Source organism: Bufo gargarizans, chromosome 4 (assembly GCF_014858855.1).
Source record: "Bufo gargarizans isolate SCDJY-AF-19 chromosome 4, ASM1485885v1, whole genome shotgun sequence".
Classification (NCBI taxonomy): domain Eukaryota; kingdom Metazoa; phylum Chordata; class Amphibia; order Anura; family Bufonidae; genus Bufo; species Bufo gargarizans.
This window is the reverse complement of record NC_058083.1, coordinates 56,288,250-56,432,428: the sequence shown is the minus strand read 5'-3', so window position 1 is coordinate 56,432,428 and position 144,179 is coordinate 56,288,250. Positions and strand designations below refer to the sequence as shown.

The 144,179-nt window shown below is 45.6% G+C and overlaps 1 protein-coding gene and 1 pseudogene across 1 annotated transcript; both read left to right on the top strand.

Moving 5' to 3' along the window:
• The first annotated feature begins 40,407 nt into the window (after positions 1–40,407).
• LOC122935579 lies at positions 40,408–124,535 on the top strand. The gene is made up of 2 exons (XM_044291342.1): positions 40,408–40,523; positions 123,738–124,535. The coding sequence occupies exons 1-2, from the start codon at positions 40,408–40,410 to the stop codon at positions 124,297–124,299; spliced, it is 678 nt and encodes a 225-aa protein (XP_044147277.1). The 3' UTR covers positions 124,300–124,535.
• Positions 104,103–106,339, top strand: LOC122935578 (annotated as a pseudogene).
• Positions 124,536–144,179: the final 19,644 nt, after the last annotated feature.

Below are 144,179 nucleotides of genomic sequence, written 5' to 3'. Positions count from 1 at the left end.
CTGGTTAAGTTACAGTCATGTGAAAAAATTAGGACACCCTTTGAAAGCATGTGTTTTTTTGTAACATTTTTAATAAAAGGTTATTTCATCTCCGTTTCAACAATACAGAGAGATTAAAGTAATCCAACTAAACAAAGAAAACTGAAGAAAAGTCTTTTCAAGATCTTCTGTAAATGTCATTCTACAAAAATGCCTATTCTAACTGAGGAAAAAGATAGGACACCCTCACATGTATTCCCTCTTAAATTGGCTCAGATCTCACACAGGTATATCACACCAGGTGCACATAATTAGTAGATCGTTACTCTGCATGTTGAATGAGGCTTGCCCTATTTAAACCTCAGACATTTTGTTTGGTGTGCTCCTGACTGTTGAAGTGAGAGTGAGCACCATGGTGAGAGCAAAAGAGCTGTCAGAGGACTTCAGAAAAAAGATTGTAGCAGCCTATGAGTCTGGGAAGGGATTTAAAAAGATCTCAAAAGATTTTGAAATCAGCCATTCCACTGTCCGGAAGATAGTCTACAAGTGGAGGGCTTTCAAAACAACTGCCAACATGCCCAGGACTGGTCGCCCCAGCAAGTTCACCCCAAGAGCAGACCGCAAGATGCTAAAAGAGGTCTCCAAAAACCCTAAAGTGTCATCTCGAGAACTACAGCAGGCTCTGGCTACTGTTGATGTAGAAGTACATGCCTCTACAATCAGAAAGAGACTGTACAAGTTTAACTTGCATGGGAGGTGTGCAAGGAGGAAACCTTTGCTTTCCAAGAGAAACATCGAGGCCAGACTGACATTTGCCAAAGATAAAGTTGACAAAGACCAGGACTTCTGGAATAATGTTCTTTGGACAGATGAGTCCAAAATTGAATTATTTGGACACAACAGCAGAGGACATGTTTGGCGTAAACCAAACACAGCATTCCAAGAAAAGAACCTCATACCAACTGTGAAGCATGGAGGTGGAAGTGTCATGGTTTGGGGCTGCTTTGCTGCAGCAGGACCTGGTCAGCTCACCATCATAGAATCCACGATGAATTCTACTGTGTATCAGAAGGTGCTTGAAGAACATGTGAGACCATCAGTTAGAAAATTAAAGCTGAAGCTGAACTGGACCATGCAACATGACAATGACCCAAAACATACTAGTAAATCAACCAAAGATTGGCTGAAAAAGAAGAAATGGAAAGTCCTGGAATGGCCAAGTCAAAGTCCAGATTTGAATCCCATTGAGATGCTGTGGGGTGACTTGAAAAGGGCTGTACGTGCAAGAAACCCCTCAAACATCTCACAGCTGAAAAAGTTCTGCATTGAGGAGTGGGGTAAAATTTCCTCAGACCGATGTCGAAGACTGGTAGATGGCTACAAGAACCGTCTCACTGCAGTTATTTCAGCCAAAGGAGGTAACACTCGCTATTAGGGGCAAGGGTGTCCTATCTTTTTCCTCAGTTAGAATAGGCATTTTTGTAGAATGACATTTACAGAAGATCTTGAAAAGACTTTTCTTCAGTTTTCTTTGTTTAGTCGGATTACTTTAATCTCTCTGTATTGTTGAAACGGAGATGAAATAACCTTTTATTAAAAATGTTACAAAAAACCACATGCTTTCAAAGGGTGTCCTAATTTTTTCACATGACTGTATTTAGTATCCGTCAAAGCACAGTTTTTGTTCTGGGTTGAAATACAATTCCCAATTTAGCAATTTCCTAATTTAGTGGTTTCTGCTGTATCAGACCTATTTTAAATCTATCCCTAAAAGGGTATATTAGATTCAAGGTGCAGATAGGGTCATTCTCAATAACTTCACACACACGCTACTGTGCATTTCCAAGTCTAATTCTGTCTGTAAACGTATACCTTTCACCCAGCGCCTAAATACTAGGCCTCAAATTTGCATTCATCTAAATCTGTGGTTATTGCTGTGGCTGGTCAAGTTATTTAGTGTCCGTCAAAACACAGTTTTTCTTCTGTGATGAAATACAATTCCCAATTTAGCAATTTCCTAATTTAGTGGTTTCTGCTGTATCAGACCTACTTTAAATCTATCCCTAAAAGGGTATATTAGATTCAAGGTGCAGATAGGGTCATTCTCAATAACTTCACACACACGCTACTGTGCATTTCCAAGTCTAATTCTGTCTGTAAACGTATACCTTATACCCAGCGCCTAAATACTAGGCCTCAAATTTACATTCATCTAAATCTGTGGTTATTGCTGTGGCTGGTCAAGTTATTTAGTGTCCGTCAAAGCACAGTTTTTGTTCTGGGTTGAAATACAATTCCCAATTTAGCAATTTCCTAATTTAGTGGTTTCTGCTGTATCAGACCTACTTTAAATCTATCCCTAAAAGGGTATATTAGATTCAAGGTGCAGATAGGGTCATTCTCAATAACTTCACACACACGCTACTGTGCATTTCCAAGTCTAATTCTGTCTGTAAACGCATACCTTTCACCCAGCGCCTAAATAATAGGCCTCAAATTTACATTCATCTAAATCTGTGTTTATTGCTGTGGCTGGTCAAGTTATTTAGTGTCCGTCAAAGCACAGTTTTTGTTCTGGGTTGAAATACAATTCCCAATTTTGCAATTCTCTAAATTAGTGGTTTCTGCTGTATCAGGCCTACTTTAAATCTATCCCTAAAAGGGTATATAAGATTCAAGGTGCAGATAGGGTCATTCTCAATAACTTCAAACACACGCTACTGTGCAATTCCAAGTCTAATTCTGTCCGTAAACGTATACCTGTCACCCAGCGCCTAAATACTAGGCCTCAAATTTATATTCAGCTAAATCTGTCGTTACTGCTGTGCCTTTATTAGTGTAATACGGTACCTATATAGATAGCCAGATAGTGTTCGGTGTCTGTAAAAAAAAAAGGCCTGAATTTGAATTCAATACATTGGGCCAAATAATATTTTTGATATTGTGGTGAACGGTAACAATGAGGAAAACATCTAGTAAGGGACGCGGACGCGGACATGGTCGTAGTGGTGTTAGTGGACCCTCTGGTGCTGGGAGAGGTCTGTCACATCACCCCCATGCATACCAGGAAAACTGTCTGAGCCTCAAGTTATGCAGCAGTCTCTTATGCCTTTTGAAGACTCCGCTGGCAGGGTTTCCCAAGGGCATCCACCTAGCCCTTCCCCAGCGGTGGAAGACATAGAATGCACTGACGCACAACCACTTATGTTTCCTGATGATGAGGACATGGGAATACTACCTCAGCACGTCTCTGATGATGACGAAACACAGGTGCCAACTGCTGCGTCTTTCTGCGGTGTGCAGACTGAACAGGAGGTCAGGGATCAAGACTGGGTGGAAGACGATGCAGGGGACGATGAGGTCCTAGACCCCACATGGAATGAAGGTCGTGCCACTGACTTTCACAGTTCCGAGGAAGAGGCAGTGGTGAGACCGAGCCAACAGCGTAGCAAAAGAGGGAGCAGTGGGCAAAAGCAGAACACCCGCCGCCAAGAGACTCCGCCTGCTACTGACCGCCGCCATCTGGGACCGAGCACCCCAAAGGCAGCTTCAAGGAGTTCCCTGGCATGGCACTTCTTCAAACAATGTGCTGACGACAAGACCCGAGTGGTTTGCACGCTGTGCCGTCAGAGCCTGAAGCGAGGCATTAACGTTCTGAACCTTAGCACAACCTGCATGACCAGGCACCTGCATGCAAAGCATGAACTGCAGTGGAGTAAACACCTTAAAAACAAGGAAGTCACTCAGGCTCCCCCTGCTACCTCTTCAGCTGCTGCCGCCTTGGCCTCTTCTGCTGCTGCCGCCGCCTCGGCCTCTTCCTCCGCCTCTGGAGGAACGTTGGCACCTGCCGCCCAGCAAACATGGGATGTACCACCAACACCACCACCTGCGTCACCAAGCATCTCAACCATGTCACACGCCAGCGTTCAGCTCTCCATCTCACAAACATTTGAGAGAAAGCGTAAATTCCCACCTAGCCACCCTCGATCCCTGGCCCTGAATGCCAGCATTTCTAAACTACTGGCCTATGAAATGCTGTCATTTAGGCTGGTGGACACAGACAACTTCAAACAGCTCATGTCGCTTGCTGTCCCACAGTATGTTGTTCCCAGCCGGCACTACTTCTCCAAGAGAGCCGTGCCTTCCCTGCACAACCAAGTATCCGATAAAATCAAGTGTGCACTGCGCAACGCTATCTGTGGCAAGGTCCACCTAACTACAGATACGTGGACCAGTAAGCACGGCCAGGGACGCTATATCTCCCTAACTGCACACTGGGTAAATTTAGTGGCGGCTGGGCCCAAGGCGGAGAGCTGTTTGGCGCACGTCCTTCCGCCGCCAAGGATCGCAGGGCAACAGTCTTTGCCTCCTGTTGCCACCTCCTCCTACTCAGCTTCCTCCTCCTCTTCTTCCACCTGCTCATCCAGTCAGCCACACACCTTCACCACCAACTTCAGCACAGCCCGGGGTAAACGTCAGCAGGCCATTCTGAAACTCATATGTTTGGGGGACAGGCCCCACACCACACAGGAGTTGTGGCGGGGTATAGAACAACAGACCGACGAGTGGTTGCTGCCGGTGAGCCTCAAGCCCGGCCTGGTGGTGTGCGATAATGGGCGAAATCTCGTTGCAGCTCTGGGAATAGCCGGTTTGACGCACATCCCTTGCCTGGCGCATGTGCTGAATTTGGTGGTGCAGAAGTTCATTTACAACTACCCCGACATGTCAGAGCTGTTGCATAAAGTGCTGGCCGTCTGTTCGCGCTTCCGGCGTTCACATCCTGCTGCTGCTCGCCTGTCTGCACTACAGTGTAACTTCGGCCTTCCCGCTCACCGCCTCATATGCGACGTGTCCACCAGGTGGAACTCCACCTTGCACATGCTGGACAGACTGTGCGAGCAGCAGCAGGCCATAGTGGAGTTTCAGCTGCAGCACGCACGGGTCAGTCGCACTGCGGAACAGCTCCACTTCACCACCAATGACTGGGCCTCCATGCGAGACCGGTGTGCCCTGTTGCGCTGTTTCGAGTACTCCACCAACATGGCCAGTGGCGATGACGCCGTTATCAGCGTTACAATACCACTTCTATGTCTCCTTGAGAAAACACTTAGGGTGATGATGGAAAAGGAGGTGGCCCAGGAGGAGGAGGAGGAGAAGGAAGAGGGGTCATTTTTAGTACTTTCAGGCCAGTCTCTTAGAAGTGACTCAGAGGGAGGTTTTTTGCAACAGCAGAGGCCAGGTACAAATGTGGCCAGCCAGGGCCCACTACTGGAGGACGAGGATGAGGAGGAGGTGGAGAAGGATGAGGATGAAGCATGGTCACAGCGGGGTGGCACCCAACGCAGCTCGGGCCCATCACTGGTGCGTGGCTGGGGGGAAACGCAGGACGATGACGATACGCCTCCCACAGAGGACAGCTTGTCCTTACCTCTGGGCAGCCTGGCACACATGAGCGACTACATGCTGCAGTGCCTGCGCAACGACAGCAGAGTTGCCCACATTTTAACGTGTGCGGACTACTGGGTTGCCACCCTGCTGGATCCACGATACAAAGACAATGTGCCCACCTTACTTCCTGCACTGGAGCGTGATAGGAAGATGCCCGAGTACAAGCGCACGTTGGTAGACGCGCTACTGAGAGCATTACCAAATGTCACAGGGGAACAAGTGGAAGCCCAAGGCGAAGGCAGAGGAGGAGCAAGAGGTCGCCAAGGCAGCTGTGTCAGGGCCAGCTCCTCTGAGGGCAGGGTTAGCATGGCAGAGATGTGGAAAAGTTTTGTCAACACACCACAGCTAACTGCACCACCACCTGATACGCAACGTGTTAGCAGGAGGCAACATTTCACTAACATGGTGGAACAGTACGTGTGCACACCCCTCCACGTACTGACTGATGGTTCGGCCCCATTCAACTTCTGGGTCTCTAAATTGTCCAGGTGGCCAGAGCTAGCCTTTTATGCCTTGGAAGTGCTGGCCTGCCCGGCGGCCAGCGTTTTTGTCTGAACGTGTATTCAGCACGGCAGGGGGCGTCATTACAGACAAACGCAGCTGCCTGTCTACAGCCAATGTGGACAAGCTGACGTTCATAAAAATGAACCAGGCATGGATCCCACAGGACCCGGCTTACCCTTGTGCAGATTAGACATTAACTACCTCCCCTTAACCATATATTATTGTACTCCAGGGCACTTCCTCATTCAATCCTATTTTTATTTTTATTTTACCATTATATTGCGGGGCAACCCAAAGTTGAAAGAACCTCTCCTCTGTCTGGGTGTCGGGGCCTAAATATATGACAATGGACTGTTCCAATGTTGGGTGACGTAAAGCATGATTCTCTGCTATGATATGAAGACTGATTCTCTGCTGACATGAAGCCAGATTCTCTGTTACGGGACCTCTCTCCTCTGCCTGGGTGCCGGGGCCTAAATTTATGACAATGGACTGTTACAGTGGTGGGTGACGTGAAGCCTGATTCTCTGCTATGACATGAAGACTGATTCTCTGCTCACATGAAGCCAGATTCTCTGTTACGGGACCTCTCTCCTCTGCCTGGGCCTAAATATCTGACAATGGACTGTTCCAGTGTTGGGTGACGTGAAGCATGATTCTCTGCTATGACATGAAGACTGATTCTCTGCTGACATGAAGCCAGATTCTCTGTTACGGGACCTCTCTCCTCTGCCTGGGTGCCGGGGCCTAAATTTATGACAATGGACTGTTACAGTGGTGGGTGAGGTGAAGCCTGATTCTCTGCTATGACATGAAGACTGATTCTCTGCTGACATGAAGCCAGATTCTCTGTTACGGGACCTCTCTCCTCTGCCTGGGTGCCTGGGCCTAAACATCTGACAATGGACTGTTCCAGTGTTGGGTGACGTGAAGCATGATTCTCTGCTATGATATGAAGACTGATTCTCTGCTGACATGAAGCCAGATTCTCTGTTACGGGACCTCTCTCTTCTGCCTGGGTGCCTGGGCCTAAATATATGACAATGGACTGTTCCAGTGTTGGGTGATGTGAAGCATGATTCTCTTCTATGATATGAAGACTGATTCTCTGCTGACATGAAGCCAGATTCTCTGTTACGGGACCTCTCTCCTCTGCCTTGGTGCCGGGGCCTAAATTTATGACAATGGACTGTTACAGTGTTGGGTGACGTGAAGCATGATTCTCTGCTATGACATGAAGACTGATTCTCTGCTGAAATGAAGCCAGATTCTCTGTTACGGGACCTCTCTCCTCTGCCTGGGTGTCGGGGCCTAAATTTATGACAATGGACTGTTACAGTGGTGGGTGACGTGAAGCCTGATTCTCTGCTATGACATGAAGACTGATTCTCTGCTGACATGAAGCCAGATTCTCTGTTACGGGACCTCTCTCCTCTGCCTGGGTGCCTGGGCCTAAATATATGACAATGGACTGTTCCAGTGTTGGGTGACGTGAAGCATGATTCTCTGCTATGATATGAAGACTGATTCTCTGCTGACATGAAGCCAGATTCTCTGTTACGGGACCTCTCTCCTCTGCCTGGGTGCCTGGGCCTAAATATCTGACAATAGACTGTTACAGTGTTGGGTGACGTGAAGCATGATTCTCTGCTATGACATGAAGACTGATTCTCTGCTGACATGAAGCCAGATTCTCTGTTACGGGACCTCTCCGTTCTGCCTGGGTGCTGGGCCTAAATTTATGACAATGGACTGTTACAGTGGTGGGTGACGTGAAGCCTGATTCTCTGCTATGACATGAAGACTGATTCTCTGCTGACATGAAGCCAGATTCTCTGTTACGGGACCTCTCTCCTCTGCCTTGGTGCCGGGGCCTAAATTTATGACAATGGACTGTTACAGTGTTGGGTGACGTGAAGCATGATTCTCTGCTGTGACATGAAGACTGATTCTCTGCTGAAATGAAGCCAGATTCTCTGTTACGGGACCTCTCTCCTCTGCCTGGGTGCCGGGGCCTACATTTATGACAATGGACTGTTACAGTGGTGGGTGACGTGAAGCCTGATTCTCTGCTATGACATGAAGACTGATTATGTGCTGACATGAAGCCAGATTCTCTGTTACGGGACCTCTCTCCTCTGCCTGGGTGCCTGGGCCTAAATATATGACAATGGACTGTTCCAGTGTTGGGTGACGTGAAGCATGATTCTCTGCTATGATATGAAGACTGATTCTCTGCTGACATGAAGCCAGATTCTCTGTTACGGGACCTCTCTCCTCTGCCTGGGTGCCTGGGCCTAAATATCTGACAATAGACTGTTACAGTGTTGGGTGACGTGAAGCATGATTCTCTGCTATGACATGAAGACTGATTCTCTGCTGACATGAAGCCAGATTCTCTGTTATGGGACCTCTCTCCTCTGCCTGGGTGCTGGGCCTAAATTTATGACAATGGACTGTTACAGTGGTGGGTGACGTGAAGCCTGATTCTCTGCTATGACATGAAGACTGATTCTCTGCTGACATGAAGCCAGATTCTCTGTTACGGGACCTCTCTCCTCTGCCTGGGTGCCTGGGCCTAAATATCTGACAATGGACTGTTCCAGTGTTGGGTGACGTGAAGCTTGATTCTCTGCTATGACAAGAAGACTAATTCTCTGCTGACATGAAGCCAGATTCTCTGTTATGGGACCTCTCTCCTCTGCCTTGGTGCCGGGGCCTAAATATTTGACAATGGACTGTTACAGTGGTGGGTGACGTGAAGCCAGATTCTCTGCTATGGGACCTCTCTCCAATTGATATTGGTTAATTTTTATTTATTTTATTTTTATTTTTATTCATTTCCCTATCCACATTTGTTTGCAGGGGATTTACCTACATGTTGCCGCCTTTTGCAGCACTCTAGCCCTTTCCTGGGCTGTTTTACAGCCTTTTTAGTGCCGAAAAGTTCGGGTCCCCATTGACTTCAATGGGGTTCGGGACGAATTTCGCGTCGGGTTCGGATCCCAAACCCGAGCATTTCCGGGTAGTTCGGCCGAACTTCTCTAACCCGAACATCCAGGTGTTCGCTCAACTCTAGCAGCCACTACACCTAAAACAGCCTGTAGGCCTACGATCAAGCCAAGTGCCCTGTCTAGGAACAGATGAAAAGTGGCTGTGTATGAGGAGATCCTTAAGATTACTACCCCTTCTGAAGGTTATCTGGGGATAATCATGTATTATATCCCTAATATCCAGATCCATCAGTAAAATAGGCCAATGTTTCCCAAGGATCCCTCGCGTGTGGCAGCACAGCCATCAAAAGTGGCTAACAGCCGGATATTTTGGTCATCAATTGTTTTTGCTTTGGGTACCAAAAGATCTGAGCGAGCCGTATCGGCTGCCCTATGATAGGCTTGCTTAAGTATATTGTCTGGGTACCCCCTGTTATGAAACCTTGCCCTGAGATCATTCGCCTTTTTCTTGAACTCTGGTCCCTCGAAGCAGTTGCGCCTAAGGCGCAGGTATTGACCACATGGAATACCCCTCTTAAGGGGGGTAGGGTGACTGCTGCTCCAATGTAGGACCGAGTTGGTCGAAGTAGGCTTCCTAAAAAGTGTAGTTGACAATTCGTCAGTACCTTTTCTGGAGATGGAGATGTCAAGGAAGGAGAGACTATTCGGATCGGACTCATGTGTAAATCTCAATCCTATATTGTTGTTGTTTAACTTATCCACAAAGCCTGAAAAAGATGGTTTGGAGTCGTTCCAAATGACAAAAATGTTGTCGATATAACGGGCCCACAAGGCTATCGGCCCGGTATTCAACGACATCTCATCAGAGAAGACACTGGTTGCTTCCCACCAGCCCAGGAGAAAATTAGCGTAGGCCGGTGCACAAGAACAGCCCATCGCTGTGCCCCTGAGCTGGTGGTAAAGCTTTGTACCAAAATGAAAAAAGTTATGCGCGAGCAGATACTCAAGAAGTCTCAACACAAAGTCATTATGTTGAGAGTATTGACAACCCCTCATACTGAGGAAGTGGCCCACTGCTCTAAGTCCAGCTGCATGAGGGATAGACGAATATAAAGCCTCAACGTCAATGCTTCCCAAGATGGCCTGAGGCTCAATAGTGACACCGTCAAGTCTCTTAAGCAAGTCCATAGTGTCCCTGACATAAGATGGCAGGGACACTACGAAGGGCATAAGGACTTTGTCTATATACACCCCAGGATTCTGGCTGATACACCCAACCCCCGAGACAATTGGCCTCCCTTTCAAGGGGGTCGTCCCCTTGTGGACCTTCGGCAGGCTGTAAAACGTAGCATTCACTGGGTGCTTGGGGTACAAAAAGTCCAGCTCCTCCGCAGAGATTAACTTTTTAATTTTCACATCCTGAAGGATATCCCTGAGTTCTAACAGGTACGAATCAGTCGGATTTGATAGTAATACTTTGTAACTGTTTTTATTCTGTAGGATCTGCTCACACATAGTTCTATAGTCGATGGAATCCATGATCACTGTGTTGCCACCTTTGTCGGAGGGCTTCACAGTGATCGAGGAGTCGTTCTTAAGGACAGTGATAGCCTCCCATTCCTCCTTAGTACAGTTATTGGAGAGGGGGAATGGTGACACTTTTTTTAGGTCTGCAGACACAAGTTGGAGGAAAACATCCAGGCACGATATATCACTAGAAGGAGGCATCTTAGTGCTTTTATTTCTCAGAGTGGTGAATGGACCCATACCGGTTAGGCCGCCATCCGTTTCCTCCAAGCTTTGTAGCAACCTCACGTCAGACAGTAGGCTTAAAGGAATCCCAAGTTCCTGGCACTGCCGCTCATCCATATTTTAAAAAAATTTGTGCCACCTGAGTTTACGAATAAAAAGGTGTAAATCCTTGATCCAGGTAAAGGCATCAAAGCGGCGTGTAGGAACGAAGGATAAATCTTTACTAAGAACAGCCATTTCGGTACAGTTCAGTGTCCTTTGGGATAAGTTAATTACTTCGGGGCCTGTTGCTCCCGTGTTCTCGATCTGTTGCGCTGTTTAGAGTACTCCAGCAACATGGCTAGTGCCGTTGACGCCGTTCTCAGCGTTACTGTCCCACTTCTATGCCTCCTTGAAAAAACACTTCGGGCGATGATGGACGAGGATGTGGTACAGGAGGAGGAGGAGGAGGAAGAGGGATCATTTCATAGGGTGGTTTCAGGCCACCATTCCGAGGGTGGGTTCCTGCACCCACAAATGCCAGGTGCACAATTGTCCAGCCAGGGCACAGTTCTGGAGGATGACAAGGTGGAGGATGAGTAGGAGGAGATGGAGGAGGAGGAACCGTGTTCACAGCAGGGTGGCACCCAAACCAGCTCATGGCCATCACTGGTGCGTGGCTGGGGGAATACAGAGGGCACAGAAGATAAATCTCCTAAACAGGACAGCTTGTCGTTGCCTCTGGGCAGCCTGGCACAAATGATCAATTACATGCTGCAGTGTCTCCGCAGCGACCGCCGAGTTGGCCACATTCTAATTTGTGCTAATAACTGGGTGGCCACGCTACTGGACGTCCTTAATTCCGTCACTGGAGCATGATCGTAATGTGCGCAAGTACAAGTGCACGCTGGTTGATGTGCTGCTAGTGGCATTCCCACCTGACAGTGGGGGCACAGTGGAAGCACAAGGCGAAGGCAGAGGAGGAGGAAGAGGTCGCCAACACAGCTGGGGCACCGCCAGCACCTCAGAAGTCAGGGTTAGCATTGACGAAATGTGGAAAAGCTTTGTCAGCTTGCCACAACAACCAGCACCACCAGCTGATATGGAACATCTTAGCAGGAGGCAGCATTTCACCAACATGGTGGAGCAGTATGTGTGAACACACCTACACGTACTGAATGACGGGTCTGCCCCCTTCAACCTCTGGGTCTCCAAATTGGGCACATGGCCTGAGCTTGCCCTTTAAGCCTTGGAGGTGCTGGCCTGCCCTGCAGCCTGTGTATTATATGAAAGTGTGTTTAGCACGGCAGGGGGTGTCATCACAGACAAGCGCAGCCACCTGTCCACAGAGGATGGATCCCAGAGGACTTGTCCGTACCTTGTGCAGAATAGACATGTATACCGGCCTTAACCAGCCATTGTTATACTGCAGCGCAATTGCTCATTCTTGTATTTTGGATATTTCACACTCTTTTGAAGTGTACCTTAATTAAAAACAAACAAATAAATTAAAACCAAAAACCAGTGTTGGCTACCTAGTCCTCCTCCACCGCCGCTTCCACCTACACCGCTATGTCCACCACCTCCTCAAACTCCTACTCCATATTGTACTCCACCTGATAAATCTATATATATTTTTTTTATTTGTACGTATTTTATTTTATTTGATGCCATTTCACTAATTTGTCTGTTACATTTTTGGGTGAAATTTTGTCACCATTTTTTGGGTGTGATGTACCACTGCTATACCTAGTAGACAGGTAAAAAAAAAAAATCAAAAAATTGTCAGTTACATTTTCGGGTGAAATTCACCAATTTTTGGGTGTGATGTACCACTGCTATACCTAGTAGACAGGTAAAAAAACAAAACAAATTTGTCTGTTACATTGTCAGTTGAAATTCAGAAATTTTTGGGTGTAATATACCCCTCCTCTACCTAGTTGACAGCTTAATAAATTTCAATAATTTTTCTTTTACATTTTCGGGTGACAATTAGGGATGTCCCGATACCATTTTTTTAAGACTGGGTACGAGTACCGATACTTTTATTTAAGTACTCACCGATACCAATTACCGATACCAATTTTAACAATTAAATACACACATATGTATTTTGTGACCACTGACCAACCAAAAAGGCCCAAAAACAGAACTATAACATTGTTTAAGTACAAGAGGCAGTGTATCAACTATTTATGTAATATAAGTGGAAGTTTTTTTTTTTTAAGCAGCGCAGTTGCTGATAGCAATGTTTACTTTTCCTTTGTACAAGGGTTAATAAATTAATAAATGGGCATATAACCATGTTTCACAACCAATGTGCCTCCAGCAGTTGCAAAACTACATCTCCCAGAAATTATGCCTGGACAGCCTTTGCATGCTGGGAGGTGTAGTTTTGCAACTGCTGGAGGCACACTGGTTGGGAAACACTGTTATATGCCCATTTCCTCCCCCCTCCACCTTATTTTATATTCTCTTTTTACTGAATTTCTCCTAAGCTTTATTACTATTTACTAGGGTTGGTTCCTCTACCTTTGGAAACTCCTAGCAGGAAAACTCTGTGTTAGGAGGGTGTCTGGACTCTGGAGAGGCTTTTCCCGTGGCTGGCTTGCTCCTGTGCTCCGATTCGGAGATCAGATGTCTGTGGGCAAAGTCATGGGCAACATGAATAAAAAAAAAACACGAGGTTCCAAGGAGAGTTAGGAGAGGTTATACTGTATGGGGGCAGCCACAAGGAGAGGTTATACTGTATGGGGGCAGCCACAAGGAGAGGTTATACTGTATGGGGGCAGCCACAAGGAGAGGTTATACTGTATGGGGGCAGCCACAAGGAGAGGTTATACTGTATGGGGGCAGCCACAAGGAGAGGTTATACTGTATGGGGGCAGCCACAAGGAGAGGTTATACTGTATGGGGGCAGCCACAAGGAGAGGTTATACTGTATGGGGGCAGCCACAAGGAGAGGTTACACTGTATGGGGCAGCCACAAAGAGAGGTTATACTGTATGGGGGCAGCCACAAAGAGAGGTTATACTGTATGGGGGCAGCCACAAGGAGAGGTTATACTGTATGGGGGCAGCCACAAGGAGACGTTATACTGTATGGGGGCAGCCACAAGGAGACGTTATACTGTATGGGGGCAGCCACAAGGAGAGGTTATACTGTATGGGGGCAGCCACAAGGAGAGGTTATACTGTATGGGGGCAGCCACAAGGAGAGGCTATACTGTATGGGGGCAGCCACAAGGAGAGGTTATACTGTATGGGGGCAGCCACAAGGAGACGTTACACTGTATGGGGGCAGCCACAAGGAGACATACTGTAAGCCCCTCCCTCCTCAGTATAATAGTCTTGTGGCCATCATACAGTAATGTATATTTCTTCTTGCCCTAATGCAGGCATCCTCAAACTGCGGCCCTCCAGCTGTTGTAAAACTATAACTCCCACAATGTCCTGCTGTAGGTTGATACCTGTAGTGGCTGTTCGGGCATGCTGGGAGTTGTAGTTTTGCAACAGCTGGAGGGCCGCAGTTTGAGGATGCCTGCCCTAATGCCTGCTTTCAGAGATCAATGTGCAGCTTGCAGGCAGGACGGGAAGGACCAGGGCCATAGAAGACAGACACAACAATCTTCTAACTAAGCTTTATACACTTACCAGGGTCGGTTCCTATAAATTTTAAAACTACTGTCAGCCGGAGGGTGTCTGGACTCTGGAGAGGCTTTTCACGCGGCTGGCTTGGTCTTGTGCTCCGATTCGGAGAACAGATGTCTGTGGGGGGAGGAGCCGGGGACGGTGGCGGCCGCTGCGGAAAGTGTTGATCAGAGCAGCCGCGGGAAAAGTCTCTTTCCAGACAACCTCCAGGCGTAACTAGAGTTCTATGGGCCCCGGGGCAAACTTTGAATTGGGCCCCCCCCCCACCGGGCCCGATCCCCCCCAGTCATACACAGGGGACTGGCATGGCAGCAAATCTTTCATAGAGGCCCAGCCTCGGGGGCAAAATCATGAAATATATAAAGAGCGGGCAAAAAATGTAATATATACACAGGAGACAAATGTAATATATACAGAGGGGGCAAAATGTGTATATATATACACCCTCTGCGACTGCGATCGTTACGCCCCTGTATTTTTATAAATCCATTTTGCCCCCTCTGTATATATTACATTTGTCCCCTGTGTATATATTACATTTTTTGCCCGCTCTGTGTATATATATATTATTTTTTTTTTTCACTTTGCCCCTATATATGTCATGATTTTGTCCCCCAGGCTGGCCCCCTATGAAGGATTTGCTGCCATGCCAGTCCCCTGTGTATTACCACTGTGCCACGCTGCCAGGTGCCCCTCTGAGTTATGAAGCCAGCGGTGTGTGCACATTTAAACACCTTCTCTGAGGAGACTGCTCCACTACTCCCGTCATCCGGCGTGCGCTGCGGGCCTGAGTGATCCGGCGAGATAACACCAAGAAAGCAGCGCCGGATTGGTGGAGACGGGGCCGGTGCGCGATGTAATTAACTGTGAGAGCTGCTGTGCCGCCGGTCAGGCATGACCTGACTGGCCATTATTAAAGTAAGATTAACAAGTTTTAAATCACTTGCGTGCGGGGCTGCGGAGACTTGCAAGGGGGGGCCCTCTTAGAAGCGGCGCACAGGTATCGGCAGTGGTATCGGGGACATTTGCACGAGTACAAGTACTCGTGCAAATGTCCGGTATCGGTCCCGATACCGATACTGGTATCGGTATCCGGACATCCCTAGTGACAATAAACAATTTTTTTCTGCCTTAGACCCCTGCTCTACCAAGTAGACAGGTTAATAAATTTCTGTAATTTTTCTGTTACATTCTTGGGTTGACATTTTACAATTTTGGACGTGAATAAACCCCTGCTCTGCATAGGTGACAGGGTCGGTTCCTATAAATTTTAAAACTACTGTCAGCCGGAGGGTGTCTGGACTCTGGAGAGGCTTTTCACGCGGCTGGCTTGGTCTTGTGCTCCGATTCGGAGAACAGATGTCTGTGGGGGGAGGAGCCGGGGACGGTGGCGGCCGCTGCGGAAAGTGTTAATCAGAGCAGCCGCGGGAAAAGTCTCTTTCCAGACAACCTCCAGGCGTAACTAGAGTTCTATGGGCCCCGGGGCAAACTTTGAATTGGACCCCCCCCCCACCGGGCCCGATCCCCCCCAGTCATACACAGGGGACTGGCATGGCAGCAAATCTTTCATAGAGGCCCAGCCTCGGGGGCAAAATCATGAAATATATAAAGAGCGGGCAAAAAATGTAATATATACACAGGAGACAAATGTAATATATACAGAGGGGGCAAAATGTGTATATATATACACCCTCTGCGACTGCGATCGTTACGCCCCTGTCTTTTTATAAATCCATTTTGCCCCCTCTGTATATATTACATTTGTCCCCTGTGTATATATTACATTTTTTGCCCGCTCTGTGTATATATATATTATTTATTTTTTTCACTTTGCCCCTATAGATGTCATGATTTTGTCCCCCAGGCTGGCCCCCTATGAAGGATTTGCTGCCATGCCAGTCCCCTGTGTATTACCACTGTGCCACGCTGCCAGGTGCCCCTCTGAGTTATGAAGCCAGCGGTGTGTGCACATTTAAACACCTTCTCTGAGGAGACTGCTCCACTACTCCCGTCATCCGGCGTGCGCTGCGGGCCTGAGTGATCCGGCGAGATAACACCAAGAAAGCAGCGCCGGATTGGTGGAGGCGGGGCCGGGGCGCGATGTAATTAACTGTGAGAGCTGCTGTGCCGCCGGTCAGGCACGACCTGACTGGCCATTATTAAAGTAAGATTAACAAGTTTTAAATCACTTGCGTGCGGGGCTGCGGAGACTTGCAAGGGGGGGCCCTCTTAGAAGCGGCGCACAGGTATCGGCAGTGGTATCGGGGACATTTGCACGAGTACAAGTACTCGTGCAAATGTCCGGTATCGGTCCCGATACCGATACTGGTATCGGTATCCGGACATCCCTAGTGACAATAAACAATTTTTTTCTGCCATAGACCCCTGCTCTACCAAGTAGACAGGTTAATAAATTTCTGTAATTTTTCTGTTACATTCTTGGGTTGACATTTTACAATTTTGGACGTGAATAAACCCCTGCTCTGCATAGGTGACAGGGAATAACATTTCAGAAATTCTTCTTTAATTTATGCGCGCCACCTCCTTTCACTCAATGCTTAAACTTTAACAAGTTGTCCCACATTTGCGCTTCAATAACTTTTCCCACATTTGCGCTTCAGTAATTTGTCCCACATTTGCGCCTCAACTTTTCCCACATTTGTGCTTCAGTAATTTGTCCCACATTTGCGCCTCAATAGCTTTTTCCATATTTCCGTTCAATGCCAAAAAATGTTAATGCATTTATCTCCCTTGGATGTGGTCTTTCTTTCTCATGCTCCCTCTCTGGGGTGGAACCCTGATTTGCTGGTAACCGTGATCAACATGGTAAGCGTAGAAAAGAACATATCCAATTGGATTGTGAACATCACGGGGATGTGCGACATGGTGGGACAGTATGTGTGCACACGCCTATATAATCTGACTGACAGGGGACAGCCCCTGCAACTTCTGGGTCTCCAAATTGGGCACATGCCCTGAGCTTGCCCTTTATGCCTTGGAGGTGCTGGCCTACCCTGCAGCCAGTGCATTGTCTGAACGTGTGTTTAGCATGACTGGAGGGGGTTATCACAGGTTATATTTCCCAATGTTTTGGGGTGTACCCTAATTTTAAAAAATAAAAATAAATTTAAAACCAAAAAGCAGTGTAGGCTACCTCCTCCTCCTCCACCGCCGCTTCCACCTACACCGCCGCATCCACCGCCTCCTCAACCTCCTACTCCATATGGACCTCGTCCTCCTAGATCAAGATTAAATTTATTTATTTTTTTCCTATTTTATGTTATTTAAAGTCATTTCCCTATCCACATTTGTTTACAGAGCACTTGCCCTGCTCTTAACCACATTTTGCTGGCATTTGCAGCCCTCTAGCCCTTTCCATAACATTTTTACAGCCATTTTAGTGCTCAAAAGTTTGGGTCCCCATTGACTTCAATGGGGTTCAGGTTCGGGGTCAAGTTCGGGTCCCGAACTCAAACTTTTTTGTGAAGTTCGGCCGAACCCGTCGAACCCGATGCCGGCGGATTAACCCCTTCTATGCTGCTTTCCCCTTATTTTATAATAAAAAAAACTGAAAAAAAAACAAAACCCACACATATTAGGTATCGCCGCATCCGTAATGACCGGCTCTATAAATATATAACATGATCCACCCTGTCCGATAAACACCATAAAAAAATAAAAATAAAAACATTTTTGTCACCTTACATCACATAAAGTGCAACACCAAGTGATCAAAAAAGCGCATGTCCCACAAAATGGTATCAATAAAACCGTCACCTCATCCCGCAATAAATGAGCCCCTACCTAAGACAATCGCCTAACAAAAAAAAAAATAATATAGATCTCAGACAATGAAGACACTAAAATGATTATTTTTTGCTTCAAAAATGCTATTATTGTGCTAAAGTGAAAAAAAAATAAAAGTATACATATTAGGTATCACCACGTCCGTAACAACCAGCTTTATAAAAATATCACATGACCTAACCACTCAGATGAACACTGTAAAAAAAAAAAGGGGTCAAAAAAAGCCATTTTTGTCACATATCACAAAAATTGCAACAGCATGTGATCAAAAGAGCGTATGCCCCCCAGAATAGTACCAATCAGACCGTCACCTCATCCCTCAAAAAATGAGACCCTACCTAAAAGAATCAGTAAAAAAAAAAATAATGCTATTATTGTGTAATACATATTAGGTATTGTCATGTGCGTAACAATCTGCTCTATAAAAAATTCACATGACCTAATCCCTCAGGTAAACGCTGTAAAAATAAAAAAATAAAAACGGTGCCTAAACATCCATTTTTTGGTTTCCTTGCCTCACCAAAAAATGTAATATAGAGCAATTAAACATCATATGTACCCCAAAATAGTACCAATAAAACTGGCACCTTATCCAGTAGTTTCCAAAATGTGGTCACTTTTTTGAGTTTCTACTGTAGGGGTGCATCAGGGGAATTTCAAATGGGACATGGCATCTAAAAACCAGTTCAGCTAAATTTGCCTTCCAAAAACCTTATGGCATTCCTTTCCTACTGCGCCCTGCCGTGTGCCCTTACAGCAGTTTACGATCACATGTCGGGTGTTTCTGTAAACCGCAGAATCAGGGTAATAAATATTGAGTTTTATTTGGTTGTTAACCCTTGCTTTGCTACTGGAAAAAATTGATTAAAATGTAAAATCTGCCAAAAAAGTGAAATTCTGAAATTTAATCTCGATTTTCCATTAATTCTTGTGGAACACCTAAAGGATTAACAAAGTTTGTAAAATCAGTTTTGAATACCTTGAGGGGTGTAGTTTCTAAAATGGGGTCATTTTTGGGTGGTTTCTATTATGTAAGCCTCACAAAGTGACTTCAGACCTAAACTGGTCCTTAAAAAGTGGGTTTTTGAAATTTCCCGAAAAATTTCAACATTTGCTTCCAAACATCGAAGCCTTCTAAAGTCCCCAAAAAATAAAATGTAATTTTCAAAATGATCCAAACATGAAGTAGACATATGGGGAATGTAAAATAATTACTATTTTTGGAGGTATTACTATCTATTATAAAAGTAGAGAAATTGAAATTTGCTAATTTTTCTAAATTTTTCCCAATTTTTGGTAAATTTGGTATTTTTTTATGAATAAAAATGATTTTTTTAAACTAATTTTTACCACTGTCATGAAGTACAATATGTGACTAGAAAACAATCTCAGAATGGCCTGTATAAGTAAAAGCATTTTAAAGTTATCACAACATAAAGTGACACATGTTATGCGCAGACCGGAAGAACAAATCCAGCATTCCGGTATTTTAAATGCCGGATCTGGCACTAATACATTCCTATGGAAAAAAAATGCCGGAATCGGCATTCAGGCAAGTCTTCCGTATTTTTCGCCGGAGATAAATCTGTAGCATGCTACAGTTTTATCTTTTGCCTGATCAGTCAAAATGATTGAACCGAAGACATCCTCTCCATTCAGAATGCATTGAGCCCTTTTGATAGAACTCAGTGCCGGAATAGAAAAACGCTAGTGTGAAAGTACCCTAAAAGTTGGGTTTGACCTTGGCTGCTGGAAGCTGTACCTATTTTTGGTTTGTTTGGAAAATAAACATCGCTTTTCTTTAACCCTGGGCTGGCTCATGCACCTGGTTTATTGGAGCGATCTTCCCCCGTATTGCAATTTGTGTCGGATGCGGGCAGGGCATGAAAGCCACAAAAGCCGTTTAAATCATAAAAAGTAACATTTAAAGAGACAGTATCCTGTTTTGCATGTCTTGGATGAAATCTCTGCAAGCTGCAGGAAAAGACATGGAGGAGGTTATGATAGCCCTGCTGCAAGCCACTGCAACTCAGCAGCAAGCTTCGGTGGCCCAGCAGCAGGCCACAGTAGAGGCAACCCGCCGCCACGAGGAAGCAATGGCGGCACAACAAGAGACAAACCGTGTGCTGATTGCTCAGCTTACGGCACATCAGGAAGCTACACAAGCTCAGGTAGCTGGGTTAAAAGAGGCTGTACAACAGTTGGCTCAAGGACAAGTGCAAGCGAACAATGCCCCTGGGCCCCAAGTTGCTGTAAGAGCCAGCCACCTATTACAAAAACTGACATCCGGTGATGACGTTGAGGCCTTCCTATTCCTATGCTGGCCTCAAGACCAATGGGCCCTTTCTTACGGGTGACCCTCAACAGGCCTATTTCAGCCTGCCAGTCAAACTCGTTAAAACCTATGAGCAGCTAAAAGCGGAGATCCTGACTGGGGGTAACTACAGCTGTTCGGGCCCAAAGAGTGCACCGCTGGGGTTACCAGGCTGGCCGTCCACCAAGAGCCCAAATGCATGACCTGGGGCAGCTAGTAAAAAAGTGGCTGCAGCCTGAGAAATTGACGGGCCCGCAAATTGTGGAACGGGTGGCCATGGACCAGTACCTGCGGTCGCTGCCACATGACCTGCAGCGCTGGGTAAGCCATAGGGGCCCTGCGACGGCGAATCAGTTGGTGGAACTGGTAGAGCGGTACACCGTACTGTAGGACTTGCTCGGACCCGCCAAGCACCGGGAAACCACGTCGAGGGCAGTACGACCAGTTACCGCACCAAGGAGGGGAGCCTTCCGGGATTCTGGACCAGATGTCCCTAAAACAGTGTCCTCCGAACCGCGGAGGCTAACCACTGTAAGAAGGATGGGGGACATACAGTGTTGGCATTGTCGAGCCTATGGCCGTACCCAGACCCATGGCCCTCTTCAGGACGAGCCCATGGAACGCAGGACAGGACTGAGAGTCTCCCTGTACGCACAGCAAGCATGCGTCACACATCTTGACCTAATAGCCGATCAGTTTGAGTGTGAAATTTAGGTGAACCATCTCCCAGCCAAAGCCCTCTTGGACTCCGGCAGCATGGTGACGCTAGTCCACGCCAGAATGATTGGGAGACTTGGCCCTGTAAGTAAGACTCTTCGGGTTGTTTGTATTCATGTGGACACTAGGGAATACCCCTTAATACCAGTGACTGTTGCCCATGGCTGTACTTCCATGACCCATGAAGTTGGGATAGTGAACAGCCTGATCCATGATGTTATTGTGGGGCGAGACTGTCCGATATTTCTAGACCTGTGGAAACAGGCGCAAAGTGGGTTCCCTGAACAGTCAAAGAGACTAGAGACTTTGACCTCTAATGGGTCAAATCAGGAGGGTAGTGGTCCCGAACTGCCCAGGACACTTCTTCCCAATACGGACATGCCTAGTGGCAGTAAGAATGGTAATGGTAACATTTATGATGGGGGTAATGTTCAGGATGTGCATGATTTAGGGTCCAGAGCTGAGCTGACCATTGAGGGGAGGGGGGCTCCCTGTTGCAAGTGATGTTTGGGGGGGATGAGGAGGAACTCTCCCCACCACAGACCCCAGTCGAGGAGGACGAGGGGGAGACCTCACCGGAACCAACGTACCCAGACCTGAAAGTACCCAAGGGTGTGTTTGGCTCCGCCCAGTTACAGGAGCAGGTGGTGGTTATAAACGGAGTCTCACAGGTTCCTGGGACAGAACTCAGGTTCCCTCATTTTGCGCTAAACGGGGACTTGCTGTACCGAGTGACGGAAATCCGAGGGGAAATTATTGAACAGCTACTGGTGCCCCACTCGACCTCTGCAAGCTGTTTCAGATCCGACAGTTGCGGACGTCCATCTATCACCTACAGACGGATGGCCTTGTAGAGCGGTTCAACAAAACATTAAAGCTCATGTTAAAAAGAGTAGTCCAGAAGGATGGAAAAGATTGGGACATGTTGCTACCAGCCTTGTTGTTCGCCATATGGGAGGTCCTGCAGGCCTCCACAGGATTCTCGCCATTTGAACTCCTGTATGGGCGGAGACCCTGTGGACTTCTGGATTTGGTGAATGAAACCTGGGAAGGTGAGTCCTCACGGCACCAGACCCTCGTAGAACACATCTCCCAAATGAGAGAGAGAGAGGCTAAGGTGATGCCGCTGGTTAAGGAAAATCTCCAGAAGGCCCAGGATGCCCAGAGGCAGGTATATAACCGGTGATCCAAATTCAGGCAGTTTTCAATAGGAGACCGAGTAGCAGAAAGCAAGTTCTTAGCCAGATGGCAGGGTCCATTTGAGGTAGGTGAGGTGAATTATAAGGTACACCAGCCTGGGAAGAGGAAACCCTACCAGATCTACCACGTAAACCTATTGAAATCCTGGAAAGATCGGGAGCAAGTGACCGCTATGGCAAGGGTCATGGTAGAGGACCCTGTAGGAACTAACCAGGTATTTGTGGCTGACACACTGTCCAAGTCCCAAAGGCAACAAGCAAAGGAGTTTCTTCAGAGAAACAGAGATAAATTCTCAGGTTTACCAGGGTTCACCAATGTCATTAAACATGACATTGTCACAGAGCCCAATGTGATAATCCGGCTGAAGCCATATCGAATTCCAGAGGCCCAGAGAAAAGCGGTATCTGAAGAATTAAAAAGAATGCTCGAGCTGGATGTCATTGAAGAATCGCAGAGTGAATGGTCAAGTCTGATTGTGTTGGTAAGGAAACCCAACGGCACACTACGATTCTACAATGACTTCAGAAAACTAAATGAGGTTCCAAAGTATGTTGCCTACCCAATGCCCCAGGTAGACAAATTAATCGAGTCTAGGCAGTCCTAGACTCTTTGAAAGGGGCAGGGTTTACAGTGACCCCGGAAAAGTCTGCCATTGGGATAGAGGAAGCAAATTTCCTGGGATACACTGTAGGCAGAGGGTTAGTAAAGCCGCAGATGAGCAAGGTAGAAGCCATACAGAACTGGCCTCGTCCTCTTACCAAGAAGCAGGTTCGGGCATTCTTGGGGATAGTGAGCTAATGCAGGAGGTTTGTCCCCAACTTTGCCACTAATGCGGTCCTTTTGACGGACTTAACAAAAGGAAAGAAATATGTCATGATCAAATGGAGTAGGGAGCTGAGGAGGCTTTCAGAAACTTAAAAGGGCCTTATATGAGTCTCCAAGTGGGCTCTGGACTCTCTGCGATATTTCCTGCTGGGTAGGAAATTCTGCATGGTGTCTGACCATACCCCATTGACCTGGATGAAACAGCACAAACAGACCAATGCCAGGGTCACAAAATGGTTCCTCTCTCTCCAGGATTTCAACTTTGTTGTCAAACATAGGTTGGGGAGTCAACATCAGAATGCATGTAATCCACAAGTGCCTCTGCCGCCCCCGCGTCGGGGCAGAGGGGGGGGGGGATATGTAGAGGACACCAAGGTTGGGTCCTTAGTGACAGATATATATCGCCACTATTTGGGTTGTGGTGCCTTTAAGAAAGCACTACCTGGGATCCAGTACTCACAGGGTTACCTCACTCTCCTGATGAGAGGAAAAGGAAGTGAGTGTGACTGGGTGGTGGACACAATGCTGTGGGTGGCTGTGAGCAGAGCTGGAATCTGAGGACACGGAAAGCTTTGCAGGAAAGCTGACTGAAAACTACCACGGACTAAAAAGAACCCAGGGTAAAAATACCTTTATTTTGAACGGACTGTTCTACTGTTTATGTTATGCTGAACTAAGAAGACTTTAAGGCTACTTTCACACTTGAGGCTGTAATAGAAATATTTGTAGTAGAAATTTGCTTGCATCAGACTTTGTGTAAGGAAAAGTAAATCTCTTCATCGAGACTCAAAGGTGTTATCTTGTTGAGTTCAGCTGAGCAATCCCCCTCTCCTGCCCAGTCTGTTCACTTTTATTTAGTCACAAAAGGGTGTAACAAACAGAAAAGGGGCAGGCCCGTCACCCGACCACTTACATCATGTAACAAGGATACAGGAAGTGATGACACAGGAAGATGAGAAACCACCATCATTTAGAATAACATAGCCAGCTAACAAACACATGTATACAATAATGTCCCATTACCACTGGAGTGAACTTTATCCAGCCTTGCTCAGTGATCAATGCCAAATAAAGTTACTTTGATCCTCATGCATGTTTATTTACAGGACAACGTCATTATCTCCAGAGGCTGATCAGGAGCACTAGAGACAACAAACGCACTTTCCTTTCATGTATTGTTCTCTTAACAAATGCATCCACACCAAGCCAATAAATCTGCGTCAGCCCCAGCCGGCGTCTATACATTCGCCAAGAAAACACTGCTCTGCTGAATACATCAGTCTCCCCCGGCCCACAGCCCAGTGCATAGCACATGGACCATTCGCCTACGGAGACCTCTGCGCCCGTCATCTGTGTTTCCACACACACACTCCAATGGTTTACCCTGACACTGAGAGACATGATGACAATACACAATATATTAAATACACACCCTAATAAAATTTCCACAACAGTCCCTCCTCTTTGTTATATGCTCCCCAGTGTCCCTCGATAAATCTCGATCTTCTTCTTTGAAAAAAAAACTGTCTTGTCTATGAAAGGTCCTGAATCCATAAAACAAAACAGATGATGGAAAACAGAAAGTCAATCTTGACACGTAGCTTAAAAACAAATCTTGACTCGGAGATTCTTTTCTTCGGTAGGTGACTCAGGAGGTGGCTGGTTTGGAATCCTCTGCATCTGGTCCATGGTTTGGTCTTCAGGGCGTCTTGTCTGTTCGGGCTTCGGTAACCCGGTCGATTAGACATCAGGAACATCTCACTCCGGCGTATAGAAGGAATGGAAACAGAAAAACATAAGTACATGTCCTATTTCCTTTAGCCCGGATCCAATGGAAAACTAGTGAGCCCCAAGACCTCCAAAAGCTTGAAAAAGGATTCCAACCCTCACTAGTCATAGCTCCGCCTCTGCCCTGCTCCTGTCAGTATGGGCCTGACCCTTGTCAATGGTGTCTGCTAGCCAGGCATAACCATCATCTAATTCACAGAAACCCTCCTTTGGACGCTCTACTGACATTCATTTAACATCTCATTCACTATAGAGGAGAAATTGTTCAATCGCTTTATAAGTCCAACTCCCCATCGCGTCCAGCCAGAAAACAACTCCCTTCCAACTCTCCCTGCCCTTCTTACCTCCTTCCACACCATCAGTTCCTCAAGCTTCACCAGGACACATGAACCTCTGGCATTAGGGGGAATTACCTTATAAGCGGCTAACCCGCATAGGAAATAGTACAGACCCGTCAACTCCACACAAGAACTTCTGATGGTCACGGGCGTCCAGTAATAACTGAATAGACTGAGGGATCGCTCCCTGAGTCTGAACGTCACACCCTTCTTTCCAGCAGATATAATCTGGTCTATGGGTGTTATTAAAGAGATCGGGGGTTTCATTAGTAAGGTTGACCGTTATACCTTCCTCACAACTGGAGGATCCCACAAACTTATGCCCTTTACCACATCTATGGGCTGCCTAGACACCCATACAGGATTAACAAGCGAGGAGCAGGAGCCAGAGCTAATATTAAACCTATAGCTGATATTACCCTCTAGGAATGTATCGCTATGTGCTATCAACAAATATCTCCTTGTGGTCCTTGCTAGTTTGAGGTGCGTTTCCCTCCCTAAAAATTAAACTAAACAAATAAACAAAAAGTGATATTCTTCATTCTTTGACATAGTTGAGCAGCTTCTTGCAGTGACTGGTGTGGATCCAGTTGTCTCGTCCCTCGAACTTCAGAAAGGTTGGCATCAGCATAACCTGGAATGGCCCAAGATATCTCGGCTCTAGTCCCGTCCTCGGATGTTTCTTTAGCACGACCCAATCACCTGGTTGACTAGAATCAACTCTGGTTATTGAGTCTGGGTCCAAGAGAGACTCCCGAACCCGGTGGTGGACATCGGGTGATAACCAGTGGGGCTGCCTGGGGGAATCCCTGATGGAATAAAGGGTTACAGCGGAACATTCAGGCCATGGATCGGCCGTGATTTTTACCCTCTTTACAAAAATCTGACCCAAGTACCGTCAAAGAAAAGTCAGTCGTGATGGTTCTCAACGTAATTCTCTACTAGGTTCGAAAATTGATTGACATTTGAGAGGTTAGAATGGTTAATAAAAAGTTTGAAGATTGTTGTTTTCTGCACCACTTCCCCCCCTTCTCATCATCCTTAAAACCAGGACGAAGAGAAGCTGGATTTAACATGGTGCATCGTCTCAAGGTTAGATGGAGAGATGAGGGAGGGATGAGAGAAAGAGAGAGAAAGAGAAAGAGAAAAGTGACCCTGTCAGTAGTGGAGGTGGAAATGACAGTTGGGGACTTACTTACCTCTGGTACTGATTGTTTTAGTAGGCCCGGGCTTAGTGGATCCAGCCTGTTTCAACAAAGTCAGCCCAGATAGAGCCTCCTCTGCTTCCTGCATCTGATCCCTAAACTCAGTTTACCCCTCAGGTCAGGTGTACATCGCTCGGTTCTTCCGGATTGAAACAGGGTTCTGTACACCCTGCTTCATTACCATGATTGACATTTGCAGCCACCATTGCGCTACCTACCTTCCAGAGGGATACTCCAATTAGTTCCCTTGGACCACCTACTCTTTGCCCCAAAACTAGATTTCTGTGCTGTGCAGCTGTCTGACTATGGGAAGCCTCGCTTTCCTTCCTTTGCATGGACGGCCCATTGCCCATGGTGATTAATCGACTCTAGTCTTACCCCTGCATCCAAGGAAACCTCTGCACCAATTTAGGAGAGCACCGCCCGATGCCTTCTTCTGCGGTGGATTGACGGACTACAACCACTATAGTCCCCCCAACTAGAAACCCTAACCGAGGTGATGTGTAACTCTATGGCTTGTTGTTCCAACACTTTTGGTACAGAACTAAGGATTAGTCAACAACCACAAATCACACCCCCGCGTTATGTCTCTACCCCTCACAGTGTATGCACAGAACCCTTACACTGCGTCGCCAGACTAAATTGCACAGCACAATGAATACCCTCTTTCTCTACAGAACAATTGGCTCCTCCAGTCAATCTCCTGCTGATAAAGTAAAAAGAAATACGGGGTTAACCTCTGGTTGTTAAAGAGAAGAGTCCTGGAGTGGAGAACTGTCACTTGGAAAAGAGAAATAGAAGGAAAAAGGAATGCTAAGATCGCAGCCAAAATATGAAAAAGGAAAAACTGCAAAAAAAAAAAATTGATTACAACAATAAAAACCTAAAAATTTAAATGGGTTAGTAAAAGATAACCTGTAAAAAGGAGAGAAAAAACAACATAGAAAACTTCAGTTACAGGAAGTCTTGCTATATACATTGAGATTCAGTAAAAAGTAATTGTTAACTAAAAACCAAAACTCAAATACAAAAAAACAAAAACCTTAGGAACACATACAATTGTATAGGACTACATTAACACATCAATGTCTTGGAGGGCTCACCTGAAACAGTAAAAACTGGCAGGAGAATTTCTACCCACCCAGTCATTGAAATGCCAATTTGCCTAGCCCCAAACCAACTTCAGATTCATTTTACCAAAGAAGCAGGATTTAACATTACAAGGTCCCAAAACCGGTTTCCAGGGGAAGGGAAAAGTCAATTTAAATTAGGTCTCAGAGTTCCTCCATTTTCTTTAAATACAAACAGTAAAATGATTTACAAAGACCTTAATTTACCCTTCTCCGGCCCACAAAATTAGAAACTCTGCTGAATTCCAGGAACCGATCTCTTTCCTCTCTGAGCTTCACATTTTCACATTTTAACTGTTCATATTGGGATTCAAATTTGCTTCCTTGATCCATGAACTTGGCTGTCCCTGGCATCTATGCCTTTGCAAAGAACCATGTCTGGGACCATTACCCCACCTTGCTGAATAAACCCCTTTACTTCTAGGTGTGGATCTGGGATACTTAACATACCTGTGTCTGTTGCCATTAGCAACGTCACAATATCGTGCAATGTGCCCGACTTTCCTGCATGCAAAACAACAAATAGCTTGTCTCCCTGCACAATACCTTCTCTGGGCACATGGTGAGCTGCCCTGCTGCACAATATTAATCATCCCAGCATGACTAGATCCAACACTACTATCTGTATTGAGTCCACTTACCACGGACTCATTTGAGGAATCTTCTGGCATTGTCTTAACTCTTCCAACTCCAGGGTCAGACAAATTGTCCATCTCTATCCCTGAGTCGGTTGCACTGAACCACAGTCCTCAGACTTTTCAATGCTTACATTCCCTCTAATCCCAGACACATTACTCTCTAACAGTTGTTTCAATGACTCTGGCTGCACTAAGCACTGAGAATGTTGATCTTCTGTCCTCCTGCAGAGATCAGACAATTCCCTTACAGCACCCTGTGCATACGTCAGGCTTTGAGATAACCATTCATTCTCCTTGCCCAGCTCAGTATTACACCTCACAGTACATTCATAATTAGCGCTAGCTTCAGCTGCCTGCTGGACAAGAGTTCTCAATTTAACAATTTCCACTTTTAAATCTTCCACTTCTCCTACCAAATTCAGCTTCAGCCTACAAGACTCCTGATATTTATCCGCTATCCACCCAGCAGCAAAAATCAGAGCATACTTGCCTTTCCTTTTGCACCATTTTCTGGTACCGATCAGGTTTGCTACACAATTCTGAGCCTGCAGCCATGGATCAGTAGATCCCTGCATAACTTGAAGAATGGCCGCCGTGTCCTTCAACTTTGCAACTTCTTTAAAAATGCTTTCCATTGCACAGGAATACAAACGCCACAATGGTTGCTACAAAAAAATAAAACACTGGTACCGATTTCTAGGAGTTGTCCCAATACTTTTGGCACAGAACTACAAGCACCTCCTTTCTACACTGTAGTACCCGTATTAACTATGCCAAACAATTCTACAATTCAGTGTAACAGCCACAGATATACAAACTGTCACGAGGGTGTCAAGAGCCACGTCTGACTCCACTATACCCGGGGTCAGGAAGTCACAGCGGGTGGCTGCGCGCTCTGTCTAAAGATCGCGCTGTTACTTAATGGTAGCTTTCTGTGTTTGCCTTGCAATCCTTTTTGTCTCACTCAGGATCCATAGCTTCTTCTCCTCAGCTGTTTCTTGTCCGGCACTCCCAACCTCCTTATATTCCCCTCTCCCACTTCTGTGGTTGCCAGATATAGAGCTTCCTGCCTGGACTTCTATACTGACCCAGCTGTTATTCCTGGTTGTCGTACCAGAGCATTACCCTCCTGATCCCTGTTGGTCTTTTGTAGTCCGCTGTTGTCGCCCACCTGGGATTATATGTTTCGTCAGTATTGTCTGTCCTCTCCCTGGTGTTTTCCTTTAGTGTTAGTGGTGCGGACTAGTGTTCCCACCGCCCTATTCACTACTTAGGGCTCATCTTAACCCCTTAAGGACATAGGACGTACCGGTACGCCCTATTTCCCGAGTCCTTAAGGACCAAGGACGTACCGGTACGTCCTAACTTTAAATCGGCATTCCGGCGCCCCAGGGATTAATCTGAACAGGATGCTGGCAGAATTTATTCAGCCGGCATCCTGTCACAACGCCAGGGGGGGTCATGTGACCCCCCGTGTCGGCGATCGCAGCAAACCGCAGGTCAATTCAGACCTGCGGTTTGCTGCGCTTTTTGCAGTTTCTGATCCCCGCGGTCCCTGACCGCGGGGATCAGAAACTTCAGAGTGCCTAAAATCAAGATTTGATGGCGGCGGGTGGTGCAGGGGGGGTGTCGCAGGCAGTGGGGGCGTTGCGGGTGGCGGGCGGTGCGGCAGGCGGGATCGCGATCCTCCGCCCGCCTCCCCTTGAATAATCGTTGGCGTCTAGTGGGTTATACCAGGGTGCCAGCACATTGCTGACACCCTGGTATAAACGGCTGACATCGTTGATGCGATGTCAGCCGTTTAACCCTTTCCATACAGCGGTCCGTACGGACCGCTGTATGGAAAAGGCTAACAGTAAGAGGGAGCTCCCTCCCTCTCCGATCGGGGGGCTGCTTTGCCTTTGCAGCCCCCTGATGGAGAGGGAGAGAGCCCCCAGGCAGCCCCCCGAAGCCCCGTCCTCACCCTTCCCCGTCTGCGCAGTTGTGGCAGACGGGGAAGGTTCCCATGGCAACAGGACGCCTGCTCAGGCGCCCTGCTGTTCATGGTGCTGAACAGATCTATGCTAAAAGCATAGATCTGTTCAGTGTAAGTAAAATACAGTACAGAACCCTATATAGGTTCTGTACTGTATTATACAGACATCAGACCTACTGGATCTTCAAGAACCAAGTGGGTCTGGGTCAATTTTTTTAAAAAAAAAAGTGAAAAAAGTTAAGATAAAAAAAAAAAACATTTATCACTGAATAAAAATTAAAAAAATAAAATACACTACACATATTAGGTATCGCCGCGTCCGTAACGACCTGATCTATAAAACGGTCATATTACTTTCCCCGCACGGTGAACGCCATAAAAATAAAAAAATTTAAACTATGAGAAAATTGAAATTTTGCCCACCTTACTTCCCAAAAAAGGTAATAAAAGTGATCAAAAAAGTCGCATGTACGCCAAAATAGTACCAATCAAACCGTCATCTCATCCCACAAAAAATTAGACCCTACTCAAGATAATCGCCCAAAAACTGAAAAAACTATGGCTCTTAGACTATGGAAACAATAAAACATGATTTTTTTTTTGTTTCAAAAATAAAATCATTGTGTAAAACTTACATAAATAAAAATAAAGTATACATATTGGGTATCGCCTCGTCCGTATCGACCGGCTCTATAAAAATATCACATGACCTAACCCCTCAGGTGACCACCGTAATTTTATTTTTTTTTAAACGGTGTAAAAAAAGCTATTTTTTGCCATCTTACGTCACAAAAAGTGTAATAGCAAGCGATCAAAAAGTCATATGCACCCCAAAATAGTGCCAATCAAACCGTCATCTCATCCCGCAAAAAATTAGACCCTACTCAAGATAATCGCCCAAAAATTGAAAAAACAATGGCTCTTAGACTATGGAGACACTAAACAATTTTGGGGTTTTAAAAATGAAGTTATTGTATAAAACTTACATAAATAAAAAAAATTGTATACATATTAGGTATCGCCGCGTCCGTGACAACCTGCTCTATAAAATTACCACATGATCTAACCTGTCAGATGAATGTTGTAAATAACAAAAAAAACGTGCCAAAAAAGCTATTTCTTGTTACCTTGCCGCACAAAAAGTGTAATATAGAGCAACCAAAAATCATATGTACCCTAAAATAGTACCAACAAAACTGCCACCCTATTCCGTACTTTCTAAAATAGGGTCACTTTTTTGGAGTTTCTACTCTAGGGGTGCATCAGGGGGGCTTCGAATGGGGCATGGTGTCAAAAAAACAGTCCAGCAAAATCTGCCTTCCAAAAACCGTATGGCATTCCTTTCCTTCTGCGCCCTGCCGTATGCCCGTACAGCAGTTTACGACCACATATGGGGTGTTTCTGTAAACTACAGAATCAGGGCCATAAATAATGAGTTTTGTTTGGCTGTTAACTCTTGCTTTGTAACTGGAAAAAAAATATTAAAATGGAAAATCTGCCAAAAAAGTGAAATTTTGAAATTGTATCTCTATTTTCCATTAAATCTTGTGCAACACCTAAAGGGTTAACAAAGTTTGTAAAATCAGTTTTGAATACCTTGAGGGGTGTAGTTTCTTAGATGGGGTCACTTTTATGGAGTTTCTACTCTAGGGGTGCATCAGGGGGGCTTCAAATGGGACATGGTGTCAAAAAAACTGTCCAGCAAAATCTGGCTTCCAAAAACCATACGGTGCACCTTTCACTCTACGCCCTGCCGTGTGCCCGTACAGTAGTTTACGGCCACATATGGGGTGTTTCTGTAAACAGCAGAGTCAGGGCAATAAATATACAGTCTTGTTTGGCTGTTAACTCTTGCTTTGTTAGTGGAAAAAAATGGGTTAAAATGGAACATTAGGCAAAAAAATGAAATTCTCAAATTTCATCCCCATTTGCCAATAACTCTTGTGCAACACCTAAAGGGTTAACAAAGTTTGTAAAATCAGTTTTGAATACCTTGAGGGGTGTAGTTTATAGAATGGGGTCATTTTTGGGCGGTTTTTATTATGTAAGCCTCGCAAAGTGACTTCAGAGCTGTAGTGGTCCCTAAAAATTGGGTTTTTGTAAATTTCTGAAAAATTTCAAGATTTGCTTCTAAACTTCTAAGCCTTGTAACATCCCCAAAAAATAAAATATCATTCCCAAAATAATTCAAACATGAAGTAGACATATGGGGAATGTTAAGTCATCACAATTTTTGGAGGTATTACTATGTATTACAGAAGTAAAGAAACTGAAACTTTGAAATTTGCAAATTTTTCCAAATTTTTGGTAAATTAGGTATTTTATTATGCCAAAAAATTATTTTTTTTTACTTTATTTTACCAGTGTCATGAAGTACAATAGGTGACGAAAAAACTATCTCAGAATGGCCTGGATAAGTCAAAGTGTTTTAAAGTTATCAGCACTTAAAGTGACACTGGTCAGATTTGCAAAAAATGGCCTGGTCCTTAAAGGGTTTCTACCACTTCGGTGTCACATATTTTGCTGTCAGACACTAGCGATCCGCTAGTGTCTGCTCTGCCCAACCATCCTAATATAATTGCTTTTGGGGCAGCCGTTTTGCTAAAAAAAAAGAACTTTTATTAATATGCTAATGAGCCTCTAGGTGCTATGGGGGCGTCATTAGCACCTAGAGGCTCCGTCTACCTTCAGAAACTGCCGCCGCCGAGCGCGTCCCTCCAGCCCGCCCATCTCCTCCTGAATGCGATCCTCCTTGTGAGCGTATGTATTCTGCGCATGCGCAGTGAATGTCTGACCGCTTCCTTGCTCAGACATCTCCACTGCGCCTGCGCGATGGCGCCATAGTGCTCCGAGGAACAGGCGCAGTGGAGATGTCTGAGCAGGGAAGCTGTCAGACATTCACTGCGCATGCGCCGAATACAGGCGCTCACAAGGAGGATCGCATTCAGGAGGAGATGGGCGGGCTGGAGGGACGCGCTCGGCGGCGGCAGTTTCTGAAGTTAGACGGAGCCTCTAGCACCTAGAGGCTCATTAGCATATTAATAAAAGTTCTTTTTTTAGCAAAACGGCTGCCCCAAAAGCAATTATATTAGGATGGTTGGGCAGAGCAGACACTAGCGGATCACTAGTGTCTGACAGCTAAATATGTGACACCGAAGTGGTAGAAACCCTTTAAGGTGAAAATGAGCCCGGTCCTTAAAGGGTTAAGGAAAGCCAGGGTTTAGGCACGTGATCGGCGTACGGGTGAAAAACCCGTCTAGGGATGTCAGGGCAGTCAGGTGCCAGCCTCAAGGTGAGTTAGGGGTCACCATCTTTCCCTCTCCCTTGGACAGGGCCTTCCCTTTTCCCTCCCTTTGGGTCGCGTATGTGATCAGCACGCCGGTCGTGATATCATATCTGACCCTTATTTTGGGTAGAAGAAAAAAAAACTTTTTTTTTTCCTGCCTATTTAGAATCCAGCATGGATCCTATTGCCGCTTTAACAAAGCAACTTCAAGGCCTGTCTTTGGAGGTGGCAGGATTGAAGGCGTCGGTCCTCCAGCAACAGCAGCAATTGCAGCAGACCGCAAGTCCAGCAGTTGCTATGGGTTACCAGGTTGCTCCGGAACCAAAGGTTGTTCTTCCTGACAGATTTTCTGGGGGAAGGGACAAATTTGTGACGTTCCATGAGGGCTGTAAGTTATATTTTAGGCTGCGCCCCTACTCCTCTGGTAATGAAGAACAACGGGTGGGGATTGTTACTTCCCTGCTTCAGGGGGACCCGCAATCCTGGGCGTTCTCTTTACCCACTGATTCTCCGGCTCTCCGGTCAGTGGAGGAATTTTTTGGGGCCTTGGGTCTCATATATGATGACCCTGACCGAGTCGCCCTGGCTGAGTTGAAGTTACGGAGACTCCTACAGGGACATCGGCCAGCAGAGGGATATTGCTAAGAGTTCCGTAGGTAGGTTACGGATACTTAGTGGAACAATCCGGCTCTCAGGAGTCAGTTTTGCTCTGGGTTATCCGAAAGGGTTAAGGATGCGCTTGCGCTGTATGAGACCCCCTTTTCCCTTGATGCTGTTATGTCCCTTTCTATCAGAATAGATAGACGTCTTAAGGACAGATTGAAAGATCCTGAGCAATTAGTAACCCCTCTCAAGCAGCAGCTAGTCTGTACGGACCTAGACAAGCCTATGCAGCTAGGAGGAACTACTCATCAGGTTTATTCTCCTGAGGCTCGCCGTAGGCGTGGGTTTGTTTTTTCTGTGGGGGGAGGGGTCATTTCATTAATGTCTGTCCTTCCATACTCAAAAACAGAAGACCGTCGGAAAATTACTAACCCCAGGCTGTGTGGAGGATGTCAGCCGGGGGGTATACATTTCCTCCATACGAACATCTCAATTTGTGTTGCCAGCGGTTGTTGTTTTTGATGTTAAGACAGAGACTATTTCTTTCTTCCTAGACAGTGTAGCAGGAGTAAATTTGATAGATGCCCAGTTTGCCCAGACTATGAGTTTGTCTTTCTGCACGCTACAGAGACCTATTCCCATTTTTGCTATTGACTCTGCTCCTCTGTCTCAGAGAAACCTTACTCACATTGTCCATAACTTACACCTTCGGGTAGAGGACCACCATAACGAGTGTCTTTTATGTTATGTTTTGGAGGGCCTTCCCTCTCCTGTGGTATTGGGTCTTCCCTGGTTGGTAGTGCACAATCCAGTGGTGGATTGGCAGGCCAGGGAGATATTGGAGTGAAGTGAGCATTGCACAGAAAATTGCTTAAATAGCAATTGCTTAGTCGCCTCCATAGTTACTCTACCTACATTTGTTTCGGACTTTGAGGACGTTTTCTCTGAAAAGGGGTGTCAGAAGTTACCACCTCACCGTCCTTATGATTGCCCAGTTAATCTGATTCCCGGTGCAAAATTACCCAAGACCAGGTTATATAATCTTTCGGGTCCCGAGAGACAAGCCATAAAAGATTATATCTCCAAGAGTCTGGCTAAGGGACACATGAGACCCTCTTCATCACCCGTGGCTGCAGGGTTTTTCTTTGTTAAAAAGAAAGATGGGGGGCCTGCGTCCTTGCCTAGATTTCTGCGAACTAAACTGGATAACCATCTGAGACCCATACCCTCTTCCTCTCATTCTTGACCTGTTTAATCAGATTGCGGGTGCTAGGTGGTTCTCCAAACTTGATCTTAGGGGGGCCTACAATCTGATTCTTATCAAGGAAGGGGATAAGTGGAAGACAGCCTTTAACACCCCGGAGGGGCATTATGAAAATCTAGTCATGTCTTTCGGTCTGACCAATGCTCCTGCTGTCTTCCAACATTTGGTTAATGATATTTTTAGTCATCTTATCGGCAGGTTTGTGGTGATATACCTAGATGATATTTTAATTTACTCGTCTGATCTTAAGACACACAAGGTACATGTCAGACAGGTACTGCAGGTCCTACGGACGAATAAATTATATGCGAAAAATGAAAAGTGTGTTTTCGCCGTTCAGGAAATACAGTTCCTGGGATATCTATTAACTGCTTCAGGTTTCCGTATGAATCCTAGGAAAGTCCAGGCAATTTTAGATTGGGATCTTCCTGAGAACCTTAAAGCACTGCAACGGTTCCTGGGTTTCGCACATTTCTATAAAAAAATCATTAAAAATTATTCTGTGATTGTTAAACCCCTTACTGACATGACTAGGAAGGGGACTGATTATTCTATATAGTCTGACGCCGCCAAAATGGCATTTTCCTCTCTAAAAGAGAGGTTTACCTCGGCACCTGTACTAATCCAACCTGATGTCTCCCAGCCTTTTATTGTTGAAGTAGATGCGTCAGAAATGGGAGTGGGGGCTGTACTGTCTCAGGGTCCGTCTCCAGGCAAATGGCATCCTTGCGCTTTCTTTTCTAAAAAACTATCTGCAGCGGAGAAGAACTATGATATTGGCAATAGGGAACTATTAGCTATTAAACTAGCGTTTGAAGAATGGCGTCATTTTTTAGAGGGGGCAATCCATCCCATCACGGTGATTACGGACCACAAAAACCTTCTGTACCTCGAATCAGCTAAGCGTCTCACCCCTAGACAAGCTAGGTGGTCTCTATTTTTTTACCAGGTTTAACTTTTTCATCACCTATCGTCCTGGGGCAAAAAATACCAAGGCAGATGCATTATCTCGTAGTTTCCCTGGAGGGGATAATGTGGGTGATCCGGTACCTATTCTACAAAGAGGAGTGGTTGTCTCTGCTGTACACTCTGTTCTGGAGGGGAAGGTGTTAGAGGCCCAGGGGGACGCCCCGGTCTCTTGTCCCTCAGAGAAATTGTTTGTACTGTTAAACCTGCATCTCGAATTATTAAAGGAACATCATAATTCGGCACTTGCTGGGCACCCGGGTAGTAAAGCAACTTTGGAGCTATTGTCTCGTCGTTTTTGGTGGCCAAGGTTGCTTCAGAATGTAATGGATTTTGTGTCTACTTGTTCTACTTGTGCAAGCGCTAAAGTCTCTCATACATGTCCTGCAGGGTCTTTATTGCCACTTGTCATTCCCAATAGGCCATGGACACATCTGTCAATGGATTTCATCACTGACTTACCTTTGTCTGCGGGTAAAACAGTTATCTTGTTAATAGTGGACAGGTTTAGCAAAATGGTACACTTTATTGCGTTACGCGCACTACCTAATGCTAAGACTCTTGCTCAGGTATTCATCAGTGAAATCGTGAAGCTTCACGGGGTTCCTTCCGATGTTGTTTCGGATCAGGGAACCCAGTTTATTTCTAAGTTTTGGAAAGCTTTTTGTTCCCGTTTGGGGGTACACTTGTCCTTTTCCTCAGCTTTCCATCCTCAGTCGAATAGACAGACTGAGCATACCAACCAAAACCTCGAGACATACCTAAGGTGTTTTGTGTCTGAAAACCAAGAGGTGTGGTCACCATATTTACCGTTAGCTGAGTTTGCTATAAATAATCGCCGCCAGGAATCCACTGGCAAGTCACAATTTCTTGGTGCATATGGTTTTCATCCCCAATTCTGTACTTTCAAAGAGGGGGGTCTTCTGGGGTTCCCGAAGAGGAACGGTTTTCGTCATCTCTTTCATCTGTATGGCAGAAAATGCAAGCTAACTTGAAAAATATGGGAAGTAAATATAAATGCATGGCTGATAAGAAACGGTCGCCAGGTCCAGACCTAGGAGTGAATGACTATGTGTGGTTATCTAAAGGTTCACTCTTAGAAACTGGGTCCTAGGTTAATTGGTCCTTACAAAATAGTAGCCATCATTAACCCTGTGACTTTTTGCCTGGAGCTACCTCAAACTCTTAATATCCATAACATCTTCCATAAGTCGTTACTCAAAAAGTATGTCCCACCTCTAGAACCGTCACCGCTGCCACCCCCTCCTGTTATTGTTGATGGTAATCTAGAGTTTCAAATATCCAAAATTGTTGATTCTCGTCAGGTACACCGCTCTCTTCAATATCTGGTGCACTGGAGGGGTAATGGTCCCGAGGAAAGAATGTGGGTTCCAGCGTCAGAGGTAAACGCCAACTGGTTAGTTTGGGCTTTTCATGCCTCTCATCCTAAGTAGAGTTGAGCGAACACCTAGATGTTCGGGTTTGGGGAGTTCGGCCGAACTTTAAAAAAAAGTTTGGGTTCGGGACCCGAACTTGATCCGAAATTGGACCCAAACCCGAACCCCATTAAAGTCGATGGGGACCCGAACTTGACTTTATTATTTTCCGTTATAACATGGTTATAACAGAAAATAATTGTATTAGCTTTTTCAGATCTAAGTTTTCACAATCGTAAAAACTCAGATCCGACAGTATATTCTAACACAGAGGCGTTCCCATGGTGATGGGGACGCTTCAAGTTAGAATATATTAAGAACTGTGTACATAACTGCCATCTTCTGCCTGGCAGCACCCGATCTCTTACAGGGGGCTGTGATCCGCACAATTAACCCCTCAGGTGCCGCACCTAAGGGGGTTAATTGTGCGGATCTCAGCCCCCTGTAAGAGATTGGGTGCTGCCAGGCAGCAGGGGCCAGACCCCCTCCCCAGTATTAAAATCATTGGTAGCCAGTGTGCCCCCCCTCTCCCTCCCTCCCCAATATTAAAATCATTGGTGGCCAGTGCGGCCCCCCCCACCCCTACCCCCCTTATTAAAATCATTGGTGGTTAGTGCGACCCCCCCTATTAAAATCATTGGTGTCCAGTGCGGCCACCCCTCTCCCCCCCTAATTAAAATCATTGGTTAACAACCCCCCTCCCCCCCATTATTGGTGGCAGCGGAGCGGCAGTTCCGATAGAAGTCCCAGTTTAATCGCTGGGGCTCCGATCGGTTACCATGGCAGAGAGGACGCTACTGCAGTCCTGGCTGCCATAGTTACTTAGCACTTTTAGCAGCATTATACTTATGTGCGCTGTCTGTGGCCGGCCGGGCGCTCCTCCTACTGGTAAGTGACAGGTCTGTGCTATAAGCAATGCGCCGCACAGACCTTTCACTTACCAGTAGGAGGAGCATCGGCCGGCCACAGACAGCGCATGTAAGTATAATGCTGCTAAAAGTGCTAAGTAACCATGGCAGCCAGGACTGCAGTAGTGTCCTGGCTGCCATGGTAACCGATCGTAGCCCCAGCGATTAAACTGGGACTCCGATCGGAACTGCCGCTCTGCTGCCACCAATGATGGGGGGGAGGTTGTTAACCAATGATTTTAATTAGGGGGGGAGAGGGAAGGCCGCACTGGACACCAATGATTTTAATAGGGAGGTGGGTGGGGGTGGGGGGGCCACACTAGCCACCAATGATTTTAATATGGGATGGTGGGCCGCACTAGCCACCAATGATTTTAAATTGGGGGGTGGGCCGCACTGGCCACCAATGATTTTAATACTGGGGAGAGAGGGAGGGGGTGCCGCACTGGCCACCAATGATTTTAATACTGAGGAGGGAGGGGGGTCTGGCCCCCTGCTGCCTGGAAGCACCTGATCTCTTACAGGGGGCTGTGATCCGCACAATTAACCCCTCAGGTGCGGCACCAGAGGGGTTAATTGTGCGGATCACAGCTCCCTGTGTGATATCAGGTGCTGCCAGGCAACAGGGGCCGTTATGTCAACAGTTCTCAGTATATTCTAACTTAAAGTGTCCCCATCACTTTGGGAACGCCTCTGTGTTAGAATATACTGTCGGATCTGAGTTTTCACAATCTAACTCAAATCCGATGGTATATTCTAACATAGAGGCATTCCCATGGTGATGGGGACGCTTCAAGTTAAAATATACCATCGGATTGGAGAAAACTCTGATCCGATGGTATATTAATATTACCCGAACACCGAACCTGAACTTTTACTGAAAGGTTCAGGTTCGGGTTCGGGTGCCGAACACCGTAAAGTTCGGTACAAACCCGAACTTTACAGTTCGGGTTCGCTCAACCCTAATCCTGAGAGTCCTGGTCCTGAGTGTCCGGAGGCCCTGAGTGGAAAGGGGGGTACTGTCACGAGGGTGTCAAGAGCCACGTATGACTCCGTTATACCCTATTCACTACTTAGGGCTCATCTTAAGGAAAGCCAGGGTTTAGGCACGTGATCGGCGTACGGGTGAAAAACCCGTCTAGGGACGTCAGGGCAGTCAGGTGCCAGCCTTTATCCCTCCCTTTGCGTCACGTATGTGATCGGCACACCGGTCGTGATAGTAAGTAATGTATCTACATAATGACTGCACCAGCAGAATAGTGAGTGCAGCTCTGGAGTATAATACAGGATGTAACTCAGGATCAGTACAGGATAAGTAATGTAATTTGCGGATCCGCAAATTTCGGATCCGCAAAAAAGACGAATGACAGCCATATGCCATCCGTTTTTTTTGCGGATCCATTGTAACAATGCCTAAAATGGAGAAGAATAGGACATGTTCTATTTTTTTTGCGGGGCTACGGAACAGACACACTACCGTGTGCTGTCCGCATTTTTTGGGGACCCATAGAAATGAATGGGTCTGCATCCTATCCGCAAAAAAAAAAGAAAAGGACACAGAAACAACCAACGTCCCCCCCCCCCCCCCTCAACTGGTAACACCCAACTGGACCCTTATTGCTGACTGCTAGTGATTCCTTCATAACTTCTAAAAGGAATAATAGAGGAATGATGCAACATTAAGTCATAATAATAGATGACAGCTCCTCTTTAAAAATCTTCCATACCATTACAGGTGAAGATGGGACCCGCGATCCTGACCGCCCTCTGTCTGTGGAGCTGTGTGCTGACTGTGACACCTATAAGCCAAGAGCAAGTAGGAAGAATCACGAATTACATTGAGCAAAACATCTTCCAGTAAGTTGCACTCACCTCGCTTACTTTATGAATCAGGAGAACTTCTTATCATGACAGTGCCATGAGAGGCTACATTCAGAGCTTCCATTACCAGTCCTGGTAGATTTGAAGGAAAACTGTTGTGTGTTCAGGGTAACTATGTGTCAAGCCACGATGGTGCTCTAATCCACCGTGATAGAAAATTCTGTACAAGAAAAACATAACATATTAAAATGTTATTTATATTTAAACATGTCAAACATACTTAACCACTTCCCATCTTACACCTTACATGTACTGCACAAGTCAGGGTTTTGAAGATGATGCCTGCTAAAGAGCTGAGTGGGCTCCCTAGCCACCAAGTTTTACACATCAGATGCCCAAATGCAGAGTCCATTATTGGAAATAATGCAGATCATGGATGTTTAACCCCACATATGGTGTGGTCAATTGCTATCACAGCATTTCAATAGCCTTTTCCCAGAAGCACTGTGCTCCTGGAAGATGATCGGCTCCCCCCGTTCAGAGATTCAGGGAACTGTCCAGTTGCTATGAGAATATTGGGCTGTTGGAGGCTCTGAAGCCTGCTATAGTGAATCTCCTATAGGCTTCAATGTAAAGAGCAATTTCTTGAAATTTGTTTTGCATTCGATTTGCATAATCTTTCTAAAGAGTCAATTAGTGTCCGAATTGTTTCTACCTAAGTCAAAAGTTCTCCAGTTGGCTGATCACAGGTTTTAGCAGTTCGCAGGTCCTTAAATATTCAGTCATATGACGTATGACGGCACAACTACACTGCTACACGCATGGGGGGAAGGGGCCACTGTTAAAGGGTCAGGCACTGTGGAGTTCACTGTTATAGGGGCGGGAACTGTGGAAGGCACTGTTAAAGGGACGGATACTGTGGAGGTCACTGTTAAAGGGGCACCCACTAAGAAGGTCACTGTTAAAGGGGTGGTCAATGTTAAAGGGGCAGGCACTGTGGAGGTCTCTGTTAAAGGGGCAGGCACTGTGGAAGTCACTGTTAAAGGGGGGACACTGTGAAGGTCACTGTTAAAGGGGCTGCCACTATTAAGGTCACTGTTAAAGGGGTGGTTAATGTTAAAGGGGCGGGCACTGTGGAGGTCACTGTTAAAGGGGCGGGCACTGTAGAGATCACTGTTAAAGAGGCGGTCACTGTTAAAGGGGCGGGCACTATGGAGGTCACTATTCAAAGGGCGGGCACTGTGGATGTATCTGTTAAAGGGACATGCACTGTGTAAGTCACTGTTAAAGGGGCGGACACTATGAAGGTCACTGTTAAAGGGGTGGGTACTGTGAAAGTCACTGTTAAAGGGGCAGGTACTGTGGAGGTCACTGTAGAAAGGGCTGCCACTATGAAGGTCACTGTTAAAGGGGTGGCCACTATGAAGGTCACTGTTAAAGTGGCGGACACTGTGTAAGTCACTGTTAAAGGGGCAGGTACTGTGGAAGTCACTGTTAAAGGGGTGGGCACTGTGAAGGTCACTGTTAAAGGGGCGGCCACTATGAAGGTCACTGTTAAAAGGGCAGACACTATGAAGGTCACTGTTAAAGGGGTGGTCACTGTTAAAGGGCAGGCACTGTGGAGGTCACTGTTAAAGGGGCGGGCACTGTAGAAGTCACTGTTAAAGAGAGGGCAGCCACTATGAAGGTCACTGTTAAAGGGGTGGTCATTGTTAAAGGGGCGGGCACTGTGGAGGTCACTGTTAAAGGGGCAGGCACTGTGGAAGTCACTGTTAAAGGGGGGACACTGTGAAGGTCACTGTTAAAGGGGCTGCCACTATTAAGGTCACTGTTAAAGGGGTGGTTAATGTTAAAGGGGTGGGCACTGTGGAGGTCACTGTTAAAGGGGCGGGCACTGTAGAGATCACTGTTAAAGAGGCGGTCACTGTTTAAGGGGCAGGCACTATGGAGGTCACTATTCAAAGGGCGGGCACTGTGGAGGTCACTGTTAAAGGGGCAGGCACTGTTAGGCTACTTTTACACTCTCGTGTGGTGCGGATTCATCATGGATCTGCACAAACGTATCCGTTCAGATAACACAACCGCATGCATCCGTTCAGAACGGATCCGTTTGTATTAACTGTAACATAGCCAAAACGGATCCGTCTTGAACACCATTAAAAGTCAATGGGGGACGGATCAGTTTTCAATTGTGCCATATTGTGTCAGTGAAAACCGATGCGTCCCCATTGACTTACGTTGTGTGTCAGGATGTATCCGTTTACCTCAGTTTCGTCAGATGGACACCAAAACGCTGCAAGCAGCGTTTTGGTGTCCGCCTCCAAAGCGGTATGGAGGCGGAATGGAGCCAAACTGATGCATTCTGAGCGGATCCTTATCCATTCAGAATGCATTAAGGGCAAAACTGATCAGTTTTAGACCGCTTGTGAGAGCCCTGAACGGATCTCACAAACGGAAACCAAAACGCCAGTGTGAAAGTAGCCTTAAAGAGGCGGGCACTGTGGAGGTCACTGTTAAATGGGCAGGCACTGTGGATGTATCTGTTAAAGGGACATGCACTGTGTAAGTCACTGTTAAAGGGACGGGCACTGTGAAGGTCACTGTTAAAGGGGCGGACACTATGAAGGTCACTGTTAAAGGGGTGGGTACTGTGAAGGTCACTGTTAAAGGGGCAGGTACTGTGGAGGTCACTGTTAAAGGGGCTGCCACTATGAAGGTGACTGTTAAAGGGGCGGAAACTATGAAGGTCACTGTTAAAGTGGCGGACACTGTGTAGGTCACTGTTAAAGTGGCGGACACTGTGTAAGTCAGTTAAAGGGGCAGGTACTGTGGAAGTCACTGTTAAAGAGGCGGCCACTATGAAGGTCACTGTTAAAAGGGCAGACACTATAAAGGTCACTGTTAAAGGGGTGGTCAATGTTAAAGGAGCAGGCACTGTGGTGGTCACTGTTAAAGGGGCGGGCAATGTAGAAGTCACTGTTAAAGAGAGGGCAGCCACTATGAAGGTCACTGTTAAAGGGGCAGGCACTGTTAAAGAGGCAGGCACTGTGGAAGTCACTGTTAAAGAGGCAGGCACTGTAGAGGTCACTGTTATGGGGGAAACTGTTGATATATTTTTACGACACACAGAAACATAAAATAAAACAAATGAAATATACCCGTGCGAAGCCGGGTCCTTATGCTAGTATATATATAATATAGTGAGAGAGATACTGTATGTGTAAATGCATGTTATGTTAAAAACAGAGAAAACTTTGTATCCAGCTCACCTTCCTGGTGTGGTGTATAAACCCGGCTCCAGAGGCCCTGGGGGAGTGTTCCCGTAGCAAGCAGCAAACAAAATAGGAAAAAAGGTATCTGGAGACAATGGAGGTCCTCTTAGCTCTTCTTTATTGATTCATAAAACCGACACAGTCACTGGATCCACGGCATGGTCGCTGACGCGTTTCGGGTATGTACCCTTAGTCGTAGCACCATGCTACATGTGACCCCACATTATAAAGGATTAGGAATGCACCTCGTCAGAAAATCCTGGGAGGCGCATCCAATCTCATAGGCTGCCACAACAGAGGCACACCTCTTGATTAGGTTCATCGATTACACATGCAATTCGAAACACACTGAGGATATACCTGGGTCAATTTAACCCCACAATCACCAGATTGTGTGCTTTGCAATGGTAAAACCGCACAGTGTGGATACTTACTAATAAAAATTATTAATATAAACAATCAAAATAACGGTCTTACAGCCTGAAATGTAATACAATCAAAATAAGATTCGGCAAATAGTATAGAGATTTCATAGTAAATCTATATGATAGAGATAAAGCAAGCTTGTGTATTTGCATTTTGTTGCAGAGATACATTGGTCTTAAAGTGTTCATTACAGACTAGCATATCCTGTGTTGCAAAGCTAATATATCTATATATAGAAGGTATGAAAGAGAGACTAAATGAGTATGTATAAATACTGTCTCTCTGGCACAACTGTCATCTGAACAAATTGGTATTAAATTTAACAATGATGCATGCTGTTGCGCATGACCAAACCGCACCGTGCAACCGATGTCCTAAGCAGAATTTGGCTGGTACGCACAAACCCATCCCGCAATATAAATTTCACACCTTATCTCTCGGCAAAGAGAGAGGATTTTTGTGCGCATGGGTCGGACCCTCGTGTTGAACTACTGGCAAATACCTATATCCTCTTTATATACATAATCCATAGTTCAATTGTAAATATACATCAGTTCTTTTCGCAAATTGAGGCCTGCCGGAATCCTGGACCCAAGTCTAAAGATCCAGTAGGCCTCACGGAGAAGAATCTTTTTGCGGTGGTCACCTCCCCTTTTGGGTGCCAAAACTTTTTCTATAGCAAAAGCTTGGAAAAACGTCACTCTACGGGAATTCATGCGTGCAGCAAGAAATTGTAGTGATGGGGACAAATTAGATGATGAGTTTGATAAGGTAGCTCAAAGACTAAAAGAAAGAAACTATCCAACCTGGATGATTAAGAGGGGGAGAACAATTGCTTCACTCAAAGATAGAGAGGAAATGCTATTTGGCAAGTCCAAGCATAAGATGATTAGGAGGGCCTCTCCTGGCGGTGTAGGAGTCTGCGTGGATGGTGAGCGGGACAGCATTCCTACCTTATCCCTGTCTTATAGTAGAGAATTCAATGCAATCAGTTCATCTATTAAAAAATGTTTACCAATATTGTTTGAGGACAACATCTTATATCAAGCATTGAAATCTGGTTGCAGAATTGTCTCTAGAAGAGCAGCCACTCTGTCCTGCTCACTATCACCGTCTCTTTATACTGCCAGTAGCATTAGACAAGATGTCAAATCCAGGTGGTTATGCTACCAGGGCTTCACTAAGTGTGGAGCCAACCGCTGCAAGACATGCAATTACGTTGTTCCTACTCAGACATTTGACAATGTAACACATACTGACAAATTTCCTATCCGCAGTTATATCAACTGTAATACGGAGGGTGTAGACTATGCCATCAGATGCACTGATTGTGATCTGATGTACATAGGCAGCACAGCCCGTAAATTTAAGAGTCGGATCCTCGAACATTTGAACTATATTAGCAACCCTAATATTCTCAACATCTCAAATATAGCGAGGCACTTCATCCAAAAACATGCCCGTAGAGTGACGTTTTTCCAAGCTTTTGCTATAGAAAAAGTTTTGGCACCCAAAAGGGGAGGTGACCACCGCAAAAAGATTCTTCTCCGTGAGGCCTACTGGATCTTTAGACTTGGGTCCAGGATTCCGGCAGGCCTCAATTTGCGAAAAGAACTGATGTATATTTACAATTGAACTATGGATTATGCATATAAAGAGGATATAGGTATTTGCCAGTAGTTCAACACGAGGGTCCGACCCATGCGCACAAAAATCCTCTCTCTTTGCCGAGAGATAAGGTGTGAAATTTATATTGCGGGATGGGTTTGTGCGTACCAGCCGAATTCTGCTCAGGACATCGGTTGCACGGTGCGGTTTGGTCATGCGCAACAGCATGCATCATTGTTTAATTTAATACCAATTTGTTCAGATGACAGTTGTGCCAGAGAGACAGTATTTATACATACTTATTTAGTCTCTCTTTCATACCTTCTGTATATAGATATATTAGCTTTGCAACACAGGATATGCTAGTCTGTAATGAACCATTTAAGATCAATGTATCTCTGCAACAAAATGCAAATACACAAGCTTGCTTCATCTCTATCATATAGATTTACTATGAAATCTCTATACTATTTGCCGAATCTTATTTGATTGTATTACATTTCAGGTTGTAAGACCGTTATTTTGATTGTTTATTAGAGTTGAGCGAACACCTGGATGTTCGGGTTCGAGAAGTTCGGCCGAACATCCCGGAAATGTTCGGGTTCGGGATCCGAACCCGATCCGAACTTCGTCCCGAACCCGAACCCCATTGAAGTCAATGGGGACCCGAACTTTTCGGCACTAAAAAGGCTGTAAAACAGCCCAGGAAAGAGCTAGAGGGCTGCAAAAGGCAGCAACATGTAGGTAAATCCCCTGCAAACAAATGTGGATAGGGAAATGAATTAAAATAAAAATTAAATAAATAAAAATTAACCAAAATCAATTGGAGAGAGGTCCCATAGCAGAGAATCTGGCTTCACGTCACCCACCACTGTAAGAGTCCATTTTCATAAATTTAGGCCCAGCACCCAGGCAGAGGAGAGAGGTCCCGTAACAGAGAATCTGGCTTCATGTCAGCAGAGAATCAGTCTGCATGTCATAGCAGAGAATCAGGCTTCACGTCACCCACCACTGCAACAGTCCATTGGCATATATTTAGGCCCAGCACCCAGGCAGAGGAGAGAGGTCCCGTAACAGAGAATCTGGCTTCATGTCAGCAGAGAATCAGTCTACATATCATAGCAGAGAATCAGGCTTCACGTCACCCACCACTGTAAGAGTCCATTTTCATAAATTTAGGCCCAGCACCCAGGTAGAGGAGAGAGGCCCCGTAACAGAGAATCTGGCTTCATGTCAGCAGAGAATTAGTCTGCATGTCATAGCAGAGAATGAGGCTTCACGTCAGCCACCACTGCAACAGTCCATTGGCATATATTTAGGCCCAGCACACACACAGGCAGAGGAGAGAGGTCCCGTAACAGAGAATCTGGCTTCATGTCAGCAGAGAATCAGTCTGCATGTCATAGCAGAGAATGAGGCTTCACGTCACCCACCACTGCAACAGTCCATTGGCATTAGGGTGACCACATTTCCAAACTGCCATTCAGGGACACCCGCCCCGGCCCCCCCGCACCCATGTCCACTCCCCAAAAAATATGATTTTTGATACTTTTTAAAAAAAATTAAGTCACTTAGTGACAGCGGCGTACTTTGTACTTACGCTGGCAAGTTCATTGCATCAAAGTTATGCTTGAGATTGCTATAAACATAACTGCCTGTGCATTGTTCAGTAATTTGTGATTGTGCCCTGCACACAATCACTGGCTACCTAAAACAGGTCATATTTTTAATGTGTTAGGCTACTTTCACACTTGCGCTTGATCGGATCCGTTCTGAACGGATCCGATCATATTAATGCAGACGGAGGCTCCGTTCAGTACGGATCCGTCTGCATTAATAACTTTAAAAAAATTCGCAAGTGCGCAAGTAGCCTGCGCGGATCCGTTCAGACTTTCAATGTAAAGTCAATGGGGGACGGATCCGCTTAAAGATTGAGCCATATGGTGACATCTTCAAGCGGATCCGTTCCCATTGACTTACATTGTAAGTCTGGACGGATCCGCACGCCTCCGCACGGCCAGGCGGACAACGGAACGCTGCAAGCAGCGTTCAGCTGTCCGCCTGTCCGTGCGGAGGCGAGCGGAGCGGAGGCTGAACGCCGCCAGACTGATGCAGTCTGAGCGGATCCGCTCCATTCAGACTGCATCAGGGCTGGACGGCTGCGTTCGGGTCCGCTCGTGAGCCCCTTCAAACGGAGCTCACGAGCGGACAGCCGAACGCTATTGTGAAAGTAGCCTAAGTCAATGGGGACGGGTCAGTTTTCACTGACACAATATGGTGCAAGTGAAAACTGATCCGTACCCCATTGATTTTCAATGTAAGTCAGGACGGATCCGTTTTGACTTAGAATTTTTTTTAAAAAGAATAATGCAAACGGATCCGTCCGACTTACACTTAGACTTTTTTTTTACATAGTAATGCAGACGGATCTGCACCTAACGCAGGTATGAAAGTAGCCTATTAACTCTGCTATATTTCTGTAGCCTGAAACCTCTGACTGCACAGTTGGGCTGAAACTACTACACCCAACATGTTCTGGCAGTAATAGTAAATGGATATTGGTGCAATTCTGAGCTACTAGTCTATGTATTATATAGACTAGTAGCTCAGAATTGCACCAATATCCATTTACTATTACTGCCAGAACATGTTGGGTGTAGTAGTTTCAGCTCAACTGGGCAGTCAGAGGTTCCAGGCACCAGGCTACAGAAATATAGCAGAGATAGAGCCACTAGCCAGCCCCCATCAGAGTTCAGACCCTACTCTGAGTCTACTCCTGACTCTACTCTGAAGTTCTGAACTTACTCACCAATTATGGTGAGCTATTATGAAGACTTTTTTTTTTTTTACAAATCTTATCTTCTTCCGGCATCGGCTTCTTCGCGCAGCGCTCGCGCTCCTACAAATCTTTTCTGGCGCCTTCTCCCTGCTGCGTCTCGGCGTCGTTGTGCGCCTGCGCAGCCTAGGGAAACCTCATGTTCGGTGCGGCCGCCCGGGGAGGAGACTCAGGGGGAGCGCTGCGGCAGTGAATGTTGCAGAGTGCAGACTGGCAGGCAGGCAGTTGATTCCGGGACTCTCTATTGTCCCGGTTTGAAGGCTCCCGGGACACGGGACAAAAACTTAAATTACGGGACGATCCCGGGCAAACCGGGACACGTGGTCACGCTAATTGGCATATATTTAGGCCCAGCACACACACAGGCAGAGGAGAGAGGTCCCGTAACAGAGAATCTGGCTTCATGTCAGCAGAGAATTAGTCTGCATGTCATAGCAGAGAATGAGGCTTCACGTCAGCCACCACTGCAACAGTCCATTGGCATATATTTAGGCCCAGCACCCAGGCAGAGGAGAGAGGTCCCGTAACAGAGAATCTGTCTTCATGTCAGCAGAGAATCAGTCTGCATGTCATAGCAGAGAATGAGGCTTCACGTCACCCACCACTGCAACAGTCCATTGGCATATATTTAGGCCCAGCACCCAGGCAGAGGAGGGAGGTCCCGTAACAGACAATCTGGCTTCATGTCAGCAGAGAATCACTCTGCATGTCATAGCAGAGAATCAGGCTTCACGTCACCCAACATTGGAACAGTCCATTGGCATATATTTAGGCCCCGGCACCCAGACACAGGAGAGGTTCATTCAACTTTGGGTAGCCTCGCAATATAATGGTAAAATGAAAATAAAAATAGGATTGAATGAGGAAGTGCCCTGGAGTCCAATAATATGTGGTTAAGGGGAGGTAGTTAATGTCTAATCTGGACAAGGGACGGACAGATCCTGTGGGATCCATGCCTGGTTCATTTTTATGAACGTCAGCTTGTCCACATTGGCTGTAGACAGGCGGCTGCGTTTGTCTGTAAAGACGCCCCCTGCCGTGCTGAATACACGTTCAGACAAAACGCTGGCCGCCGGGCAGGCCAGCACCTCCAAGGCATAAAAGGCTAGCTCTGGCCACGTGGACAATTTAGAGACCCAGAAGTTGAATGGGGCCGAACCATCAGTCAGTACGTGGAGGGGTGTGCACACGTACTGTTCCACCATGTTAGTGAAATGTTGCCTCCTGCTAACACGTTGCGTATCAGGTGGTGGTGCAGTTAGCTGTGGCGTGTTGACAAAAGTTTTCCACATCTCTGCCATGCTAACCCTGCCCTCAAAGGAGCTGGCATTGACACAGCTGCCTTGGCGACCTCTTGCTCCTCCTCTGCCTTGGCCTTGGGCTTCCACTTGTTCCCCTGTGACATTTGGGAATGCTCTCAGTAGCGCGTCTACCAACGTGCGCTTGTACTCGCGCATCTTCCTATCACGCTCCAGTGCAGGAAGTAAGGTGGGCACATTGTCTTTGTAGCGTGGATCCAGCAGGGTGGCAACCCAGTAGTCCGCACAGGTTAAAATGTGGGCAACTCTGCTGTCGTTGCGCAGGCACTGCAGCATGTAGTCGCTCATGTGTGCCAGGCTGCCCAGGGGTAAGGACAAGCTGTCCTCTGTGGGAGGCGTATCGTCATCGTCCTGCCTTTCCCCCCAGCCACGCACCAGTGATGGACCCGAGCTGCGTTGGGTGCCACCCCGCTGTGACCATGCTTCATCCTCATCCTCCTCCACCTCCTCCTCATCCTCGTCCTCCAGTAGTGGGCCCTGTCTGGCCACATTTGTACCTGGCCTCTGCTGTTGCCAAAAACCTCCCTCTGAGTCACTTCGAAGAGACTGGCCTGAAAGTGCTAAAAATGACCCCTCTTCCTCCTCCTCCTCCTCCTCCTGGGCCACCTCCTCTTGCATCATCGCCCTAAGTGTTTTCTCAAGGAGACATAGAAGTGGTATTGTAACGCTGATAACGGCGTCATCGCCACTGGCCATGTTGGTGGAGTACTCGAAACAGCGCAACAGGGCACACAGGTCTCGCATGGAGGCCCAGTCATTGGTGGTGAAGTGGTGCTGTTCTGTAGTGCGACTGACCCGTGCGTGCTGCAGCTGAAACTCCACTATGGCCTGCTGCTGCTCGCACAGTCTGTCCAGCATGTGCAAGGTGGAGTTCCACCTGGTGGGCACGTCGCATATGAGGCGGTGAGCGGGAAGGCCGAAGTTACGCTGTAGCGCAGACAGGTGAGCAGCAGCAGGATGTGAACGCCGGAAGCGCGAACAGACGGCCCGCACTTTATGCAGCAGCTCTGACATGTCGGGGTAGTTGTGAATGAACTTCTGCACCACCAAATTCAGCACATGCGCCAAGCAAGGGATGTGCGTCAAATTGGCTAGTCCCAGAGCTGCAACGAGATTTCGCCCATTATCGCACACCACCAGACTGGGCTTGAGGCTCACCGGCAGCAACCACTTGTCGGTCTGTTGTTCTATACCCCGCCACAACTCCTGTGCGGTGTGGGGCCTGTCTCCCAAACATATGAGTTTCAGAATGGCCTGCTGACGTTTACCCCAGGCTGTGCTGAAGTTGGTGGTGAAGGTGTGTGGCTGACTGGATGAGCAGGTGGAAGAAGAGGAGGAGGAAGCCGAGAAGGAGGAGGTGGCAACAGGAGGCAAAGAATGTTGCCCTGCGATCCTTGGCGGCGGAAGGACGTGCGCCAAACAGATCTCCGCCTGGGGCCCAGCTGCCACTACATTTACCCAGTGTGCAGTTAGGGAGATATAGCGTCCCTGGCCGTGCTTACTGGTCCACGTATCTGTGGTTAGGTGGACCTTGCCACAGATGGCGTTGCGCAGTGCACACTTGATTTTATCGGATACTTGGTTGTGCAGGGAAGGCACGGCTCTCTTGGAGAAGTAGTGGCGGCTGGGAACAACATACTGTGGGACAGCAAGCGACATGAGCTGTTTGAAGCTGTCTGTGTCCACCAGCCTAAATGACAGCATTTCATAGGCCAGTAGTTTAGAAATGCTGGCATTCAGGGCCAGGGATCGAGGGTGGCTAGGTGGGAATTTACGCTTTCTCTCAAATGTTTGTGAGATGGAGAGCTGAACGCTGCCGTGTGACATGGTTGAGACGCTTGGTGACGGAGGTGGTGGTGGTGGTGTTGGTGGTACATCCCCTGTTTGCTGGGCGGCAGGTGCCAACGTTCCTCCAGAGGCGGAGGAAGAGGCCGAGGCGGCAGCAGCAGAAGAGGTAGCAGGGGGAGCATGAGTGACTTCCTTGGTTTTAAGGTGTTTACTCCACTGCAGTTCATGCTTTGCATGCAGGTGCCTGGTCATGCAGGTTGTGCTCAGGTTCAGAACGTTAATGCCTCGCTTCAGGCTCTGATGGCACAGCGTGCAAACCACTCGGGTCTTGTCGTCAGCACATTGTTTGAAGAAGTGCCATGCCAGGGAACTCCTTGAAGCTGCCTTTGGGGTGCTCGGTCCCAGATGGCGGCGGGCAGTAGCAGGCGGAGTCTCTTGGCGGCGGGTGTTCTGCTTTTGCCCACTGCTCCCTCTTTTGCTACGCTGTTGGCTCGGTCTCACCACTGCCTCTTCCTCCGAACTGTGAAAGTCAGTGGCACGACCTTCATTCCATGTGGGGTCTAGGATCTCATCATCCCCTGCATCGTCTTCCACCCAGTCTTGATCCCTGACCTCCTGTTCAGTCTGCACACTGCAGAAAGACGCAGCAGTTGGCACCTGTGTTTCGTCATCATCAGAGACATGCTGAGGTGGTATTCCCATGTCCTCATCATCAGGAAACATAAGTGGTTGTGCGTCAGTGCATTCTATATCTTTCACCGCTGGGGAAGGGCTAGGTGGATGCCCTTGGGAAACCCTGCCAGCGGAGTCTTCAAACAGCATAAGAGACTGCTGCATAACTTGAGGCTGAGACAGTTTCCCTGGTATGCATGGGGGTGATGTGACAGACTGATGGGGTTGGTTTTCAGGCGCCATCTGTGCGCTTTCTGCAGAAGACTGGGTGGGAGATAATGTGAACGTGCTGGATCCACTGTTGGCCACCCAATTGACTAATGCCTGTACCTGCTCAGGCCTTACCATCCTTAGAACGGCATTGGGCCCCACCATATATCGCTGTAAATTCTGGCGGCTACTGGGACCTGAGGTAGTTGGTACACTAGGACGTGTGGATGTGGCAGAACGGCCACGTCCTCTCCCAGCACCAGAGGATCCACTAACACCACCACGACCATGTCCGCGTCCCTTACTAGATGTTTTCCTCATTGTTATCGTTCACCACAACAACAAAAATATTATTTGGCCCAATGTATTGTATTCAAATTCAGCTGGATATAAATTTGAGGCCTAGTATTTAGGCGCTGGGTGACAGGTATTGGTTTAGTGAGAGAATTAAACTTGGAAATACACAGTAGCGGGTGTGTGTGAAGTTATTCTGAATGACCCAATGTGCACCTTGAATATTATATACCCTTTTAGGGATAGATTTCAAATAGCTCTGATATAGCAGAAACCACTAAATTATGAAATTGCTAAATTGGGAATTGTATTTCAACCCAGAACAAAAAATGTGCTTTGACGGACACTAAATAACTTTCCCAGCCACAACAGGACAGCGGTAACGAGAGATTTAGCAGGATATAAATTTGAGGCCTAGTATTTAGGCGCTGGGTGACAGGTATGGGTTTAGTGACAGAATTAGACTTGGAAATACACAGTAGCGGGTGTGTGTGAAGTTATTCTGAATGACCCAATGTGCACCTTGAATATTATATACCCTTTTAGGGATAGATTTCAAATAGCTCTGATATAGCAGAAACCACTAAATTATGAAATTGCTAAATTGGGAATTGTATTTCAACCCAGAACAAAAAATGTGCTTTGACGGACACTAAATAACTTTCCCAGCCACAACAGGACAGCGGTAACGAGAGATTTAGCGGGATATAAATTTGAGGCCTAGTATTTAGGCGCTGGGTGACCGGTATGGATTTAGCGACAGAATTAGACTTGGAAATGCACAGTAGCGTGTGTGTGAAGTTATTCTGAATGACCCTATGTGCACCTTGAATATTATATACCCTTTTAGGGATAGATTTCAAATAGCTCTGATATAGCAGGAACCACTAAATTATGAAATTGCTAAATTGGGAATTGTACTTCAACCCAGAACAAAAAATGTGCTTTGACGGACACTAAATAACTTTCCCAGCCACAACAGGACAGCGGTAACGAGAGATTTAGCGGGATATAAATTTGAGGCCTAGTATTTAGGCGCTGGGTGACCGGTATGGATTTAGCGACAGAATTAGACTTGGAAATGCACAGTAGCGTGTGTGTGAAGTTATTCTGAATGACCCTATGTGCACCTTGAATATTATATACCCTTTTAGGGATAGATTTCAAATAGCTCTGATATAGCAGGAACCACTAAATTATGAAATTGCTAAATTGGGAATTGTACTTCAACCCAGAACAAAAAATGTGCTTTGACGGACACTAAATAACTTTCCCAGCCACAACAGGACAGCGGTAACGAGAGATTTAGCGGGATATAAATTTGAGGCCTAGTATTTAGGCGCTGGGTGACCGGTATGGATTTAGCGACAGAATTAGACTTGGAAATGCACAGTAGCGTGTGTGTGAAGTTATTCTGAATGACCCTATGTTGTGCACCTTGAATATTATATACCCTTTTAGGTATAGATTTCAAATAGCTCTGATATAGAAGAAACCACTAAATTATGAAATTGCTAAATTGGGAATTGTATTTCAACCCAGAACAAAAAATGTGCTTTGACGGACACTAAATAACTTTCCCAGCCACAACAGGACAGCGGTAACGAGAGATTTAGCAGGATATAAATTTGAGGCCTAGTATTTAGGCGCTGGGTGACAGGTATGGGTTTAGTGACAGAATTAGACTTGGAAATACACAGTAGCGGGTGTGTGTGAAGTTATTCTGAATGACCCAATGTGCACCTTGAATATTATATACCCTTTTAGGGATAGATTTCAAATAGCTCTGATATAGCAGAAACCACTAAATTATGAAATTGCTAAATTGGGAATTGTATTTCAACCCAGAACAAAAAATGTGCTTTGACGGACACTAAATAACTTTCCCAGCCACAACAGGACAGCGGTAACGAGAGATTTAGCAGGATATAAATTTGAGGCCTAATATTTAGGCGCTGGGTGACAGGTATGGGTTTAGTGACAGAATTAGACTTGGAAATACACAGTAGCGGGTGTGTGTGAAGTTATTCTGAATGACCCAATGTGCACCTTGAATATTATATACCCTTTTAGGGATAGATTTCAAATAGCTCTGATATAGCAGAAACCACTAAATTATGAAATTGCTAAATTGGGAATTGTATTTCAACCCAGAACAAAAAATGTGCTTTGACGGACACTAAATAACTTTCCCAGCCACAACAGGACAGCGGTAACGAGAGATTTAGCAGGATATAAATTTGAGGCCTAGTATTTAGGCGCTGGGTGACAGGTATGGGTTTAGTGACAGAATTAGACTTGGAAATACACAGTAGCGGGTGTGTGTGAAGTTATTCTGAATGACCCAATGTGCACCTTGAATATTATATACCCTTTTAGGGATAGATTTCAAATAGCTCTGATATAGCAGAAACCACTAAATTATGAAATTGCTAAATTGGGAATTGTATTTCAACCCAGAACAAAAAATGTGCTTTGACGGACACTAAATAACTTTCCCAGCCACAACAGGACAGCGGTAACGAGAGATTTAGCAGGATATAAATTTGAGGCCTAGTATTTAGGCGCTGGGTGACAGGTATGGGTTTAGTGACAGAATTAGACTTGGAAATACACAGTAGCGGGTGTGTGTGAAGTTATTCTGAATGACCCAATGTGCACCTTGAATATTATATACCCTTTTAGGGATAGATTTCAAATAGCTCTGATATAGCAGAAACCACTAAATTATGAAATTGCTAAATTGGGAATTGTATTTCAACCCAGAACAAAAAATGTGCTTTGACGGACACTAAATAACTTTCCCAGCCACAACAGGACAGCGGTAACGAGAGATTTAGCAGGATATAAATTTGAGGCCTAGTATTTAGGCGCTGGGTGACAGGTATGGGTTTAGTGACAGAATTAGACTTGGAAATACACAGTAGCGGGTGTGTGTGAAGTTATTCTGAATGACCCAATGTGCACCTTGAATATTATATACCCTTTTAGGGATAGATTTCAAATAGCTCTGATATAGCAGAAACCACTAAATTATGAAATTGCTAAATTGGGAATTGTATTTCAACCCAGAACAAAAAATGTGCTTTGACGGACACTAAATAACTTTCCCAGCCACAACAGGACAGCGGTAACGAGAGATTTAGCAGGATATAAATTTGAGGCCTAGTATTTAGGCGCTGGGTGACAGGTATGGGTTTAGTGACAGAATTAGACTTGGAAATACACAGTAGCGGGTGTGTGTGAAGTTATTCTGAATGACCCAATGTGCACCTTGAATATTATATACCCTTTTAGGGATAGATTTCAAATAGCTCTGATATAGCAGAAACCACTAAATTATGAAATTGCTAAATTGGGAATTGTATTTCAACCCAGAACAAAAAATGTGCTTTGACGGACACTAAATAACTTTCCCAGCCACAACAGGACAGCGGTAACGAGAGATTTAGCGGGATATAAATTTGAGGCCTAGTATTTAGGCGCTGGGTGACCGGTATGGATTTAGCGACAGAATTTGACTTGGAAATGCACAGTAGCGTGTGTGTGAAGTTATTCTGAATGACCCTATGTGCACCTTGAATATTATATACCCTTTTAGGGATAGATTTCAAATAGCTCTGATATAGCAGGAACCACTAAATTATGAAATTGCTAAATTGGGAATTGTACTTCAACCCAGAACAAAAAATGTGCTTTGACGGACACTAAATAACTTTCCCAGCCACAACAGGACAGTGGTAACGAGAGATTTAGCGGGATATAAATTTGAGGCCTAGTATTTAGGCGCTGGGTGACCGGTATGGATTTAGCGACAGAATTAGACTTGGAAATGCACAGTAGCGTGTGTGTGAAGTTATTCTGAATGACCCTATGTGCACCTTGAATATTATATACCCTTTTAGGGATAGATTTCAAATAGCTCTGATATAGCAGGAACCACTAAATTATGAAATTGCTAAATTGGGAATTGTACTTCAACCCAGAACAAAAAATGTGCTTTGACGGACACTAAATAACTTTCCCAGCCACAACAGGACAGCGGTAACGAGAGATTTAGCGGGATATAAATTTGAGGCCTAGTATTTAGGCGCTGGGTGACCGGTATGGATTTAGTGACAGAATTAGACTGGGATATGGCCAAAAAATAACCACACTATTGCTGGTTAAATGCACTTTGTGACGGGCGCAGCTTGCCCCTGATTTAGTATATGGCCAAAAAATGAACAGACTATTGCTGGTTAAATGCACTTGGTGTGATAGCTTGACCAACCACACTACTGAGGGTTAAATGCACTTGGTGACGGGCGCAGCTTGCCCCTGATGTAGTATATGGCCAAAAAATGAACAGACTATTGCTGGTTAAATGCACTTGGTGTCACAGCTTGACCAACCACACTACTGAGGGTTAAATGCACTTGGTGACGGGCGCAGCTTGCCCCTGATGTAGTATATGGCCAAAAAATAAACAGACTATTGCTGGTTAAATGCACTTGGTGTGACAGCTTCACCCTGATGTAGGCTTTAGCCAAAAAACAACCACACCATTGAGGGTTAAATGCACTTGGTGACAGGCGCAGCTTGCCCCTGATTTAGTATATGGCCAAAAAATGAACAGACTATTGCTGGTTAAATGCACTTGGTGTGACAGCTTCACCCTGATGTAGGCTTTAGCCAAAAAACAACCACACCATTGAGGGTTAAATGCACTTGGTCGCAGCTTGGATGCACTTGGTCGCAGCACCGCACAAGACACAAAATGGCCGCCGATCACCCCAGAAAAAAGTGACTGACAAACGGTCTGGGCAGCCTAAAAACAGTGAGTGAGCATTTGAATTTCAGCAGCTCAATGATGCACAGCTGCAGATCGATCGATTAATCAAGTGAAGTCCTTTGGAGGAGTTAATCTGCCTAATCTCGCCCTACTGTCGCATCCGCAACCTCTCCCTACGCTAATCAGAGCAGAGTGACGGGCGGCGCTATGTGACTCCAGCTTAAATAGAGGCTGGGTCACATGGTGCTCTGGCCAATCACAGCCATGCCAATAGTAGGCATGGCTGTGACGGCCTCTTGGGGCAAGTAGTATGACGCTTGTTGATTGGCTGCTTTGCAGCCTTTCAAAAAGCGCCAAGAAAGCGTCACAAAAGCGCCAAGAAAGCGACGAACACCGAACCCGAACCCGGACTTTTACGAAAATGTCCGGGTTCGGGTCCGTGTCACGGACACCCCAAAATTCGGTACGAACCCGAACTATACAGTTCGAGTTCGCTCATCCCTATTGTTTATATTAATAATTTTCATTAGTAAGTATCCACACTGTGCGGTTTTACCATTGCAAAGCACACAATCTGGTGATTGTGGGGTTAAATTGACCCAGGTATATCCTCAGTGTGTTTCGAATTGCATGTGTAATCGATGAACCTAATCAACAGGTGTGCCTCTGTTGTGGCAGCCTATGAGATTGGATGCTCCTCCCAGGATTTTCTGACGAGGTGCATTCCTAATCCTTTATAATGTGGGGTCACACGTAGCATGGTGCTACGACTAAGGGTACATACCCGAAACGCGTCAGCGACCATGCCGTGGATCCAGTGACTGTGTCGGTTTTATGAATCAATAAAGAAGAGCTAAGAGGACCTCCATTGTCTCCAGATACCTTTTTTCCTATTTTGTATGTTAAAAACAGCCTGTTTAAAAACACACTGTGCTGTTTCACACTTTTTCATGTTAGAATTTTGGGGCAGATGGTGTTTAAACACACATGATGTTGTCAGAAAAACATTGGCTTGTTCTGAACAAACATCCACAAATTATGCCTTAACAGAGACAGACATCCACCTGAATTTATACAAATAAAATTAATTGTTAATTGTCAGAAGAAAGAGTAGCTTGTTCTTGAGGAGCCTGGAAAAATTTTCCTTTTTTTTTTTTTTTTTTTTGGGGGAGCAGCAATAGTACAGTGTGATTGTGGAAAGGGTAAGGTAAGGTCTAAGATGTTTAGATATAATAGTGGCATGTGGCCTCAATTGTCACGCTGGGGAGTGGGGGAAACTTCCCACTGTACAATGAGGAGGCAAAAGGGAAGCAACAAGGCCAGGAAGAGGAATAAGGGAGCAGGTCACCTCCTACAGCATCCCTAATTCTGACCCTGACTCCTAACCGTATGAGCCAACCCAGATGGTACGAGGGCAGTGGTCAATGCGGTCTATCCTGGCTGTTTGTTGGCTGGCTGCCTGGTTCCTAATTGGTGGTTCCGAGGTGCTGGCGGCAGTCTTGGGGAGACTCTCTGGCACTGACACTGATTCTGGCTTTGAGGGGTGGGAGTGTCGCGGCCTATGTCTTGTGCGCCATGAAATGGTTTCCACGCATGCTGTTGCCTGAGTCAACATGTAGTTGTTGCATATGTGTCTTCTTTCCCTTTGAGGCTTTTCCTTTCCTCCTGGTGTGCTCGGGGTTAAGCTGTCTACTTGGGTGAGCAGGGTGTGGTCTCTTGTCTCTTTATATATCCTTGCTTTGAGACTGAGATCAGTTGTATGCCTGTCTTTATTGGAGTAGGAGCTTGCTCCTATCTCTTTGTTATCTGAGGGCCATCCTAGTTGTCATCAATGTCATCCCAGTGTCTCCTTCCCTTCCTTTCCCTATTTGTTTGGATTGGTTATGTTCAGGATGTTTGTATGTCTAGTTTGGTGTTTCATGTCTGGTGGTGTTTAGTGTCCAGCATGTTTGCTAGACATTCCCCTGTCTAATGTTGTATCCTCCGGAAGGGGGTCTCTGGTTCCCCAGAGAGGGGACCAATTGTCCGTACGCAGCTATTTGTGTCCTGGATATCTGTGTAGTTGTTGTATGTGCTGTGTCCTTAATGTGTGTGGACATCAGCACTTGTGCACGGGTTCCAGTCGGCGTGCCTGTGGCAGGTAAGTGTGTCGTATTCTTCGCTTACCTGCCAATTCCATATGCTGTATTGGTTCCCCCTTCTTTGCAGCTTGGCCGGTGGAGACTCCTGTTCGTCCGTGTTTTGGAGGAACAGGTCGTCTTTACCCTGATCCTAGTCCAGGGATTTCTTGAGGGTTAGTATGGCCCCGAGGTTCCTGAGTATGAGTCCCCCTACTATCTGGGTTGGCTCATATGGTTAGGAGTCAGGGTCAGAATTAGGGACCCTGTAGGAGGTAACATGCTCCCTTATTCCTCCTCCTGGCCTTGTTGCTTGCCTGTTGCCTCATCATTGTACAGTGGGGAGTTTCCCCCACTCCCCACCGTGACATCAATAGTATCAGCAGGAGTAGCAAAATAGCAAGGAAGAGTCAAGGCAGTAAATGTGTGTGTAGCTGTGTAGGGATAATAATAATAATAGTAGTAGTTGTGGCTGGGTATAGTCGTTGGATGTGGCAGTAGGGAGAGCAGCAGCTGTAAAAGTGGCAGCAGTAGCAGCACCCATGCAGTTTGGAATATGATGTTAGGCAGGCAGACAGTGGCATAATGGGGCCGGTGATAAATAAGTATTACAAGAAAAATGGAGTAGGACAGCACCACTTACTTGAAAGCAATTCACTATTGGCGGCGGTGCTCGTGGCGTCAGGTCACAGCCTCAGGGACCCCCCAAAAACGGAGACAGGCTTTAAAAAAGTCACGGCACTTCAGTGCCGTAAATAAGTATTACACTCACAAGTAAGCCGGTTTCCTGGAATTCTCCATGACAGCACATCCTGAGAGACTGACTTCCTCTGATGCGACAGGAAAAAACATAGAGAGGTTTAAATCCCCACTAGAGTTGAGCGAACACCTGGATGTTCGGGTTCGAGAAGTTCGGCCGAACTTCCCGGAAATGTTCGGGTTCGGGATCCGAACCCGACCCGAACTTCGTCCCGAACCCCATTGAAGTCAATGGGGACCCGAACTTTTCGGCACTAAAAAGGCTGTAAAATAGCCCAGAAAAGGGCTAGAGGGCTGCAAAAGGCAGCAAAATGAGAGTTAAATCCCCTGCAAACAAATGTGGATAGGGAAATGAATAAAAATAAAAATAAAATAAATAAAAATGAATCAATATCAATTGGAGAGAGGTCCCATAGCAGAGAATCAGGCTTCATGTCACCCACCACTGGAACAGGCCACTGTCAGATATTTAGACACCGGCACCCAGACAGAGGAGAGAGGTCCCATAACAGAGATTCAGGCTTCATGTCAGCAGAGAATCAGTCTTCATGTCATAGCAGAGAATCAGGTTTCACGTCAGCCAAAACTGGAACAGTCCATTGTCATATATTTAGGCCCCGGCACCCAGACAGAGGAGAGAGGTCCCATAACAGAGATTCAGGCTTCATGTCAGCAGAGAATCAGTCTTCATGTCATAGCAGAGAATCAGGCTTCACGTCAGCCAAAACTGGAACAGTCCATTGTCATATATTTAGGCCCCGGCACCCAGACAGAGGAGAGAGGTCCCATAACAGAGATTCAGGCTTCATGTCAGCAGAGAATCAGTCTTCATGTCATAGCAGAGAATCAGTGTGACGATCACGTACACTACAAACAGGGGGGAGGATAGTGACCACTGCGCTACACCCTCACCCCTGGCCCTGCCTACTTGCCTCGCAAGTCCTAATTACAGGGGACAACTAGACGGCAGTCCCTAACTTAGGATACGTGCTGGGAAGACAGACAAGACAAATAACGGAACGTGAACAGACCGGGTCAATACCTAGAGGACAACGCAGTACAGAGGGATAAGCAAAGAAAGCTAAATATAGTAGAGAATTGAGACGGCACTGCAAACATATCCAGCCAGCTCAGAAGTGGGAACTGTATAGCTCAGTCCTTGTACAGACTTCAGTGGTGCTCTGCTATCATCACAGAAGTGAGCAATGATAATGAAACTATATTAGGATGAAAAAGATAGCGGCACTCACCCGAATGTAGCAATCAAAAAGTTTCTTTATTCCTTGAAGGATGCATACAAGGTAACAGCAGGCTGGGGCGGATACAAGCGTGTGTGTGCTGAGTGGTCAGCTGGCGACGGCCGTTTCGCGCACCTCGCGCTTCCTCTGGCCTGTGACCTCATCACATCACCTGTATACTCCCTTATAACAAGTAGAGTCAGCCTCCAAGGCTGGAGCTAATCAATAATCAAGCTCTAAAAACAGCAGCTGAAACAAGGTATACAGATAATCGGACATAACATCATCCCTGACATACAGAAAAAACTAAAAAGCAACCCATACATCGGCTAATCTAGATACGTGTCTCCTACAAATACACACTTAGCTCATTGCGGTCGTTTAACCCTAGCAGTCCCAGTGCATTAGTGCGGATGATCCAGTCTGCCTCTCTCTGCATGAGGAGGCGATCCCTATCCCCACCACACAGTGGAGCGGGTACATGTTCCAAGGCCACATACTGCAGGCACTCAACATTGCCCCCATGCATGTTCACTACGTGTTTGATCAATCTGGGGCATCCTTTACCCGTTCTCACGGAATTTATATGCTCCCTGAATCTTTCACACATAGGGCGAATAGTCTTCCCTATGTAAAAGGACCCGCATGAACAAAGCACCAGATAAACTACGTACTTAGTCTTACACGTAGTGAACTGCATGAGCCCATGTTTTATGCCAGCGAAAAAAACAAACTTGCCCTTGATTATATGTTTACAGAAAGAGCAATTGCCACATCTATGACTACCTGTGGGAGCATTTTCACTCAACCAGTTTTTAGTTTTAGTTTCCTTAAGTCTACTTCTGACTATTTTGTCCTTAATCGTATGACATCTCCTAAAGGTGACAAGCGGTTTACTATTCACTATATCCTGCAATCCTTCCTCATTCCTGAGGATTTGCCAATTTCTAAATATGGCCTGTTTTATTGTGTCAGCCAGGGGACTATATTTAAACGCAAAAGCAAATCTCTCTGCGCTGCTTTTAGAATCAGATTCCTTATCTTCTGTGCTTGAGAGAAAGACAAGCACAGAAGATAAGGAATCTGATTCTAAAAGCAGCGCAGAGAGATTCGCTTTTGCGTTTAAATATAGTCCCCTGGCTGACACAATAAAACAGGCCATATTTAGAAATTGGCAAATCCTCAGGAATGAGGAAGGATTGCAGGATATAGTGAATAGTAAACCGTTTGTCACCTTTAGGAGATGTCATACGATTAAGGACAAAATAGTCAGAAGTAGACTTAAGGAAACTAAAACTAAAAACTGGTTGAGTGAAAATGCTCCCACAGGTAGTCACAGATGTGGCAATTGCTCTTTCTGCAAACATATAATCAAGGGCAAGTTTTTTTTTTTCGCTGGCATAAAACATGGGCTCATGCAGTTCACTATGTGTAAGACTAAGTACGTAGTTTATCTGGTGCTTTGTTCATGTGGGTCCTTTTACATAGGGAAGACTATTCGCCCTATGTGTGAAAGATTCAGGGAGCATATACATTCCGTGAGATCGGGTAAAGGATGCCCCAGATTGATCGAACACGTAGTGAACATGCATGGGGGCAATGTTGAGTGCCTGCAGTATGTGGCCTTGGAACATGTACCCGCTCCACTGTGTGGTGGGGATAGGGATCGCCTCCTCATGCAGAGAGAGGCAGACTGGATCATCCGCACTAATGCACTGGGACTGCTAGGGTTAAACGACCGCAATGAGCTAAGTGTGTATTTGTAGGAGACACGTATCTAGATTAGCCGATGTATGGGTTGCTTTTTAGTTTTTTCTGTATGTCAGGGATGATGTTATGTCCGATTATCTGTATACCTTGTTTCAGCTGCTGTTTTTAGAGCTTGATTATTGATTAGCTCCAGCCTTGGAGGCTGACTCTACTTGTTATAAGGGAGTATACAGGTGATGTGATGAGGTCACAGGCCAGAGGAAGCGCGAGGTGCGCGAAACGGCCGTCGCCAGCTGACCACTCAGCACACACACGCTTGTATCCGTCCCAGCCTGCTGTTACCTTGTATGCATCCTTCAAGGAATAAAGAAACTTTTTGATTGCTACATTCGGGTGAGTGCCGCTATCTTTTTCATCCTAATATACTTTCATGATAAGCAAAGAAAGGTCAGGAGAAGCCGGGGTCATAAATACCAGTAGAGTCGAGAAGTACCAAAGGAGTCCGCAAAGAATAGTCAGGTGGAAACCGAGGTCAATATACCAGGAAGGATACGCAGTACAGGAGGAGCAGGCAAAGGATCGTCAGGGAACAGGATCAGGTAAGTACACAGTAGTCCAACAAAATGCCAGGAACCTAGAATTAACAGGCAACCTGTGGCCAGCAGGCTGCCTGTATTTATAGTGGGGAGTGAGGGTCATATGACGTGGCCAGTGTCACATGACCGACAGACCGACCAGTCGAGCACCGAGTGATCAGCTCGGCGCTCAAGGCAGACCTAGGAGCAGGGAGACTCCTGGCTAGCAAACCCGCCCTGGGAACGAGGTCAAACACAGATCCTCGCTCCTGAAACTAAGCAGCAGGTCTGCGGCTGATGGGAGACCGAGTGCGCCTTCGGAACCCTGTTACAGTACCCCCTCTTTTACGAGGGGCCACCGGACCCAAGAGTTCAGGCGATGGCCTTTCAGGGTGTTCTAAATAAAATTTTCGAACAAGTCTAGGAACATGAACTTCCCTGGCGGGTACCCAAGATCTCTCTTCAGGTCCATACCCCTTCCAGTAAATCAGGTACTGTAAGGAATTACGCACTCTCCTGACATCCACTATCTTAGACACCACATACTCAACAGCATCACTAACAAGATCCGGCGGAGGAGAGGCTTTCAACGGTACAACAGGTTCAAAATACTTTTTAAGTAGAGATTTATGAAATACATTATGAATGTGGAACGACTCGGGCAGCTCCAACTTAAACGATACCGGATTAATAACTTCCGTGATCTTATACGGTCCAATAAAGCGAGGAGCAAATTTTCTAGAAGCTACCTTGAGAGATCGATTTTTGGAGAACAACCATACTTTATCCCCAACCTGAAAGTTCACCCCCTTGGAACGTCTCCTATCGGCCTTGAGTTTTTGAGAACTTTGAGCCTTTTCTGAACCCGGGCCCAAACTGTGCACAGTTCGGAGGAGATTTTATCCGCTTCAGGGATAGAGGAGGAGACGGACGACCCAGAATGAAAACGGGGATGAAAACCATGGTTACAAAAGAAAGGGGAGACCCCAGCAGAAGAATTAACACGGTTATTCAAAGCAAATTCAGCCAACGGAAGGTATTTAACCCATAATTGCTGGTCATCAGCAACATACGACCTCAGGAATTGTTCCACAGACTGATTAAGGCGTTCAGTCTGCCCATTACTCTCAGGGTGGTAGGCGGAGGAAAAAGACAACGAAATCTGACATCTTTGACAGAAAGCCCTCCAAAATTTGGACACAAACTGCACACCCCTGTCAGATACAATATTTTCCGGGATACCATGTAACCGTACAATTTCTTTCACAAAAATAGACGCCAGGGTCTTGGCATTCGGGAGTTTAGACAGAGGAATGAAGTGAACCATCTTGCTAAACCTATCGACCACTACCCAAACAACAGTCTTACCCTCTGCTGGCGGTAGGTCAGTAATAAAGTCCATCGAGATATGGGACCAGGGTCTACTGGGAATGGGTAGGGGTCGTAGGTTACCAGCAGGGCGAGTCCTAGGTGTCTTAGACCTAGCACAAACCTCACAGGCTGACACATAGGACTTGACATCCCTAAATAGAGTGGGCCACCAATAAGATCTAGAAACCAGCTCTCTAGTGCCCTCAAAACCAGGATGTCCACAAAAAGCAGAATCATGACACTCACCCAACAGCTGGAGACGAAATTGTATGGGGACAAATAACTTATCTGTTGGGGTGGTTGCCGGTGCCAGATGTTGTTCAGCCTTAATGAGAGCCGAGATATTTTGGGTTAAGGCTGCTACGAAGATATTTGCTGGTAGGATGGATTCAGGCGGTGCCTCTGTAGGCTGAAAAGCATGGAAGCTCCGAGATAATGCATCAGCCTTCACGTTTTTACTTCCAGGCCTGAAAGTAATGAGAGAATTCAAAACGAGTAAAAAACAGTGCCCATCTAGCCTGACGAGGATTCAACCTCTTAGCAGATTCGAGAAACATAAGGTTCTTATGGTCAGTGACAACAATGCCTTGCCCCCTCCAGAAAATGCCTCCACTCCTCAAATTTCCACTTAATGGCCAGCAACTCCCGATTCCCTATGTCGTAGTTTCTCTCGGTGGAAGAAAATTTTCGGGAAAAGAAAGCACACGGTCTCAGGTTAGTTAGACTAGCAGGACCTTGTGAAAGGACTGCTCCTGCACCGTCCTCAGACGCATCCACCTCCACAATAAAAGGTCTCTCCTGATCTGACTGGATCAGAATGGGAGCGCTACTGAATGCCTTTTTTAGCGTTTCAAATGAAGTAATGGCATCAGTAGACCAGTTCTCCAAATCCGCCCCTTTCTTAGTAAGGTCGGTCAATAGTTTAGCAATTACTGAAAAATTCTTAATAAATTTACGGTAGTAATTGGCAAAACCTAAGAACCGTTGTAAGGCCTTTAAGGATGAAGGCCTTACCCATTCCTTAATAGCTAGTACCTTACCAGGATCCATCTTGAAGGCGTGACGGGTCAGGACATGCCCTAGAAACAGTATCTCCTGTACACCAAAGACATTTCTCTTTTTTAGCGGACAACTGATTCTCCCTCAACACCTCTAATACTTGTCTAACATGAGACACATGAGATTTGAAATCAGGAGAAAATATCAAAATGTCGTCAAGATAGACAATGAAAAATTTACCTAAAAACTCTCTAAGAATATCATTCATAAAGTTTTGGAACACAGCGGGGGCATTGCTGAGTTCAAAAGGCATAACCTGATATTCAAAGTGTCCTGCCGGAGTATTGAACGCCGTCTTCCATTTGTCTCCCTCCTTGATTCGGATTAGATTATATGCCCCTTTCAGGTCAATTTTAGAAAACCAGGTTGCCCCCAGAACCTGGTTAAATAAATCCGGAATCAATGGGGGAGAGTATCTATTCTGGATAGTGATCTTATTCAATTTCCGGTAATCGATACAAGGCCTAAGACCACCATCCTTCTTCTTAACGAAGAAAAACCCCTCTCCCTTAGGAGAGACAGAAGGTCTAATGTGCCCCTTACCGAGGCTTTCCTTAATATAATCCTCCATGGCCTTGCGTTCAGGCTTAGAGAGATTATAAATACGCCCCTTAGGAAACCTGGCACCTTCTACTAACTCTATGGCGCAATCATAAGGTCTATGGGGTGGTAGAACCTCTGGGGTAGGTGATGAGAACACATCAGAATATTCCCTAATGACCGTGGGTAATATATCAGATTCTACTGAGACCCCAGCTTGTACCACAGACAAGCACGAGTCACACTTAGGTCCCCATTTCACCAACTCCCCCCTGGACCAATCAATAGTGGGGTTGTGTAATCGGAGCCAAGGCAACCCTAGTACCACCTCGACCGGTAAGTTCTCCAGGACTAAGAGGGAACATTTCTCAGAGTGGCACACCCCCACGGTTAAAGAAATCTCTGAGGTACATGACCTCACTATACCACCTACCAGGGGAGTGGTGTCAATAGCCATGACATGGATAGGTGTAGGAAGAGAAAAAATTGGAATACCCAGTCTAATGGCGTACTCAGAGTCAATAAAGCTGACCGCTGAACCAGAGTCAATAAAGGCCTTACCCGGCCATTTATTAACTCCAAGAGATATAGTTATAGGAACCAAAAGCTTACATTTCGTAATATCAGGGTGTACCTGGTCTTTAGGTTGCCTTGCCTTGGGAGACTTAGTGGAGAGGGCCTTCTTAGGACACTGGTTGATCCAATGGTCAGGATCTCCGCAGTAAAAACACACTCCACGTCTGCAGCGCAGATTCCCTTGAGTTATGCCGACCTGCATGGGTTCTTCGGTAGAGACCTCAGCGTTGTTTCTGGGATAGAACTCAGGCTGAACCACCACCTGAGGAGAGAACTGTCGTTCCTGTCGTCTCTCTCTAACCCGTCGGTCAAGTCGGACTACAAGGGTCATCATCTCCTCTAGAGTCTCTAGAAGCTGATAACTCACTAGAAGATCCTTTAAGTTATCAGACAGACCTGACCTGAACTGACTCTTAAGTGCTGGTTCATTCCATCCTGAGGGAACACACCACCTTCTGAATTGGGTGCAATACTCCTCCGCAGGTAGATTGCCCTGAACCAGAACCTTTAGAGCAGTCTCAGCTACCAGTGTCCTGTCTGGCTAATCATACAGGGTACCCAGGGCCTGAAAAAAACCCTCCACTGATGTTAAACAACTGGCATCAGCAGGTAAAGAAAATACCCAGTCCTGGGGATCACCCTGTAACCGGGAAATGACAATGCCCACGCGTTGACTCTCGGGGCCAGAGGATACGGGGCACAAATGGAAAAAAAGTTTACAATTTTCTTTAAAGGAAAGAAACTTCTTCCGATCTCCAGAAAAGGGCTCAGGAAGCTTAATCTGGGGCTCTAAATGCGGACTGGAGGCCTGAGGGATAGAAGTACCTTGTCCTAGCTCAAAAGAACAGAGTTTTTCCCCTAGCTCCTGCACCATCTGCGTCAGGTTAGAGACATGGTCAGTCAGGGTCACCAGAGGAATCATGATACAGTGGTTAGGTTATGGCTAGGGATGAGCAAACCCGAACTGTATAGTTTGGGGTGTCCGTGACACGGACCCGAACCCGAACATTTTCGTAAAAGTCTGGGTTCGGGTTCGGTGTTCGTCGCTTTCTTGGCGCTTTTTGAAAGGCTGCAAAGCAGCCAATCAACAAGCGTCATACTACTTGCCCCAAGAGGCCATCACAGCCATGCCTACTATTGGCATGGCTGTGATTGGCCAGTGCAGCATGTGACCCAGCCTCTATTTAAGCTGGAGTCACGTAGCGCCGCACGTCACTCTGCTCTGAACAGTGTAGGAAGAGGTTGCAGCTGCGACTGTTAGGGCGAGATTAGGCAGTGATTAACTCCTCCAAAACACTTAAGTCAGTGATGGATCTACAGCTGTGGATTATTGAACTGCTGCTATTCAATTGCTCACTGTTTTTAGGCTGCCCAGAGCGTTTTTCAGTCACTTTTTTCTGGGGTGATCGGCGGCCATTTTGTGTCTTGTGGTGCGCCAGCACAAGCTGCCACCAAGTACATTTAACCATCAATAGTGTGGTTATTTTTTGGCTATATCCTACATCAGGGGCAAGCTGTCACCAAGTGCATTTAACCATCAATAGTGTGGTTATTTTTTGGCTATATCCTACATCAGGGGCAAGCTGTCACCAAGTGCATTTAACCATCAATAGAGTGGTTATTTTTTGGCTATATCCTACATCAGGGGCTTGGCTGTGCTTGCTATTTTATTGAGGGGCGAAATACAATTGCCAAAATAGCAGTACCCTAAATCTGATGTTTCAGCTGTGGCCAGCCAATTGTAATACTGTCTGCTGTCTGGCAAAGGATATATTTTTGTTCAGGGTTGAAATACAATTCCCAACTTACCAATTTCCTAAATTAGTGGTTTCTGCTGTATCAGACCTATTTTAAATCTATCCCTAAAAGGGTATATTAGATTCAAGGTGCAGATAAAGTAATTCTCGATAACTTCACACACACGCTACTGTGCATTTCCAAGTCTAATTCTGTCTGTAAACGTATACCTGTCACCCAGCGCCAAAATAATAGGCCTCAAATTTATATTCATCTAAATCTGTGGTTATTGCTGAGGCTGGTCAAGTTATTTTGGGTCCGTCAAAGCACAGTTTTTGTTCTGGGTTGAAATACAATTCCCAACTTAGCAATTCTCTAAATTAGTGGTTTCTGCTGTATCAGGCCTACTTTAAATCTATCCCTAAAAGGGTATATTAGATTCAATGTGCAGATAGGGTCATTCTCAATAACTTCACACACACGCTACTGTGCATTTCCAAGTCTAATTCTGTCCGTAAACGTATACCTGTCATCCAGCGCCTAAATACTAGGCCTCAAATTTATATTCAGCTAAATCTGTCGTTACTGCTGTGCCTTTATTAGTGTAATACGGTACCTAAATAGATAGCCAGATAGTGTTAGGTGTCTGTAAAAAAAGGCCTGAATTTGAATTCAATACATTGGGCCAAATAATATTTTTCTTATTGTAGTGAACGGTAACAATGAGGAAAACATCTAGTAAGGGACGCGGACGCGGACATGGTCATGGTGGTGTTAGTGGACCCTCTGGTGCTGGGAGAGGACGTGGCCGTTCTGCCACAGCCACACGTCCTAGTGTACCAGAGCCTGAAGCGAGGCATTAACGTTCTGAACCTTAGCACAACCTGCATGACCAGGCACCTGCATGCAATGCATGAACTGCAGTGGAGTAAACACCTTAAAAACAAGGAAGTCACTCAGGCTCCCCCTGCTACCTCTTCTGCTGCTGCCGCCTCGGCCTCTTCTGCTGCAGCCGCCTCGGCCTCTTCCTCCGCCTCTGGAGGAACGTTGGCACCTGCCGCCCAGCAAACAGGGAAAGTACCACCAACACCACCACCTCCGTCACCAAGCATCTCAACCATGTCACACGCCAGCGTTCAGCTCTCCATCTCACAAACATTTGAGAGAAAGCGTAAATTCCCACCTAGCCACCCTCGATCCCTGGCCCTGAATGCCAGCATTTCTAAACTACTGGCCTATGAAATGCTGTCATTTAGGCTGGTGGACACAGACAGCTTTAAACAGCTCATGTCGCTTACTGTTCCACAGATTGTTGTTCAAAGCCGGCACTACTTCTCCAAGAGAGCCGTGCCTTCCCTGCACAACCAAGCATCCGATAAAATCAAGTGTGCACTGCGCAACGCCATCTGTGGCAAGGTCCACCTAACCACAGATACGTGGACCAGTAAGCACGGCCAGGGACGCTATATCTCCCTAACTGCTCACTGGGTAAATGTAGTGGCGGCTGGGCCCCAGGCGGAGAGCTGTTTGGCGCACGTCCTTCCGCCGCCAAGGATCGCAGGGCAACATTCTTTGCCTCCTGTTGCATCCTCCTCCTACTCGGCTTCCTCCTCCTCTTCTTCCACATGCTCATCCAGTCAACCACACACCTTCACCACCAACTTCAGCACAGCCCGGGGTAAACGTCAGCAGGCCATTCTGAAACTCATATGTTTTGGGGACAGGCCCCACACCGCACAGGAGTTGTGGCGGGGTATAGAACAACAGACCGACGAGTGGTTGCTGCCGGTGAGCCTCAAGCCCGACCTGGTGGTGTGCGATAATGGGCGAAATCTCGTTGCAGCTTTGGGACTAGCCGGTTTGATGCACATCCCTTGCCTGGCGCATGTGCTGAATTTGATGGTGCAGAAGTTCATTCACAACTACCCCGACATGTCAGAGCTGCTGCATAAAATGCGGGCCGTCTGTTCACGCTTCCGGCGTTCACATCCTGCCGCTGCTCGCCTGTCTGCGCTACAGCGTAACTTCGGCCTTCCCGCTCACCGCCTCATATGCGACGTGCCCACCAGGTGGAACTCCACCTTGCACATGCTGGACAGACTGTGCGAGCAGCAGCAGGCCATAGTGGAGTTTCAGCTGCAGCACGCACGGGTCAGTCGCACTGCGGAACAGCACAACTTCACCACCAATGACTGAGCCTCCATGCGAGACCTGTGTGCCCTGTTGCGCTGTTTCCAGTACTCCACCAACATGGCCAGTGGCGATGACGCTGTTATCAGCGTTACAATACCACTTCTATGTCTCCTTGAGAAAACACTTAGGGCGATGATGGAAGAGGAGGTGGCCCAGGAGGAGGAGGAGGAAGAGCGGTCATTTTTAGCACTTTCAGGCCAGTCTCTTCGAAGTGACTCAGAGGGAGGTTTTTTGCAACAGCAGAGGCCAGGTACAAATGTGGCCAGCCAGGGCCCACTACTAGAGGACGAGGATGAGGAGGAGGTGGAAGAGGATGAGGATGAAGCATGGTCACAGCGGGGTGGCACCCAACGCAACTCGGGCCCATCACTGGTGCGTGGCTGGGGGGAAACGCAGGACGATGACGATACGCCTCCCACAGAGGACAGCTTGTCCTTACCTCTGGGCAGCCGGGCACACATGAGCGACTACATGCTGCAGTGCCTACGCAACGACAGCAGAGTTGCCCACATTTTAACGTGTGCGGACTACTGGGTTGCCATCCTGCTGGATCCACAGTACAAAGACAATGTGCCCACCTTACTTCCTGCACTTGATCGTGATAGGAAGATGCGCGAGTACAAGCGCACGTTGGTAGACGCGCTACTGAGAGCATTTACAAATGTCACAGGGGAACAAGTGGAAGCCCAAGGCCAAGGCAGAGGAGGAGCAAGAGGTCGCCAAGGCAGCTATGTCACGGCCAGCTCCTCTGAGGGCAGGGTTAGCATGGCAGAGATGTGGAAAACTTTTGTCAACACGCCACAGCTAACTGCACCACCACCTAATATGCAACGTGTTAGCAGGAGGCAACATTTCACTAACATGGTGGAACAGTACGTGTGCACACCCCTCCACGTACTGACTGATGGTTCGGCCCCATTCAACTTCTGGTTCTTTAAATTGTCCACGTGGCCAGAGCTAGCCTTTTATGCCTTGGAGGTGCTGGCCTGCCTGGCGGCCAGCGTTTTGTCTGAACGTGTATTCAGCACGGCAGGGGGCGTCATTACAGACAAACGCAGCCGCCTGTCTACAGTCAATGTGGACAAGCTGACGTTCATAAAAATGAACCAGGCATGGATCCCACAGGACCTGTCCATCCCTTGTGCAGATTAGACATTAACTACCTCCCCTTAACCATATATTATTGTGGTCCAGGGCACTTCCTCATTCAATCCTATTTTTATTTTCATTTTACCATTATATTGCGGGGCAATCCAAAGTTGAATGAACCTCTCCTCTGTCTGGGTGGCGGGGCCTAAATATATGACAATGGACTGTTACAGTGGTGGGTGACGTGAAGCCTGATTCTCTGCTATGACATGAAGACTGATTCTCTGCTGACATGAAGCCAGATTCTCTGTTACGGGACCTCTCTCCTCTGCCTGGATGCCGGGGCCTAAATATCTGACAATGGACTGTTCCATTGGTGGGTGACGTGAAGCATGATTCTCTGCTATGACATGAAGACTGATTCTCTGCTGACATGAAGCCAGATTCTCTGTTACGGGACCTCTCTCCTCTGCCTGGGTGCCTGGGCCTAAATATCTGACAATGGACTGTTCCAGTGTTGGGTGACGTGAAGCCTGATTCTCTGCTATGACATGAAGACTGATTCTCTGCTGACATGAAGCCAGATTCTCTGTTACGGGACCTCTCTCCTCTGCCTGGATGGCGGGGCCTAAATATCTGACAATTGACTGTTCCAGTGGTGGGTGACGTGAAGCATGATTCTCTGCTATGACATGAAGACTGATTCTCTGCTGACATGAAGCCAGATTCTCTGTTACGGGACCTCTCTCCTCGGCCTGGGTGCCTGGGCCTAAATATCTGACAATGGACTGTTCCAGTGTTGGGTGACGTGAAGCATGATTCTCTGCTATGACATGAAGACTGATTCTCTGCTGACATGAAGCCAGATTCTCTGTTACGGGACCTTTCTCCTCTGCTTGGGTGCCGGGGCCTAAATATATGACAATGGACTGTTCCAGTGGTGGGTGACGTGAAGCCTGATTCTCTGCTATGACATGAAGACTGATTCTCTGCTGACATGAAGCCTGAATCTCTGTTATGGGACCTCTCTCCTCTGCCTGGGTGCCGGGGCCTAAATATATGACAATGGACTGTTCCAGTGTTGGGTGACGTGAAGCATGATTCTCTGCTATGACATGAAGACTGATTCTCTGCTGACATGAAACCAGATTCTCTGCTATGGGACCTCTCTCCAATTGATATTGGTTAATTTTTATTTATTTTATTTTTATTCATTTCCCTATACACATTTGTTTGCAGGGGATTTAACTACATTTTGCTGCCTTTTGCAGCCCTCTAGCCCTTTCCTGGGCTGTTTTACAGCCTTTTTATTGCCGAAAAGTTCGGGTCCCCATTGACTTCAAAGGGGTTCGGGTTCGGGACGAAGTTCGGTTCGGGTTCGGATCCCGAACCCAAACATTTCCGGGAAGTTCGGCCAAACTTCTCGAACCCGAACATCCAGGTGTTCGCTCAACTCTAGTTATGGCCTATTAATCTGTGACGGTCACGTACACTACAAACAGGGGGGAGGATAGTGACCACTGCGCTCCACCCTCACCCCTGGCCCTGCCTACTTGCCTCGCAAGTCCTAATGACAGGGGACAACTAGACGGCAGTCCCTAACTTAGGATACGTGCTGGGAAGACAGATAAGACAAATAACGGAACGTGAACAGACCAGGTCAATACCTAGAGGACAACGCAGAACAGAGGGATAAGCAGGAGTAGCCGGGGTCAGGAGTAGCCGGGGTCATAAATACCAGGAGAGTCGAGAAGTACCAAAGGAGTCTGCCGAGGTCAATATACCAGTAAGGATACGCAGTATAGGAGGAGCAGGCAAAGGATCTTTAGGGAACAGGATCAGGTAAGTAAACAGTAGTCCAACAAAATGCCAGGAACCTAGAATTAACAGGCAACCTGTGGCCAGCAGGCTGCCTGCATTTATAGTGGGGAGTGAGGGTCATATGACGTGGCCAGCGTCACATGACCGACAGACCGACCAGTCGAGCACCGAGTGATCAGCTCGGCGCTCAAGGCAGACCTAGGAGCAGGGAGACTCCCAGCTAGCAAACCCGCCCTGGGAACGAGGTCAAACACAGATCCTTGCTTCCGAAGCTAAGCAGCAGGTCTGTGGCTAATGGGAGACCGAGTGCGCCTTCGGAACCCCGTTACAATCAGGCTTCACGTCAGCCAAAACTCGAACAGTCCATTGTCATATATTTAGGCCCCGTCACCCAGACAGAGGAGAGAGGTCCCATAACAGAGATTCAGGCTTCATGTCAGCAGAGAATCAGTCTTCATGTCATAGCAGAGAATCAGGCTTCACATCAGCCAAAACTGGAACAGTCCATTGTCATATATTTAGGCCCCGGCGCCCAGATAGAGGAGAGAGGTCCCATAACAGAGATTCAGGCTTCATGTCAGCAGAGAATTAGTCCTCATGTCATAGCAGAGAATCAGGCTTCACGTTAGCCAAAACTGGAACAGTCTATTGTCATATATTTAGGCCCCGGCACCCAGACAGAGGAGAGAGGTCCCATAACAGAGATTCAGGCTTCATGTCAGCAGAGAATCAGTCCTCATGTCATAGCAGAGAATCAGGCTTCACGTTAGCCAAAACTGGAACAGTCCATTGTCATATATTTAGGCCCCGGCACCCAGACAGAGGAGAGAGGTCCCATAACAGAGATTCAGGCTTCACGTCAGCAGAGAATCAGTCTTCATGTCATAGCAGAGAATCAGGCTTCACGTCAGCCAAAACTGGAACAGTCCATTGTCATATATTTAGGCCCCGGCACCCAGACAGAGGAGAGAGGTCCCATAACAGAGATTCAGGCTTCATGTCAGCAGAGAATCAGTCTTCATGTCATAGCAGAGAATCAGGCTTCACGTCAGCCAAAACTGGAACAGTCCATTGTCATATATTTAGGCCCCGGCACCCAGACAGAGGAGAGAGGTCCCATAACAGAGATTCGGGCTACATGTCAGCAGAGAATCAGTCCTCATGTCATAGCAGAGAATCAGGGGTCACGTCAGCCAAAACTGGAACAGTCCATTGTCATATATTTAGGCCCCGGCACCCAGACAGCGGAGAGAGGTCCCATAACAGAGATTCAGGCTTCATGTCAGCAGAGAATCAGTCCTCATGTCATAGCAGAGAATCAGGCTTCACGTCAGCCAAAACTGGAACAGTCCATTGTCATATATTTAGGCCCCGGCACCCAGACAGAGGAGAGAGGTCCCATAACAGAGATTCAGGCTTCATGTCAGCAGAGAATCAGTCTTCATGTCATAGCAGATAATCAGGCTTCACGTCAGCCAAAACTGGAACAGTCCATTGCATATATTTAGGCCCCGGCACCCAGACAGAGGAGAGAGGTCCCATAACAGAGATTCAGGCTTCATGTCAGCAGAGAATCAGTCTTCATGTCATAGCAGAGAATCAGGCTTCACGTCAGCCAAAACTGGAACAGTCCTTTGTCATATATTTAGGCCCCGGCACCCAGACAGAGGAGAGAGGTCCCATAACAGAAAATTCAGGCTTCATGTCAGCAGAGAATCAGTCTTCATGTCATAGCAGAGAATCAGGCTTCACGTCAGCCAAAACTGGAACAGTCCATTTTCATATATTTAGGCCCCGGCACCCAGACAGAGGAGAGAGGTCCCATAACATAGATTTAGGCTTTATGTCAGTAGAGAATCAGTCTTCATGTCATAGCAGAGAATCAGGCTTCACGTCAGCCAAAACTGGAACAGTCCATTGTCATATATTTAGGCCCCGGCACCCAGACAGAGGAGAGAGGTCCCATAACAGAGATTCAGGCTTCATGTCAGCAGAGAATCAGTCTTTATGTCATAACAGAGAATCAGGCTTCACGTCAGCCAAAACTGGAACAGTCCATTGTCATATATTTAGGCCCCGGCACCCAGACAGAGGAGAGAGGTCCCATAGCAGAGATTCAGGCTTCATGTCATAGCAGAGAATCATGCTTCACGTCACCTAACACTGGAACAGGCCACTGTCAGATATTTTCAGGCCCCGGCACCCAGACAGAGGAGAGGTTCATTCAACTTTGGGTTGCCCCGCATTATAATGGAAAAATGAAAATAAAAATAGGATTAAATGAGGAAGTGCCCTGGAGTACAATAATATATGGTTAAGGGGAGGTAGTTAATGTCTAATCTGCACAAGGGATGGACAGGTCCTGTGGGATCCATGCCTGGTTCATTTTTATGAACGTCAGCTTGTCCACATTGACTGTAGACAGGCGGCTGCGTTTGTCTGTAATGACGCCCCCTGCCGTGCTGAATACACGTTCAGACAAAACGCTGGCCGCCGGGCAGGCCAGCACCTTCAAGGCATAAAAGGCTAGCTCTGGCCACGTGGACAATTTGGAGACCCAGAAGTTGAATGGGGCCGAACCATCAGTCGTACTGTTCCACCATATTAGTGAAATGTTGCCTCCTGCTAACACGTTCCGTATCAGGTGGTGGTGCAGTTAGCTGTGGCGTGTTGACAAAACTTTTCCACATCTCTGCCATGCTAACCCTGCCCTCAGATGAGCTGGCCGTGACACAGCTGCGTTGGCGACCTCTTGCTCCTCCTCTGCCTTGGCCTTGGGCTTCCACTTGTTCCCCTGTGACATTTGGGAATGCTCTCAGTAGCGCGTCTACCAACGTGCGCTTGTACTCGCGCATCTTCCTATCACACTCCAGTGCAGGAAGTAAGGTGGGCACATTGTCTTTGTACCGTGGATCCAGCAGGATGGCAACCCAGTAGTCCGCACACGTTAAAATGTGGGCAACTCTGCTGTCGTTGAGCAGGCACTGCAGCATGTAGTCGCTCATGTGTGCCAGGCTGCCTAGAGGTAAGGACAAGCTGTTCTCTGTGGGAGGCGTATCGTCATCGTCCTGCGTTTCCCCCCAGCCACGCATCAGTGATGGGCCCGAGCTGCGTTGGGTGCCACCCCGCTGTGAACATGCTTCATCCTCATCCTCCTCCACCTCCTCCTCATCCTTGTCCTCCTCGTCCTCCAGTAGTGGGCCCTGTCTGGCCACATTTGTACCTGGCCTCTGCTGTTGCAAAAAACCTCCCTCTGAGTCACTTCGAAGAGACTGGCCTGAAAGTGCTAAAAATGACTCCTCTTCCTCCTCCTCCTCCTCCTCCTGGGCCACTTCCTCTTCCATCATCGCCCTAAGTGTTTTCTCAAGGAGACATAGAAGTGGTATTGTAACGCTGATAACAGCGTCATCACCACTGGCCATGTTGGTGGAGTACTGGAAACAGCGCAACAGGGCACACAGGTCTCGCATGGAGGCCCAGTCATTGGTGGTGAAGTGGTGCTGTTCCGCAGTGCGACTGACCCGTGTGTGCTGCAGCTGAAACTCCACTATGGCCTGCTGCTGTTCGCACAGTCTGTCCAGCATGTGCAAGGTGGAGTTCCACCTGGTGGGCACGTCGCATATGAGGCGGTGAGCGGGAAGGCCGAAGTTACGCTGTAGCGCAGACAGGCGAGCAGCGGCAGGATGTGAACGCCGGAAGCGCGAACAGACGGCCCGCACTTTATGCAGCAGCTCTGACATGTCGGGGTAGTTGTGAATGAACTTCTGCACCACCAAATTCAGCACATGCGCCAGGCAAGGGATGTGCGTCAAACATGCTAGTCCCAGAGCTGCAACGAGATTTCGCCCATTATCGCACACCACCAGGCCGGGCTTGAGGCTCACCGGCAGCAACCACTCGTCGGTCTGTTGTTCTATACCCCACCACAACTCCTGTGCGATGTGCGGCCTGTCCCCCAAACATATGAGTTTCAGAATGGCCTGCTGACGTTTACCCCGGGCTGTGCTGAAGTTGGTGGTAAAGGTGTGTGGCTGACTGGATGAGCAGGTGGAAGAAGAGGAGGAGGAAGCCGAGTAGGAGGAGGAGGCAACAGGAGGCAAAGAATGTTGCCCTGCGATCCTTGGCGGTGGAAGGACGTGCGCCTAACAGCTCTCCGCCTGGGGCCCAGCCGCCACTACATTTACCCAGTGTGCAGTTAGGGAGATATAGCGTCCCTGGCCGTGCTTACTGGTCCACGTATCTGTGGTTAGGTGGACCTTGCCACAGATGGCGTTGCGCAGTGCACACTTGATTTATAGGATACTTGGTTGTGCAGGCTCTCTTGGAGAAGTAGTGGCGGCTGGGAACAACATACTGTGGGACAGCAAGTGACATGAGCTGTTTGAAGCTGTCTGTGTCCACCAGCCTGAATGACAGCATTTCATAGGCCAGTAGTTTAGAAATGCTGGCATTCAGGGCCAGGGATCGAGGGTGGCTAGGTGGGAATTTACGCTTTCTCTCAAATGTTTGTGAGATGGAGAGCTGAACGCTGGCGTGTGACATGGTTGAGATGCTTGGTGACAGAGGCGGAGGAAGAGGCCGAGGCGGCAGCAGCAGAAGAGGTAGCAGGGGGAGCCTGAGTGACTTCCTTGTTTTTAAGGTGTTTACTCCACTGCAGTTCATGCTTTGCATGCAGGTGCCTGGTCATGCAGGTTGTGCTAAGGTTCAGAACGTTAATGCCTCGCTTCAGGCTCTGATGGCACAGCGTGCAAACCACTCGGGTCTTGTTGTTAGTACATTGTTTGAAGAAGTGCCATGCCAGGGAACTCCTTGAAGCTGCCTTTGGGGTGCTCGGTCCCAGATGGCGGCGGTCAGTAGCAGGCGGAGTCTCTTGGCGGCGGGTGTTCTGCTTTTGCCCACTGCTCCCTCTTTTGCTACGCTGTTGGCTCGGTCTCACCACTGCCTCTTCCTCCGAACTGTGAAAGTCAGTGGCACGACCTTCATTCCATGTGGGGTCTAGGACCTCATCGTCCCCTGCATCGTCTTCCACCCAGTCTTCCTCCCTGACCTCCTGTTCAGTCTGCACACTGCAGAAGAAGCAGCAGTTGGCACCTGTGTTTCGTCATCATCAGAGACGTGCTGAGGTGGTATTCCCATGTCCTCATCATCAGTAAACATAAGTGGTTGTGCTTCAGTGCATTCTATGTCTTCCACCGCTGGGGAAGGGCTAGGTGGATGCCCTTGGGAAACCCTGCCAGCAGAGTCTTCAAACAGCATAAGAGACTGCTGCATAACTTGAGGCTCAGACAGTTTCCCTGATATGCATGGGGGTGATGTGACAGACTGATGGGCTTGGTTTTCAGGCGCCATCTGTGCGCTTTCTGCAGAAGACTGGGTGGGAGATAATGTGAACGTGCTGGATCCACTGTCGGCCACCCAATTGACTAATGCCTGTACCTGCTCAGGCCTTACCATCCTTAGAATGGCATTGGGCCCCACCAAATATCGCTGTAAATTCTGGCGGCTACTGGGACCTGAGGTAGTTGGTTCACTAGGACGTGTGGCTGTGGCAGAACGGCCACGTCCTCTCCCAGCACCAGAGGGTCCACTAACACCACCACGACCATGTCCACGTCCGCGTCCATTACTAGATGTTTTCCTCATTGTTACCGTTCACCACAATAAGAAAAAAATTATTTGGCCCAATGTATTGAATTCAAATTCAGGCCTTTTTTTACAGACACCTAACACTATCTGGCTATCTATTTAGGTACCGTATTACACTAATACAGGCACAGCAGTAACGACAGATTTAGCTGAATATAAATTGTAGGCCTATTATTTAGGCGCTGGATGACAGGTATACGTTTATGGACAGAATTAAACTTGGAAATGCACGGTAGCGTGTGAAGTTATTGAGGATGACACTATCTGCACATTCAATATAATATACCCTTTTATGGATAGATTTAAAGTAGGCCTGATACAGCAGAAACCACTAATTTAGGGAATTGCTAAGTTGGGAATTGTATTTCAACCCAGAACAAAAACTGTGCTTTGGCGGACACTAAATGAATTGACCAGCCACAGCAGTAAAAACAGATTTAGCTGAATATAAATTGTAGGCCTATTATTTAGGCTCTGGATGACAGGTATACGTTTACGGACAGAATTAAACTTGGAAATGCACGGTAGCGTGTGAAGTTATTGAGGATGACACTATCCGCACCTTCAATCTAATATACCCTTTTATGGATAGATTTAGACTTGGAAATGCACGGTAGCGTGTGTGTGAAGTTATTGAGAATGACCCTATCCGCACCTTCAATCTAATATACCCTTTTATGGATAGATTTAAAGTAGGCCTGATACAGCAGAAACCACTAATTTAGGGAATTGCTAAGTTGGGAATTGTATTTCAACCCAGAACAAAAACTGTGCTTTGGCGGACACTAAATGAATTGACCAGCCACAGCAGTAACTACAGATTTAGTTGAATATAAATTTGAGGCCTATTATTTAGGCGCTGGGTGACAGGTATACGTTTACGGACAGAATTAAACTTGGAAATGCACGGTAGCGTGTGAAGTTATTGAGGATGACACTATCCGCACCTTCAATATAATATACCCTTTTATGGATAGATTTAAAATTGGCCTGATACAGCAGAAACCACAAATTTATGGAATTGCTAAGTTGGGAATTGTATTTCAACCCAGAACAAAAATATATCCTTTGCCAGACAGCAGACAGTATTACAATTGGCTAGCCACAGCTGAAACACCAGATTTAGGGTACTGCTATTTTGGCAATTATATTTCACCCCTCAATAAAAAAGCAAGCACAGCCAAGCCCCTGATGTAGGATATAGCAAAAAAATAACCACACTATTGATGGTTAAATGGACTTGGTGGCAGCTTGTGCTGGCGCACCACAAGTCACAAAATGGCGGCCGATCACCCCAGAAAAAAGTGACATAAAAACGCTCTGCGCAGCCTAAAAACAGTGAGCAATTAAATAGCAGCAGTTCAATGATCCACAGCTGTAGATCAATCACTGAATTAAGTGTTTTTGATGGGTTATTCACTGCCTAATCTAACCCTAACAGCAGCTGCAACTTCTTCCTACACTGATCAGAGCAGAGTGACGTGCAGCGCTACGTGACTCCAGCTTAAATAGAGGCTGGGTCACATGCTGCACTGGCCAATCACAGCCATGCCAATAGTAGGCATGGCTGTGATGGCCTCTTGGGGCAAGTAGTATGACGCTTGTTGATTGGCTGCTTTGCAGCCTTTCAAAAAGCGCCAAGATAGCTACGAACACCGAACCCGAACCCGGACTTTTACGAAAATGTTCGGGTTCGGGTCCGTGTCACGGACACCCCAAACTATACAGTTCGGGTTCGCTCATCACTAATCCCCACCCTTTCTCTCCCTGACTAATGTATTTTTAACAGAACTCCAAGGATAGAATAGAACAAAAATAGGGTGGGAATCATGTGTCGTCATGAAGACTTTCAGGAAACCGTATTACTGGTAAATGTAATACTCATTTTCCCAGTCGTCTCCATGACAGCACATCCTGAGAACTATCGAAGAATCACTTATGGAGGGATAATAGTACAAAGGACTTTAAGTCCAAAGGCCATATCCTCATTTGAGAAAGGATCTAAAAGTTCGGGGCTTCTCCCACATTGTTGCTCTACAAATTTGCTCTAGAGATGCTGTAGTTCTTTCCGCCCAAAAAGCTGAAATGGCTCTTGTTGAACAAGCCCAAAGGGAAGGAGGGGCCTCTTCGCCTTTCTCTTTATAGGCCACAGAAATAGCAGATCTAATTCAGCGGGAAATATAACTTTTTGCCGCCTTATTTCCTTTGTTTGGATCACAATACTGTATGAACAAGTTGTGATCAATTCTCCAATTTTTTGTTATTTTCATGTATTGTAAGACAGCCCATCTTAAATCCAAGTTGTGGAATTTAGCTCCCTGGTAATATTTTGGACTAGCAAAAAAAATGGTACTACAATGTCCTGGGACCCTTGGAAAGAGATAACAACCTTTGATAGAAAACTGGGGTCTCAAAAAAGGTCTTGAATCAAAAAGGCCTGAAGCTTACAGGGTCGCCTAGCTAAGGCTATTGCCAAGAATATAGTCTTAATGGTAAGCCACTTAATAGATATGGACTCTAGTGCTTCAAAGGGATCAGAGGTCAAACCTGATCACACCGTATTAAGATTCCAGGGGGCTACCATGTTTTTGATCCTAGGTCTGAGCCTGTTTGCTGCTCTAAGGAATCTGTATACCAGGGATAATTCAGTAAGACTGGTTTATAAAGAGCACTAAGGGCTGAAACCTGTACTCCAAAAGTATTTGGAGAAAGACCTAACTCCATCCCATCCTGTAGAAACTCAAGTATAAGGGAAATGTTGGGAGAGGATTGACAAAATCTTTCCTCACACCAAGAAGAAATCTCTTCTACACCTTCAGATAGGCCACGGTAGTGTTAGATTTTCTACTATATCTCCGTCAAACCCAAATTTAACAGGATGTTTTCCACACTGATAACGTCAGCAATCTGGGGCTGGGATAGTTTTCTTGGTCCCTGATAACAGGTTTAAATTCTGAGGAAGAAGGATTGTATCTTCCCTGTTGAGGGTCTTCAGAAGTCCGAACCAGCTTCTTCTGGGCTAGTAGGGAACAACTAGAATTAGTGTGCACATCTTCGACTTGAATTTCTGAAGCACTCTGGGAATCAGTGGAATAGGAGAAAACGCATAGACTAGACCAAATGTCCAATTCTGGCTGACAGCTTCAACTGCTGTGGGGTAGTCCCTGGGATTGAATGAAAATAAATTATCTACCTTGTGATTTTATTTCGATGCTTACAGGTCTAATTCTGGTCTGCCCTATTGTCTTGCTATCATCAGGACTGCCTTTGGGCACAATGAACATTGCCCAGGATCCACAGCATGTTGACATAACATCCGCCTTCACATTTAGTGAACCCGTACTGCAGCTAAGGATTTTACATTTGCCTCTTCCAAACATAATATTTGCTCTGAAAGACTGTGAAAAGAGCCTTGCCTCGTTCCGCCTTGGTGCTGTATGAAGGCTACTCCTGTTAAGTTGCGCAAGAGAACTAGAACATGATCTCTTCTGAGTCTGAGTTACTTTCAAGGCTTCCCAGATAGAGAGTAATTCCTTGAAGTTTGGTGACTGGTTTGATGGTCCTGGTCACTGGTACGACCACTGATCCATATAGGCCCCTATCCCAAGGCACTGGCATCTGTTTCTATAAAAAAAATAACTGCTCCTGTCTCCAAAACATGCCGTTCTTTAAGTTCTTCTCTAAAAGCCACCACTCCAGGGATCTTTTCACTTCCCTGCTCAAAATAATTTTCTGATCCAGGGTTTTCTGTGATCAGTTCCATCTGGATAAGACAAACTTTTGTAGGGGTCTCATGTGGAATTCGGCCCATGCTACTACTGCAGGAATTAGCATTGAGCGAAGCAAAGCATCCAAAGCAGAATTCGGTCTGAAGTTTAGGAAAACCTTGATTCGGTCTGAAGCTGAATTTACTCACACTTCGTGGTAACAAATCAGTTTTCTGAAAAATGTCAGCTGCACATGTTAGAAAGTGAAAGTAAGTGTTTAGGAGACAAGCCCAGAAACGTGAGATCACCCATAATGCCGTGCAGGCAGCCATCCCCCTGTGAAGACACAGTTACAGTAGGCTCCATTCACACGTCCGCAAAATGGGTCCGGAATGGGTGCGGACCCATTAATTTCCAATGGGGACGGAAAAGATTTCCGGATCCTCACTTCCGTTTCCGCAAAAAAAAATAGAACATGTCCTATTCATGTCCGCAATTATGGACAAGATTAAGAATTTTCTGATATAGTGCCGGTTATGTGCGGTCCACAAATTGCGGAACGCACATTGCCGGTGTCCGTGTTTTGCAGATCCGCAATTTTCGGATGTGCAAAACACTCACAGACGTGTGAATGGACCCTAAGGCAGAGCCCTATAAAATCCTTATCCCATGCGGACACTGCCATTTTCCTGTGAGCTGAACATAAGGAGAGACACGACAAGACGCTCGTGCACTAGGGACAGTGTTACTGCAAACACTTAACAGAGAGTGTAGGACAATAATGAAGAGGGAGAGGGTAGGGGCATTGAATGGAAAATGCAGGGAGAGTTCGGGGACAGTGAACGGATAGCTTACGAGACTGATGAAATACAGACTCTGCTACAATTTATTGCCGTCTACATAAGTGTGCAGTGCACCAATATTCATAGTTAATCCATTCCGTTAGCTGTAGAGTTACTGTGCATCAGTATTACAGGTCACTTTTACTTTTTGGCAGATTGGCCTGGGTATACCTGATTTATAGCGATTTGTGACAAATTAATTTGTAACAAATTGAATTTCTTATAAAAAGTTTTCAAAACTTTGCTCATCTCTAGCAGGAATGCATGACAACAGATTGCCTAGCATCTTCGTGGCTTCCCTGATAGAGTAAATGGATCTTTTCTGGAACTGGTGGATCTGGGATTGCAGATTCTGTATCTTCTGAAGTGGCAGAAAAGATCTTTGTAAATTGGAGTATAGCAGAATTCCTTGAAAGATATTTTGACTGTCCGGACACAGGTTGGATTTTTCTCAGTTGATTATCCATCCTAGAGATTGAAAATGGCATAATGCAGTCTGCAGATGATCTTGGAATTGATCTCTGGAGTCCGCTGCAATCAGTAGATTGTCTACAGTCGTGGCCAAAAGTTTTGAGAATTACATAAATATAGAAAATTGAAAAAGTTGCTGCTTAAGTTTTTATAATAGCAATTTGCATATACTCCAGAATGTTATGAAGAGTGATCAGATGAATTTCATAGTCATTCTTTGCCATGAAAATTAACTTAATCCCATAAAAACTTTCCACTGCATTTCATTGCTGTCATTAAAGGACCTGCTGAGATCATTTCAGTAATCATCTTGTTAACTCCGGTGAGACCGTTGAAGAGCACAAGGCTGGAGATCATTATGTCAGGCTGATTGGGTTAAAATGGCAGACTTGACCTGTTAAAAGGAGGGTGATGCTTGAAATCATTGTTCTTCCATTGTTAACCATGGTGACCTGCAAAGAAACACGTGCAGCCATCATTGATTTGCATAAAAATGGCTTCACAGGCAAAGATATTGTGGCTACTAAGATTGCACCTCAATCAACAATTTATAGGATCATCAAGAACTTCAAGGAAAGAGGTTCAATTCTTGTTAAGAAGGCTTCAGGGCGTCCAAGAAAGTCCAGCAAGCGCCAGGATCGTCTCCTAAAGAGGATTCAGCTGTGGGATCGGAGTGCCACCAGTGCAGAGCTTGCTCAGGAATGGCAGCAGGCCGGTGTGAGTGTAGTGTCCCACTAGGTAAATGTGGGCACTACACAAGGGTCAATTGGGCCACGTTGTTCTCCACCTCCTGTGAAACAGTGGCATTGTATTTAACAGTCCATTTTAATGTATTTTTATATGTATTTATGTGTATTTTCCCTGTGATGTGTGTAGCAGGCCTATTAGGGTGTAGTTCATCCTCCCAGACACTAGAGGGAGCTAGGGACCCCTAATACATATAGTTAGGCCCAGACAGGGAAAGGAGAGTCTGTGTGCAGAGTTTGAAGCAAGAGGTCACGTTAGCCAGAGAGGAGCTGAGGTGCAGGCTCTGACATGCAGCTAGACAGCCCAGGCTTCTAGCTGATCACCAGGGGAAGAGTTTACCTCCTGAGAAACCTGCAGTTCCCATCTGCAACAGCACTCTGATTACGTCACTAGGCTTGGCGCATGCCCAGTGACACTATTGAGGCTGTTGCCCTCAGGACAGGCACAGGCAGTCGGCGATACTGCGGCTGCGCAAGATTTCATGGGCAAGAAAAGATGAAGCAAGGCAAACTCTCTAATATCGGATCCCTACAGGTTTTGTTGATCAAGTGTAACTCCAGTTGTATAAACAATAAGTTAAGGGTTTGAGCAACGCAGGTGGCCGCTACTCCAGGCTTAAGTGACGCTCCTGTGGCTTCCCAAGTCTTTCCTAATAAACTTTCTGTTTTCCTATCAATGGGGTCCTTAATTTGAGGACCAGAGGTTTTGCCGCCTTAGCAACTGGGGTGTCTACTATAGTTACTGACTCTCAGTCTATGCAATTTTCCTCATCAAATGGATAAGACGTCTTGATACCTTTTGGAATAAAAGATCCCTTTTCAGATTTTTCCCATTCTCACCGGATTACTTATTGTACATTGCATAGGACAGGAAAGATGGACCTATGTTTTTCCCCCAGACCCACGAAAATCTCCTCCTGTACTGATTTAGGTTCTTTTTTAATCTCCATCTGAATAGTCGCTCTGATTACCTTTATAAATTCATCTATGTCATCTGGATTGAACAGAAACCTGTTTTACTCATTGATTTAAGAGATGAGTGAATCGAAGCTGACGAAGGAATTATTCGATTTGCACCGAATCCAAATTTCCTCATGCTTCGTGGTAACAAATTGCATTTTTTCCTAAAATGGCTGCTGCAAATGTTAGGACATGGAGCAAGGAAGGAGGGATCACCCACTATGCCATGCATGCAACCAGCCAGTCAGTGATGTCAAAGCCCTATAAATAGCCTCAGACATTTTCCAGTGTATTTAGTGTACCTTGCTGCACTGACTGCAGGTCCAAATCGCCATTATACTGCTGCTCATTTCAGGTTTGCAATACCTCTGTAATTCCAGCAAACCGTTCTTGTTATTGGTGTCTCATTAGCCCTTGTGCGGTGCAGTTATATTTTCTAAAGCCTTTTTTTGTCGTATATTAGCCGGGGGAAAAAAAGTGGTTTATTAGCCATTGTGTGAGAAAATTACAGCCCTTTTTGACATGTATTAGTGGCTAAAAAATAATATTATTTGCCGTTGACGCCTCAGTTATGTTCTAAAGTCTTTTTTTTGGCATGTATTAGTGAAGAAAAAGTGCTTATTAGCTGTTGTGTGGTGAAGTGAGAAAATGAAAGCCCTTTTTAGCGTGTATTAGTGGCAAAAAGAAAAAAAAAATGCCGTTCAGCGGTGAAGTTCCATTGTACTTCAGCCATTTACGAGGGTGTATTAATAGGATAGATACGTACATACTAGCTGTTCTGTGGTGAATTTTGATTGTTATTTTTATTTTCATGGGGTGTATTAATATGAAAAAGAATAAGTCTTGTTAGCCGGTCTGCATTGAACCGACATTGTTATACAGCCATTGTTGGGGTGTATTAATGGGAAAAATAAGTCTGTGTTATTAGCCGCTCTGCGATGAATTTACATTGTCATACAGCCATTGTTGGTGTTTACTAATATGAAAAATAAGTAATTATTAGCCGTTCGGCGGTGAATTTTCATTGTCATTCAGTGGTGAATTTTTTTTGTGATACAGCCTTTTTGGGGAAAATTGGTCGTGAATGTAGACTTTCTTCTGTAGGGACTGAGTAATTGTGTTGATCAGCCATTAAGTGGTGACATTTTTTGATGAAACAACCTTTTTTGGGAAAATTGATGGGTGATTGAAGAGTATATTCTGTAGGGACTAACAATTTGTCAATTAGCCATTCAGTGGTGAAATTTGTTTGTGATACAGCCTTTTTTGGAAATTTGGTCGGTAGCTGTACTACGGTCAAGGACAATATATGTCCTTTACGGCCCACTTGTTAAATGTGGTTCCTGCCCAGCCATACCAGCAACTTGACCAGGTGACGTTGCTTCTGCCTCCACGTTCTCACACTGTTGGTCCTGCGACAATGTCCACCTCTACCTCCATCGTGTCCTCAGCCTCCACTGCAGGGACAATTCACAGTGGTCCTTCAGCATACCACATGTGCGGGGCACGGCGGTGTCACGCTGTTCTACACCTCGTTTACCTGGGCGAACTGAGTCACACAGGGGATGAACTGCTCAGTGACCTGCATCAAGAAATCAAATCCATGGTGACCAACACTGGGAAGAACATGGTGTCGGCGCTGCATCAAGGAGGACTGAGCCATGCGCCCTGCATGGCGTACGTGTTCAATCTGGTTGTAAAGCGGTTCCTGAAGTCTTCCACCCATCTGCAAGACATCCTAAAAATGGCCAGGAAACTTTGTATGCACTTCAGCCACTCGTACACCGCCAAGCACACCCTCCTTGATCTGATGTTTTCCACCCATTGAATTTCCACTCTCCATATGTTGGACCAACTATACAAACAGTGAAAGGCCATAAATGATTTATTGATAATCCTAGCAGATAGAGGTACTCCCTTGTGCAATTTCAATGTTAGCCATAGGCAGCTCATGCGTCACACCTGCCGTTTGCTCGTGCCCTTTGAGGAGGCCACTTTATTTGTCAGTCGCCAGGACTACGGGATGAACAACGTCATTCCACTGATTCATATCCTGGAAAAGATGCTGGTAAATCTGGCTGGTCAGGGGACTGGAGACATGAGCCCTGTGGGAGATGAACTGGAGGAGGAGGAGGACATTGGAGCACAAGCAATGTGTAGCGAAATGGGTGGTTTTTCTACACAGGTGATGGGAGAGGAGGAGCAGGAGCAGCCAGAGTTGCAAGAGGGAGATGAGGAAGACGAGGCAGATGACCTAGGCACACAGTTGCAGTATGCAGTGGAGATGGAGGCAGGGTGTGCCTCCGAGTCACTTGCACAAATGGCCTGATGCATGCTCACTTGCTTGCCTAGTGACAGCTGAATTGTCACTATTCACCAGAGGGATGATTACTGACTCTCCACCATGTTAGACCCTCGCTACCGGTCTAAAATGGGGGCCTTTTTAACACCCGCTGAGAGGGAGGACAAACTGAAGCACTATAGAGACATCCTATGTAGTCAGTTGGCTGCTGCCTATCTGTGCCATCGTCCATCCTCTCGCAGGTCTGACTGGGGGGGGCTCTGCGCTCATGTTCCACTGCCATGGCTGCTGGAGGGGGGTGGCAGGAGCAGTACCAGCTCCATCAGCAGCAGCCTGAGTCTAGAGTCGCTGATGAGCAGCTTTCTTCACCCGCATAGTGAAGAAACTACTCACTACCAGCTAGACATAGAGCAGAACCTAAACCAGCAGGTTGTGGCATATTTGGAGTGCACCCTGCCACCCGTCATCAAAGATCTGCTGGACTACTGGGCAGCCAAACTGGATTTATGGCCGCAACTGGCCCTGGAAAAGCTGTCCTTCACTGCCGGTAGTGTGGCATCAGAGCGGGTGTTTAGTGCAGCAGGGGCCATAGTTACTCCAAGGAGAACTCGTCTGTCCACCCAAAATGTGGAGAGACAGACCTTTGTCAAGATTAATCAGGCGTGGATCAGCCAGTATTTCCACCCACCAATGCCTGATGCATCAGATTAGATCATCCACGCTGCCTCACCCAAATCTTGAAAAACAGACCGGTTTCTTCTGGCTACCTGCCTCAGCTACTATTCTGATGCTGCCACCCGCCTGATGCCACACATTTAATGCCAAGTGCTCCTTCTTACACCCAGCATCGTCAGCAAGTACTGTTATTGCCACCCACCTTCCAATTCTGTCTCTGGATCACTGTGTGGTCTCCTCATGCTGCTGCCACCTCCGCACTATGTCACCTTGCCACTCTGTGGTCTCCTGATGCTGCTGCTACCTTCACAATATGCCACCTTGCCACTCTGTGGTCTCCTGATGCTGCTGCTGCTACCTTAATGCTATGTCACCTTGCCAGTCTGTGGCCTCCTCATGCTGCTGCTGCCGCCACCTCCACACTGTCACCTTGCCACTCTGTGGTCTCCTGATGCTCCTGCTACCTCCACAATATGTCACCTTGCCACTCTGTGGCCTCCTCATGCTGCTTTTGCTGCAAACTCAACACTATGTCACCTTGACACTCTGTGGCCTCCTCATGCTGCTGCTGCCACCTCCACACTCTCTCTCATTGTGCCACTCTGTGGCCTCCTCATTCTGCTGCAGCTGCCACCTCACCACTATGTCACTGGGCCACTCTGTGGTCTCCTCGTGCTACTTCCACCTCACCACTATGTCATAAGGCCACTCTGTGGTATTCTCATGCTGTTCTCCCACCCTCCCCACTCCATGACTCTGCTACTATTTTGCCTTTTTGTCCTGGATGACATCACAATTTATTTGACCCTTCTTCTGATCTGTCAGAAGGAAGGAAAAATGAGACACACAATGGATCCTGTCTGTGTAGCAGCTGTAAAGCCTATATGGTCCCATCAGAATTGGCTTATGATTTGGTAGCCAAAATCAGGAGTGGGTACAAAACATAGGAGACATGCAAATATTCCATTCACGTGTCATCTCTGTTTTGGATCCACTCCTGTTTTTTTGGCATTAGCAATACTGATGGATTACTGACCAAATGCTGACCGAGTGAAGGCAGATGCTCAACATACAGGATCCATATTTTTGGGGTTATTGTTCTGATGGATAAGAGGAAAGGAAAAATAATCAGTGACGTCAACACAAACTTACTGCTGACACCCTCTCCACCCTGTCTGGGGACTCTATTTGTGTCAGGAAGCAGGGGGTGTTACCCCTACTCGGGGACCGCGGGCACGGCGCAGGGCACGGGTTCCCCTTTAGCTCGGTAGAACACCTGGTGCCCGATGTGCGGGTGCACGAGTCGCGCCGCGTGTGCGCATGCGCAGTATGCAGGCTGCGCGCGCATCCCCGGGAGCATAGCGTTCCTGCATTATCCGGCTGTCAGGTGTGAGTCTTGCTGGGGGAGGTTCCCTGTACACACCTTCCATCTTCCTCGCTAGTGTTGAGTGCGAATATTCGAATTGCGAATATTTTTCTCGAATATCGCGATTTCGAGATTTCGCGAATATTTAGAATATAGTGCTATATATTCGCGAAATCGAATATTCGTCTTTTTTTTTTTTTTAATGCTCCATTCAGTGCCCGTTGCCGTGCTCATGGAGCGTCCCCATCACCATGGGAACGTCTCCATATACTAGAATGTACTGTCGGATTTGAGAATTACTGTACGTTGAAATCGCGATGCGATTAATATAACACGAAATAATCGCATCGCGATTTCTACTTAGTACTGCTATAGTCCATATTCAGCGAATATGGAATATAGCAGTACTAAGTTGAAATCGCAATTCGATTATTATAACTTGAATTAATCGAATTGCGATTTCAACGTAATTCTCAAATCCGACAGTACATTCTAGTATATGGAGACGTTCCCATGGTGATGGGGACGCTCCATGAGCATGGAATATAGCAGTGCTAACTAAGTTGGCACTGCTAAGTTAAAATCGTAATGCGATTATTTCGTGTTATATTAATCGCATCGCGATTTCAGCTTAGCACTGCTATATTCCATGTATGTGTATTTTACGAAATTTCGTACTATTGCTCTAACTTCGTCTTTTAGAATATTCGTAATATTGCTCTAACTTCGTCTTTTAGAATATGACGAATATTCTAAAAGACGAAGTTAGAGCAATATTACGAAATTTCGTAAAATACACATATAGATTCTAATTTAGCTAATATAATGCTATAATCATTTTTTTTCTCTAATTTTTTTTTTGCCTCTTCTGAACTTAAGTTTTGTAAAATATGTACACTGTTAAAAAAAATAATATAGCAGTATATTATCTAAATTGCAAACTATATGTGTATTTTACGAAATTTCGTAATATTGCTCTAATTTCGTCTTTTAGAATATGACGAATATTCTAAAAGACGAAGTTAGAGCAATAGTACGAAATTTCGTAAAATACACATATATGGAATATAGCAGTGCTAAGCGGAAAACGCGATGCGATTAATATAACACGAAATAATCGCATTACGATTTCAACTTAGCAGTGCCAACTTAGTGAGCACTGCTATATTCCATGCTCATGGAGCGTCCCCATCACCATGGGAACGTCTCCATATACTAGAATGTACTGTCGGATTTGAGAATTACGTTGAAATCGCACTTCGATTAATTCAAGTTATAATAATCGAATTGCGATTTCAACTTAGCACTCCTATATTCCATATTAGGCTAGAATTAACGAATATGGAATATAGCAGTGCTTAAGTTGAAATCGCAATTCGATTATTATAACTTGAATGAATCGAATTGCGATTTCAACGTAATTCTCAAATCCAACAGTACATTCTAGTATATGGAGACGTTCTCATGGTGATGGGGACGCTCCATGAGCATGGAATATAGCAGTGCTAACTAAGTTGGCACTGCTAAGTTGAAATCGTAATGCGATTATTTCGTGTTATATTAATCGCATCGCGTTTTCCGCTTAGCACTGCTATATTCCATATATGTGTATTTTATGAAATTTCGTACTATTGCTCTAACTTCGTCTTTTAGAATATTCGTCATATTCTAAAAGACGAAGTTAGAGCAATATTACGAAATTTCGTAAAATACCGTTGCCTTATACTATTAAAAGAAAAATCGCATAATATGCGATTAATTAAATCGCATATTATTCGCGATAATTGAGAAAATTACGAATATTCGATTTCGACGAATATAACACGAATATTCATTCGAATATTTGCGAAATATCGCGAAATCGAATATGGCACCTCCCGCTCATCCCTATTCCTCGCCTGCCATTGGTTCCCGGGGAGGGAGGCCTCCTGGTTGCCTTGGGGACCAGGGGTGGTCCTACCTTCCCTGACTATAAAGACCTGGCCTGAGCTCTGGCTCATTGCTGAGTTATTCCACATTATGGTGAACACCTAGCCTCCCTGCGGATCCTCCTATTTGCCTGTTGTTCCTTTGTATCCTTCCTGGTTACTGACCCTTGGACTGTCTTTGCCTTTGAACCTTCGCTGCCTGCCTCGACCCAGATTGGACATTGACTACCCCTCTTAGATCATCCCTAAACTTATGCTGCGTTTCTGGGCTGTCAGCTGCTTACTGCCAGTGGGTTCCTCATCCCACTACTGGCTCCCTGGGACGTTGACAATTTGTATAAGTGTTTAATAGGCCAGGTTCTGTAGACATCTATGTGGAATCAGCTGACGACGGTGTAAAAGGCATGCACTTTTTCTTGGCGCTAACATCGACCTGTAAGGCTGAGTTGATACTTCAGTTATTTGGTCAGTTTTGGCCTCGTAACTGGCCAAATAAGTGAAGTGTGTAGTGATTCTTAGAGCAACGCCTGTCATCTGCATGTTATACTGACTCACAGTAATGTTTCACTACAACAGCAGACTCCCTATGCGTGTTACTGCAAGGCAGTGTTCTACACAACTATACAGTCTCTCTGCAGCTAGGAAATAGCTGTTTTTAACGCGATTCGCCGCAAATAAATTTGTATCGAATTGAAAAATTTTGGAAAATTCGACGAATCGGCCAAATCAATTTTTTTTTTAATTCTCTCATCTCTAATTATCTTCATCAGAAGAACCATATGTACTCTCACATGCCCCAATATCAGATAATCCAGATTTTTTTAATCAGAGTCACTACTTACATTCTGAAAGTCTTTAATGTTTACAGGGTGGGCCCTGGAGGAGAAGGCTTAATCCCGAGAGGAAAGGGCAGATTGAACTTCTTCTCTGACCAATATCTTCAAGGAAGCTGGACGCCTGTCACTGCCAGTTCTGTCAGAAGGTTTGGTAGACGTTCTTCTCTACCTCTTGTATGACGTTCTTTGTTTTGGTTTCACTTTGTCATCTCCTTTCCTTCTGCCAGGTGTCACCTATTTAGACTAATCGTCTTCCTTTATATTCCCTCCCATACTGCCTCACTTTGCGGTTTATACTACTTCCTGGATTAAGTGTTTACTGCTGGAGGCTGCTGCTGCTGTTTGCTCAGATAGTCTTTTCCTTTATTGTGTTTCCTTGCTGGCTTGATTCTAGGTGACCCTGACTCCGTCCGTTTTAAGTGCAGGGAGCCGGTGGTCGTGTCCCCTAACTATTATAGGGTTTTCAGGTGTCACACAGTCTTAGGAACGTGGGCATGCAATTGTCTACCATTGAGACCCATGCATGTGCATAGCAGTCAGGGAGAGCTCTTAGGGGTTTAAAGGGCTCGCTTATATGCTCATTAGTTTGGGATCAAGCCAGACAGTCATTTATTTATATGTTCCAGCTATCTGCAACTTCATCCCTGACATTATAAACCGCCATAACCGTCTTAAGCATGGATCCGGTTTCAGCCTTGATTGACTGCATGCAAGGTCTTTCACTGGAGGTAGCAGATCTCCGTAAAACTGTGTCTCAGTTTCAGATCACCGGTTCTGCTGCCGTTCATGGAGTTTGTTCCGAGCCTAAGATCTCGCTTCCGGATACGTGGGGGTAGTGAGAATTTTGTTCGCTTTAGAGAGGCTTGCAAACTCTATTTTTGCCTACTTCCCCATTCCTCTGGTGATGAGGAGCAGACGGTGGGGATCATCATCTCGCTGCTCAGGGATAACGCTCATTCTTGGGCCTTATCGCTGTCGGTGGGGGCACAGCCCCTCCGATCGGTGGATGAATTTTTTGTAGCCCTGGGGCAGATATACGATGACCCGGATCGTATTGCTTTGGCTGGATCAAAACTGCATCTTTTATGCCAGGGTAAACAGTCTGCAAAGATATATTGTTCTGAATTTCGGAGATGGGCAGCTGATACTGGTTGGAATGATGCTGCTGCACTCCGAAGTCAATTTTGCCATGGTCTTTCGGAAAGATTGAAAGATGCATTTGCTTTTCATGAGAGACCAGCGTCGTTACAGTCTGCCATGTCTCTAGCTGTTCGTATTGACACGCATCTTAAAAAAGAGAGAGAGGAGACTACGCTTTCCTGTCTTATTCAGCCCAAGGACAGTGGTGCTGTCTCATTCAGTGCGCAGGGGTCTCAGTCTGTCTCAATCCCCTCTGAGGAGGAGGCCATGCAGCTGGGTTTGCTTGCCTCTGATAATAGAGGATTCAGCTCTCAGAGGAGGGTTTGTGTCACTACCAGAGCTTTGAGATGTTCTCATAGCTCTGTTTCTCCACCCCTGTGATGATGTCACTACTAGAGCTTGGAGGAGTTCCCTCTGCCCTGTTTCTCCGCCCCTGTGATGAGGTCTTTACCTTCTGTTTCCTTCCTCCCAGCTGTCCCTCCTGTGTTTGATTTCGCTGCCTTCAAATCACCCCTTCTCCTTTGTAGAGGTGCGGATTATACTTTTTATTTGAGCTGTATCTCTCGCTTGAGTATCTTCACCTGTGTGATATCTTTTCACTGGATCTGTGTTCTGCTGAAGCAAGTACTTTGGACATTGTCTGCTGACTTGGGATCTGCTTTCACTGCAGCTGCAACTCCTTCAGTTAAGTGTTCAGACATTGTGTGTTTCTGTTTCCTTGCTGACCGGATCCGAGGCGACCCCGATTCCGTCCATATACTGTGCAGGGCACCGGTGGCCGTGCCCCTTTCACTATTGTAGGGGTTTCAGTGGTCATCAGCCTGAGGTACGCGGGCATGTCTCGATCCACCATCTGGATCTGGACATGGGCATAGCAGCGTAGGGAGAGCTTTTAGGGTCTGTCAGGGGTCACCCTTTATCCTCCCTAGTTTGGGTCCGGTCAGTTGCTATTTACTGTGTAGGCTCTTGTTGCTCACTTACAGCCGTGACAGTTTGTTTCTATTGTGGGGGTAAAAATCATTTGGCTTATGTTTGCCCCTTTAGGAGATTCATGGAGTTTTCTGAGGGTAATAAAAAGATAAAAATAAAATAAAAAAGAGAAATCCTCTAAAAACTTTCCATTTGCTACTTTTGGCAAGGTTGATGTGGAAATTGAAGGTTTGCCGTTTGCTTGTAGTTCCCGTTTTCTCCTACCTGCCAGGTAGACAGCAATACTCACATTGTTTGTGAGATTTTTGTACATAGTGGAGCAGCTGTCAATCTCATTGATAATCAATTTGCAACAATGCATGGTTTCCAGGTGTGCACTTTGGAAAAGGATATACCTGTTTTTGCTATCGATTCCGCTTGACTGTGGATGATGCTCATGTTGAGGATATGTCATGTTTCGTCTTAAGCGGATTACCTACTCCTCTAGTGTTGGGGCTACCCTGGCTCACTAAAAATAACCCCACCATTGATTGGCAAGAAAGGCAAATTAATGGTTGGAGTGAGTTTTGCAGAGAGAATTGCCTCACGGCGTCTCTTTCAGAGGTTTCTACCAAGACTTTGCCATCTTTTCTCTCTGAATTTTCTGATGTGTTTTCCGAGAGTGGTGTCCAGTAGTTTCCCCCTCACCGGGAGTACGACTGCCCTATTAATCTCATCCCAGGCGCCAAGCTGCCAAAATCACGATTATACAATCTCTCCCAACCTGAAAGAGTTGCTATGCATACTTATATCTCTGAGAGCCTGAGAAAGGGACACATCCGACCCTCAAAGTCACCTGTTGACACATTTATATTTTTTGTTAAGAAAAAAGATGCTTCTTTAAGACCTTGTCTGGATTTCAGGGAGCTGTACCGTATCACGATTCGTGACCCATATCCGCTTACTCTGATCCCGGACCTGTTTAACCAGATTGTTGGGGCTAAAGTTTTTTCTAAGTTGGATTTAAGAGGCGCATACAACCTAGTCAGGGTCAGGGAAGGGGACAAATGGAAGACGGCCTTCAATACCCCTGAGGGTCATTTTGAGAATTTGGTTATGCCCTTTGGTTTGATGAATGCTCCGGCCGTCTTCCAAAATTTTGTGAACAGCATTTTTTTATAATTTAATGAGGAAATTTGTAATGGTGTATCTAGATGACATTTTTATTTTTTCTTCTGATTTCAAGACTCATCGGGACCACCTATGTCAGGTCTTGCTGATTCTGCGGGAGAATAAATTGTACGCTAAATTGGAAAAATGTGTGTTTGCGGTTCTGGAGATTCAATTTCTTGGTTTTCTTCTCTCCGCTTCTGGTTTTCGGATGGACCCTGAGAAGGTCCGCGCTGTGCTTGATTGGCAGCTTCCTGAGAATCAGAAGGCGCTGATGCAGTTTTGGGGTTTTGCCAATTATTACAGATAGTTCATTTTGAATTATTCCTCTGTTGTTAAGCCACTCACTGATATGACTAAAAAGGGGGTGGATTTTTCCTCGTGGTCGGTAGATGCGCTTAAAGCCTTTTCTAGTATTAAATAGAGTTTTGCTTCCACACCCATTTTGGTACAACCTGATGTCCCTCTACCTTTTATTGTTGAGGTGGATGCTTCTGAGGTGGGTGTGGGTGAGGTCTTATCTCAGGGTCCCTCTCCTGCCGAATGGCGACCGTGTGCCTTTTGCTCAAGGAAACTCTACTCTGCAGAGAGAAATTACGATGTGGGAGATAGGGAGTTGTTGGCCATCAAATTAGCTTTTGAGGAATGGCGCCATTGGTTAGAGGGAGCCAGACACCCTATTACCGTGTTTACCGACCATAAGAATCTGGCCTACTTGGAATCGGCCAAATGTCTGAACCCGAGACAGGCCAGATGGTCTTTGTTCTTTTCTAGGTTTAATTTTGTTGTTACGTTCCGCCCTGGGGTTAAAAATGTGAAGGCGAATGCCCTGTCACGTTGTTTTGCGGGAGGGGGGAACTTTGAAGACCCGGGTCCCATTTTGGCTGAAGGGGTGGTCGTCTCTGCTCTTTATCCTGATTTAGAGGCTGAGGTTCAGGCAGCCCAAGCAGAGGCTCTTGATCTTTGTCCTTCTGGGAGGTTGTTTGTGCCTCTCGCTTTATGACACAAGGTTTTTAAGGAGCACCACGATACTCCTCCTTGCTGGGCACCCGAGGAGTAGAGCCACAGTGGATCTCATTGCTCAGAGATTCTGGTGGCAAGCTCTTCGTAAGACGGTTGAGGGTTTTCTGGCAGCCTGCGAGACCTGCACTCGTGCCAAGATCCCTCATTCACGGCCATCGGGTTCTCTCCTCCCGTTACCCATTCCTTCCCGTCCTTGGACGCATCTGTCCATGGACTTCATTACGGACCTGCCTCGTTCCTCGGGGAAGACTGTGATTCTGGTGGTAGTGGTTTATCAAAATGGTGCATTTCTTTCTCTTTCCTGGGTTACCCAATGCTAAGACGCTGATGCAAGCGTTTGTTGATCACATTGTTAAATTGCATGGCATTCCTTCAGACATCGTTTCTGATAGGGGCACCCAATTTGTCTCCAGATTCTGGAAGGCCTTCTGTTCTCGCTTGGGGGTTCGGTTGTCGTTCTCTTCTGCTTTTCACCCGCAGTCGAATGGTCAGACCGGACGCGTCAATCAGAATCTGGATACATATCTCCGCTGTTTTCTGGAGGATTGGTAATCATTTTTGTTCCTTGCTGAGTTTGCTTTTAACCGTCGCCAGGAGTCCTCTGATAAGTCACCATTTTTTGGTGCATATGGGTTTTATCCGCAATTTGGGACATTCTCTGGAGAGGGTTCTTCTGGTTTACCTGATGAGGAGAGATTTTCCTCATCTTTGTCATTTATTTGGCAAAAGATTCAGGGTAACCTGAAGAGGATGAGTGAGAGATATAAGCGTGTGGCGGATAAGAGACGTGTGCCTGGTCCGGACCTGAATGTGGTTGATCTGGTGTGGTTGTCTACAAAGAATATCAAACTGAAGGTTCCCTCCTGGAAGTTGGGTCCTAAGTTTATTGGGCCTTACAAGATCTTGACAGTCATCAATCCCGTTGCCTTCCGTCTTGTTCTTCCTCAGACTTGGAAGATCCATAATGTTTTTCACAAGTCCCTATTAAAACGTTATGTCCAACCCACTGTACCCTCCTCTTTGCCTCCTCCTCCGATTTTTGTTGATGGCAATCTTGAATTTCAGGTTTTTAGGATTGTGGATTCTCGCATTATCCGCGGTTCTCTTCAGTACCTCGTTCATTGGGAGGGTTATGGTCCTGATGAGAGGATGTGGGTCCCAGTGGCAGGCATTAAGGGTACTCGTCTCATCAGGGCTTTCCATAGGTCTCATCCTGAGAAGGTGGGCTCTGAGTGTCCGGAGTCCACCCGTAGAGGGAGGGGTACTGTCACCGCCAGTTCTGTGAGAAGGTCTGGCAGACGTTCTTCTCTACCTCTTGTATGACGTTCTTTGTTTTGGTTTCACTTTGTCATCTCCTTTCCTTCTGCCAGGTGTCACTTATTTAGACCAATCGTCTTCCTTTATATTCCCTCCCATACTGCCTCACTTTGCGGTTTATACTACTTTCTGGATGAAGTGTTCACTGCTGGAGGCTGCTGCTGCTTTTAGGTGTCACACAGCCTTAGGTACGTGGGCATGCAACCGTCTACAATTGAGACCCTTGCATGTGCATAGCAGTCAGGGAGAGCTCTTAGGGTTTTAAAGGGCTCGCCTATATGCTCCTTAGTTTGGGATCAAGCCAGTCGGTTGTTTATTTATATGTTCCAGCTATCTGCAACTTCATCCGTGACAACGCCTCTCCCTTAACCACCTTAGCCAAGCATTCCTTACGTAAGGGTTTAGCTTGGTAAGCACAACCCACGTTTCCTTGATTTAGTCTTTATAGTAGAGGATGATTTCTTTTCTCCCTGAAATATATAAGAGAGAGAAGTATCCCTACTTATCGGTGGCTAAATCCTAGGATGACACCTGGAAGGCCCTAGAAGTATCTTCACATTTGGCATTAACAGGCCAGTCCCGAACCGTTTCCCCAGTTGATGGTATACAAGTGGTTCATCAGGGGACTGATAAAAATACAAATAAATATAAGGAAAGAAAGATAATGGCAACCTAGATAATATGGCGCACCCGCATATTGAAAGGTGCCCCCATTTATAGTTCAATGGTCTGCACAGCTTGAAGCATGTGGTTAACCTTCTGGCCGATGACGCACTTCCGGTCATGGTAAACATAAGTTGTGGTCCAGCAAAATGAAAAAGAAGTAGATGATCCTCATATAAATTTACTAATATAGCTATCCGCCATCCACACATTAAAAAAAAAAATATATAAACAGGCCTAACTAGGAGGCATAGAGGCAATAGAACACAGAGTGGGGTCCGTCGCACCGGAAGTGCATCATACAGCCATTAATGAAGTGCACGGGTAAGGAAAGATATGCTAAGCTGGTGGAACGCAAAATGCGGTCCATTGAACTGGAAGAACGCTTTTAATTACAGATGAGCGAATCGAAGTTGACGAAGTGGAATTGTATTTTTTCCTAAAATGTCTGCTGCACATGTGAGGACATGGAGAAAGGAACTCTGGGAAGGCCAGATCACCCATAATGCCATGCATGCAGCCAATCAGCAGCCAGCCAGCTCTGTGATGTCACAGTCCTATAAATAGCCTCAACCATCTTGGATTCTGCCATTTTCCAGTGTACTTAGTGCAGGGAGAGACTGGGTATTAGGAACAATCCTATTACACCTTGCTGCACTGACTGGGGACCAAATTGCAATTATACAGCTCTGTAACTCCAGCAAACCGTTCTTGTTATTGGGGTGCAAGTGCTGTTTGATACAGGCATTAACAGGGTTATTACAAGGAAATATTTCTACATCTTATTTGCTCTTGTGTGGTGCAGTTATATGTCCTAAAGTATTTTTTGGCTTGTATTAGTGGAAAAAAAGGGCTTATTAGCCGTTGTGTGGTGAAGTGCAAAAATTACAGCCCTTTTTGTCGTCTATTAGTGGCAAAAGAAAAATATATTTGCCGTTCAGCTGTGCAGTTACAGTCATGTGAAAAAATTAGGACACCCTTTGAAAGCATGTGGTTTTTTGTAACATTTTTAATAAAAGGTTATTTCATCTCCGTTTCAACAATACAGAGAGATTAAAGTAATCCGACTAAACAAAGAAAACTGAAGAAAAGTCTTTTCAAGATCTTCTGTAAATGTCATTCTACAAAAATGCCTATTCTAACTGAGGAAAAAGATAGGACACCCTTGCCCCTAATAGCGAGTGTTACCTCCTTTGGCTGAAATAACTGCAGTGAGACGGTTCTTGTAGCCATCTACCAGTCTTCGACATCGGTCTGAGGAAATTTTACCCCACTCCTCAATGCAGAACTTTTTCAGCTGTGAGATGTTTGAGGGGTTTCTTGCACGTACAGCCCTTTTCAAGTCACCCCACAGCATCTCAATGGGATTCAAATCTGGACTTTGACTTGGCCATTCCAGGACTCTCCATTTCTTCTTTTTCAGCCAATCTTTGGTTGATTTACTAGTATGTTTTGGGTCATTGTCATGTTGCATGGTCCAGTTCCGCTTCAGCTTTAATTTTCTAACTGATGGTCTCACATGTTCTTCAAGCACCTTCTGATACACAGTAGAATTCATCGTGGATTCTATGATGGTGAGCTGACCAGGTCCTGCTGCAGCAAAGCAGCCCCAAACCATGACACTTCCACCTCCATGCTTCACAGTTGGTATGAGGTTCTTTTCTTGGAATGCTGTGTTTGGTTTACGCCAAACATGTCCTCTGCTGTTGTGTCCAAATAATTCAATTTTGGACTCATCTGTCCAAAGAACATTATTCCAGAAGTCCTGGTCTTTGTCAACTTTATCTCTGGCAAATGTCAGTCTGGCCTCGATGTTTCTCTTGGAAAGCAAAGGTTTCCTCCTTGCACACCTCCCATGCAAGTTAAACTTGTACAGTCTCTTTCTGATTGTAGAGGCATGTACTTCTACATCAACAGTAGCCAGAGCCTGCTGTAGTTCTCGAGATGACACTTTAGGGTTTTTGGAGACCTCTTTTAGCATCTTGCGGTCTGCTCTTGGGGTGAACTTGCTGGGGCGACCAGTCCTGGGCATGTTGGCAGTTGTTTTGAAAGCCCTCCACTTGTAGACTATCTTCCGGACAGTGGAATGGCTGATTTCAAAATCTTTTGAGATCTTTTTAAATCCCTTCCCAGACTCATAGGCTGCTACAATCTTTTTTCTGAAGTCCTCTGACAGCTCTTTTGCTCTCACCATGGTGCTCACTCTCACTTCAACAGTCAGGAGCACACCAAACTAAATGTCTGAGGTTTAAATAGGGCAAGCCTCATTCAACATGCAGAGTAACGATCTACTAATTATGTGCACCTGGTGTGATATACCTGTGTGAGATCTGAGCCAATTTAAGAGGGAATACATGTGAGGGTGTCCTATCTTTTTCCTCAGTTAGAATAGGCATTTTTGTAGAATGACATTTACAGAAGATCTTGAAAAGACTTTTCTTCAGTTTTCTTTGTTTAGTTGGATTACTTTAATCTCTCTGTATTGTTGAAACGGAGATGAAATAACCTTTTTTTAAAAATGTTACAAAAAACCACATGCTTTCAAAGGGTGTCCTAATTTTTTCACATGACTGTATATGTTCTAAAGCCTTTTGTGGAGTGTATAAATGGAAAAAAATAAGGGCCTATTTGCCCTTCAGCAGTGCAGTTATATGTTCTAAAGCCCTTTTTGCCATCTATTAGTGTCAAAAGAAAAATATATGCGGTTCAGCTGTGAAGCTTTATTGTACTACAGCCATTTACAGGGTTTATTATTTGGATAGATATGTACATTCTATAAGCCGTTCTTGAGTGAATTGTGATTGTTATATTTATTTTTTTGGGGTGTATTAATAAGAAAAAGAATACAAGAAAATTGATGGGTGATTGTAGACTTTCTTCTGTATGAACCGAATTACGTCGATTAGCGATTCATTGGTGAAATTTGCTTGTGATACATACTTTTGGGGAAAAATTGGTCGATAGCTATAACTATGGTCAAGGAAAATATATGTCCTTTACGGTCCACTTGGTAAATGTTGTTTCTGCCCAGCTACACCAGCAACTTGGCCAGGTGACGCCGCTTCCGCCTCCATGTTCTCACGTCGTTGGTCCTGCGACAATGTCTTCCTCTACCTCCTCATTCTCCACCGTGTCCTCAGCCTCCATTGCAGGGACAATTCACAGTGCTCCTCCAGCATACCACATGTGCAGGGCATGGCGGTGTCACGCTGTTCTACAACTTGTTTGCCTGGGTGAACGGAGTCACACAGGGGAGAAACAGCTCCGTGTCCTTCATCAAGAAATCTAATCCTGGCTTTCCTCGTGACAATTCAAAATTGTAACCATGGTGACCGACAACGGGAAGAACATCGGCGCTGCATCAAGGAGGGCTCAGCCATGAGCCCTGCATGGCACGTGTTTAATTTAGTCAAGCGGTTCCTGAAGTCTTCCACCCATCTGCAAGACATCCTAAAAATGGCCAGGAAACTTTGCAAGCACTTCAGCCACTTGTATACTGCAAAGCACACCTTTCTTAAACTGCAACGGCAGAACAGCATCCCCCAACATAGGCTGATATGCGACGTTTCCACCCATTGGAATTTCACCCTCCATATTTTGGACCGACTATACAAGTACGGACAGAGAAAGGCCATAAAATATTTCTGGATGATCCAAGCGAACAGTTGTACCCCCCTGTGCAATTTCGATGTCAGCCAGTGGCAGCTCATGCGTGACACCTGCCGTTTGCTCAGGCCCTTTGAGGAGCCCACGTTATTTGTCAGTCACCAGGATTACACTATGAACAACGTAATTCCACTGCTTCATGTCCTGGAACAGATGCTGGTAAATATGGCTGGTCAGGGGACTGGAGACGTGGCGGCAGAGTTTGATACATTTGTCTGTCAAGATCTCTGTTTACAGTCAGTGAACATCATTTATCGCAAGGGTATGCAAACACCTACCGACGGGGTGTTAATCCCCAGAAGTAGGTCATCGGCACGAAGGAGCAGTCATTTTCACAGCTCGAGTTATCCTCCTGGGAGATTGACCTGTGCACGTTGACTGTCTGCATTGCAAATCTTGTCTAAAAGAAAAATCCCACAGTACACCCCCTTGGAGGAAACTCTTGATCATGCACAGGCTGCTTTGCTACTTCAAAAACAATGGACTCTGTACAGCATGACACCGATGTATAATTTCTCATACACCAGACTTAAAGAGTATTCCAAGAACCTGTCTGCCCACATAGCTGCCGAGAAGCAGAAGGGTCTTACCGTTGAAGTGGTCTCAGAGCTGAACCTAAAAGCCAAATTTTCCTGCTTACCTGGACTCAAAGGAAAGGACAGAGATCCACTGGCTGTGCTCAAACAGATTTAATCCAAGCCTCCACTCACCAAGGCAAGCACAGAGGACCGGATTGTGTCGACAGGTTGGTTCTGCGGGTTGTACACAGAGGACGATCTATTGGAGGTGTCACCAGAGACATTTACTTCCCTCCCGCTCTTCCTGTATAACAGCTCAGAGACGCTCACGGCTATCGTAGGGACGTGGTTCCAAATAAACTTTGACTGTTGTTTTGGTAAGCTGGTGATCAGTTCTCAGGACTGTCATGCTTTGGTGTGGGAGGGAAACACCACACCGAGCATAAGAGGGAAGGGGGGAACAAGGAATTAGGTCTGAGAACTAGGAAATGAAGATGGACACCTCCTAGTAAAGCCATAACCAAAATCCTGACTGACTACCAGTATGAACAGACCCCAGAGGTAGGTGTGTTCATACGAAGGAATACCTAGAGTCCTATCTAGCCCTATAAGGACCCTGGTACTAATGGCAGGGACGAGACTACCTGTTCCTCCAAAAGGAAGGACGAACAGGAGTCTCCTTCAGGCCTAATACAAACAATAGGGAAAAGCAACAGACCAAACCCAAACAAAATACAAAAAGGGAAAGGAAAAACTTTGCTTCAAAGGGGCTATGGAAGCACCAGGAACTCTGCCAAGCAATCCACAACTGAAACTGAAGCTTTATACTGCACAGCACTGTGGGAGAAGCAACTATAAATAAGGAAGGTTAAATGACCACATTAGCAACACCTGAGGCAAGGGGTGTGGCCATTACCAAAAACAACACAGACGCATATTGATCCACAAGGAAAACCTGTCAGATCAAACCACGTGTTGCCAGTCTCCCCAATCTCCTGCCACCGGTCGCGGGAACGTTCGTGACAAGGACATTACTGTACCTGTTTCTAACGTGACAGGTGTCAGAAGATCTAAGAGATTGGCTGCATGTTATATTGTCTAACAACCTCTTTGGTTACTTTTGTTGTTGCTGGTAATGACCACACCTCTTGTCTCAGGTGTAGCTATGTGGTCATAACTACTCCTCTATTTAGTCTGGTTTCACCCATCATGCTATGCGGTTGATAGCTTCAGTTTGGTATTGGAAGTGCTGGTGTGTTGTCCTCTTCTGATTTCCTGCTCCTCCAATCTCTTCAGAAGTTAAGTGTTACTTCCCTTTCATATTTTATTGTTTCCCTACTGTCTTTGTTACTAGGCCTCAGGGAGACGCTGGTTCTTTCGTATTGGAAGGAACAGGTCGTCTCTAGCCTAGGGTGATTCAGGGTTTCCAGTCTCTTGGGTTCCATTCCTACCCTCAAGGTCTGTTCCTATGGATAGGTCAGGGCTAGGATTAGGGTTTCCATAGGTGATGTCCGTTTCCCTTTTCCTTAGCTTTGAGGCCTAGTTCCTTTTCCTTTCCCTCCTGTGGTCGGTGTGGTGTTCCCTCCCTCATCACTGCGTGACACTTACATGGCTAGCAGTGATGTGGACCGGGTATGACGTGTCTGGATCAGTGTCGGCCACAGAGCTTGTTTTCTCTGTGCCCGTTGAACCTCACATGGACATTTCTTATGCCATCCAAGCAGAGGACTTCAAGACTTTATGGAATGATATTCATAAATCAAAGGACGAGGTCACATTGGCGGAAGTGGACAATTTATTCCAATGTCTTTACTCGCATTTCTTCCGACACTTTAGAACCCACTTATCAGCAACCCAGCTCGTCAAGGTGACGGCATCTGTGGCATCAGCGCATTGTGAAGGAAAAGTTCCTCAGTAAAGGACTACCTAATCCGAGTGCTGGGATTCTTCATGGAGCTGGCCATCAATAACATCCAGTATTGAACACATGGACGACTCTCATCTCGGAACTTGTCCACAATGTTCGAGACCCCCGGACGTCTTACGTGTCTTAGACATGATCCCTGCAGTGCTTACTACATGTTATACACCTTCATACCGTTCTGTAACAGTGGCCGTGAGACATGCACATACTAAGGCTTATTTATGAAGATTTTTGGGTGTTGCCTGTACCGACCAGTTGCCTTCCAGCTGTGATTGTGTAGCCTGCACTGTAGGAATGAGCTGGAGTCTGCTTGTTTGCTGGACTGTCCTCTAGTTATCAGCCATTGCCCCATACATTTTATGATCAATATGCATTACCATCGTGGTTAACCCGACAGAGGTCATCAATCCATTCTTGTTGATGAAGCACTATTTTTTTTTCAGTTTGTCTTTCAAATCTTGTGGTTTTGCCCTTTCTGTGCCTGCTGTGTCCTGTTTGTGAAATAAACTTTTTTTTTCTCCCCCGTTCAAAAAATAAATAAATAAATTGTCTTGTGATTTGGTAGCCAAAAGCAGGAGTGTGTACAAAACACATAAGACATGCAGATATTCCATTCACTTGTCATCTCTGTTTTGGATGCACTCCTGTTTTTTTTACATTAGCAATACTGATGGATTACTGACCAAATGCTGACCGAGTGAAGGCGGATGCTCAACAGACAGGATACGTTTTTTGTGGGTAATTGTTCTGACGGATCAGAGGAAGGGCAAAATAATCAGTGACATCAACACAAACTTACTGCTGACACCCTCTCCACTCTGTCCGGGGCTCTACTTGTATAAGTGTTTAATAGAGCAGGTTCTGTTGACATCTATGTGGAATCCGCTGACAAATAGAGATGTCCCGAACTATTCGCCGGCGAACAGTTCCCGGCGAATATCGCATGTTCGCGTTCGCCGCGGTGGGCGAACATATGCGATGTTTGGTCCGCCTCCTATACGTCATCATTGAGCAAACTTTGACCCTGTACCTCACAGTCAGCAGACACATTCCAGCCAATCAGCATACCCTCCCTCCCAGACCCTCCCACCGCCTATCAAAAAGCAAGGACAGCATCCATCTTAGATTAATTCTGAAGCTGCAGTGTCACAAAGTTGTAATCGCAATGCGATTAATACAGGTTATATTAATCACATTGCGATTACAACTTAGAGCTGGGTTCCTAATGGTTATATTGATAGAATATAACGAAGATTGAGAATATAGTGCTATATTCGTTGTAAATTCTAGCAATACAACCATTAGAAACTCAGATCTAAGTTGTAATCGCAATGCGAATAATGCAGGTTATATTAATCGCATTGCGATTGCTAGAATTGACGAATATAGCGAATATAGCACTATATTCTCAATCTTCGTTATATACTAGCAATACAACCATTAGGAACCCAGCAGCTCTAAGTTGAATTCGCAATGCGATTAATATAACCTGCATTAATCGCATTGCGATTACAACTTTCTCAAATCCGAATAGTACATTCTAGCAGGGAGCCGTTCCCATGGTGATGGGAAGCTCCATGAGCACGGAAGTCGGCAGAAGCTCTAAGTTGAAATCGCAATACGATTAATTCAAGTTCTATAAATCGCATTGCGATTTCAACTTAGAACTTCTGCTGACTTCCGTGCTCATGGAGCGTCCCCATCACCATGGGAACGACTCCATGCTAGAATGTACTGTCGGATTTGAGAAAGTTGAAATCGCAATGCGATTAATTAAAGTTCTATAAATCGCATTGCGATTTCAACTTACCACACTCTGCGTCAACTACGTAATTTTCCATGGGAGTTTTGCCATGGATCCCCCTCCGGCATGCCACAGTCCAGGTGTTAGTCCCCTTGAAACAACTTTTCCATCACTATTGTGGCCACAAAAAGTCCCTGTGGGTTTTCAAATTCGCCTTCCTATAGAAGTCTATTGCGGTTCGCCCGGTTCGCACGTTCGCGAACATTTGCGGAAATTCGCGTTCGCCGTTTGCGAACGGAAAATTTTATGTTCGCGACATCTCTACTGACAAAGGTGGAAAAGGAGTGTAATTCTGCTTGACACTAACATCGACCTGTGAGGCTGAGTTCATACTTCAGTTATATGGTCAGTTTTGTCCCTGTAACTGCCCAAATAAGAGAAGTGTGCAGTGATTCTAAGTGCGACGCCTGTCATCTGCATGTCATACTGACTCACAGTATTATTTCACTGCCACAGCAGACTCCCTATGCGTGTTACTGCAAGGCACAGTGTTCTACACCACTATAAAGGCTCTCTGCAGCCCGGAAAGAGCATTTTTTTACGCGATTCGCTGCAAATTCGGTTCTGAGCAACTTTTTTTTTTTATTCGGCGAACCGGTCAAATATAATTTTTTTTTTTGTAAATCTCTCTTTATTGTTTCAAGTATAACAAAAGCAAAATCACAAAATGACATTCCATAAAATTGTCATGAGATGTATAATATTGCATTTACAATAGTTGCATTCTATGGACAAAATCATATCCGGAGTTCAGTAAACCTTCAGAGTACATTCAACAAAAGGTATGTAACATAAAAAGGGGGGTGGGGAGTAAGAAGAGGAAAAGGCACTTAGAGTTAAGCAATTAATTGACCCTGACAGGGCGTTGTTACCATAAGAGTACATTGGTATGTGCGACAAGTAGCAGAGAAATAATAAATCAAGGTATTTATCCCATTTAATGTGATGTGGCAGCTCCCAACTGGTCCAGAACCTCAGTATCCTTCACCTCTAGTGCTTTTTTCCAAGGAGACCAGACCTCTAAATATTTACTTCTATTACCACGTGCCCAGCCCATTAATTCCTCCATCCTATGCAGTTGGTGCATTCTGTCATACCACATTTTTAGATCTGGGGGAGTAGTGTCTTTCCATTTAGTTGGAATAAGCAGTTTCGCTGTGGCAATCATATGTGTGGGGAGATTATGCTTAGAGGGGCGGAAATCAGGGGTTGGAATCCACAGCAATACTAATTCAGGAGAGAGTGTTATGGAGGTGGCGCAGATCGTATTAATAGATCTCTCGACACCTTTCCAAAATTGCGTTAGTAGAGGGCATGACCACCATATATGAACCATGGTCCCGCCTTCCGCAAGACATCTCCAACACCGGTCGTTAGGGGAGAGACCAATGGTGGACAAGTATGCTGGGGTTCTATACCACCTTGTGACTGTTTTATAAGAATTTTCCTGAAAGCGAGTGCATGTGGAGAATCCAGTTGCATGAGATAGAATATATGAAGATTCAGAATCTGTAAAACCTCTCCCTAAATCTTTTTCCCATAGACGTATGAAATAAGGCTTAGCTCTTCTAGACATTTTTAAAAGATTATCATACGTGATAGATAGTGACCTCTTCAGGGGGTTGGGTAATATAGAAAAATTTTCTAGCCACGTTGGCTCAGAGAGCTCAAAACCTGAGTCTTTCTCAAACTTTTTGCAGGTGTTTCTAAAATCCAATTTTTGGATTGGGGAAGGAGTCTTACTACCTAGTTTGGCAAAAATGTCTTCCAAAGGCAGCACGTGATTGGATTTCATCACCTCACCTATTCTAACATCTCCTAAGGAGTGCCACCAGCTCTTAACCCTACAACCCATCTTATCAGAGAGGTAAGGAAGAACATCTAGCGGGGCTAGTTTAGATAACCTATTCCCTTTAGGAGGGGCTACTGGAGAATTACGGTGAACAAGAATCATACTTTTGGTTAGTACGTCCATCTCCGGACAAAGAGAGAGAGGAGCTTCTTGTGACCATAAGACAGCATTCCTGTGTATCCCAAGCATCGCCCTTTTGATAGCTAGAAAAGGAGTGTTTATTTTGTCATTAGTTAAGAGCGCCCATCTAGCTAATTGAATGGCTCTATGGTATAGCGCCATATCCGGTAGTGATATACCCCCTTTATATCTTTTCTGTGAGAGGATGGAATAAGCTAGTCTAGGTCTCTTAGTATTCCACAGGAAGGAAGAAAATATGCTTCTGATTTGAGAGTAATAGGAAGTAGGGATATGTATCGGAAGGGCTTGGAATAGATATAGAAATTGGGGTAGGACAAATGTAGAAAGAAGATTTTTCCTTCCAAACCACGACATAAAAGGGACTTTTAAAGAGGTGATGAAGGATCTAATTTTAGAAATTAATGGGATATAATTGAGTTTAAACAATAGGCTCAAATTGGCAGGGACATTTACACCTAAAAACTTAATTGATGATGTGGGCCATTTAAACACAGAGGAGCGTTTAAGTGAGGTTAAAACATTATTTGGTATGTTAATAGAGAGGGCTTCTGATTTAGAAAAATTGATCCTAAAATTGGACACTGCACTATATTCATCAAATAAGGACATAATGGTAGGGAGTGCTTCTTCAGGATTGGAAATTACTATTAATAGGTCATCTGCAAATGCTGCAGACCTATGGTGGTATTGACCAAGAGATATGCCTTGTATCTTGTCCGATTGCCTAAATTTAAGGAGGAGCATTTCTAGGCATAGAATGAAAAGGGGGGGTGAAAGGGGGCATCCTTGTCTGGTCCCATTTTTGATGGGGAAGGCATCCGACAGGGTCCCATTAACCAACACTTGTGCTGTGGGGCATGAATATAGCGAAAAAATGGCCGAGACAAATATCGAGGGGAAACCAAATTTTAGCAAGGTGGCTCTCATAAAATCCCAGTTTACCCTGTCGAATGCCTTCTCCGCATCAGTTCCTAATAATAGCATAGGTGTTTTTGTGACTTGGGAGTTGTGAATCAAGTGGATCAACCTCCAAATATTATGTTTCCCTTCCCTTCCCGGGACAAACCCCACTTGTTCCGGGTCGATGAGTTTGTTAAGAAGAGGGGAGATCCTATACGCTAGTAATTTAGACCACCATTTCAAGTCGCAGTTTAATAATGAGATGGGTCGGTAGCTCCCACATTCCTCAGGGTCCTTTCCCTCTTTATGTAAGATAGTTATATGGGCCCTCAAGGCCTGTGGAGCTAGAGACGCACCCTCCAACAGTGAATTACATAAATTAGTAAAGTGGGGAAGCAACCGCTCCTTGAACTTCTTGTAATAAATGATGGGGAGGCCATCTGGACCCGGACTCTTCCCTATGGGGATAGAGCCAAGCACCTTATCAACTTCGGACATGGAAAAAGGCTCAAGGAGCGACTGCTGTTCTTCATCTGAAAGAGAGGGTACCTTAAGCAAGGATAGAAATTTTTCTATGGGGCTCATGCTGGCTTTCCCAGGGGGATCCAAATCACTATTTGGAACAGGGAGATTGTATAGATTAGAGTAAAACGTCTGGAAAGATTTAGCTATAAGGGTGGTGGAAGTAACTCTCAAGGAAGGGTCGCACTTAATTGATGAGATAAAGGTTTTTTCCCTCCTCTTTTTAATTAAGTGGGCCATCATTTTGTTTCCCTTGTCTCCATGTCCATATATTTTACTCTTTAAGCATAAAAGGGACTTGGTTTCTTTAATATTGAGAAGGTCTTTAACTTTTCGTCTTAGAATTGTCAGGGCTTCTTTGTGGACTTCTGAGTTTGTTAATTTGTGTAATTTTTCTTGTGTCTGTATCTGAGATAGTAAAGAAAGTAGTTCTTTTGTCGATTTCTTTTTAACATATGAGCCCATAGCAATCAACTCTCCCCTTATATAGGCTTTGTGGGCTTCCCAAAGTATTGGCGTAGAAGTTTCAGGGGTGGCATTATATCTGAAATAGTTCTCTAGTTTGTCCCTTAAATCGTCTAAGTGGTTTTGTGATTCCAGGAGAGTGGTGTTTAACCTCCACGACCATACCTTATGTGGAAGACACTGTAAAGAGAGGGACATATTAATGGGAGCATAATCCGAAACCACTAAGTTCCCTATCTCAGTACCCTGAACACATTGTATATAGGATTAGGAATCTGGTAGAAATAAATAATCTATCCTACTGTATGAATTGTGGACATGTGAAAAGAAAGTGAAATCTTTCTCTGAACGGTGTAAAGTCCTCCAGACATCAATCAGGTGCAGTTCTGCCAAGGCAGTCATCAATCTCACTATTTGTTTTCTATTTAGGCTGGAGGGTTTAATCGTGGGGGTGTCAAGCGAGATGTTGAAGTCACCGCCTACTATTAACATACCTTCAGAGAAATCTTTAATTTTCTTGAGTGTTTTAATCAGCCATGGGACCTGGCGAGAGTTAGGGGCATAAACATTTGCTATTGTAATCTTAAAATTAAAGATGGTACCCTGGATTATAAGTAGATGACCCTCCGGGTCGATATAAGATTTAACGAGGTGGAATGGAATAGATGGGCTTATAGCTATCGATACGCCTCTAGAGGCAGATGAGTGAGTAGCATGGAACCATTGGGAGTATTTGGACTTGGGAAGAAATGGGTTTCCTGCCATAAAACTATATCAGCCTTTTGTTTATAAAGCAAGTTGATGATCTGTCTTCTTTTTTGAGGGGCATTAAGCCCATTCACATTATGGGACAAAACTTTTAAGCTAGCCATATCGCCTTAAGACCAATGACAATGTTTGCATCTCAAGCGCCTTATAGGTGTGAATAACTGGGGGAAACCAATTTTTACAAGGAACGTCAGTAGAGAACCAGGTGTAAGCATATACGAGAAGTGTGTTCTGAAGGTGAGGTGCCGGCGTTTCCTTGGACCCAGCCCCGCCACCCCTAGACAGAGTCTGAGGAGGGCAAGGCCGTCCCGCAGAAACACTCCACCCCGGCTGAGAGGGAGGGAGAACCTTTGGCATCTAGACTAGCTGCCTTGTGTAAAAATCTGATAATACACCTTAATTGTATAACGGGTGAAGGAACCTGCAAAACAGATGCAGATAAATCTGAAAAAGGTGAAAAAAGTCATTATAGGCATTTAAGACTATTGCAAATAGGATATGACACTGGAGAGAGATGGCGGATGTGAACTTAGGCCCACCCACCACCCTAAATTGGTGGTCAGCAAGTTCGGCCCAAACACATGCTTGCAAAGGTGACCTGTCAACAGTGTCATATGATAATCATAAAACGCATATATGTATAACCTTTAGACCATAACGTATGGAACCATAAAACAGCTATTACTAGAGGGTCGCCAGATGACCCCCTATGGTCATCGGGGCTAGGTGACCAAGGAATTGAAGAGGAGATGCTGAGGAATGCTTCACAGTTCCTCAAGTGATCTTCCTATTCTTTGGAGACTTTGGCTTCTTAACAACCTGCCATGTAGGAATCTCCGGCAGGCCAGGGATACCCAGGTCTTCTGGTACGGGCATCCAAGGTTGTACCTCCACAGGATCAATCTCAAGCTTTCCCCATGCATCCGCTAAGTCCTGCGGTGTTCTGATAATAATCTGTTGCCCCGCTTTGGAAGTGGCCAGGCCGAAAGGAAACAGCCACCTTACTGGAAGCTTATGCGATCTGAGCGCTTCAGTTACGGGTTTTAGCGCCCTCCTTTTTGCCAAGGTGCTGGAAGCTAGATCTTGGTAGAACTGTATGCGGGCTCCATTATATAAAGTCTCCTTCGATTCTCTTGCGGCCCTTAGTATAGAGGCAGTGTCCAGATAATTTAAAAGTCCGCAAATTATATCTCTTGGGGGACCGTTATCAGGCGGTTTTGACCTCAAGGCCCTGTGGGCTCTCTCGATTATAATCTGGGAGGCTTTTTCCTCTCCCACTAGAGAGGTGAAAATGGCCGTAACCGCTTTAGTGATCTCCCCAGGGGGAACGGTCTCAGGTACCCCCCTTATGCAGACATTCTTCCGCCTGCTTCTATTCTCCTGGTCTTCTAAGTGGAGAAGAGCAGAAGTAATATAGGAATTATGGCCTTGTAGGACCTTTCGGACGGCTTCCCCGTGGGAGACTATCGCCGCCTGCGTTTCTTCTAATGCCATGACTCTCCCCCCGATTTGTTTTACCTCCGTCTTAATGTCCGAGATGTCTTTGTGCAGGGGTTGCAATGCTTTGTATAATGTCTTCTTAAAGAAGGCTCTGGACAGCGGGAGATCCGTATTCTCTGCTCCTTCCGACATGGCGCATGAACTTTCACCATCCGAATCTTCAGTCTGCGCGGCAGCTCTGGCACCCTCTGGCGCCATCTTAGATCTGTGAGCCGGGGAGAAACTTCTCTTTTTAAGAAAACGATCCATCTCCGCTTGAGTATGACTCGGTTTCTGCATGCCTGAGGCAGAATCGCTTCTGTCTTTGTTGGTTTTCACCATGACAAGGGAATATAGCACCCGTTATGCTAAAAAGGCAGCAGCGTCTGTGAGGAGCTCTGAGACTAAGCGGCCATCTCGGCTCACGGCTAGCTCCGCCCCCCGGTCAAATATAATTTTTTTAAAATTCGCTCATCTCTACTTAAAATGCTGATCTCAATTCATATGCTCTAATTGTTACTAGCGATTGGCAGAAAGTAGAGAGGCGATCCAACCTGAGACACATGCTATAGAGAGAATGACTAAATAGCAACAGACCAAAGGTAAGCAATTATTGTGCCAGGAAAACAAAAAAGGGATAGCCCCAGGATAGCTCAGAATCATAAGAGCGCTTAGGGGGTCCCAAAAGGTTATATGTCTATATTATTAACCATTTATGGTTAGAAGCAAGGCAGGAATTCAACCTATACACTGGTAAGGATACCTAAAATGAAAGCTAATACTAAACAATACTGTAGTTTTTTAAGTACAGTTACAAAAAACATGCAAAGTCCAGAGGACTCACAGTTTTAAGGTGATGAATCCACTGGGCCTCCTTGCAGAGAATCTTCTTTTCCCAATCACCCCCATGGCGGGATTTACACACCACCTCTATCACCTGGAACTTCAACACTCTATAGTCCCCATGATGATACTTGAGAACATGTCACGCAATTAGTTTTTCCCTCTGGTTATTAATATCACCAATATGATCACCCACCCTCCGTCTTTGCTTACGTTTTGTCTTACCCACATAATTTAATGGGCATTGACACGTATATAAATAGACAACTCCATGGGTTCTGCAATTCGCTAAATACCTAATGGAGTAACTTTTACCTGTGAAAACACTGGAAAAGCTGGTAGATTTGAGAATAATGGGACAGCATATGCAATCATTTCCACATTTAAAAGTACCGCATGGTCTGTGGTTAAGCCATATACCTTCGTTTTGAGGTCATTGTTAATGGCTATGTACCAATCTGTCCTTAATAGATCTTCCTCTCCTGTATGTGATAAATGTTTAGGGGGGATACAATCCCTTGAATCAGGTTACGATAAAAGAATACCCCAAAACCTTCTCAGGATACCCAGGATTTTTTGGTTTTGAACATCATAGGTGCCAATAATCCTCATTGTATTATTCCCGTGATCTGGACATGTATTGGAGGTGAGTAAGGAATGCCTATCCTGATTAAGAGAATAATTAAAGGCTTACTTGAGGGAAAAAAACAATTGCACGTCATGTTCTCGAATATCATCATGGGGACTATAAAGTGTTGAAATTCCAGGTGATAGAGGTGGTATGTAAATTCCCCGTGGGGGTGATTGGGACAAGAGGTTTCTATGCAAGGAGGCCCAATGGATCCACTGCCTTAAAACCATGAGTCCTCTGGGCTTTAATGAACAGATCTCCTTTGCATGTTTTCTGTAACTGTACTTAACCAACTACAGTATTGTTTAGTATTAGCTTTAATTTCTGGTATCCTTACCAGTGTATAGGTTGAATTCCTGCCTTGCTTCTAACCATAAATGGTTAATAATATACACAAATATCCTTTTGGGACCCCCTGGGGCTGTATAGTCCCTTCCCTCCCCGTTTTTTGTTTTCCTGACACAATAATAGCCTAACTTCGGTCTGTTTCTATTTAGTCATTCTCTCTTATCTATAGCATGCGTCTCAGGTTGGAACGTCTCTCTACTTTCTTCCAATCGCTAGTTACAATTAGAGCATGCGATCTGAGATCAGAATTATAAGCGCTCTTCCAGTACGATGGACCGCATTTTGCGTTCCACCAGCCCAGCATATCTCTCCTTACCATTGCGCTTCATTTATGGCTGTATGACGCACTTCCGTTACGACGGACCGCACTGTACGTTCCATTGCTTCTATGCCTCATAGTTAGGCCTGTTTATATATTTTTTTAAATATGTGGTTTGGCGGATAGCTATATTAGTGAATTTATATGAGGATCATCTACTCCTTTTTTCATTTTGCTGGACCACAACTTATGTTTACCGCTACTGGAAGTGCGTCATCGGCCGGAAGTTTAACCACGTGCTTTAAGCTGTGCAGACCACGGAACTATAAATGGGGGCACCTTTCAATATGCAGGTGCACCCACATTATCTAGGTTGCCATTATCTTTTGCTCTTTATATTTATTTGTATTTTTATGAGTCCCCTGATGAGCCACTTGTATTCCGTCAAATGGGGAAAAGCGTCGGGACTGGCCTGTTAATGCCAAACGTGAAGATACTTCTATGGCCTTCCAGGGGTCATCCTAGGGCAGTGACGGCTAACCTTGGCACTCCAGCTGTGGTAAAACTACAACTCCCAAGATGCCCCCCTTGCTTGGCTGCTCTCAGAACTGTATAGAAATAAATGGAGCATGCTGGGAGTCGTAGTTTCACCACAGCTGGAGTGCCGGAGAATAGCCATCACTGTCCTAGAGTATAGCCACCGATAAGTGGGGTCGCCCCTTTTGGGGCAGGTGCTCCGCTTTCAGGCAGGGATAGCCGTAGGGCTATTTTAAGAATTTAATCATCTCCCGACTGCACTTGTAGAATTGGCATCCCTTTGGACACAATTGGGTATCAAGTAACCGTAAGTCAAAACCTAGATATTCACCTGCTATCCAGTTTATCTTTATTATACCAAGATCAGTCTTATAGGAAGGTCTCCTTATTAGTTTCTACCTCACTATATTGTTGTCATTCATTCTTTGTGGACACCAGATAATTTGTGTGGTTTATATAATCATCTAATATTTGTTGTGGGGTTTATTTATATATTTTTAAACAATAAAATAAAAGTTATATTTTAGAGGAAGATTTCCTTTCAGTGATATTTTGTATGTACACAGTGACTGCACCGGCAGAATAGTGAGTGCAGCTCTGTAGTATAATACAGGATGTAACTCAGGATCAGTACAGGATAAGTATTGTATGTACACAGTGACTGCACCAGCAGAATAGTGAGCGCAGCTCTGGAGTATAATACAGGATGTAACTCAGGATCAGTACAGGATAAGTAATGCAATGTATGTACACAGTGACTGCACCAGCAGAATAGTGAGTGCAGCTCTGCAGTATAATACAGGATGTAACTCAGGATCAGTACAGGATAAGTAATGTATGTACACAGTAACTCCATCAGCAGAATAGTGAATGCAGCTCTGGAGTATAATGCAGGATGTAACTCAGGATCAGTACAGGATAAGTAATGTAATGTATGTACACAGTGACTGCACCAGCAGAATAGTGCGTGCAGCTCTGGAGTATAATACAGGATGTAACTAAATGATTTTCCTATTTCATGACGTAAAGTCATAGTTTTATTAAAGACACGGAGGTGAGTATTGCTTTCTCCTTCTTTACTGTCCACCAATAGCAGCAAAGAGAAAAAATTTACATACAGGAAGTAACCAATGTCCCTCCCGTCTGGCCCCTATAATAGGCCGCTCTTCCTCTGGGACTTCCTCTTTCTTTGATCCTGGTGCCCACATCACGAACACCTCAACGAAACTCCGCACTGTAACTGGAACGAATAAGCCCAATGCCAACGAAGCGTATCCAACTAGCCAACCTGGCCAAACTGTGGTAGAGACCTCAACCGAAAGCACGGCATCCTAGAATGGATAGACCTTCAACCTGAAAAAGAGAACAGACCATAGGTCCAGGTGAAACAAAACACGTGACGACCAATCACGTCCGGAACCCCTCTACTGAAAACGACACATTAGGGATTAAAGGACTGAAAACAACATAAATCTTAAAAAATAACCATAAATAACGATAAATCACAACAATAATGACAATGATAATAATAATCTTAAACAGATCTATAATACAATAAGGCAAATAATAAATACCCCTGTAACAAAAAACCCGTGAGGAAACCCAAGGGCGGGAACAGGGCGGGCAATACTCGCCTCCGTGTCTTTAATAAAACTATGACTTTACGTCATGAAATAGGAAAATCATTTAGTTTTACAGCAAGACACGGAGGCTCATATTGCAAGTTCAAAGCTGATCTATAATAGAAACAAACAAATTAGCCTGAGGACGGAAATAAAATTCTCTGAACGTGGTAACATTAGACCAATCAGCCAAACGCATCACGTCCTCCAATCTGGCTCCTGAAACCGCAAAGGAGGGCAGTGAAGACAGAAGTGTCAATACCCGCTAGCGACATGACCCACTTAAGCCAACGCGCCAACGTTGGACTAGACACCCCGGTCCAAACGGATGTCGGATAGAAAGGAACAACTGAGATGTGTCGGGAGATCGATGGGCTCTAGTCCTGGATTCGTATTCCCTAAGGCAAGCCACAGGACACAAAATTGGAGAAGAAGTGTAACTGGGATAGGAGACAAACCGGATGCTAGTCCTGGTGCGACGCAAAAGGTTAAAAGTAACCCCAACCGGGGTGAAAGAACGAGCGTCAAAATCAAGGGCCCGAACAACCGAGACCCTCATGCAAGAAATAAGACAAAACAATGCTAAAAATTTAGCAGGACAATTGCCTAAGAGAAAGGGCAGAATTCCCCGGCCAAGAAGATAAAAAAGGAAAGGACCAGGGAGACGTCCCATCTAGTGGAAAAACGAGGTCGAGGAGGACGTGCCAACCGAGACCCACGCAACAGACGAGAGACCGAAGGACGTTGACCTGCAGGAACACCCTCGTAACCTAAATGGGTAGACTGAAATAGCGGACCTGAAAAGGTTAATGGTCCGATACGCCTTACCCGCCTCAAACAGTGATGTGAGAAACTGCAACAGGTGAGCTACAGGTGCCGAAACGGGATCCAAGTCCCGTCCCACGCACCAGTTAGCCCAAGTTCTCCAGGCAGCCCGGTAAGACTTTCTGGTGCCGGGAGCCCATGCGCTGTCCAGTAACTGTCGAGGTGCCTCCGAAATGCCATCGAAATCTCCAGGCGTCCGGAGATCCGGCACGCCAGCAGCCTTAGGGATCCGTCGAGGAGAAGTGGGTCGTGCAGACCCAGAGGGTTGCGCAGGAGATCCTGATGGGTCGGGAGAAAGAGAGCTATCTCCACAAGGATCCTCAGCAACGAAGGGAACCAGACCTGAGACCCCCAGAACGGAACCACCAACACCAGGTCCGCCAGAAGCCATGGAAAAGGGAGGAAAAGCATAAAGGCGGGATACCGACTAATCCTGGATAAACGCATCCACCGCCACTGCTTCCGGATCTGGACGCCAGCTGAAAAACCGGGTGAGTGGCCTGTTGAGCCGAGGGGCAAAGAGATCGACAGCCATCGGTCCCCACCTGTCCGAAATTGCTGAGAAAACTTCCGGGTCCAGCTGCCAATCGCTGCCGTCCGACAGGTAGCGCGAGTTCCAATCCGCACGAACGTTGCTCAGCCCCGGTAAGTATTCCGCCTGCACCATGATGTCCCTGGACAGGCACAACGACCAAAATTCCTTGGCCAACCGAGCCAAGGTAACCGAGTGAGTACCCCCCAATCGGTTGACATACCGGACCGCCGAGACATTGTCCATCCGCAGCCTGATGTACGCGTTGGCGATCCCGTTGGAGAAGCTCCTCACTGCAAACAAGCCGGCTAGGAGTTCCAAAGCATTGATGTGGAGGAGGGATTCCTCCTCCGACCAGGCTCCCCCCGTGGAAGCTCCATTGCAATGGGCGCCCCAGCCCTGGAGACTCGCATCTGACTTGATGGTCAGTTCCGGCAGAAATCCGAAGATCGCTCTGCCGTTCCAAGCCTCCAGATTGGCAATCCACCAGCCCAACTCCTCTCGGGCTTCCGAGTCCAAAAACCACCGCGTCCGCAAAGGAGGCACCGGTCCGAAGATGGGCGATCTTCAATCGCTGGAGAGCACGGTAGTGCAACGGAGCCGGAAACACTGCCTGGATCGATGAAGCTAACAGCCCGAAGATGCGAGCCAGGAGACGTAACGAGAGGTGGGGAATGGTGAGGGCATGTTTCAACCCCTTGCGAACCATACGCAAATTCTGCATCGGAAGACTAAGGGACTCCTGAAAGCGAATCCACCGTGAAGCCCAAGAACTCCATCCGCTGAGATGGGATGAGGCATGACTTCTCCTTGTTGAGGAGGAAACCGAGATCTGACAGCAGGTCCGCTGTCCACTGGAGATGTTCCAACAAACCCACCCTGGACTCGTGCATCAGGAGGATGTCGTCCAGGTAAATGATGAGGCATACGCCCCGAGTCCTCAACCATGACACGACTGGTCGTAGCAGCTTGGTGAACCACCAAGGAGCTGAAGACAGCCCGAATGGGAGACAAGTGAACCACCAGATCTCTCCTCTCCACCAGAACCGGAGCAGATCCCTGGAACAAGTGGCCACTGGGACCATCAGATAAGCATCTTTTAGATCCAGCTTTACCATCCAGTCCCCAGGAACTAACAGGTCCTGAAGGAGGTGGGTCCCCTCCATCCTGAAATGACGGTAGCGTACCACCGTATTCAGAGCGCGAAAGTTGATGACCGGTCTCATCTGACCCCCATTTTTCTGGACGAGGAAAATATTGCTGATCACACCCCACTCCGAAGGAGGGGCAAATTCCATCGCCTGTTTTTGCCTGAGAGAGCATAGCTCCGCGTCCACCAGAGAGCAATCTGGACGTGATAGCGGGAGGGGCGGGGGGCAAGGAACCAGGTCTGGGGACCCCGTGAGTTCTATGTGAAAGCCCCTGACCGTGGTCAATACCCATGGATCTGAGGTGATGAGACTCCAAACATGAGAAAAAAGTTGGAGTCTGCCCCCTACACAAGGTACCATAGAATCCCCCAATTGGGGGAGACTTACCCAAGGGTCTGCGATAGCTGGGGTTGCCCTCGCGCCACGGGCCTGAAAGCTTGCCCGGCCGGACAGGCGGTCTCTACTACTGCCGACCCGATGAGAGACCCGTCCGTGGAATACCCTGCGCATAAAGGCCTGCGCCTTGTCAAGCGCGGTAAGGGTACCCACGAATCGGCCCATATCCTCAATAAAGGAGTCGCCGAAAAGGAGACCCTGGGCGTCCTTACCCGCCTCTGTAAGTGCCAAATTTGCCCATTTGGGGACTATTTTAAACAAGATGGCCTTGCGCCTCTCAATTGCCAAGGAAGTATTGGCGTTACCGGCAATACAGATTGCCCTTTGGGTCTAGCCTCATAATTCTTCGGGGTCCATAGAGGAGCCCTCATTTCTAGCCGATTCGGCTAATACAAAAATCTTGGCTAGCGGGCCAAAGATATCTAGAACCTTATCCTGGCAGCTGCGTAGCGCTGAATCCAGGTCCTTTTTTGGGTTCCAGCCAGTCTTGGCCAGGAATTGTGACATTTTGGGATCTACAAAAGGGGTGTCACACACTTTGTTAGGGACTATCGGTCTGGGACACTCGGCCCTAAGTTTGTTCCGTGATTTACGGCTCAGAGGGTGACGCACCCAGTGCTCTAAATAAGCCCCCACGTGGTCGGTGGTAAACCATTCCGCCGATCGAGGGTGGTGCAAAGACTCAGGGTCGAACCTTGATTCGCCTGCAGAATCCAGCGGAGTCTCTGATCTGTTAAGATTAGATGAGGACGCTACGTCCTTGGCAGCGGAGGCCGCAGTAGCGGATACTGAGGGGCCCTGAACTGGGGGAGCAAAATCCTCCTCTGACACGTAGTCAAAATCCGCAATAGCCCCCTCGTCTGATGCTCTATCCGAGTCAGACATATCAGGTGATTGTGCTCTAGCGCACTTCCATGTTCGCGCCCGTTCTGCCTGGCGTGAAGAGGCCCTTTTTCGTGAACTATGCACGATCTCTTGGGTGGCAGGATGCGCACCAGTCAAAGTCTCCTGTGGCACAGGAGGTTCATTAAAGGTAGGCTGCGGTGTAACAATAGGGTCTTGCAAGGACATTCTAGCAGGCTGGGCGGATAGTGCCTGGGTAATGCTATGTGACAATATAGTCGACATGGAGCCTGTGGCTGCCATGATGGACTCAGACACAGAGCGCTGCAGGGCAAGCGCCTGTGCGTCCACCTCATTGCTGTCCTGACCCTCAGGGGAGGAGGGGATAACATTTGTGTGAGGATTAGGCAGAGGGTTAGACATGATACCCCAAATATAACCAAGCAATAGAAGGAACACAGGGGCTAGCACAAAATGCACCCGACAAATCGCAGGGTAAATAGCCTAAACTACGCAGTAGGAGCGCCTGGGCAGCCGACCGGAGCAGAGCGCAGGCGCCGGAATGACATACAGTGGCCGGAAGCGCAGAGGGAACCGGACGCCAAACAAAAAGCCTGCGAATCGCGGTACAAACGACACCAAAATGGCCGCCGAGATCTCGCGAGATCTCGCGGCCGGCAGAGCTACTGAAGGCGCTCACAGGAATGGCGCCGCAGAAGCGAGGGGAAGAGGCCTCGCCCCCGAACGCTGGGGGAGCGCAAGGACCGAGCAGGTAAAACGGAGGTAACACCGCAATGAGCAGTCCCCCCCCCCCCCCGCCGCGAATCGGGAACAACGCAGCAGAAAGTAATATGGAACGCAGGGAAGCGCTATATAGAAATACTAAACTAAACTCAAAGGGGAATAGAATAGAACAACCTGTAAAGACAATAAAAGGGCAGAAGCCCCCAAGGGAGCGCTGCTAGTAAGGGTTAGTCACCCTAGGTTGGAGCAGCGCACAGGATAAACATAAACACAAACCATATAGAACACACAAAATAATCTATAGGTGTACTTAGCTGTTGGCAGCAGCAAAGAAAGAGGAAGTCCCAGAGGAAGAGCGGCCTATTATAGGGGCCAGACGGAAGGGACATTGGTTACTTCCTGTATGTAAATTTTTTCTCTTTGCTGCTATTGGTGGACAGTAAAGAAGGAGAAAGCAATATGAGCCTCCGTGTCTTGCTGTAAAACTCAGGATCAGTACAGGATAAGTAATGTAATATATGTACACAGTGACTGCACCAGCAGAATAGTGAGTGCAGCTCTGGAGTATAATACAGGATGTAACTCAGGATCAGTACAGGATAAGTAATGTATGTACACAGTGACTGCACCAGCAGAATAGTGAGTGCAGCTGTACAGTATACTAAATAATTTAACTTGTAAGAAGTATAAAATAAAAATTACTTTTAACAGTAATTACTGTACTATTTTATTCATTTTACATGAGTATAAAATAGGTTTTAAGTATATAATCGGGTTTGTTTTATTATCTAACAGGGGTTTGCAGGATCAGTATGCCTATTTTGTTAAGTTTACTGATGAAGAATGCAACAAAGATTTACAAACCAAAGATTTTGACGTGATTCTGAAGGATGATAAATCTACCGGCATACGTGAGAAAGTGGTCAATAAAGAAATCTATAATGGAATTCGAATGGTGGCCGCATCCTACATAAAGATGAAGAAATATGACATACATTCCGAATCTCGCCTATTAAACCCTGATCCTGAATACTCCCCAATCAGCAAACTACTGGAGGGGACCTCCGCTAATGATTGTGTTGTATTTTTCTCCCTGAACTCCCCTTGTGTACAGACCTGCACTGATCCCAAGGGGAAGTACAACATTATCGACAAACTTAATAAACACAACCTTCCCACGAGCCGAGCCTTCGCTTACACCAAAGTGTTCGAGAAGGATAAGAATAAACCAGAGGACGAGGTTTGGAAAAACTGGGGAGTTCTCGATGGCAAAATGACTTTACTTCGGTGTAGCGGAAATAACTGCATTAAATGCTTTAATAATGGAGTAAAAGATGAAGCCTGCTATAAGGATTAGTCTAGATGATCAGATTACGTTGCTGCTTTGCTTATAACTATTACACATCTTCCCAGTAGCATATTAACTATATGATTTTCTTTTCCTTTTTAATTTTGCATTTTTTGTATACCAAATGAAATAAAGAATACCTATAAAATACTAGTATCTGAGGAGAGACGGCTGGTGGTCACGCTCAAAGTTTATATCTTTATGACAACATATAACAAGCTTAATAAATAAACTGCTGAAATTTGAATTTCAAAATCTTTGATGTTTAATTTCCATTTCACTGCACTTAGGGGGTCATTTAGTATCCAGTAATGCGCCTATATTCGGCATATTTCTGGCAGAGATTGCAGCAAAAAGGTTATTTGCGCCACAATCTGTGACTTTTCCCAACCAGGTCTAAAAAATGTGGCCATGGAGTGGCGGCAGAGGGGTCGGGCCGGCAGGCCTGTCTCATTCATCATTTTTTACACCTGTTTTTGGCGTACACAATGGTCTAAATGTAAGACAGCAAGGAAGCTGTGTTACATTTAAAACTGGCAGCACCTCTTCATAACTCCGCCAGATCCAACGGCAGCTAAAGGGGTTATTAAGACCAGCATCTAAAACCGACCGGTCTTTATAAATGACCCCCTTAACCACCTCCCATCCGCCCGTTGACTATAAACGTCCGGAAGGTGGATATCTATCTCTGAATGGACGTTCTGGAATGTCCATTCAGAGATTGCACCTGCTCGCTAATCGTGCAGCTGCAGAGCGGGTTGCTGCTGTCAGTGACAGCAGGGCAACCCAGAGAGAAGGCAGGGACAGTGCCCAGGTATCCCTGCTTTCTAGATCGCTGTATACAAAGCGCTCACTGAGCTATGTGCTTCCTGTCCCGGCCCAGCGGTCATGTGAGTGCAGGAACTGCTTTGAGACTGTACAGCGCATTATTCTGCTGTACAGCCGCTCTGAGGGTGTATTTCCCCTGTAACTGTCAGCCCCAGTTACAGGAGAAATCAATAGTGAAAAAAAGAAAAGTGAAGTTAAATGTCCCCCAAAGGTCTTGTATGAAATAAAGTGTAAAATAAAGTGTAAAATAAAAAATTTAAAATAATGCGATAAAATAAAAAATAATACATGTAAAAAAAGAAAAATTCCCCAAGTAAGGAATAAAAAAAAGTAAAAAATAGAAAAAAAGAAATAAAATAGACACATTTGGTATTGCCGTGTCTGTGACGGTCGGCTCTATAAATATATCTCATGATCCACCCAGTTCGATAACCACCATAAAAATAAATAAATAAAAACTGTGTCCAAAAAAGGCATTTTTGTCACCTTAGGCTAGGTCTACACGACGACATTTGTCGCGCGACATTTTGTTGCACCAATGTCGCGCGACAATTTTTATAATGGCAGTCTATGGTGTCGCACTGCAACATGCGACATGCTGCGACTGCGACGCGACAGTCGCAGAAAATCCATTCAAGATGGATTTTTCTGCGACTGTCGCGTCGCAGTCGCAACATGTCGCATGTTGCAGTGCGACACCATAGACTGCCATTATAAAAATTGTCGCGCGACATTGGTGCAACAAAAAGTCGCGCGACAAATGTCGTCGTGTAGACCTAGCCTTATATCACAAAAAGTGCAAGACCAAGTGATCAAAAAGGCGTATGTCCCACAAAATGGTACCAATAAAACCGTCACCTCATACCTCAAAAAATGAGCCCCTACATAAGAAAATCGCAATTATTAAAACTATAGCTCTCAGAACATGGACACATTAAAACATAAGTTTTTTGCTTCAAAAATGCTATTATTGTGTTAAAGTGAAATAAATGAAAAAACTATTTGCTTAATTGATTCATCCAGCGATTCATTCATCTATTTTAAGACCGTGTTATTTGTTGAAGTAAATAGATGTGAGTACTCCCGATTATGCAACAATGTATCATGTGACAGACACTAACATCACCAGTGTGTCACTCCAAAAATTGTGATGCTGACAGTATAATCTGTGGCATACACGTATTACATCGAGTGAAATCCTCCTATCTCCCATCTGTTACCATTCAGCAGGGCCGTTTCCTTGTTGGGACAACTAACTGTGAGTAAGTTTATATTATCCAGCCTTATCGCCTACGTGATTATAACTTATCAAACCGGTATATAAAAATTGCAGGAGTCTATCAAAATTACAGAAATATATAAGGAACCTATATTGAGCAACATATTCATTCTTATAGACTCACTTACAATGTACATGTTACACTATTTAGAGCAATGAAATGATAAACTGTTGCATAATCAGGTGTACTCACATCTTCAACAAATAACACGGTCTTACAATAGTAACTTGAGGGGTGTAGTTTCTATAATGGGGTCATTTATGGGGATATCCACTATGTAAGCCTCACAAAGTGACTTGAGACCTGAACTAATCCTTAAAAAGTTGCTTCAAAAATTCTAAGCCTTAAAAAAATGACATTTCCAAAATGATGCCAACATAAAGTAGACATATGGGGAATATTAAGTAATACATATTTTATGAGGTATCACTTTCTGCTTTAAAAGCAGAGAAATTGAAATTTCGAAAATTGCGAATTTTTAAAATTTTGTGGTAAATTTGTGATTTAAAAAAAATAAAGGTGAAATATATTGACTCCAATTTATTACTATCATGAAGTAAAATGTGTCACGAGAAAAAAAGTCTCTGAATGGCTTGGATAAGCAAAATCATTCCAAAACTATAACCACATAAATTGACATACAGTGGATATAAAAGTCTACACACCCATGTTAAAATGTCAGGTTTCTGTGATGTAAAAAAATGAGACAAAGATAAATTATTTCAGAGCTTTTTCCACCTTTAATGTGACCTATAAACTGTATAACTCAATTGAAAAACAAACTGAAATCTATTAGGTAAAGGAAAGAAAAAATAAAAAAATAAAATAATATGGTTGCATAACTGTGCACAACCTTAAACTAATAAGTTGTTGAAGCACCTTTTGATTTTATTACAGCACCCAGTCTTTTTGGGTATGAGTCTATCAGCATGGCACATTTTGACTTGGCAAGATTTGCCCACTCTTCTTTGCAAAAACACTCCAAATCTGTCAGATTGCTAGGGCATCTCCTGTGCACAGCCCTCTTCAGATCACCCCACAGATTTTCAATCGGATTCAGATCTGGGCTCTGGCTGGGCCATTCCAAAACTTTTAGCTTCTTCTGGTGAAGCCATTTCTTTGTTGATTTGGATGTATGCTTTGGGTCGTTGTCATGCTGAAAGATAAAGTTCCTCTTCAAGTTCAGCTTTCTAGCAAAAGCCTGAAGGCTTTGGATGTATGCTTTGGATATACCTGCTTCCACAAAATACTGATTATGGGGTTTGATTTACCTGCTTCCACAAAATACTGATTAAGGGGTTTGATAAACCTGCTTCCACAAAATACTGATTGAGGGCTACCATATACCTGCTTCCACAAAATACTGATTAAGGGGTTTGAAATACCTGCCTTCACAAAATACTGATTGAGGGCTGCAATATACATGCTTCCACAAAATACTGATTAAGGGGTTCAATATACCTGTTTCAACCAAATATTAATTGAGGCCTGCGATATACCTGCTTCCACAAAATACTGATTAAGGGGTTCAATATAGCTGTTTTCACCAAATATTGATTGAGTCCTGCGATATACCTGCTTCCACAAAATACTGATTAAGGGGTTCGATATACCTGTTTTCACCAAATATTGATTGAGGCCTGCGATATACCTGCTTCCACAAATACTGCTCTTCACTAGGGACTTAGGCACAGGGTCATTTTTACAAATGATAGGCAGAGGAAGAGGCAGGCCATTCCATAGGGGGGGTAGTGGTCGGGCAGGTGCACCAGGCCGGAGCCTAAGTGGGAAGTTGGAGAAGGCGCATGCGATTACTTCAAAGGGCGCACCAGAGTTGGTTGAGTGGCTCACTCACCCTTCCGCTTCTGCACCCTTCTCACTCTTTGCTGGGTGCACCCACAAATACACCACTATAGCCCCTACACTCGAGTCAGAGTAATTATATTCCCATCCATTCCCAGATCTTACCAATGCACAGCCATTCTTGACATCGGATGAGGAAGAGGAGGTAACATCAGCCGCAACCCAGCGGTCTGACGACATTACCCAGATCAGCCCAAGTAGGGAGGTCCCCGTTGTTGCTGCCTATTCCGAGATCTCAAATGTCAGTGTTGGTAAAGTTGACTGTGATGATGTGTCGATGGACTTCACGTGGGTGCCCTCAAGAGAGAAAGAAAAGGGGAGTTCAGAGGGAGAGATGGAGCAGCAGAGAGGCAGGAAAAGGAGGAAAAGCAGACAGAGCTCGCAGGGCACAGGAGGCACAAATATGAGACTTCTATTGTAGAGGAATACTTACTACTAGTTAAGTATTCCTACACAGTAATAGTCTCATATTTTTTTTATTTTTTTTAAGTGACTGGCTATGCAGCTATATAGTGTAGTGGTTAAAGTTCTGGGCTGTTATGCAGAATCCCATCACAAACCTTTTCAGAAATAGAGGTTAAATTAGATTTATATATATAAAAAAAAATTGTAATTGCAAAAAATGTATGGCACAATATATATAGTGAATATAAAAAGTCTACACACCCCTGTTAAAATGTCAGGTTTCTGTGATGTAAAAAAATGAAACAAAAATTAATAATTTCAGAACTTTTTCCACCTTTAATGTGATCTATAAACTGTACCACTCAATTGAAAAACAAACTGAAATCTTTTAGGTGGAGGGAAGAAAAAAAAAAAAAATATATATATATAGTGGTTGCGTAAGTGTGCACACCCTCTTATAACTGGGGATGTAGCTGTGTTCAGAAATAAGCAATCACATTCAAAATCATGTTAAATAGGAGTCAGCATACACCTGCCATCATTTAAAGTGCCTCTGATTAACCCTAAATAAAGTTCAGCTGCTCTAGTTGGTCTTTCCTGAAATTTTCTTAGTTGCATCACACAGCAAAAGCCATGGTCCACAGAGAGCTTCCAAAGCATCAGAGGGATCTCATTGTTAAAAGGTATCAGTCAGGAGAAGGGTACAAAATAATTTCCAAGGCATTACATATACCATGGAACACAGTGAAGACAGTCATCATCAAGTGGAGAAAATATGGCACAACAGTGACATTACCAAGAACTGGATGTCCCTCCAAAATTGATGAAAAGACAAGAAGAAAACTGGTCTGGGAGGCTACCAAGAGGCCAACAGCAACATTAAAGGAGCTGCAAGAATATCTGGTAAGTACTGGCTGTATGGTACATGTGACAACAATCTTCCGTATTCTTCATATGTCTTAGCTATGGGGTAGAGTAGCAAGACAAAAGCCTTTTCTTACAAACAAAAACATCCAAAACAGGCTACATTTTGTTAAAGCACATCTGAAGTCTCCCAAAAGCATGTGGGAAAAAGTGTTATGGTCTGATGAAACCAAGGTTGAACTTTTTGGCCATAATTCCAAAAGATATGTTTGGTGCACCATACCCACAGTGAAGCATGGTGGTGGCAGCATCATGCTTTGGGGCTGTTTTTCTTCAGCTGGAACTGGGGCCTTAGTTAATCTAGAGGGAATTATAAACAGTTCCAAATACCAGTCAATATTGGCACAAAGCCTTCAGGCTTCTGCTAGAAAGCTGAACATGAAGAGGAACTTCATCTTTCATCATGACAACGACCCAAAGCATACATCCAAATCAACAAAGGAATGGCTTCACCAGAAGAAGATTAAAGTTTTGGAATGGCCCATCCAGAGCCCAGACCTGAATCTGATTGAAAATCTGTGGGGTGATCTGAAGAGGGCTGTGCACAGGAGATGCCCTTGCAATCTCACAGATTTGGAGTGTTTTTGCAAAGAAGAGTGGGCAAATCTTGCCAAGTCAAAATGTGTCATGCTGAATGCTGATAGACTCATACCCAAAAAGAGTGAGTGCTGTAATAAAATCAAAAGGTGCTTCAATAAAGTATTAGTTTAAGGGTGTGCACACTTATGCAAACATATTATTTTATTTTTACATTTTTTCTTTCCTCTACCTAAAAGATTTCAGTTTGTTTTTCAATTGAGTTGTACAGTTTAAAGGTCACATTAAAGGTGGAAAAAGTTTTGAAATGATTTATCTTTGTCTCATGTTTTTTACATCACAGAAACCAGAAAGACATTTTAACAGGGGTGTGTAGACTTTTTATATCCACTGTAGCTCTGGGATGCCCTTCTGGGAGAAATATTTCCTACCGGGGACTTACCATTGTGGTTTGCCAATGGCCACAATTATTTTTTAAGGCCTACAAGTCCACTAGTTTATATAGCAGTAGTTGGCGGGCTAGCAGTTCCGACAAGCCATCGGTGAGCCATTGGGCAAGATTGTTATCCGGCGTCAACAAATTTTTACGCTTGAACATTTGGGCCACTGAAGCCTGCCTTCTGCCAGATGAACGCGACGACGGCACAGTGGAAGGTGGAGTGGAGGAAAAATATGAGGAGAGCGGAGAAGAAGAGGCAGGACGTGGAGCACTGGGAGTGTGGCTTTGTTAGTTCTGACAACATTGCTTCCACTGGGCTCGGTGATGGGAGGCCAGGTGCCTTCTTAAGGCGGTTGTCCCTAGAAGAGTGTTGGGCTTACCGTGACTTATGCGTTTACAGCACAGGCTGCAGATGGCTAAATAATTGTCAGCAGCTGACTAGTGTTGATCGAGCACCAAAGTGCTCGTGTGCTCGGGTTCTTGAGTAGAACACCATGCGATGCTTAGGTGCTCTACCGAGCACAATGGAAGTCAATGGCAGAACCCGAGCATCAAACCAGGCACCCCCTGCTCTGAAGAGGGTGTGGGCACTCTAATTTGGCTTAGGAGTCCCTGCTCTGACTCCATATATAGCTACAGGTATGTCCATATATGGAGTCAGTGCTTGGGGACACCCCAGTGTATTTAAATATAATTTAGCCTGTATTTCAGAAAAGTATCTGCCAGGATTTAATCTCACAACCTTCTGCATTAGAGGCAAGGCACTTAACCACTCAGCTATAATAGTTGCATAGCCAGTTATTTAAAAAAATATATATATAATTTTTTTTTAAGTGACTGGCTATGCAGCTATATAGTGTAGTGGTTGTTAAAGTTCTGAGCTGTGATGCAGAAGTTGTGAGTTCAAATCCTGTTAGTAGAAAAACTCCAGAGGGGAGAGTGTCAGTATCTAAAACATAACTTTTAATAAGATATAACAATAAAAAAACACCACTGTGATGCAATATGCTAAAAAAAAATTGGGGTCCAAGCCTGGTGCCCCAGCACTGGTAGATAAATAAAAATCCTGCTCCACCTAGGATAGGTACGAGCAGTCTTACCAGACCGATACATATGGTGGGACCAGGAGAGGTTTCAAGGGAGGCATATCCGGAGGACATCAGATGTAGGTCCACTGGATAGCCAAGGTGGCCGACGGGGTCTGTATAGATAAAGGAGCTCTGTGTACTAATATACCCTATTCAAGGGGAAGGGACCTAGTTTCATTCTACCTATCTATACAGAGCACCTGCCCCGATAGGGGCGACCCCGTCCGGATACCTAAAACTTAAAGTGATCGTGACCAGCTAGATGAGCTCCTGATGACGTCCCGACGTGGCACGTTTCTGTCCGCGTCGACTCTTCAGGGGAAATCATACAAAAGGAACGCCGCAGGGATACAGCCTGCAGTAATAGGTCAAAGATAAATGCCCCTCGGGTAGGAGGATGCATGAGTCCAAAGGACCCGCACAATTTAGGATTATCACATCCTCCTGACCCATTATCTTAGGATTATCATATTATTTGGACGCATTTAAGATTTAGGGATCAGGCCCGAGTAGGGACAGGTATCCCGACGGGGTCGCCCCTATCAAGGCAGGTGCACTGTATAGATAGGTAGAATGAAACTAGCCCCCTCCCCTTGAATAGGGTATATTAGGGCACAGAGCTCTTTCATTTATACAGACCCCGTCAACCACCTTGGCTATACAGTGGACCTACAGTGCTGCCCATAATTATTCATACCCCTGGCAAATTTTGACTTAAAGTAACTTTTATTTAACCAGCAAGTAATTTTTTGACCTTTGCAAAAGCTCATCTGGACAAAGAAGAAGACTTCTGGTCTTCTGTGTTATGGTCAGATGAAACAAAAATTATATTTTTTGGTCACAATGATGTTTAGAAGCCTTCAACCCAAAGAACACCATCCCCACTGTCAAAAATGGTGGTGGGAACCTAATGCTTTGAGGGTGTTTTTCAGCCAATGGACCAGGGAGCCTAATCACAGTAAACGTATTGATTGTAGTGGATGGCACTCCTGGGTGTGATGTTCGGTGCTCAGTGGAAGGAGTCAATCATAATATATATAAAGCAACCACGGCACTCGAAAAGTCGTTTTTCAAAATTCAATTCATTTATTTGTTGTCCATCCCAAAAGGATCTTTTTTATATATATTGCAATTGGTCAACGTTAACGTTTCAGTCCTACTAGGACCTTGATCACGGCCTGGAAATAGTTACATAGTATTTTAATTTTACATGGATACAATTTCATGGGTCAATACATAAATAGACATTATCAAAGGAAGAAACAAAATATTGTAGTATCGGTAGATGTCTAATACTTCTAGATAATCAGGTACATAATGTGACAATAAGCTGGATGGTAGTGAGGCAGAATATCTAAATAAGGTGATAGATAAGGTGATATCGTGGTCATTGTCTTCGTATGGTCTAGTGGGGTCGGTGTAGACGCCTATATATAGGGAAATTGTCAAAAGGTGTATTTCAATATGACATATTATGCAGACATATTATTACAGACAGGGTATCATCTTTTTAAGTAACATAATTATACACATAAAATATAGCTGTTAGGAAGTCAATTAGATAGTGTATTGAAGATATGGTGGAGACAATGGGTCGGATTAATAGGAATATTGACAATAGGTTTAGTCATAGTAGTATTGATCCCATATCTCGGTCCCATATAATCACACTATCTAGGCCCTAAGAAAAAACATTTCAAATTATACCTGTTGGATAAGCAATGTCTGGATATTGTTGAAGCAATAGATGAACCTTACTAACATACCTTTGTATTAATATTTATCGTTAAAAGGAGGTGAACATACAGTTAATTAATTAACAGAGCCATTGTGAAGGTAGGAAAGGTTGAGATCAAGAGTTGTGTAAGTACAAGGTAATAGTGAGAGCAGTAGGGAGAAGGTATGTGAGCAAATTAGGAGTAAATGATAATAGTCATATATGTTTAATAATAACAGAGGAGTAAGTGGTGTCCGATATATTGAGCAAAGATATTAGTGGAAATAGTAGAGCTGTAAACAGAGTACATTTAAGAAGCGCAATAAAAAGAGCAAAAGAAAGCGTAGAGATCATGAGTAGCAATCATAGGAGGCATAAAATGAGGTAAAAGACTGATATTGGCAAACATATGATGCCGGACTGATTGTTAGTCGCGAGCGGCAGGAGCATCTATAAATGGGGCAACCAAGGGTAAGTATATGCAGCAAAATAGAGTCGCAGTGTGGGGCGCATGATGGATCTGTCTTTATCTACTTTCTCATATGAAAATTCTACTGCAGAGGAAATAGTGTCACAAGTGCACACGTCAAGCAACTTTCTTCATATAATACCAGCGAATTCCGGTCACGGGATTGGAAACGTGAATCTAAGAAGTTGATTGCTACGGAACTGCACTGCACTACCTTGGCAGAATACTTTAAACAGAAGAAAATTCCGAGAGGCCTTCGGGTCCACCTTCGTCCAACTCTCTTTCCCAACAATAACGAGTACTGCAATAAATTTTAATCGATTATCAACAAATGCTCTTTAGACATCATAGTCTTAAGCATAGAATTTCTCCAAAAATCGATTATCGACTCAAAAGAAAAATTAACAGCGATTGAAACGCAACTAGTTTCCACGATTCCAGCAGAAGAGTGGGCTGATCTCAAACAGAAGACTGAACGAATTCTCAACGACCACCAGAAATACCTTGAAACAATCAAACGTAACAAATTCTTCCGCGATTCAGAAGACTACCAACTACAGCGAGTCTACAGATGGCAAAGTGCCTCGACGGGCAACGATTACTCTACCTTCACCGGCTACGCTTCATCCTCTTCAGGGAGCGAACGATCAACCGGTTACCGGAATCAGCGGTTTTTTCACAGGCGCGGATACCGCCCAGGAAGGAGAAGACCAGCCGCATACGCTGAGGAAGGGGAAGAAGCCAATCGAAACACGACAGGGATAAAGACACGATCACAGGTACGGACATTGTAGTCAATATATCATCCCGTTCATTATCCCCTGCGGAATTAAACACACTAGCCAAAGGGCTTTCTTTTTGCCCATCTGGTTCCTTCCACTCCTTCGCCTTAGAACAGGACTTACAACGGTTCTACAGATCCATCCGACTAAAGGCACATTTTGACCAACAACCCCAAGGGCCCACATACCAAACACCAAGTTCAGCTTCAGACTTATCAATAAATTCCCTCAACCTTAAAAATAAGAGCTCATTTATGCCCCCTAAAAACTACCATGCAGCCGAGGCCTTCATTGACCTCGTTAAAAAAGACATAGAGAACACCTTAAAAGAATCGAAAGATAAATCCATGTATATACCTCGTAATATCAAAAGTGAAGAACTGATTGCAATTAATACATTAAGGAAGGACAAAAGCATTATGATAAAACCTGCCGATAAAGGCGGAGCCATTGTGGTTATGGATACCACAGCCTGTATTAGTGAGATCAAAAGATAACCACCTTCTCCTGGGAACAATTGACAAGCCAACCTATACCTTCCTTCTTAATGAACATCCGGTAACTCCTGTTCTTTACACATTACCAAAGATACATAAAAATCTAACGAATCCCCCTGGCAGACCCATAGTCGCATCTACAGACTCAATTCTTTCTCCACTTTCCATCTTCTTAGAAAGAATACTCACACCACTAATCAAAAATACCCGTTCTTTCTTAATCGATACTACTCATTTTCTATCCATCATCTCCTCATTACACAATATTCCTGACAACAGCCTGTTGGTAACACTAGACGTAAACAGTCTTTACACCTCCATCACCCACGAAAAGGGCATGGAAGCAGTCTCCAGTCTTATATAAAATTCCAATTATACACCCAACGCACAAATTTTTTGCCTCACACTTCTGAGACTAGTCCTACACAACAATTAGTTTTTGTTCGGGGATGAATTTTACATCCAGAAATGGGGGACAGCAATGGGGGCTAATGTAGTGCCACCCTACGCAAACGCCTTTATGGCAAAATTTGAGGAAGACAATGTCTATTCCAATCCCCTCTTCCGACGATTCGCATTAGTTTGGCATCGATACATCGATGATATCTTTTGTATCTGGACGGGCGACAATGACTCACTCTCACACTTCATTCACCACATTAACGAACAAGATCCGGACCTCACTTTTACCTCTCATACAGACCCAAACGGAATAAGCTTCTTAGACACACTGGTACTGAAAACTCAGACGGGCTCACTAACCACTGACCTTTACCGAAAACCTACCGATCGAAATACACTATTACATTATTCCAGTTGTCACCCTCGCAACACCAAGCAATCCCTACCACGATCACAGTTTACTCGAGTAGCCAGAATAGTACCAGATCCATCTCTTCGCACACAACGCCTTCAAGAAATGGCAACCAAATTTACGAATAGAGGCTACCCCATCAAATTACTAGTGGAAGAATTGACCCTGGCTCAACAGACTTCCACACGCCCTACCAGACCTATAGCATCCGCACAAATTCCCTTTGTCACTACATATCATCCATTCGTATCAAAAATCCAAAATATAATCAAAAAACATTGGTCCATCTTGGGACGTTCATACCCTAAAATAACTGAATTCAGAAACCCAATCCGCATGTGCTACAAACGTCCCACTAATCTTAAAGACCAGTTGGTACACGCCGACATTGGCACAATCGCACCCCAAATAAGACAGACCACCTTGGCCCCCCGCAAGACAGGTACTTACCCCTGCCTGCATTGTGCACAATGCACCAATGTTATAAAAGGCAATTGGATTACACATCCCCATTCGGGCAAAATTTACCAAGCAAGAGACTTCTATACGTGTAATTCATCTTTCGTTGTCTATCTTATCAAATGCCCATGCGGCTTGGCGTACGTAGGCGAAACCACTCAATGCATCCGGGATCGCATATCAAAACACAAGTCTGACATCCGATGTAATAGAACAGAACTTCCGGTCCCACACCACTTCGCATCAAATAAACACCAAATCAACCAGCTTCAATTCCAGGTATTAGAACAAGTGCCACAAACACGACGAGGCGGCAATCTGATTGCTCGCCTCAAAGAACGTGAGGCCTTCTGGATCTTCGAGTTAAAGACCCTTTTTCCTAATGGAATGAACAGGGATTTCGATTTTCGGATTTAATACCTCCCACTCCTAATGAACAAATAGGAATTAGACTTTTTGCTTTTCAGTCACTATAATTGACATTTTTTGCCTCCCATTACCTTCAAACAGTACAGCCATTGTTGAGTTAAATAAGGCAATATGTTTTTCTATGTTTTTGTGTGGGTTTATATACTTATACATACGTAACCATTTGCGTGTGTGTATGTATATATATATATACACACACCTATACAGGTCTAATTATGTGTCTATATGTTAAGTCTTACATGCTCATAGGTCGGTTTATTATTATCTTTTCTAACTTCTATTTTTTCCATTTTACAGACAAAATGACCCCCATAGCCTCATCCATACAGGTAGTATACCATCACATAATCATAGAGCCATATCTAGTCATATATTGAATTACTTTGTATATTTACTTAAGTAGAGACCTATATTATATTACCGCAACGTCAGTAGCAAATTTTTATACATTATATCCAATACATAGTGAACTCTAGTCCTTAATATCTGTGCAGTACACTGCCAATACCCGACTCCTTAAGATCCGATAATGTCTCTCACGCGCATGCGCGAGCCGCGCTGCCGCTCTCGCGATGTGTTGCGCAGCGCTCTGCCAATACCCGATCTCTCAAGCCTCGATAATGCTCCTTGTGCGCATGCGCGAGCCGCGCTATTGCTCTCGCGATATCTCGGCATGACCGAGAAAGCACGGACCTCCCCCAGCTCCATTTAAAGCCGTGTACACCACTAATCCCGGCGAGTCCTCCCGGTTCCTCATGATCTCCAGCATCAGGTTGGTAACTAGCAGATCCATCATGCGCCCACACTGCGACTCTATTTTGCTGCATATACTTACCCTTGGTTGCCCCATTTATAGATGCTCCTGCCGCTCGCGACTAACAATCAGTCCGGCATCATATGTTTGCCAATATCAGTCTTTTACCTCATGTTATGCCTCCTATGATTGCTACTCATGATCTCTACGCTTTCTTTTGCTCTTTTTATTGCGCTTCTTAAATGTACTCTGTTTAAAGCTCTACTATTTCCACTAATATCTTTGCTCAATATATCGGACACCACTTACTCCTCTGTTATTATTAAACATATATGACTATTATCATTTACTCCTAATTTGCTCACATACCTTCTCCCTACTGCTCTCACTATTACCTTGTACTTACACAACTCTTGATCTGAACCTTTCCTACCTTCACAATGGCTCTGTTCATTAATTAACTGTATGTTCACCTCCTTTTAACGATAAATATTAATACAAAGGTATTTTAGTAAGGTTCATCTATTGCTTCAACAATATCCAGACATTGCTTATCCAACAGGTATAATATGAAATGTTTTTTCTTAGGGCCTAGATAGTGTGATTATATGGGACCGAGATATGGGATCAATACTACTATGACTAAACCTATTGTCAATATTCCTATTAATCCGACCCATTGTCTCCACCATATCTTCAATACACTATCTAATTGACTTCCTAACAGCTATACTTTATGTGTATAATTATGTTACTTAAAAAGATGATACCCTGTCTGTAATAATATGTCTGCATAATATGTCATATTGAAATACACCTTTTGACAATTTCCCTATATATAGGCGTCTACACCGACCCCACTAGACCATACGAAGACAATGACCACGATATCACCTTATCTATCACCTTATTTAGATATTCTGCCTCACTTCCATCCAGCTTATTGTCACATTATGTACCTGATTATCTAGAAGTATTAGACATCTACCGATACTACAATATTTTGTTTCTTCCTTTGATAATGTCTATTTATGTATTGTCCAATGAAATTGTATCCATGTAAAATTAAAATACTATGTAACTATTTCCAGGCCGTGATCAAGGTCCTAGTAGGACTGAAACGTTAACGTTGGCCAATTGCAATATATATATAAAAAAGATCCTTTTGGGATGGACAACAAATAAATGAATTGAATTTTGAAAAACGACTTCTCGAGTGCCGTGGTTGCTTTATATATATATTATAATCACAGTAAACGGCACCATGAAAAAAGAGCAATACATAAGGATTCTCAATGACAAAATCAGGCAGTCTGCAGAGAAACTTGGCCTTGGGCACCAGTGGACATTTCGGCATGACAATGACCCAAAACACACAGCAAAAGTGGTGAAGAAATGGTTAGCAGACAACAACATTAACGTTTTGGAGTGGCCCAGCCAGAGTCCAGACTTGAATCCAATTGAGAATCTGTGGAGGGAGCTAAAGATCAGGGTGATGGCAAGAAGACCCTCCAACCTGAAAGATTTGGAGCTCATTGCTAAAGATGAATGGGCAAAAATACCTGTGGAGACCTGCAAAAAGCTGGTCTGCAATTATAGGCAGTGTTTGATTGCTGTAATAGCCAATAAAGGCTTTTCTATTGATTATTGAGAAGGGTATGAATAATTTTGGACTGGACACTTTTTGCTCAAATGTAAATAAAAGCTGAGAAATGTTTTTATTTCCCACAATAATGCATCTTGTACATCGTCGTATTGTCTTTTGGGAGACACCTATGTCATTTCTCGTCTGGTTGAATAAAAGTAACTTTAAGTCAAAATTTGCCAGGGGTATGAATAATTATGGGCAGCACTGTACCTCTGATATCCTCCGGATTTGCCTCCCTTAAAACCTCTCCTGGTCCCACCATACATATTGGTCTGGTAAGACTGCTCGTACCTATCCTAGGTGGGGCAGGATTTTTCTTTATCTACCAGTGCTGGGGTACCAGGCTTGGACACCTCATTTTTTGGGGATATTGCATCACAGTGGTGTTTTTTATTGTTATTTCTTAGTAAAAGTTATGTTTTAGATACTGACACTCTCCCATCTGGGGCTTTTCTACTACTTGTATATTGGAGTGCTTTATTGAGCTTTACACATTTAGAGCTCTATTTGTTGATACTATTTCAAATAATGTCACAAACTTTTTCAGAAATAGAGGCTAAACTTAAATTTAAACATATATATATATTTTAGTTTTTAGCCATAATATATTTACACATATTATTATATATTTAGAATATATTATATATTATAATATATGTAAATACTGTATTTTTCGCCCCATAAGACGCACTTTCCCCCCCCAAAAAAATGGGGGAAAAATGCCCCTGCGTCTTATGGGGCGAATGCTGACAGTTTAACATTGCAGTCTGCGAGGTACGAGCCAGAGGGGGAGGGACTGGGAGGAGCTGGGGGCCGGCAATAGCGGCGGAGCGGTGCAGTCACTGTACTATAGCCCCGCCGCTCCAGTGCTGCACAAATATAAAATGTCTTATTCAATTAAAAGTGATTACACATGCCCCCTCACTCCTACTAGTACCGTACATCCTAACCGCTTCAGTAGAATGCCGGCAAGCAGGCCGGGCGGTCGGCAGCGTAACTCACTGATGTCACGTGCCTGTGCCGCCTACTTTATAAATGAAGCAGGCAGCGCAGGCAAGTGACGTCAGTGAGTGACGCGCCGGCCGTCCGGCCTGCCTGCCGGCATTCTACTGAAGCTATTAGGATGTACGGTACTAATAGGAGTGAGGGGGCATGTGTAATCACTTTTAATTGAATACGACATTTTATATTTGTATACTGGAGCGGCGGGGGGGATCTGTGGATAACATCCGTGGATGGCACAGTTAAGGGGTGGGGGTCTGTGGATGGCACTGTTATGGGCTGGGGGGGGTCTGTGGATGGCACTGTTATGGGGTGGGGGGGTCTGTGGATGGCACATATTTAACAGTGCCATCCACAGATCCCCCCCTGTAACAGTGCCAGCCACAGATCCCCCCTGTAACAGTGCAAACCACAGATCCCCCCTGTAACAGTGTCCGTCATCCACAGATCCCCCCATAACAGTGTCCATCATCCACAGATCCCCCCTGTAACAGTGTCCGTCATCCACAGATCCCCCCTGTAACAGTGTCCGTCATCGACAGATCCCCCCATAACAGTGTCCGTCATACACAGATCCCCCCATAACAGTGTCCGTCATACACAGATCCCCCCATAACAGTGTCCGTCATCCACAGATCCCCAGTAATAGTGCCATCCACAGACCACCATTAGTTCCAAACCCACTAAAAGCACACCTTTTGGTTAAAAATATTTATTTTCTTATTTTCCTCCCCAAAAACCTAGGTAGTAGTTTCCCACATATTATGCATTCATATATATCAAAAAAATGATTATATATATATATATATATATATATATATATATATATTTAAAACACCCCTGTTAAAATGTCAGGTTTCTGTGATGTAAAAATTTAGATAAAGATAAGCCATTTCAGAACTTTTTCCACCTTTAATGTGACCTATAAACTGTACAACTCAATTGAAAAACAAACTGAAATCTTTTAGGTAGAGGGAAGAAAAAATATAAAAATTTAATAATATGGTTGCATACAGTAAGTGTGCACACCCTTAAAGGGAGTCTGTCACCTCCATATAGCCATATACAGTGCTTACATGGCTCTGTAGCAAACCTATACAGGATTGTAATGGTAACCTTTGTCTTTGTCTTTAGACTTGCACCAGCAGGAAAAACAAAGTTTAATTCATATCCAAATGAGCACTCGCAAGTGCCCAAGGAGGAGTTCAGTGTGTAGGTGCCCAGGCTGCTCTGCCTTCTTTTCACTTTACTCCTCCCCAGCCTCTTCCTTTGCCCACCCTCCAAGTCTGGACCTATTGATGAGGCAAGAGACTTGCAGGGCGGGCAAAGGCAGAGGCTGGGGAGGAGTAAAGTGAAAAGAAGGCAGAGCAGCCTGGGCACCTACACACAGGGCCGGCCTTAGGTGTTCAGGCGCCCTGTGCGAGCTAACCTTGTGGCGCCCCCCCCCCAAAAAAAAAAACACTGCTTGTTGCTGGCATCATGGCATAGGCTGGCTGACTATCCAACCAAGTAGTTACCAGCCCACACACCCCAAAGGCCGGTGTAATGTTATACTTCCCTACTTCGTGAGATTTCCCTACCCTCGTCACTTCCGGTCGCACCGGACAAGACGTGAGGAGGTGTGCAGCGCCGCGCAGGCGCACATTGACAGGTTAGGGAAATTTCACAGCAGAGTGCGCATGCGCCAGGAGCCTCGCCGGCGGTTAGGGTAGGGAAAAACTATGGGCCAATGTGCAGGCGCAGTGATCGGATGGATGTTCTCAGCTGAACACCGGCCGACACTGCGCATGCACCGGGAGCCTCACCAGCGGTTAGGGAAGGGAAAAATTACGTACGGGCCAGTGCTTTTCCCTACCCTAACCGCTGGTGAGGCTCCCAGCGCATGCGCAGTGTCGGCCGGTGTCCAGCTGAGAAAATTAGTTTCCAATGTATTCCAAGTATTAATAACTAAACAATTAAATAATAAACATATTGCATTGTCTACTTACCACCAGGACAATAAGATGATCTGGACTCTGGCTGCAATCTGGCTCTGGGGACTCCATTGTCACTCTCTTCTCCCCCCCCCCCCTCCCTTGTCACTCTCTCCACCCCCTTCCCTTGTCACTCTCATTATTCCCCCCCTCTCCCTTGTCACTCTCATTATTCCACCCCCCCTCCCTTGTCACTCTCATTATTCCACCCCCCCCTCCCTTGTCACTCATTATTCCCCCCCTCTCCCTTGTCACTCTCATTATCCCCCCCCCTCTCCCTTGTCACTCTCATTATTCCACCCCCCCCCCTCCCTTGTCACTCTCATTATTCCACCCCCCCTCCCTTGTCACTCTCATTATTCCCCCCTCTCCCTTGTCACTCTCATTATTCCCCCCTCTCCCTTGTAACTCTCATTATTCCACCCCCTCCCTTGTCACTCTCATTATTCCACCCCCCTCCCTTGTCACTCTCATTATTCCACCCCCCTCCCTTGTCACTCATTATTCCCCCCCTCTCCCTTGTCACTCTCATTATTCCACCCCCCTCCCTTGTCACTCTCATTATTCCACCCCCCTCCCTTGTCACTCTCATTATTCCACCCCCTCCCTTGTCACTCTCATTATTCCACCCCCCTCCCTTGTCACTCATTATTCCCCCCCTCTCCCTTGTCACTCTCATTATTCCACCCCCCCTCCCTTGTCACTCTCATTATTCCACCCTCCTCCCTTGTCACTCTCATTATTCCACCCCCCCTCCCTTGTCACTCTCATTATTCCTCCCCTCTCCCTTGTCACTCTCATTATTCCCCCCCTCCCTTGTCACTTTCCTTATTCCACCCCCCCTCCCTTGTCACTCTCATTATTCCACCCCCCCCTCCCTTGCCACTCTCATTATTCCCCCCCTCTCCCTTGTCACTCTCATTATTCCACCCCCCCTCCCTTGTCACTCTCATTATTCCACCCCCCCTCCCTTGTCACTCTCATTATTCCACCCCCCCTCCCTTGTCACTCTCATTATTCCACCCCCCCTCCCTTGTCACTCTCATTATTCCACCCCCCTCCCTTGTCACTCTCATTATTCCCCCCCTCTCCCTTGTCACTCTCATTATTCCACCCCCCTCCCTTGTCACTCTCATTATTCCCCCCCTCTCCCTTGTCACTCTCATTATTCCACCCCCCTCCCTTGTCACTCTCATTATTCCACCCCCTCTCCCTTGTCACTCTCATTATTCCACCCCCCCCTCCCTTGTCACTCTCATTATTCCCCCCCTCCCTCCCCCTTGTCACTCTCATTATTTCCCCCCCTCCCTCCCCCCTTGTCACTCTCATTATTTCCCCCCCCTCCCTCCCCCCTTGTCACTCTCATTATTTCCCCCCCTCCCCCCCTTGTCACTCTCATTATTTCCCCCCTTGTCACTCTCATTATCTCCCCCCTTGTCACTCTCATTATTTCCCCTCCCTCCCCCTTTGTCACTCTCATTATTTCCCCTCCCTCCCCCCTTGTCACTCTCATTATTTCCCCTCCCCCCTCCCCCCTTTTCACTCTCATTATTTCCTCCCCCCTCCCCCCTCCCCCCTTGTCACTCTCATTCTACTCCCACCTCCTCCTCTAGTGTAGCGTGGCCGAGCTCTGTTCGATCCGCGGTACAGGAGCATTTGTTTCCTGTACCCGGCCGAACTGACAGGAAGTGCACACTTAGTGTGCACTTCCTGTCAGTCCGGCCGGGTACAGGAAACAAAAGCTCCTGTACCGCGGATCGAACAGAGCTCGGCCATGCTACATTAACAGCACACAGCAGGCGCAGGCAGGATTCTTTAGAGCGGCAAGCGTTCAGCCTCAGCCGCTCAGGCGGCGCAGCATGAGGGGCGCCGCCGGCCGCCCGAACTTATATAAGCAACTTTTTTTTTAAACCGCAACGGGCGCCGGGCGCCCCCTGCTGCATACAGGGGAGGGGGAGATGGAGGGAGTGGGGGCCCGCCC

Excerpts from the sequence above, each read along its gene's own strand:
- LOC122935579 (XM_044291342.1), top strand. The coding sequence starts at position 40,408 with ATGGGACCCGCGATCCTGACCGCCCTCTGTCTGTGGAGCTGTGTGCTG. Across the intron at positions 40,524-123,737 it reads ATTGAGCAAAACATCTTCCA|GGGTTTGCAGGATCAGTATG; the intron begins GTAAGTTGCACT and ends ATTATCTAACAG.